Source organism: Phacochoerus africanus, chromosome 3, assembly GCF_016906955.1.
Source record: "Phacochoerus africanus isolate WHEZ1 chromosome 3, ROS_Pafr_v1, whole genome shotgun sequence".
Lineage (NCBI taxonomy): Eukaryota > Metazoa > Chordata > Mammalia > Artiodactyla > Suidae > Phacochoerus > Phacochoerus africanus.
The window spans coordinates 154040877-154185055 of NC_062546.1; the positions used below are offsets into that span (position 1 = coordinate 154040877).

Consider the following 144179-nt stretch of genomic DNA (forward strand, 5'->3'; position numbering starts at 1 on the left):
GTTCCTCTTGGCAGAAACAGCAGAAAGAGAAAGTGCAAAGAACATAGGAAGCGAAAAATAACTTTCAACGCCTGCTGCAGCCCCTCTGGATTATCCTAAAAGCAGATGGGCAGGGAGGTTTGGACTGTGACTCCGCAGCCTCACTAGAGCAGGAGGGACACTCAGGTCGCCACCACAAGTGACACCAATCGAACACATTGAGAAAACCACTGCTTTTAAGGAAGGAGGAAATATCAGCTTTCTCTCCAATTAAGTCTTATTTTACCCCTCCGAGTGAATAATAAAGCTAGCTTTAAATAGCTACGATGACAAAACTCTCAGCGAGAATAACGTAATCTTCGGCTGACAGGAAGGAGAAACAGCATCCAATCGGAGCCCATTTCTCAATGGCCAACCAAATTTCCCCTTACATTGCAGCACTGGGAAAACCTGAGCTGGACCCCTCCGCCGTCCGGCTAGTGGCTACTACTGTTACCTTTAGGGCAGTGTGCCTCTGAGGCAGTATTTGTTACCCTAATACTAGGGGACCAGCAGTTCAGCCCTTCACTGTGCTGGCTGGCTTTGTTTATATCTGTTCCTCGCCGCTGCTCATGTAATGCACTCCCTTAACCAGGAAATTAAAGCGTTCTCCCGGAATAATCTCAGGAAGCAATGCACCAGGGTGACAACGCTAACTGGAAAGAAAATTATAGAAACTTGGAAAGATTCCAGAATTCATGTTGTGGAAGAAGTAGAGCCCAGCAGTGGGGGAGGTTGTGGTTTTGTGCAGGATCTTAGCTTGGACCTGCAAGTTGGCGTTATTAAGCCATGGTTGCTCCTAGGTGAGTATATTGATTTCCACTAAGTCATTGAGTTCTCTTAATCATTCTATTTTCTCGCTTTTCTCCCTAACATGTAATAGTCTGTGCTATCAACTAAACAGCCGGAAAACTGAAATGTTTCCTTTTTTGGCTGTGAAACTTCCACTAGCTAGCTAGGGATGTTTCTGCTCCGCTGTATGCAGCAGAAGCATAGATTCTGGTAGCTCAGAGCACCTGGTATTTGAATTTTAGAAAAGCTTTCTTTCTTTCTAACTTCTCTGGGAGATGACACATTGATGTGGTGTTTTCTTAGATAATGAAAGGATATGGCCTTAAAAGATCACAGAGCGCATGTCTCCTGTGGTCACATCTGTTCCGGTGTCTGTTTTTGGAGTGTTAAGGAAAGGGTGGCCTGTTATTTTATAGCTGTGAGTCTGATGGTTTATGGTTTCTTTTATTATGGAAAATAGCGATTCCCCATACAAAGCATAATCCGCAAATAACAAATGAAGCACAGCTATAATACAGACTTGTTATCTTGGCAAGAGTGTGAACATGGTATTCTTTAAAAAATAGTGAATAATATTTTCAAGTAGGTTTGAATTATTTTTCACTTATGAATAGATAAATTAAGACTTGGAAAGATTAATGATATATCAGTATTTATGTAACCAAGCCACTCTTAAGTAAAAAGAATACAACTGAGAATCAGAAATAGCCAGGTATTATGTGAAATGCACACAGCATCCCACTCCTTTTAAAACCTCTGTGAAGTAGGGATCATCAGCTCCATTTTACAGATGGCAGCTGGACTTAAGATTGGTTAAGTACCTTGAACGAGCTCAAGTCTGATAGACTGCTGCTCTCCATCGTTATATAGACTGCCTCAGAGAGTCCAGGCTTTGAGCCCTGCTCTACCTTTAAAGAGATGAGCTAGTAGTGCAAGTCATTTACTCTTTCTGGTCCTCCAAAAAACCATCTGTAAAGCTAAGTAATACTATCTACCTATCTTATAGGGTTGTCCTGAAGTTGCTGCCAAAGTTTTTTAAAAATCAATTGCAATATAAGTGAGTTATTATTAAATATATTATATGAATTAATACACGCTCTGTCTTTAAATTCACCAGATACAGATCTTCAGTTAGTTTCTGCAGCCCAGTGAAAAATTATATGGATCATTTAGCTAATCTGGTAGATTCACCCAGAATATGCACACTATTTTTAGGAAAGAAAGTATGTCCATGCACATTTTTCGGTCATTTGCCTTCCATTGTAGTAATAATGCTTTAAAATAATTATGGTAGGATTTTAAATCATTCACCCTTTCATAGTCTTCATGAACTTCGCTTGTTATTTTTTTATCTAGACTTACCCAAAGTGAGCTGATCAAGGTAGTGTTGGAACCTTTCCAGGATCTTGAGAGAGTATTGGGAGGGATTTCTGAAACTAGGCCTTATATGTCTTCTCTCTGGACCAGGAAATGGGATATTTTCATGAGGTACAACCTCTTTTATTCTGAAAAGTAGATGGACCTTTTTCTTCCCAGTTACAAGTGACTTATTCCCGAGGGACCTTTGGATGATTACATCTAAAGTTCTTTCGCATGAATGATGCAGGGGTTGTTTCTAGGTTGTTTCAAAGAGCTTCCTTCACCTCTTCAGAGCAACACAGCTCCCACCTAGCACTACATGAAATTAACTGTTGTTTTTGGCGGAGAATAAATTTACCCAAGCTTCTGCATTTCAAAAATCTTATATAGGCCCTTGAACTATCTAACAGGTTGATGAAAGATCTTAGTAAGTAATTTTTTGCTCTAGGTTTTGAAAAAGTCACTAGGAATTTTACAGAAAAAGTCACTAGGAATTTTCTTGAATCCAACTTAATTTGTCAAAGTGGAAAGTTCCATTTATCTTGGGTAATTATACTTACTACTTACTATATCCATCCTATAAAAAAGTCCTAAGTGGTCTCATTTTGAGATCATCTCTTCAATTTTAGGTAAAAATCTTGGAATCCTTTATAATGTTATAGAGGATTTCCAGATCTAGAAGCCTAATCTTTTTAGGAGGCAGATAATACATTAAATTTGTAAAGCTCTTTATTTTGTAAAATTCTTTCACAAATGCTATTATACCTCACCCTTATTGTAATTTATGCTTATATTTCCATCCATTTATGAATGTTCACTCTTACAAATTTTTTCAAATAAAACATTTCTCTGTGAAATGTCATTTATTTCCTTTTTCAGTAATGTAATAATATCTTTTTGGTTTGTTTCAGTAATAATTTTTTTGTGGTTTGTTTTTGTGATTTGTAAATTAAGATATGCTACATCAGGGAGTTTCCTTGTGGTGCAGCAGGTTAAAGATCCTGTATTGTCATTGCAGTGGCTTGGGTTGATGCTCTGGCTCGGATTTGATCCCTGGCCAGGGAAATTCCACATGCCTCGGGTGTAGCAAAAAAAAAAAAAAAAAAAGACATACTAAGTCAGAATTTATGCAATATTTGTTATTTTCATAAAAAAAGATCTCTTGGAAAATAGAAATGGGATTCCAGCGATCTTACATAACTTATTTTTGAGATACATATATTATGACTGCAAAACATTTAACTTGTTAGAAGTCCCAACTCCAATAGCATGTAATATACTTTCTAAATCAGTTACCACATCCATAATATTTCCATAGTAATGTTGGGCAAGGTAATTAGTGCTTTGTAAGTATCAATGTAAACTATAACTGTAAATTATTATTATTAGTTGTAGTCCTATTCATCAATTTCTTTTTTTGTTATTTAAAAAATTATATGGTTAAGATTGATTTGCTATTCAGATCTATGAAGTTTAACACAAGTATGGGTTCATGTTGCCAATGTTAAAATCATAAAATTCATATTTATTTTAAAATATCAATTAAGATAGTTTATAGAAGGAAGGATAACATTCTACTTTTTCAAAACAAAGATCTAAGTAACACATTGTTATAACACTACAGTGTTATAGTTTATCTAAGTAATACATGTTTATTTCCTTTAATGATGTGTTTTTCCAGTAAAAGTTTAACCCGACTGCAACACAAAGCAACCATTTAAAATTGGAGAAAAGCTGATGTTTATATCTAGAATTTAGAGAGAATTAGCATGAACTGAATACTACCAAGTATTAGATGAAACACTCAAGCCAATTACCTGAAGTCCATTTGTGCTAACTAAAATTATTCCCTAGACTATTAACACTCATATAATTTTCTTATTGTTTGAAAAGGCAGAGCATAAAAGTTGCTTTTGATTTCAAGAACACTAAATCTGTATCAATATATTCATATTTTGGAAGTCATTTTCAAAATACAGCAGCCAACTCTGGAATAAAACTGATCTATCCTGTTTGGGGTGTGTGTGTGTGTGTGTGTGTGTGTGTGTGTGTGTGTTTAATAGAAATGATGAAAGTATCCAGTTTTGATAAATATAATAATGACAATTTAGGGTAAAAGAGAATTTCATTCATACATGTTTCATTTTTTTTTGCAATTTTAAAAATAGGCAGAGTAGAATTATTATTTAAAAGATAACATGCATATGAACCACCAAATTTCAGTTAACTTATTTGAACCTATTTCCCCCTCCTGGAGATGAATAGGACTTCCTACCGAAAACTGAGAAATTATTTTGAAATTATGAAGTATTTCAAATGTGTAAAAAATTATAGACTACACTATAACAGACAATTACATATCCACCATACAGCTTTAACATATGTTCATATTTTGACAGGGTAACTTTTAAGTGGAATAAAGTCGAATGTAGACTCAGTAAGGAACCTGTGAGTTTCATATTACCAAGAGAATATTGGCTAACAGCATACTGGCTGGCCTTCTTTCTACCTAAAATCACTTTATAGAAGCTGGCAGATTTCCCAGATAAGTGAGGTGAGAAAAACATGGTTTATAATGGAACCTAATTCAGGAATGTAAAACACTTGAAATATTTAAATAATAAATGCCCTATTTTTTTCAGTTATGTAACTTACTTTAATAGTTATTCTTCTGTATAAACTTGCTTATTAACTAGAATCATTTTCCAGGTGTGGGAGACCTGGAAATCCAACTTCGACAGGAAGAAACTGGTAAAGGGTACAGCCCTAGTGGTACACGGAACGTGGGTGGAATTCTAGAGACCAGCAGCACTTGCTCTAAGTTACTGGGTGTTCCCAGAACAGCTGGCACTAATTTGTTTTGTGGGTGTCTTTTTTAAAACTTCCCTTTCAAAAAGAAATAGATATTTATTGTAAAGGTACAAATGAGCATAAAGAAAATCACCTATAATCCTACTTTTAACGTTTTGTCTGTATACTTCTTGTTCATTGCTAAGCGTGTAGATAGGTTTTGTCTTTACAAAAACAGCTGATGATACTTTGAAACCTGCTTCTATCCCCTAATACAGTGAGAATATATTTCCATGCCATAAATATTCTTTTACATTCTTTATTTCTAAGAGCTGTACTATATTTCACTAAATAATTGTACTATCTTTAATATGATCCAACTCCTATTATTGACTTTGGTTGTTTTTTTTGGTGTGTATTTTTTTTTAATTACAAAAAATACTGTGATGAACATCCTGATAGCTCATCTTTGCAATATCCAGAACTTTCAGACAAAACTCCTAGAAGTGGGATTTCAGTGTCTAAGGGTATATATAAGATGAATATTTTGTGATGAATATTCCTGAATTAGCTTTCAGAAAGTTAGACTAAGCTTCTCCCAGTGGTATTACTTAAAATAAATGGATAACTAACAGAATTTTTGTAAATATTAGAGAGTCAGGATGATTATTTTTATGTTCAAGGTGGTGTGATTTATTTCTTATAGGGTCGCAAGATGCTGCTCATGATCTGGATACACTGAAAAAGCACAAGGTAAAAAAGAAATACTTCAGGTCTGGCATAGTGTATAGGAAGTTTTTATTATTTATTTATTTTTATTTATTTATTTTTATTTTTTATTTTTTGTCTTTTTTTTTGCTATTTCTTGGGCCGCTCCTGCAGCATATGGAGGTTCCCAGGCTAGGGGTCGAATCGGAGCTGTAGCCACCGGCCTACGCCAGAGCCACAGCAAAGCGGGATCCGAGCCGCATCTGCAACCTACACCACAGCTCATGGCAATGCCGGATCCTTAACCCACTGAGCAAGGCCAGGTTCCGAACCCTCAACCTCATGGTTCCTAGTCGGATTCGTTAACCACCGCGCCACGACGGGATCTCCGTTTTTATTATTTATTTATTTATTTATTTATTTTAGGGCCTCACAGGGGGCATATGAAAGTTCCCAGGCTAGGGGTTGAATTGGAGCTGCAGCTGCTAGCCGATGCCACAGCCACAGCAATGCCAACCAGATTCGAGATCTTTTGGCAACCTACACCACACCTCACGGCAACACTGAATTCTTAACCCATTGGTTCAAACCCACATCTTCATGGATACTTATTGCGTTCATTACCACTGAGCCACAATGGGAGCTCCAGGAAGTATTTTAATTGTTACATTTATTTAGGAAAAAACTGTATTGGTCCATTTCAAAGTAGAATTGGTAAGATTTGGCTATCATTTTAATAAAGTTACAATATTATTGCACTTAATTCAAATACGTGAATTTGTAATCCATCTTTTCAGTTTTATATTCTCTCAGTCTCCTTTCACATATCTTCATGAACCTGACTTTGGAGGCACATCTTCCTGCCTCTGCTTATATAGTTCCTCTTCTCTTCCTGTCCAATATTTATCTGTGCCTTGTGTCCCAACTCACATACCCCATCTTCCCCATTGCCATCTTCTCCCACCTTCCCCCACTCAACTGATGTCATTTATTACTTCAATATTTACTGAAAAAAATTCACCATGTACTGTTTTGTCAAGCACCAGTTCAGGGTCATGGAATTTCTATGATTTGAGGATTGCAAGAGGTCCTCCTTTTTAAAATTAAAACTTTTTTTATCAACAACAACAACAACAAAAAAAGACCAAAAAAAAAATAAATAAATAAATAAACGGAGTTCCCATCGTGGCGCAGTGGTTAATGAATCCGACTAGGAACCATGAGGTTGAGGGTTTGGTCCCTGCCCTTGCTCAGTGGGTTAAGGATCCGGTGTTGCCGTGAGCTGTGGTGTAGGTTGCAGATGCGGCTTGGATCCCGCGTTGCTGTGGTTCTGGCGTAGGCCGGTGGCTACAGCTCCGATTCAACCCCTAGCCTGGGAACCTCCATATGCCGCGGGAGCGGCCCAAGAAATAGCAACAACAACAACAAAAAAAGACAAAAAATAAATAAATAAATAAAATTAAAACTTTTTTTTTTTTTGCTTTTTATGGCTGCACGTGTGGAAGTTCCCAGGCTAGGGGTCGAATTGGAACTGCAGCTGCCGGCCTTCACCACAGCCACAGCAACCCAGAATCTGACTTACACCACAGCTCGTGGCAACTCAGGACCCCAACCCACTAAGCAGGGCAGGGATTGAACCTGCATCCTCGTGGATACAAGTCGGGTTCCTTACCACTGAGCCACTGCAAAAACTCCAAGAGGTCCTTTATTTTCCCTTTTGTTTTCTTTTTCTTTTTTTAAATCTTTTTGGCTCCCCCACACCATGTGGAGTTCCTGGTCCAGGGATCAGTTCTGAGCTGGGGGCTGATAGATAAAAAGAAAATGGAAAGATCAAGGATTTGATGGTTCTGGTGAGGTGCAGAAGGCATACCTGAGAAAGCTGGAAAGATGACGGTGGAATGCCTGATTTAATGGTATCAGAGCTGGAGCAGTTCTGGGCTTTGGTCTTTTAAGAGTGTGGCTGAAGGGGATGGTGATAAAGGTCATTGGCAATGAGGTAGTCAGGGGCCTCTTAAACCCAAGTAGAAATTGATGTCACTTAGGATAATGGTAGCAACTGGAGACGGGGTCAGAAAACTGAGGATCAAGTGCCCAAGGAATGAGCTTGTGTAAACCTTGAAGAGCAAAGATTTTACTGGAATGTGGAAAAGAAGTGATTTGAAAGAGACAGGGAGTAGCCAAGAGAATGCAACCCTGCCTCTCAACCATGATGTAAATTGGATACTAGGTCTCTTCCTAGATGTAGAAGAGGGAGACGTGAACAAGCAATAACATCTTTGCTCTTAAAATATACTTTCAGATGAGAAAAAATTCTCTGAAAAAATTAAAACAAGGCAATGAGAAAAGTAGCAGGGGGCAGGCCTCTCTGAGGGAATAGTATTTCAACTGAGACCCTATGGCAGAGTCAGCCATGCTGATATCAGGGAAAGTGCACTTCAGGCTGAGAGAATAGCAAATGCAGAGGCTCTTGGGGAGACAAGTTCAGTAAAGTGTTCCTCCCTCCAGGTCCCACCACACTATGTTCTTTTCCGATAGCTCCTAACACCTCTGCTTTGTATTATTACTGTCAGTAAACACACTCCCCTTTCTCTATCATTCAGCAAACTTCTAGAGGATTAGAGACCCTGTCCTACTTACCTTTCATCCTACAGCTCTTAGAAAAAATTTTGATTCAATTGTGACTGATAATTTTATGTGATAAACATTTGCAGTTAATTTCTCCAAGGAAATAACTGCTCACCAATTCATTAACTAATTTGATATGTTTACTTCACCGTGTACTTATTTGTGTTTAAACTGGACTCTCCTTGTTTTGTTATAATAATAACTGCCTGACAGTAAGAGATAATGGTGGAATTGCATAAGGATATGAGCATGTCTGTATTTCCTAATAGGAACCCTCTTAGATCAATATTTCAACATAAGTAGAACCAATTTTAGAGTCTTGCTTACATGAATAAAGTAATGTTTCTCAGAGGAAAACTGAAAGTTAGAAAAACTAATGAATTTTTTCATTGGCGTGTTTTATTTATATTTTTATTTATTATTTTTAAATTTATTTATTTAATTTTTTTTTGTCTTTTTGCTTTTTCTAGGGCCACACCCATGACATATGGAGGTTCCCAGGCTAGGGGTCAAATCGGAGCTGTAGCCGACTGCCTGCACCACAGCCACAGCAATGGCAACGCTGGATCCTTAACCCACTGAGCGAGGCCGGGGATCGAACCCACAACCACATGGTTCCTAGTCGGATCCGTTAACCACTGAGCCACATTGGGAACTCCCATTGGCATGTTTTATAATCTAGTTCCTCTTATGAAAAACTGGTTCAAATTCAGTTTCATCCTGGTGATGTGAACCAAGCCGCTGTTTAAAAGATCATTCTCTGTACATATGACCCTGATAGATGCCTTGAAGAAGCAGAAGTAAGCTGGGGAGCTGAATAGAGGGTTTCTAGAAAAATTTAAGGATGCTACAAAACAAAATTATTGATTTAATACATGGCAAAAGAGTTCCCTTTGTGGCACAGTGGAAACAAATCCAACTAGGAACCATGAGGTTGCAGGTTCGATCCCTGGCCTCACTCAGTGGGTTAAGGATCTGACATTGCCGTGAACTGTAGTGTAGGTCGCAGACACAGCTCCAATTCTGCTTTGCTGTGGCTATGGTGTAGGCCAGCAGCTGTAGGTCCGATTGGACCCCAACCTGGGAACCTCCATATGCCATGGGTGCAGTCCTATAAAGCAAAAAAAATAAAAAATAAAAAAATAAAAAAAATATGGGGCACATTTCAAAGGGCTATCTTAGAATTTAAGTGCAATAACTAATAGAAATTATCTTATGGAGGATCAGTTCAGAAATTTCTAAAAGAATTTCATTTTAATGTTTAAATACAGTATTAATGGTTGCTTTATTAGTAAGGTACTCATTGAGTGCTTAGTATAAGCACAACTAAGCACAAAAGAGAATAGAAAACTAAGTGTAACATAAAATGTTCCAAGTTATTTACTGCAGCATTGTTTATAATAACAAATTATTGAAACCAACCCACATTTCCTTCAGTAGGGAATTGGTTAAATGAATATTATACCCACATAACAGAATACTCTATAGTTTTCAAAAAAGAAACATAAACAAGAGTCTCTAAATACTTTTTTTAAGGATAAAAATGAGAACTTTTTTTTATTTATTTTTATTACTCAATGAATTTTATTACATTCATAGTTGTACAGCAGTCATCACAACCCAATTTTATGGCCTTTCTATCCCAAACCGTCAGTGCATCCCCGCACCACCCAACCTGTCTCATTTGGAAACCACAAAGTCTGTGAGTCAGTATCTGTTCTGCAAAGAAGTTCATTGTGTCCTTTTTTTAGATTCCATATGTAAGTGATAGCATTTGATCTTGGTGTCTCATTGTCTAACTGACTTCACTTAGCATAATTTCTAGGTCCATCCATGTTGCCACAAATGCCATTATTTCTTTCCTTTTAATGGCTAAGTAATATTCTATTGTGTATATGTACCTCATCTTCTTTTATCCACTCCTCTGTCAATAGGCATTTAGGTTGTTTCCATGTCTTGGCTGTTGTATATAGTGCTGCAATGAACATTGGAGTACATTTGTCTTTTTGAGTCATGGTTTTCTCTGGATAGATGCCCAGGAGTGGGATTGCTGGACCAAATGGTGATTCTATTTTAGTTTTCTGAGGAATCTCCATACTGTTTTCCACAGTGGTTGCACCAATTTACAATCCCACCCACAGTGTACTAGTGTTCCTTTTTCTCCACACCCTCTCCAGCACTTATTGTTTGTAGACATTTTGACGATGGCCATTCTGGCTGGTGTAAGGTGGTACCTCAGAGAGGTTTTGATTTGCATTTCTCTAGTAATTAGTGAGTTGAACATCTTTTCATGTGTTTCTTTTTGGCCATCTGTATGTCTTTGGAGAATTGTCAATTTAGATCTTTGCCCATTTTTTTGATGGGATAAGAGTCTCTAAATACTGAAATGAAAAGATCTCCAGGACATTTTTAAATGGGGGAAAAAAACCTAAAAGTGTTGCCTTTGTGTAAGAAAAGGAGTACACAAAATATTTGCAAAAAGATGTTGTAAAAGAATATATGAGAGGAGTTCCCATCGTGGCGCAGTGGTTAACAAATCCGACTAGGAACCATGAGGTTGTGGGTTCGGTCCCTGGCCTTGCTCAGTGGGTTGACGATCTGGCGTTGCCGTGAGCTGTGGTGTAGGTTGCAGACGCGGCTCGGATCCTGCATTGCTGTGGCTCTGGCGTGGGCCGGTGGCTGCAGCTCTGATTAGACCTGGGAACCTCCATATGCTGCGGGAGCGGCCCAAGAAATGGCAAAAAGACAAAAAAAAAAAAAAAGAATATATGAGAAACCAAAAAAGGTGGTTAACCTATTGTCACAAGAGAATGGAGAGCAGAGGGACAGGGTCAGAGGAAGACTTTTTAACATTTCTTTTAAAATAATGTTTTGATTTTTGGACCAGTTCAAAAAATAATTTTTTGATAATGCCTATATATGAGGATTAAGTGAGATAATATATATGCTTGGAACATACTAAGTACAAAATAAAGGGGATATTCTTATTATCCCTTTTATAAAGGGCATTCCAAGGTCAATCATTGTTAGATCCTCTCTAACTGCATTTTGGAAAGTATGATTTATTACTAGACAGGTTTTAGGCTGAGTCCCCATCACCACCACCACCACGACCTGTGACCTGTGACTCAGTACAGTTCTTTTCAATCAGGACCATTCAATTGATACACATATAAATTGCATTTCCAAACAGCTAAACTACATAGATACTAGGTAGTTTAATAATCTACAATATCTGTAAAGCACCTTTACCTTTCAACAGGCTTTCCCAAGATTCTCATTTCTGTAATTCTGTGATGCATAGGGAAACAATATAGATATAGGTATATTCTATAAGTGGTTGGACCTCATTTTTGATCATTAGGGAATGTGGAGTGTATAGTTTTTTTTTTTTTTTCTTCAGGGCCGCACTCATGGGATATGGAAGTTCCTAGGCTAGGGGTCGAATTGGAGCTACACCTGCAGGCCTGCGCTACAGCCCCCGTAATGTGGGATCCAAGCTGTGTCTGAGACCCACGCCACAGCTCAGCTCATGGCAGTGCCAGATCCCCTGACCCATTGAGTGAGGTCAGGGATTGAGCCTGCATCCTCATGAATATTAGTTGGGTTTGTTACCGCTGAGCCACAATGGGAACTCCTAGAGTATAGTTCTAGAGACAAGGTAAACACATGAATATTATAAAACATTGGAATATTATGTTATTAAGGGCATAATCATATCATGCCCAGAAGTACTTAGTGAGAGAGTAATGTGACGTAGTCAGGTAGGACTTCACTGGGAAAAGCAGAGGACATTGCAGACTATCTTCTAAAAAGCTTCTCCCATCTCCTTTCTAGTTAAGAGTGTCTCATGAGTAGATTTGAGTTTTTCTTCTGTTGTCTTCTTTCCATAAGGCATTTAGGTTAGTAAATGGCCTATGGCCCTCTCTGCATAAGGCCTAGTTCTCTGAGTGTCTTAATCAATACTCTTTTGCTTATGAGCCACAGAAACCTGAACAAGGAAAAAGAATGTGTATGATGTCTTAGGCCTGCATCAAGGGAAAAGAATGGCCATGTCAGGGAATAGAAGGCCATCTAGGACTTATGGCCTCTCTCTGCACATCTGCTTTGCTCTTCCCATTTGGGAGCAGGCATCTTTTAGCTTTTCTGAGCATTTAATAGAAAATGACTTTTTTTTTTTTTTTTGGTCTATTTAGGGCCGCACCGGTGGTAGGGTTCAAATCTGAGCTGCAGCTGCCAGTCTCTGCCACAGCCACAGCAACATGGGATCCAGGCTGCATCCAAGACCTATGCCACACCTTGCAACAACATGGAATCCTTAACACACTGAGCGAGTCAGGGATAGAACCCATATCTTCATGGATGCTCATTGGGTTGATAACCTGCTGAGCCACAATGGGAACTCCAGAAAATGACTTTCTTAAAGCTCTCAAGTTTGTGGATCATTCTACTGTCTAACACGCCTATTTTTAAAAATTTCTTGAGTTAATCTGATCAGCTAGGCTTAAGTCAGGTGTCCACCTGAATCCGATTAGCTGTGTTGAGGGAAGGAATGGGACACTTCTAGAGCCATACCTGTGATGGTAGTGGGGGCAAAAGAGGCAAGACTGAGCAAATACTCTAAAATACATATGAAATACAAGAAAGTACTAAGATCAAGCAAAACCTAAGACCCATCCTAAGAGAGAATACACACAGTGAGAAGCATGTCCTGATAAGAAATAGGGACCCAGGTTTCTGATCCTTTTAGTCTTTCGATTCTCTAAGCGGACTTGCCACATGGCTCCTTGCCTGTGCTTGGTGAACCCTAAGAAAGGGGGTGGAATGCAAAGATGGAGGAGGAGGTTGCTTGTGTGTAGCATTTAAAAGAAACCTTTCATGACCATCCTAATTTCATCCATTCTAATTCATCAGAATTTCTGTGTTTGAGACCCTATGACTTTTAAAAAAGGCTTAGACTTACTAGGTAGTTCTAATGTGCAGGCACACTTGAGAACCATTGTACTTAGAATATGAAAGGAAAATAGGGAAATAATTATTTAAAGGGAGGTTGTGTGCTGCTGATGCATTTCCCTAACTTAAGTTGTTTGTTTGTTTTTGGCTGAGCCTGTGGCATATGGAAGTTTCTGGGCCAGGGATCCAATTTGCACCATAGCAGTTACCCAAGCTGCTGCAGTGACAACACTGGATCCTTAACCCACTGTGACACAGGACAGCTTTATTTATTTATTTATTTATTTATTTAGTTAGTTAGTTAGTTATTTTGTTTTTTTAGGGCCGCACCTGTGGCATATAGAGGTTCCCAGGCTAGAGGTCAATAGGAGCTCTAGTCACCGGCCCTATACCACAGCCACAGCAACCCAGGATCCAAGCCACATCTGTGACCTATACCACAGCTCATGGCAATGTGGATCCTTAGCCCACTGAGCGAGGCCAGGGATCAAACCTGTGTCCTCATGGATCCAAGTTGCATTCGTTAACCGCTGAGCCACGACGGGAACTCCCGACACAGGACAACTTTAAAATACACATATTTTTTTCTTTTTTTTTTGGCAGTGCATAAGTTCCCTTCCCGGGCCAGGGATCACACCTGGGCCACAGCTGTAACCCAAGCTACAGCAGTGACATCATGGGATCCTTAACCCACTGATCCACAAGGGCACTCCTTAATTTTTTACAGGAACATTCATTGATTTATTCAAAAATATTTTAAGTACTTTCTATGCTGAGAACACTGCTCACTCCCTGTGCTTAGTTATTAATAGTGAGTAAGCGAAACATAGTCCCTACCCTCGTGGAGTTTCTAGCAGTAAAGGAGACAGTCTCTAAGTCTTAAGGGCTAAATAGGGCAAGTAGAGAGTGCCCAGGAGTATAGAGAAATAGCACTTTTGATAAGGGATGAGGTAGTCAGAAAAGGCTTCCTAAAGAAAATGTTATTCAAGTGAGTCATGCTTAAATTGTTTATTCTTTTTTGGGGGGGTGGGGCGCCTACGCCACAGCCACAGTAACGTGGGATCCGAGCCGCATCTGTGACCTACACCACAGCTCATGGCAATGCCGGATCCTTAACCCACTGAGCAAGGCCAGAGATGGAACCCGCAAACTCATGGTTCCTAGTCTGATTCGTCAACCACCGAGCCAAGACAGGAACTCCGAATTGTTTATTCTTGTTACATCTCAATCCTTGTTTAATTAACCTAATTCATGAAAAATTTTAAAAAATCATCTCTTTTTTCTCTTTAAGGTGACTCATATTCTCAATGTTGCATATGGAGTTGAAAATGCTTTCCTCAATGACTTTATATATAAGAGTATTTCTATACTGGATCTGCCTGAAACCAATATCCTATCTTATTTTCCAGAATGTTTTGAATTTATTGAACAAGCAAAAATGAAGGTAAATTTTATTTTGATCCACTGTTCTTCACAAGCAGAAATGTAAAGATATGGGTCCATTATCCAGTCTTTATTTTCTCTGTAACAAATACACAGATAACCTTTATGAAATTTCCCCTTCAACAATATTTCATTAATTCCTACAATTATTTAGTTCTACAATTTCTCTTTTTTTAATGAGATATTTATTTTAAGCTTTAATTTCTCATCTTCCTATACATTCCTAAGAAATGATAAGGTTAAAGTTTTTTCATTTACTGAATTTTCCTGTGTATATATGTATTTAGATTTCCTTTGATGGTTTATAACCACCTGCCCTCTGACCAGTTTGCAAGGTAATCAGGTGGACTATGGGACAGAGGCTACTCTAGTCCTACTAGTGTATTTACAAAGATTAATATGCATTCATATTTGTGGCCAAGGTAGGCATTGTGAATCTACATTTTTAACAATAGAATTCTAGGGCACTCTAAGGGCTAAATATGTATTGCTTTACTGAGACTGTATGAAAATGCTGATCTGAAGCTGTCCCCTGGTTCTCTGACTTTAGAAGACCAGCACATAATACAATACGTAAGTCTTGGTACTGGATCCAAGTCAATACTTTCTGACAGGCAGAGCTTCTAGGTTGGCTGTTACCAATAACTATACCTGGAAATCACATCATTTTTAGTCTGTAAATAATTCTTACAAAACTTATGTGAGAGAATAGATGGAAACATAGAAGCACTTACAGAGAAAAGTTAATCATCCTGGAGCACTCGACAATTAATGACAGTTAATAATAGAATCCACTTTAATTAAATTCTAATGATCTCTCTTCTACCTTATCTCTTCCCCTTTCTCCCTCCCTCTCTCTTCCTTTCTTTCATTTAATAATATTTATTGAGTGCCTTATGTACCCAGAACTGTTCTAGACACCTTCCTCTAGATTACCAGGAAAATATATAAAAGTATTCAATCTTACTTAATAGCAGATACTTGGATGAAAGAAAAGGAAGATGTTTTCTAATTCAAAGCCTAATATTGGCCAGTCTGTTCTCTTGTGAAAAGTTTTTATAGACTCTAGATTGTCACATTTCAGCGTGCCAGCTAATAGTGTTAAAAATAAAAGTGATAATGCTTGTGTTAGTTGCTTTTCCAAGGAGATGTATAATATGTCTAGCCATCTATAAAGGAAAAATATAGGCAGCATCCATATTCATATTAGAAGATAATGTACATGCTGCAAGTAAAAAGTGAAAGGTGTAATCATTAATTAAAATGGCCCTTAGGAGCAGTTCCTCAGAACTGTCTGAGAAGCTGTCTCCTGAAGTATAGTCCTCAGTAAGGTCCCAAATAAAAACTTAACTTGCCTAAAAAAGAAAAGAAAAAAGCTCTTAGCTGGTGTTTCCTGAAAAACAGAACCTGAGGCAAGGATTAAGAGTTGATTCTTCATCTGAGAGGAGGAATCCCTCCGCAGTGAGAGTGAGAAGAAAGGGAAGTGATTTAGGAAAGAAGGAGAAGTAAAGTGAGATAATGTGTTTACCTGCTGAGCACAACTTCATAATGAGCTGACAGCAAAATATCTGGGTGCTCAGCAGGGTGGTACCTAAGATATCCCCAGGCAGGGAGTTCAAATATACTGTACCTCAATAAAGATATTGGGAGGGAGGGCAGAGAGAAAATGTATCTGCCTGGCTGTTAGCTCCTATTTCCTGTTGGTCAAAATTTACCCCCAGAGAGGTAACTAGCCCCCACAGTTCCAGGCACTCTGCTCCTCAGCAGCCACCTTGAAGCTAAACCCGATGCCTGTGCTGTGACTTGCCATCCAAGCTCAGAAGCAGCAAGAGAATTCAGAACCCAGGGTGTAACTGTCTATTCACAGCCTGCCATGAGGAAAAGCCAGGCGTTCTTAGGCAAGCAAAATTCAGTGGGCCTCAGGGAGGCAGTCAGCCAAAGGGCTGGGAGCTGAGTAGAGCAAGCTGAATGCCCATGAGGCGACTACACCAAGAGAATCTGAGGAGTTACATAAAATGTTTCTGCTAAAAGCTATATTAGAATTCTGAAATGTGTTCTAATTTATCAAACCTTATGTTCTATACTGGAATTTTAGCCTCAGCCAATATTTCCTTACTCTCAAAACTCTTTATTGTTTTGATTAATACATGTTTAATTTTAGCAATAAAATTCTTGAATTTTCTTCATTGATTTTTTTTCTAGAACAGTCTCATCATGATTTTGCCTATTGTATATGTAAATATTAAATAATTATTCAATGAATTAAGTGTTTCAAAACTACCTTTTAGGCCCTGGTTTGTTTTTATCTTTTTACATATAGCTGTCAAATGGAATGCCTTCCATTTTCCTGTGTCATTCCTCATTTCCCTCTGTACTTATAAAACCCTCTTTATTTGGTTTCTGTGTCCTTCCTTTATCTCTGCCTAGGGCATTACTTGTCAGGTTTATGCTCAAAGGGACAGATATACACATGCGAGGGAAGTAGTAAGGTAACCTCAAAAGTTCTTCTAGGAATATTTTCTTGGCCCCCTTTTTTATGTGCAAAAGGTTTTATTTGTTAGTATGAAAATGTGTATTTGGTATTCCATGTTTACTTATTTATAAGATGTGATTTTAAAAATGTGATATAATTTATAACATTGTAGAAACATTGGAAAATATAGAAAAGTAAAAATTAAGACCATCCATTTCCACTATATAGATATAACCAGTTAGCATTTTAATATATTTTTTATGTGTCAAAAGGCTCATTTTAAAAAATATCTGAACTTGGCTCAGTTAATCTGTCAAAAAATATGAAGTACTTATTCTGAAAAGATGCTAGGGATGTATTTTGTTGCACTCAAGGAGTATGCAGGCTAATTGAAAGGTTATTCATAACAACATGAGAACAAAGCAAGCTATGTAAAATGGAAATACTATTAAATAATTTCTACCTGCCCATAGCAAAATGCTGATTTTATTTTATTTTTTAAGTATTTGGCCGCATCCGGGCATGTGGAAGTTCTAGGGTCAGAACCTGTGCCTTTGTAGACAACGCCATGTGGTTATACTGTAGGCCACATGGAAAATCCAAATGATTTGATTTTTTTTTTAAGGGAATGTTTTTTCAGAAATGTAGAATAAAATTGATTTATTTGCTTGGCAAACATTTATGGAATACCTACTATGTGCCAACAATTGCACTAAGTACAGCAGGCGTACAAAGATGGCTAAGGTACTCCTCCTGTCTTCATCTCCCTCAGAGAGAGGCAGGCTTCTTAGAACAGAAGCTAAAATTAGCAGGACCAAGGAGAGAGCAGAGACCTTTCAAGTGGAGGAAACAGCAAACGCAAAAGAAAAACTTGCTTCATAAATTATTTAATTGTCACTACTTTGAGTTCTGGAAAGGGGATATGAAGCTAATAGTTTCTTTGGAAAACTCTTAAGGACAGTATGATACCTAAGGAATAATAGCAGGTAAATAGGTAAATTCAAAGGCTATAGAAGCCAACAAAAAATAGCTATTACATGAAGAATGTAAGAGGGAATTAAATACTAATATTATTAAACATCAGCTAAAACTGGATGCACAGTGTATAAGACTGAAAATAAAGCTAGTTTCATTTGTAAAAGCATTATGCGTGGATGATAAAATAGAGATAACTAATAGGCAATCAGGAAACATTAAAAATGACACAGAAGGGTGTTTTATTAAGCTTATGATTACAAGTTTCTTTGGAATATTTAATTTGTTTTGAGTTAAAGGAAGTTCATTAATAGTTTTTATTGGCAATAGGATTTTAAAATGTCTTAAATCTTATTAAAAAAAAAGGGCTATTACAGAGTTCACTTGTGGCACAGGGTGTTAAAGATCAGGTGTCACTGCAGCAGCTCAAGCTGTTGCTGTGGCGTGGATTCAATCCTGGGCCCAGGAAATTCCACATGGCCCGAGTGTGGCAAAAAAAAAAAAAAAAAAAAAAAAAGCTATTATGCAAAATAAGTAAAGTTCTATATCCTTATGGTGAATATTTGTGTTTTGCTTTTCTTGTAAAGAGACAGTTATTATCTGGAAATGACACAAAAATATATAAATACATATAGAGAATTCAAAGTGTGTTTTGTTATGAGAATTTTCAAAATATTAACTAATTTTCTTGTGAATCATCTGTCTTTCTTGAAATGAGATGCACTTGCAAATTTGTTACAATAGATTTAGGAAAGGAATTTTTGCAACAAATTTATGACTCTAAGAAAACTTTCTTATAAAAGTAAAATAATGCGAGTTACTACTGTGACACACTGGGTTAAGAATCCTGCTGCAGCAGCTAGGGTCACTGGGGAGGTGTGGGTTCTACCCCTAGCCTGGTACAGTAGGTTAAAGGATCTGGCCTTGCTGTAGCTGTGGTGTAGGTTGCAGCTACAGATTAGATTCATTCCCTGGCCTAGGAACTTCCATATATGGTGGGTATAGCCATTAAAAAGAAAAAAAAAAGTAAAATTATGCAATAAGCCATAAATGTATTATTAATGTGTGCTTTGGGCAGAGAGTTTTCACTTATAAGTTGTTTTACCCTTCCCCTGTTCCCATCTTTCTTCTATTGTAAGAAAAGAAGAATCAGGAAATGAAGTAACTGAAATGTCTACTTCTATAGGGCTCACTGTTTACTATATTTCATTTAGATCATTAACTTTTTAAAGGCCCAACCAACCTTATCAATGTTGATCCATCAGATCTATCGCATTCATTATTAATGAAATATTACCCCATCTGCATTGGTCTTGCACTGTGTTTCTTTTTACTTGTAAAGTATCATTTGCAAGCTACCTGAAATGTTTTTCATTTATCAACCTCATGCAGGTGTCTAATTACCTTTTCCACGTCACATTGTCATGAGCTATTTGTATCATCATTTTACTATGTCTTAAGTTTAGCTATGTTTTAAGTCACTTCCTTCCAGAATAAAATATATCTTTTTATTATTTTACACTGAGATTTCTAAGCCAGTGACACTAGTTTCTTTATGGGACTACTATACCTACAATGTTCGCAGCTTCTGTTTAGTTTATGATTATGGTTTTATTTATATTTCCACATATATTTCCTGTGACATATGGTTTTTCTCTTCTTTATAGATATGTGACTGGTAAGTTACTAGACTTTTATGTGTATGTCATCAAAGCTTTTATATGTCATCAAAGCATTTTAGTCCTGGAAGGTAGGAAGAGAAGGTGTTGGTTAATTGCTTGATTTTTCCATTCATTCCCTACAATGAATTGTATTTTGATGATGAATAAACTGAATCAAATAAATTGATGAAATGAATATCTTCATTTTATAATTTAAGTAGTATAAGAATGTATGATTGATTTAGTAATCTTTCTTAAATGAATAATGATAATGATTTTTTGTTTGATTTTATTATAGGGTGGAGTGGTTCTTGTTCATTGTAATGCAGGAGTTTCCAGGGCTGCTGCAATTATAATAGGCTTCCTAATGAATTCTGAAGAAATCTCATTTACCAGTGCTTTTTCTTTGGTGAAAAATGCAAGGCCTTCCATATGTCCAAATGCTGGTTTTGTGGAGCAGCTTTGTACATATCAAGGAGGCAAAGAAAGCAGTAAGTGTGACAAAATATAGAAATTAGAAGAAACAACCGCTCCTGAGTTGTGTTCTAGCAGATGATGGACAACTGTCATTTCTGAGTTAGTCTCTGTAGTTACCTTTCCCCCTTTTTGGAGAGTAAACTAACATAAACCTCTTTTTCTCTTGCTTTTTTCAAGTGAAAATAGAGGTCATTTGATTGTCCTGAGCTAGAGTATAAATAAAATTTTCAATTATACCATGTTTTAATTAGTATTGTATCATGTGATTAAATGCTTCTTTGATTTACTAAGGGAAAAAAACAATGTTATTACCAACAATTGATTTCTGTGGAAATAAAAGTTTTAAATTTAAAATCTATATTAAAGCATGGAAAGATTAAACTAGTTGATTAAAACTTTTGGTATTTTTCTATTCTACCAACTGTTTCCATGAAGAAAAAATCTGGAAGTGCTACTTGACTTACTATTTCAGAGGGAGGTAAATTACTGTATAAAGGATTTAAGATTAAAAAACAATACCTTAGTATGAGATCTCTAGTTCCAACTATAATAGATAAAATAAAAATCATTAAATAAAAAATAAAGCAATACCTTAAACTTCCCAAAAGAGGTAACCCAAATCTGAAGTTTTACACAATACTTATGTACTGGTTACAATACTCATAAAATGTTTATGTACCTATATGAAAATGTACCAACTTTTCATTTTGATTTTTTAATTTTATTCCCTATGTTTATTTTGAAAGATTTTATATAGCTGTTCTCTTTTACATTATTGTGAGCTGATGGTTCTGTAATTAGGTGATCTAGTCTTACATGGTATGCTTTTTATCCTGGGTTCCTAGCATTCTGTTTTTGTGTCCCGTGTCATAATTTTCTGATCTGCTTGGATCTGTGGGAAAGTGTTTTATACTGAAAAATCATTTTTAAAATGTGGTTTGATTAATGGTCTCTTTTCTAGCTTGGTATTCTACCAGGGAGCATATTTTTAAGAAAGACAAATTATGATTTTGTAAGATATTTTAAATACCTTTGTAGAAAGCCTAAAATCATTATAATTTTATTTCTAGCCAGAGGCTTTGAATAATTCCTTTTTTTCCTTAAGTCTCTATATTGCCAAGGCTGAACTCTGTACATTATGAATTTGCTTAAAGATATTCTTTGACTTATTCAGAATAAAATATACTTAAAATTAATTATAGTGATTAAGATAGAATTTATTTGATAGCTTTCAAATAGGCTTTCATGACTTGGAAAATATCATTGCCCTCTAGATTTTATTAAGGAAGTCCTGAGCTCTTCTTAAATACACATTACACACATCTGTACATTTGAGAAAGCTGGGCTTTCTTATGCTGTCAGAAGCAAAAAGTAGAAATGATAAATGCAAATTATGTTTCAAGATTGCTTATAGCCTGACAAGATGCCATCTTATGCAAAGCTGTGAACTTTGCTTCTGTTAAGAAGCAGCATAAATGTATTCAACCTACAATGAGCTGTTTGAAGCCTAACAAGGCAGACAACATCCTCTTAAATGTGAGATTTGTATATAATATTGTCTTTATGGTCAACATTGCTGAGGGTTTGCTGGGTAAACCTTTTCTATTCACGTTAAAACGTTTAAATGCATTTTCTTTTGCTATTTCTATTTAGTTCTCAGCCATTATATGCTGTGAACATGAAGCCTTAAATAGTACTTATTCCTTATGGATAGTGTAGTATTTTTCATCAGTGGTTTTTATGCTTAGTTGTTGCCTATAGTGGTCTGGTTATGGTGCAAACACACATCTTCTGTATCAGCTATAGAAGTGCTTTGAACATCAATTTTGATTTCTCTTAAATAGTAGTAGTTTTCTATATCCAAAATAAGTCAACAAAGGTAATTCAGTATTTTCAACTAGGAGTACTATGTAAGGCAATGATGGGTCATATATGCAGCTTGTTTATTGGGCTTTCCATGGATATGTCACTCTGTCATACCTAGTTATTCATAAAAAGGAACTTTATCATTGTGATTCTCTGTCTCATGTATTATAAATTTAAAAACCATGGATACCAAATATAGATCTGTTTTGAGGGAATGGAAAAAATATTTCAAGGAGTTTTTGCCTCTATTTTAAAATAGATTTCCCTACCATTTTTTAAGAATAAGAAGAAATGGAAATATCTTTTGTTTTTAAACATTGAAAAGAAATATAGACCCCTACTAGCCTGTGGCATGAGGAAGTTCCCTGGGCCAGGCTAGAATTGGAACTCCAGCATTGACAGTGATGGATCCTCAACTGCTAGGCCATCAGGGAACTCCAAAATAAATTATTTCATATGGTTTACAAAGCTAGTGTAATTTTTAAACATGCCTAATTTTTCCTTATCTGGTAGCCTAGTAATTCTGTCAGCGAAGTTTTTCTTTATCTGCCATTTCATAAACAAAAACTGTCTCTGGTGTATCCCTATTATAAGTGCCCTCAACAAAAAGTTCCCTACATTTTTCCCAAAATTGGCATACAGCTTGTTATGTATAATTTATAGCATTCTCCCTTTCTCCTTTAAAAAATCTTGTCTCGGGAGTTCCCTTCGTGGCTCAGTGGTTAACGAACCCAACTAGGATCTGTGAGGACTTGGATTTGATCCCTGGCCTCGCTCAGTGGGTTAAGGATCCTGCATTGCCATGAGCTGTGGTGTAGGTAGCAGATGCGGCTCAAATCCTGCATTGCGGTGGCTGTGGTGTAGGCCAGCAGCTGTAGCTCCAATTCGACCCTTAGCCTGGGAACTTCCATATGCCACGGGTGCAGCCCTAAAAGCAAAAAAAAAAAAACAACAAAAAAACACCGAAAACCAAAAAAAATTTTTTTTGTGTAATTATTGCCTATCTTCAGTTTTATGACACTTTCACAGCATGTTTTAATATTTTGCTTTGGAGATAACATTAGCTGTTTTTCTCAGTTTTTTTTTTTTGTCTTTTTGCCATTTCTTGGGCCGCTCCCGCGGCATATGGAGGTTCCCAGGCTAGGGGTCAAATTGGAGCTGTAGCCGCCGGCCTACACCAGGGCCACAGCAACGTGGGATCCAAGCCATGTCTGCAACCCACACCACAGCTCAGGGCAATGCTGGATCCTTTAACTTACTGAGCAAGGTCAGGGATCGAACCCTCAACCTCATGGTTCCTAGTCAGATTCGTTAACCACTACGCCACAATAGGAACTCCATTCTCGGTATTTCTTCAACACATAAAAAGAACTTTTTTCCCCACATTCAGGCCCTCCCCTGCAGACTCTGTTTGCTGATGCTACACACACACACACACACACACACACACACACACACAATTTTTTTTTTGTCTTTTTGCCATTTTTTGGGCCTCTCCCATGGCATATGGAGGTTCCCAGGCTAGGAGTCGAATTGGAGCTGTAGCCACTGGCCTACGCCAGAGCCACAGCAATGCGGGATCCAAGCCGTGTCTGCAACCTACACCACAGCTCATGGCCACGCCGGATTGTTAACCCACTGAGCAAGGGCAGGGGTCGAATCCGCAACCTCATGGTTCTTAGTTGGATTCATTAACCACTGTGCCATGACGGGAGTTCCCAAAATATATTTTTTGATCATTTACTATATGTCAGACACTGTCCTAGGTGCTGGGGATACACTGATAAGCAAAACAGACAAAAATCCCTTCCCCTATGTAGCTTGCAGTCAAAGTAATACTACTGTATAATAACCAGACACATTTACATCGATCTCTCAGCCTTCTGATGGTAAGATTATTCTCCTCTTTTAAAATATGTGAACCATAGAGCTCTTATCTTAGGAGAGGTGGAACAATGACCAAGAGTCCTCACTTGCAAGGGCAGGATTTTCTAAGGATCTCCCAACACAACCACTCCTGGTTCTACTAAACTAAATAGCAGCCGTAAGAAGGAACACAAAATTCCTCCTCACCAGTATCTACCTACAGTGATAACATTAATGAACAATAAACACAAGAGTTCCCATTGTGGCTCAGTACATTAAGGACCTGACATAGTCTCCATCAGCATGTGGATTCAATCCCTGGCCTTATGCAGTGGATTAAGGATTGGGTGTTGCTGTGGTCTGCGGCATAAGTTGCACATGTGGCTTTGATCTGGCATTGCCATGGCTGTGGTATAGGCCTACAGCTGCAGCTCCGATTTGACCCCTAGTCAAGGAACTTCCATATGCTAAAGGTGTGGCTGTAATTTAAAAAGCCAAAGTTTAAAGAAAGTAATTTCCCAGTAATTACTAAAAAATGTTTGTCTATAGATACCAATTGTGTACTCTTTCTGTTATAGAAAAGAGCCTTAAAAATTGTAGTTTAAAAACTTCCTTCCCCAATGTCCAGCCTTTTTAAGAAATTTTATTTATTTTTTATTTATTTAAATTTTTTTTTTTGGCCGCATGTCTGCTGCATATGGAAGTTCCCTGCCCAGGGATTGAACCTGTGTCAGAGTAGTGACCTGGTTCACTGCAGTAACAGTGCTGGCTCCTTAACCTGCACCACCAGGGAACTCCCAAAAGGCTTTTATTCTTTAGAAATATTAATCAAGTTGATATTTAAGGAAACAAGAATTGATGTTCTTTTCTGTTCTGTCAAGGTATGGAGACCTTGGATGACTGTATCTGTGTGGTTAAACTATTTGTTAAATGTCCTCACGTGAAACTTGAAAGAATTAGCAATTGAATGCTTATAAACTTTTTATGTTTCTTGATTGAAAGGTGATGCAGTTATTATTACAATATGATTGTAACATTTATTGAAGAAGTTACAGTGATAGCACCTAGCTTAGTAATAGGCACCCAATTAAAACAAATTGAAGTAGATTTCCAAATGATGAATAGCCTAGGAATTAAGTTTTCTCACTATATAGTCCATATCCTCAGAATAGGTTAAGCATTTATTTGGATCTCAACAAAACTTTTTTCTTCAGTAAGTACTAATATATTCTGCAATTCTCACTAATTCTAGACAAAGGAAACATTCATTAAAACTTAAGAAGCAAATTTCCTTTTTAGTAGAATTAAAATTGGGAAATCATTAGAATTCAATCCTGTGATCTCCTCTCATTCAGCAAGGTTGGACAGCTGTGGATCTTATTCACAAATAATACAACAATCTGACCAAAAGCCACAGTGTATGGCTCTTTGACACTGCAAATTATTGGTTCAGTTGAGAAGCAGCTACACCCGGATCGGTCAATGATTGGTCTCGCCATTGAAATACTTTGGTCAGAGGAACCTGGAGCAAATGGGAAGTCAGTCATTTTCTTGTATTATATGTTAATGATATCATCTCTCCTAATTAAGGCTCTATAATTGTATGAAAATGTGTTTTATAAAACTATAAACTGCTATACTAATAGTATTATTTTGTTTTTCTGAATTGGTCAGAAAAATCTCTTAGTCATTCTGGACATTCTTCAGAAGCTTCTCTATTTTTATAAAATATATGTTGTCAGCACAGGATATGTTAGTCTTTCCATACAATGCAGAGTGTACCAGCCTTTTCTGGTTTGGTATCACAGCATATACTAGTGCTTTCTAGGTCATAGCATGGAGTCTATCTGTCTTCCCCCAGTCTATAGCATGGAATATACCAATCCTCCTCCAGGCTTTAGGAGAACCCTTGAATTATCTTTACTTTAAATAATAAAATGTTAAACAATATAATTCATTAGTTAACGAACATGCAAATATTCCAAACAACAAAATTTTTTGTTACTGGCATTAGAATTTTATTTTCTCTTGTAACTTACAGAACCTCCTATAATGCAACCCAATGTAAAGCTAGAACTAATACTACTCTTCATAAATTCTCTCAATAAATATTGTGCTTCTTAGGACTCTTGGATTATGTTTAGTACCACATATATACCATTTGAATTGTTCTCAAGTAGGATAAAATGAAAGAAACATACACCGACACATCATAATTAATCATAACTAATCTTCTGAAAACTAAAGACAAAGAAAAATCTTTGAAAGCAGACAGAGAAAACCTTCATTATAAAAGAAAAGCAAATTTGAAATCATTAAGGCCAGAAGGAAGTGGCATCATATTTTGCAAAAGCTGAAAGGAAAGAACTTTCAACCCCAAATCCTGTGCCAGTGAAAGTATCTTCCAGGAATTAAGAGAAAACCAAAGCATTCTCAGATGAAAAAAACTAACAGTCTTTGGTCAGCTGACCTATCCTAAAAGGCTTAAAAGGGCTTAAAAGGAATTCTCTAAACAGAAACAAAATGATCTAAGAAGGAACCTCAGGAAAAAGAACATGATAAAAATATGAGTTGAAAACAATAAGCTTTTCTTCTCCTCTTGAGCTTCTACTTATGTTTCATGGTTGAAACCAAATTATATCAAAATCTGATATGCTTCTAATATATGTAGAGAAATTATTTGGATAATTACATTATAAATGGGTGAGGGTTATATTAGCTACTTTTGCTTGATAAAATGGTGAATTATACTGATTGATTTTCAAATGTTGAGGCAAGGCATAAAACTTCCTATACTTCATTTGCTATGGTACATTATGACAAACTTTAACACCCATCTAACATACTCCCAGAAAAATAAGAAAAAAAACTTTTTCAACTTGATAAAGGACAGCTATAAAAAACCCTATTATAGCTGGATTAAGTTATATAATGATAGCTGAAGCTATCATTATACTTAATAGCGAAAGACTGAATGCTTTCCTGTTAAGATTGGTAAAAGGCAAAGATGTGCATTCTTGCTACTTTTCTTCAACATATTGCTGCAATTTCTAGCCAGAGAAGTAAATCAAGAAAAGGAAATAAAAGATATACAGATAAGAATGGAAGTGCTGTCCTTTTACAGACAGCAGTACTGTCTACATGTAAAGTTCTTAGGAATATACAAAAATCTTAATAAGTGAGTTCAAGAAGGTTGAGGGATGCCAGATAAATATAGCAAAATCAGTTGTTTTTCTACATAGAGAGTAGGAATGAACTCTTTGTCACCAAAATTAAAAATATAATATTATTTATAATCAGTCAAGGGTAGGGATAAAGAGAGGGAGATGAAGAGAGAGAGGGGAGAAATACTTAGATGTAAATGGAACAAAATATGTATAGGACTTATATGCCCAAAACTACAGAATGCTGATGAAGTAAATCAAAGAAGATCTAAATAAATGGAGAAATATACTGTCCTCATGAATTGAAGATTCATCATAGTAATGTAAATTCTCCCCAGGGTGATAGACAAATTTAATGCAATTCCTATAAGAATTCCAGCAGGAGGAATTTTTATAGGCATAGATAAAATTATTATAAAATGTATATGGAAAGACTAATAAAAATAATTGCAATAATTTTGAAAAATAAACAGTATACTTACATAAAGTACTAGCTATAGTAGTACTTGTGATGTAGCTATAAGAGTTATTATACAGCTAAAGTAATCAAGATTGTATAATACTGGCAGAGAGGTAGATATATTGATCAATGGAACAGAACAGAGCAGAGGACCCAGAAATAGACACAAACACTCTAATTTTTAACAAAAATGCAAAAGCAATTCATTGTAGGAAAGATAGCCTTTTCAACGAATGGTGCTGGAGCAACTGGACATCTGGATTTCTGTAGAGAAAAAAAAAAAAAGAACTTTGATGTAATCTCATACCTTCAATAAAAATTAACTCAAAAATAGAGTGTACGCTTAAATGTAAAACTATAAAAAGACTAGAAAAAATAGAAAATATTTGGGCTCTAGGGTTTGGCAAGAAGTTCTTAGATTTGACACCAAATTCATGATCCATAAAAAGAAAAATTTGTAAATTGGACATAATTAAAATTTAAAATTCTGCTCTATGAAGTACTTTGTTAAGAGGATGAAAAGATAAGCTACAGAATGTAAGGAATTATTTGTAAACCACATACCCAAACAAAAGAGTGGTATATATAATATACTAAAAAACTCTCAAAACTCATCAGTGAAAAATCCATTTAATTAGAAAACAGACAAAGATACGAAGAGGCATTTTACAGAAAATGATACACATATGGCAAGTAAGCACAGGATAAGGTGTTCAACATCATTAACCATCAGGGAAGTACAAGTTAAAAACCACAATCAGATATAAGCATGTATCTTTCAAAATGGTTATAATAAAAAACTGTGATAACACCAAATGTTGACAACAATATAGAGAAACTGAATCATTTATATGTTGGTGGTGGGATTGTAAAAAGGTACAGCCATCTTGACAGCTTGGTAGTTTCTTTAAAAAGTAACCATGCAATGACCATATGACCAAATAACTATAATCCTGGGCATTTTCCTCAGAAAAATGACAACGTATACTAATACAAAAACCCATGAATGAATATTTATAGCAGCTTGATTTGCAGAATTACAAACTAGAAACAACCCAGATGTTCTTCAGTGGGTGAACAGTTAACCAAACTGTGGTGTACTCACTCTATGGAATATTTATTACTCAACAATAAAAAGGAACAAACTCCTATTACCTGCAAAAGCCTGGATGAATCTTCAGAAAATTGTGCTGAGTGAAGAGGCCAATCAACTCTTGGTGGGAATGTAATTTGGTACAACCACCATGGAGAACAGTATGGAGGTACCTCAGAAAACTAAATATAGAACTACCATATCACTCAGCAATCCCATGCCTGGGCATATATCCGGACATAACTTTCTTTGAAAAAGGTACATGCACCCCTGTGTTCATTGCAGTGCTATTCACAATAGCCAAGACATGGAAGCAACCTAAATGTCCATCAGCAGGTGAATGGATTAAGAAGATGTGGTATATATACACAATGGAATACTACTCAGCCATAAAAAGAACAAAATAATGCCATTTCCAGCAACATGGACTAGAGCCTCTCATGCTAAGTGAAGTAAGTCAGAAAGAGAAAGACAAATACCATATGATATCACTTATATCTGGAATGTAATATACAGCACAAATGAACCTGTCTATAGAAAAGAAACAAACTCATTGACATAGAAAAAGACTTGTGGTTGCTTAAGGGGAGAGGGAGGGGGAGGGAGTGGGATGGACTGGGAGTTTGGGGTTTAGTAGACGCAAAATACTGCATATGGAGTGGACAAGAAATGAGATCCTGCTGTATAGCACAGGGAACTGTATTTAGTTACTTGTGATGGAACATGATGGAGAATAATGTGAGAAACAGTATGTGTGTGTGTGTATGTGACTGGGTTGCTTTGCTGCACAGCAGAAATTGACAGAACATTGTAAGTCAACTATAAGAGAAAAAATAACATTTTTTTTAAAAAAAGCCAATTACCAAATAGTAATACTGTGTTATGTGTTATTCCATTACTACAACATTCCCTTTTTTTTTTTTTTTTGTCTTTTTAGGCCTGCACCTCTGGCATATGGAAATTCCCAGGCTAGGGATCAAATTGGAGCTGCAGCTGCTGGCCTACACCACAGCCATGGCAATGCTAAAAGTGAGGATCTGAGCCACATCTGTGCCCTACACTGCAGCTTGCAGCAACTCGGGATCCTTAACCCACTGAGCCTGGCCAGGGATAGAACCTGCATCCTTATGGAGACAACACTGCATCCTTAACCTGTTGAGCCACCATGGGAACGCCAATTAATACAATATTCTGATATGTTGTCTTACATATGTAACCACAAAATTATAGAAATGGAAAATAAATTTGTGGTTGCCAGGGGTTAAGAGGGTGGTTGCTGCAGAGGAAAGTGGGTGTGGTTATGAAAAGGCAACATGAGAGATCCTTGTGAAAATGGAAATATCCTGTATCTTAATGTATCAAAGTTCAGTATCCTGGTTGTGACATTGTTTGGCAAGATGCTACCATCTTGGGTATATAGCATCTCCTTACATTATTTTTCACTTCTTTTGTATCTACATACATCTCAAAATAACAACATTTGATTTAATAATAATAATTTAAAAAAAAACCCCTTAAACCTCTCAGGCACCTGACTTCATGAAGCTTACAACATAGCTGGGGGGGATAGATGATTATTTTTAAATTATAGAGGTAAATAATTCAAATCATGATCTTGTTTAGTTATGAGGGAAAGCTTTCCTGACTTTTGAGTGATATTTGAGATCAGTGCTATAAGCAGGAGTTAACCAAACAAGGGGTAGTGGCTTGTTGGAGATCTTCCAGAAATGAGGGAAGAACACAGGAAAAGCCTGGGGGTGGGAAAGAGCATGACACATTTGAAATGATGGGAAGAAGGCTAAGTGGCTGGGGCGGTGAGCAAGAGGAGATGAGATGGTTATCAGTTGAGAATAAGTGGTTAGGCCAGATGAAGCAAAGGTCTGTAGTCAGCTTTAGGATTTTGGTCTTTTAGTGCAGTAGAAGAAATGGAAAGATTTAAAGCAGGAGAGCAACTTGCTCAGGATATTATTTTTTAGAGATCACTCCGGCTATGCTGTGAAGAATTGATTAGTGAGGGAGAGCAAGATTGACCAGGAAGCTAAGTACAGGTATCAGATGGATGGTAAAGCTGGGATTTGGTTAAATGGAGAGAAGCAGATGCATTTGAGAGGTATTTAGGAGGTAGAATGCACAAGGTTGGATTGATGTTGGAAGGAGGTTTTAAAGACCATTTCAAGGTTTTGTTCTTTAGCAACTAGATAGCTGGTGGTGTTATTCTCTGAGATAAATATTCAGGTTTTACAGAAAATACCATAAGTTTGGCTTTTTAGATTTGACTTTGAGGAGCCTTTGAGATATCCAAGTACAGATGTCACATAGACAATTGGGTATATAAATTTGGACCTCAGAGAATGATCAGGTAGTATGAATTGAGAGTCATTAGGGAAATGGATATGAATGACATCATATAGAGAAAGAGTTCAGACCATAAAACTGAGCCTTGGGAACAACATTTCTAGGCTGGTAGGGAAGGTAAGCTAAGAAAAGAGACATAGTCACATGGTCAGAGAGCTAGGAAGGAAACAAGAGAGTCAAACTAAGAAGAATGTCAAAGAGTGTTTAATGTGAACCAATCCTACTAAAAGTTATGAGAACGGAAAATGTCTTGGATTTAGCCTTATGAAGGTCTTTGGTGACTTTGAGAAGAGCCTTTTGGTGAATTAATGGGAGAAGAAGCCGAATTAATTTATTAAAAGCTATGTAATAGGCTGAATGATATATGAGAGTATTAGGATATATTTTAGTTATTGAATATATATTATGTATAATATATTTCACTGGGTGAATAAGTCGGTGCATCAGAGCTACTATTATTTCCACTATTTATATTGAAAAAACTAAGTCCTGGAGATGTTAATATCATATAACTATTAAGTATTTAAAGTTGAGATTTGCACCTGTCCTCAACAAAATTCTACTACTCTAAATGAGCACATTGTCAAGCAAGAAGAGATTTATTTTTTCATTGATTTTTCACTCTCATTTTTTTACATAAGCTGGGACAGATTGTATGATCTTTTAGCACTCTAGAATTTAGGCTTATTGATTTAAAAATAGAAGTTAATTAGGGAAAATGTCAAAATAAACAAAATTATAGAGAATGCCATAATTAATTAGCCGTCAATAATTAACAACTCATTGCTTTTCTTGCTTAAAGATACCCTCAGCTATCATCTTCCTCCCCTGCTCCTGCCCTCCTAGATCCCAGCAGATTATTTCAAGGAAAATCCTAGATAAAGCTTTTTCTGAAGTTAATCCCCCTTTTTTTTTTTTTTTTTTGTCAGTGTTGTCCATTTTTCCTGCTGAAACTTCCATGGGGCTTTCAAATATCAGATTAAACCTATTGGGTAGTTCAAATATAAAAGCAGGAAATAAAATTTTGTTTATAACACCTATATTAATAAAATATAATTTCTAACAGTTGAAACTTTTGTTTTTAGAGCAGTTTTACATTCATAGCAAAGTTGAACAATAGGTGCAGAGATTTCCCATATACCTTCCATCCCCACAAACATACATACATAGCCTCCTCCTTTATCAATATTTCCCACCAGAGTGGTACCTCTGTTACAAATGGCGTAATGACATTAACCATATCATTATCACCCAAAATCTATAGTTCATATTAGTTTGGATTCACTCTACATTCTATGGGTATTCTACATTCTATGGGTTTGAACAAATTTATAATGACATGTATCTACCATTATAGTATCCTACAGAATACTCTCACTGCCCAAAAAAAATCCTCTATGTTCTGCCCATTCAACCCTCCCCCACTAAAGTTATGTAAGCTTTGATGTTACCTTTTTATTTCCAACAGGCGAAAAGAACCATTTAATTGATTAGAAGACAAGTGTGTCAGCTACGGTAATGTTTCTTTTGATATTTGGCTGTCCCCTTTCTGCCAACTGTTTACTGTAATGATCATAAAAAACTCAAAAGTTTCCAATTGTAATATTCATTTTAATTTTAAAGAAGTAGCTTCAATTTATAAAGATATAACAGTCAGATAATGTAAGTAACAACTAATGGATTTGTATTTTTCTGGATAAAATCCTTTTATCTTACATACCACAAGGCTCTTTTGGAGATCACTTGTCCATGGGCTCTACACAATCATAGTTCCTCCGTGTGCTTGATGTGACATCACAATTACGTGACTGCTAGCCCATGCTCCACCAGCTGCCAAAGGCTGAAATGACGCAAACAAGAGTGATAAGATGTTGTCTCTCCTCACTCTCTTTACAAAGGTGACAAACTATCCTTTCCTTAAATTCTTACCAAAGGTGGATAGACTTTCCTTCACTTCAATTTAAACAGAACAATCTGCCAGAACACTGTAAACCAACTATAATGGGAAAAAAAATCATTTAAAAATAAATAAAAAATTCTTTTTCTATTTTAAAATAAACTAGGAGTTGGATTTAAGGATTTAGATTTATATACAAATGGTGTATATTAATAGACATTTATAAATAGGTTGATGAGTATTTAGTATGTATGATAGATACAGAACAGTTAGGCTGCAAATATATCACATATATTCAAAATAACTAAATTTTGAGGTTTCACATATTTCTGACTTAAAAAATTTGTTTGGGGTTTAGAAGAAAGTCAAAATAGATATAGCCCAGAACTAACTTTCAGGATGGACTCTCTGTGCTCCTAGGTACTTCACCTAAGTGTTTCAGGGGTTACTTGGAGTTAATAGTCAGTAAACAGTTTAGGGGACAAGAACTCTAAATTAGTGGGGTTTGCATTCTTTCTGCCTTTTTTTTCCCCCTCAACCGCAGTGGTTCTGTTTTATGTGTTAAGTGTCTGCACAATATTTTGTTTAATGAAAGAGTTCTCCATCTAAGTTCGGAAAATCAGTGATCTATAAAAAATAGCACTTTAGGAGTTCCCATTTTGGCTCAGTGGAAACGAATCTAACTAGCATTAAAGAGGACTCAGGTTCAATCCCTGGCCTTCCTCAGTGGGTTTAGGATCTGGCATTGCCGTGAACTGTGGTGTAGGCCAGCAGCTATAACTCCGATTTGACCCCTAGCCTGAGAACCTCTATATGCTGCGGGTGAGGCCCTGAAAAAAAAAAGACAAAAAAATAGCACTTTGATGGAAGTATCTGTTGCTGGAAGTCAGTATTCAGAAAACCACAAATCTGGAACAGAAATAGGGAATAGGTATTCTACTCTATGTGACATTTTATTTACTATGTTCTGGAAAAAAAGTAGGAAACAAGTATTATAATTAGGATAATAATATTCATGTACAGAAGAATGTGGTGAACATACAATATTTCTAAAGATTATAATTTAACAAGAAACATAAAAAAGTAAAATTGTGCTATACATTACTCATTCAAGATAATCCATATTATAAAAATTTCATTTTACCCAAAAAAGATAGTTAGAACTACAAACAGGCCTTCACTTTATTTTATATATATGTATACATATATATGTGTAAATACATATATATATATAAAGCACTTCTAATAGAATGTGCAAAATTATTTCAAACATCTGAAAACATGCAACATTGCATCAAATAAGTTATATCAGGTAGTTACACTTTATTCAGTGTTTATTTATTTAGAGCTTGTCATTATTTGTTCATTTACTTTTTCAACACAGTTTTATTAAAAGGTGATAGAAATATGGAATAGAAAAAGTTATGGTCCTGTCCTCGAGAAAATTCATCTAGTGGGGCTGAAAAGAAAACTTACGAAATGAGATTCTTATAGAGAATGAGTTGCAGAAATAATGTGTTTTACATTTTGAAATGAAATGATGATTGAGAGCAAAGGGGGATCATAGGAGAATTGACTGGAGCAGGTTAGGGTGAGAGGGTGAAGAGACTACTTCTTTTGGCCGTGGCCATGGCATGTAGAACTTCCAGGGCCAGGGACTGGACCTGCGTTACACCAGTGACAATGCAGGATGCTCAACTGCTAGGCCACCAGGGAACACTGTGAGGAGAATATTTTTTAAGCCAGGGTTCTCAACCACCCTTGGTGAAGGTAGGATGACAATGTATATTCCTTTTAGGGATGCCTATAGAAATTGCTAGCAGAGATGCTTGCACTCTCCTGAAACAGTCCATTTGGACTGTTACAACAGAATGCCATAGACCAGGGGACTTAACAACAATGGAAATTTATTTCTCACAGTTCTGGAGGCTGGGGGTCCAAGATCAAGGCACCAGCAGATTGGTGTCTGTTGAGCGCCTACTTCCTGGCTCATGAAGAGCAATAATAGTGCTATATCCTCACATGGCCAAAGAGGGTGGGGAGCTCTCTGGGGTTTCTTTTATAAGGGCACTAATCATTAATAAGGACTCAATTCTCATGATCTAACCATTTTCCAAATATGATCATACTGGGGCTTAGCATTCCCAACATAGGAATTTGGGGGGACACAAATATTCAGTCTATACAACTTCCTCCCCAAGAGGTTCTGATTTTCCTCTTCCACTGCTGCCTGGAAAGTATGTCATGTAAGGGGGGGACATTATTGGTTGGCATGTGCTGCACACCTCAAGTTTGTGGAGTTGAATAAAAGAACACTGCTGTAGGGAAATCGGTGAGGGTTTTGTACTGCTGATTAATGTGTACAAAGGGAGCACTGGCTAGTGGTGTGTTAGATTTGGGGGGAGAGACTGGAGGCAGGGAGATGTCAAGATTTGACTGTAATTGTCTAGGCACTGAGGAGAGAGAAAGAATAGGACTTAGTATCTGAATGTTTGATGGAAGGGAAGGTGGAAGCCAGTAGGCCAGGCACTGTACTAAGCATAACCACCTTTCACAGTAGGTATTGTTCCTATTTTACACAAAATCAAGTCTGTAGAGATTTAATACAAATTCAAGTAATACAGGATTTAAGTGGGAAAGTTTGGTTTTGAATTCAGGTCTGTTTCACTTTAGATTTTACTCTAACATACTGAGATTTTAATTTTGGGTTTCTAAGAGACTAATAGAAAAAGGGACAACAGGAAGGGGGTTGTTTCAGGGGTAAGATGAGTTTGTTTTCGAGGTTTGATGTACTGGTAGATTGTTCATCAAGCATCTGGCAAAGTATCATTTGGTTTTAGAGAGAAGTGGGGCATACAGTATTGCAGATTTTTTTGCATAGATGTGACAATTGATGAGGACTCCAAGAGAGGCTATAACAAATCAAAGGAGAGGAAAAGGCGTGACTAATAATAATATGTCCAGGTTAGAATGAAGTAGGATAAGACATGGAAAAACCAGAAAAAGAGTAGGAAGTTATGTTTTTAGCATCATCAAAAACAAGGAAAACACAATATAGAGGAAAAAACTGTCAAAGCTGTTGAAAACTGCAGATGTCAAGGAGACAGTTCTAATCTGGCCAGGAGGAGAAGAATGGTTGCGGACAATAGTTTCAGAAGAGGATTTACACAGGAGCCAGAGTGTAATGAATTAAACGACAAGAAGGTGAAGTTAGGGGAAATAGATAATCCACTATAATCATTAGACCCTTCTTTTGTGATCTTGAGGAAAAGAGAGGAAATGTGAGGCAAATTAGTGCATGGTAGCTAGAAAAAAGAACAAGATCTGGGGAAGGATTTTTGATAGGGAAAACTGGGCATTTTTGGAATTTGGTAAGGAAAAAGCTAACTGAAAGAGAAGATTGACATGCAGGTTAAGAAAGAAAAATGTTTCTCTTAAAGGAAAATAAAGGGTTTTAATTTGAAAAATACTAAAAATAGTAAATAACACCTATAGGCAACCACAAAAAAATTATACACAGTAAATTAAAGGCCCTTCTTAAGCCCTCTAATTTACAAACTCCTCTCCCATTCCACCTTCTCCGTTAAGAGTTTGGAAGAAATGTTTTCTAGGTTTTTCCTTTATTTAAACAAGCACCTCTCTCTTCCTCTTTGGATCTGTACCCATATATACTTTTTTTTTTTGTTAAATTAAGATAAAATCATGCTATATATACATTTTCAAATTGCATCTTTCAGTATATAAATCATGAAGATTTTTCTAGATCAATACACATATCAATAGGGGAATAATGTTCTTTTGTTTGGCTAGATCATAATTTATATAGAAATCCCTTTACTGATGAACATTTCTTGGTACCTTGTTTCTAGAAAGGGGATTGCTGGGTGTGGTGTGCTGAATGAAGCCTCCACAGATATCCACACTCTAATCTCTGGAATCTATGAATGTTACTTTGCAGTTGTGGCTATTAACTTAATCACAGCTGGCTATTGAAATGGGAAGATTATCCTGCATTATCTGAGTAGGCTCTAAATGTAATTACAAACATCCTTTAAGAGGGAGGTGGAGTGAGATTTTAACTATAGAAGAAAAAGTCCATGTGATGATTGAAGCAGAGAGAAGCAGATGCTAAAAGAGATAGAAGACGCTATGCCACAGGCTTTGAAGCAGGATAGGGCCAAAAGCCAAGTAATATTGTTAGCTTCCAGATGTTACACAAGGCAAGGAAACAGATTCCCCTCTGGAGCCTCTGGAAGAAACCAGTCTTGCTGACATTTTGATTTTAGTCCTATAATACTCATTTCGAATTTCTGGCCTCCAAAGCTATAAAGATAAATTTGTGTTGATTTAAGCTGCCAATTTTGTAGTAATTCAGTATGTCTTTATCTGAATTTGATTACATCTGCAAAGACCCTATTTCCAAATAAGGTCGCATTAATATGTACTGGAAATTAGGACTTTAACATGTATTTTGGGGGACACAGTTCAATATATATATATGTTTAAAAAATACAATTCATCTGTGAGTGTTTTAAAACTTTAACTTCTGGGAACTTGTCATTTAATCCTGGAATTGTTATTGCCTCACACAAATTATAAAGTTCTTGGCTGGATTTTGAATTTCAGCAAATCCCAGAGGAAACAGGGAGAGTAGGTGGGTAAGCACTTTGAAGGTAAGGTTGATATGGACCAGAGAGCATTTCAGAATATATATACATAGCACATCACTTTTATAAAATTAGCAAAACGAAATAGCTATTTTCGCACACACACATATAGAATATGTATATTTGAATACGTTCTACAGAAAGTAAAGTAGCAGCAAGGGGGGGAGGTCGGCCCGGATGGCATAGGAACACACAAGATTCTGCAGTATGGTGAGTGCACTGGTGTTTATTACTTTCCTCCATTATTTAATATCTTTTGTACTTATAAACATGTAATAAACCAGTAAAAGAGCAAGTATGAGTTATGCTTTAATGTAAAATTGTGCCCATATAACACAAAAAAATCTTAAATGGCATAGAGATGGTAGAAAATATGCTTTGAGAAAGGAGCTCGGTGCCCTAAACCCAGAAACCTACGTTGGAAAGCGGCATAATCTGTTTCTTCAAGCCAACCTGTCCAGGTGGTACTTGGAAAAGCTGACGGATGACAGAGCACTGAGTAAACTCACGCTATTTATGAATCCGTGAGTAAAATAACTTGCGCTTCTATAAAACTCGAGCACCAACAAATCAGGAGGCTCAGAGGACGAGCGAAAGCATTCCCAGAACCACACGATCCACGCTGATCTCTTTACCAGAGAAATCCTTCTCAGAGAAGTCGAGTCTGCGCAGACTCTTGCCCTATTCCAAAATGGCAGCTCTGGCGCCACAACTTTGATATGGCGCATGTCCGGAAGTTACGCAACCCCATAAGGTACCGCGCTCCTACCCGTGGGGAGAGTTTCCGCCATTTTTGAAAATCGGGAAGGTCCGGGGCTAAGTGGTGTAGCTGCTGCGATGGCAGCCTTTGCCGTGGACTCCCAGGTGCCCACGTTGGGTGAGTGAAAAACTGCTTTTCCTCACTAGCACTGTGCTACTTGCCGCTTGGAAGCGGGCAAGCTTGGAAGGCAGTAGTCATCGGGGTCTCCTGTTAATTTCAGCCTCAAAGGGGCAGCCTCTGGCTCGCCCCAGGTTCGTAGTCCGCCCCCTACCCCGAAGCGTTGCTATCCCGCCGTCACGAAGACGGTTCCAGGAAACCTCGGGCCCCGAGGAGGGCGAGGGAACGGCCGTCTGCGGTGGCTGAACCATTTTGTGCCCCTACGTGCCGGAGCCAGACCTGCCCATACCTGAGACGCCATCAGTGCCTGAGATGCGAAGCTGGGTTCATAGATCGGGGGAAGCGTTGATGGGAAGGAACTCACCTGTGAACACGTGGGTGGGCGGTACTCTGGGGTGTGGTTAGTGTCCTCAGCTGTTTGGTCACCTTAGGCTTGTAGTTCCTGTTTGATTCCTACCTTCTCCCGGGCTTTGCAAAAAGAATCTTTTTAATGGAAGTTTGAGTCGGCGGCATTTAATTAGGCAGGTGATGGCAGCCTTTGAGATATTAGCTTTAATAGGAAGCCAGGAGTTCGCTCGTTTTCCCTCGCCTTTATCTTGGGAAAGTGACTCAGTATTGTAGGAGGTCTCTTCATTTGACCGGTCACGTAATGATTAAAAATCATTACCATTATTTAATGGGGGGCATTACTAAAATGTGTTGTTGAAAAAAATCTCTCAAGTTTTTTGTTTTTGTCTGCTGAGTTTTGGAATTTGGGGGAACGGTCGAAAATTTTAGAACAAAAAAACCTATCGTAAGAATATTTGAAAAATTGGTTACAAACTTTATGAGTTTGGAAAGGAAGGCAAGCACAATATGTACCTATAGAATAAATTTTATTATAGTCGAAGGATATATAATGCTTGCCATGTTTTGTGCAAAATAAGTTTCTTTTGAGAGTAGAGTGACTTGAACTGTGTTAGTATTAATAATAAAACTAAATGCATAATATCAAGGTAGGTACTCAGCTACATTTAAACTTGTGTACAGATGTTGATCTAGGTATTTGTGTTTTGTGTTATTTTGGAGATCAGAGAGCTTTAATTTCCAGTTCCAAAGTTTTCTAGTCAACAAAAACATTTTGGAGTGTATATTTCTTGGGGTTACGTATATGAATAATTGGTCGGAAATCTGACATTAGCGGATATGAATGTTCAGGTCCACTGCAAATATTCCAGGCGGGGTATAAACATTTTCCCAGCACCTAATGGTACACTGAAACTAAAAGTTACTTTAACAAACAGTGCTGGCTGAGAAGACGTAGTACTTAACATTTTAGGAGTGCACACTGTGAAATGGAATTTGACTTGAAGGATCCAATGGTATAGCTCAGTGAAATTAGCTTGAGGGTTGGGCAGTTAGTGACAGTTCAATTAAGAGCCCGTTGCCCAATTCCTCACTTTAGTGCTTTCTTTTGTATCACAATATATATCTGAATGTGTCAGAAATTTTCCTGACAATTCTTGTTATACTTGTCATATTTGTATGTTTTCCTTTGAGGGCTGGGAGAGTGAAAGTAGGCAGTATTTAAAACTTTGTAATACATTTATTACTATAGGTTTCTAAATATATGTTCAGAATATGCTTTTGTTTAGACTAGGTTTGATTTTTAGTGTTAGGTTTTTTAGAAATATGTTATAGTACCGTGGTACTTTGTAACGAGCATTTTGAAGTAATTACAATGTAATACAGCTCTTCACACCTTATTTCAGTATTTGCTTTATTCTTTCCCTAAATTTCTTTTACTTTTTCTTTTTTTTGTACGCTTGCATTGCTAAATCTAGGTCTACTTTGATGGGAAATAAAGGGAAGATCAAATAAGTGACAGCATTTGGATAGCACAAAACATATTTCTGTGGCTGTTTAGAAGTTAAGGAATAGGGAGTTCCCATCGTGGCTCAGTGGTGAGCGAATCCGCCTAGGAACCATGAGGTTGCAGGTTCGATCCCTGGCCTTGCTCAGTGGGTTAAGGATCTGGCGTTGCCATGAGATGTGGTGTAGGTTGCAGACCTGGCTTGGATCTCGCGTTGCTGTGGCTGTGGTGTAGGCTGGTGGCTACAGCTCCGATTAGACCCCTAGCCTGGGAACCTCCATATGCAGCGGGAGTGGCCCAAGAAAATGGCAAAAAAAAAAAAAACAAAAAGTTAAGGAATAGTTAATAAAGGCCATATAAAATAAAAATTATTTGACTTCTCTGAATGCCATGGATCACATTCAGGCTTGTCACATAGTTGAAAAATTAAGTTTTCATAAGCAGAAATTGAAGTTCTAAATGTACATATCATTACTTCAGTTTTGTCTATTATAAAATAATATTAGAATAATAATTAATATTTGGTGCTTACTCACTGTATATTAGGGACTTGAGTGTTTTACTTGCTATAATTCTAGTCAGAGCTCTGTGGGTGGGTGCTACGATTATGTCTGTTTTGCTGCGAGACTTGAACCCATGTCTTCGACTCCAGAGCTCATCTTTTCCTTACTGTGGTATTTTGTTCTGAAATTAGAGTAAGTTATAGCTTCCCTATTTTCATAGTTGCAGTAATAATAATAGCTACCCTAAGAATTGTGAAGATTAATTTTGAATTGATGATTATGAAATATCAATTCTCTTTTAAAATTGATTTTATATTAGGGAGACTTATATTGGTTTTGGTTATTCCTAATTTTAAAATGAATAATTTTTCAAAATGATTTAGAACATAAACTTTTCAAGTGTTTTCAGTATATTTCTAGTTGGGATACTAATCATCATTATTAGTGTGTTGTACATGGTTACACTTTTATTACAGAAATAACTTACATTTTTTGTGTGTATGGGGAAAGAAAAATGGGACATAAAGGAAGGTAAACTTGTTATGTTTGATTTGCTTAGACTTTATGTAACTACCCTGTCCTTGTTTTCACTTATTGGAAGCTGACCCAGAAATGGAAAGAAGTTATTCTGTATGTATTAGGGATCTTTTTTTAAGACAATAATAAGCTAAAATTTAAAAATAAGTTAATGAAATAATGTAAACAAAAACAGCTGTCCAGTATTATTTTGTTAATGCAAAATACTTTTTACATTTTTCTTGAAAAATTTTTATTGGTTTTTAAAATGAATTTAACTGTTCTGTAATTGTTTTGATTAAATTTTCAAAATTATGCTAGATTCTTGCATCCTTTTGTTAGATATTATTACATTAAAGACCTTTTTTTGGTATTATTTTATTTTCTGATTTATTTAGGATCGGAACCAATGATGTTGGGTTCACCCACATCTCCAAAGCCAGGGGTTAATGCCCAGTTCTTACCTGGATTTTTAATGGGGGATTTGCCAGCTCCAGTGACTCCACAACCTCGATCGATTAGTGGCCCTTCAGTAGGAGTAATGGAAATGAGATCACCTTTACTTGCAGGTAGGTCAAAAGAGTAGTGGTGCAGCATTCACCTGTATCAACACATTTATTTAAAAAACGTTAAGCTGTGCCTCTATTTTTTATTTCAAAATTATTAGAATATAGGTGTAAGCAATATGTTAAATTCCAAGAACTACTCACTAAAAATATCCATACTATATTTCATTCAATCTAAGATGCCATTGATTGTAAACTCACCATAATTTTATGTACCATTAAAAAAGAAAAAATATTATAACAGTGCCATTGGCCATTTTTTGTGAATTATCCCTTATCCCTTTCAGAGATGTTAAAGTATTTGCGGGGGGTTGGTGAGGAGGAGAAATATGGTCATTTAAATTCTGCTGAATTCTATTTAAGTAATTCATTGTAAATATAGTAATAGCAAATATTTGGTCAAAAGAAGTATAGTTTGAAAGTTTGTAGATATAAATTCTGTTTCTACTCATAGTGAATTATAATTCTCACTTAAAATGTGTTTAGTGAAAGGACTTCCTCCACAAACTGATTTGCAGTTGTTAGCACAAAATATATCTAAATGAAACACGAATCTTTTACAGGACTCTTTTAGCAAACAAATATTTTAAAAGATAACTTGGAAGTTTTGACTATGAGTAGTGAGAGTTAGCTACAAAAAAGGTTGGATTCCAAATGTGAGCTGATATCCTTTCAATAGATGTTTAAATGGAAATTGTTCTTCCTTCAGTCGTTCTTAAGGTATTGTTTGGGTTAAAGTTGTGTATTATCTTTTTTTTCTGGATTTATTAGGGAGGAATATGATAAGTTATATTCGAAGTGATTCACTTAAGAATATTATCTGGGCAGATTTTTGTTTTTTATGTATTTCCAAAGTATTGTTTTATTTATGTAGCTACCATATGTTGAATATTTATGAGCCAGGCAGTATGCTAAACATTTTATATGTTTTTTTCATTCTTTTGTCCATCTTAAAGGGTAGGTAGTGATACCCTTCTTTCTCAAAAGAGGAAACTGAGACTAAATGTTGTATAGAACTTGCTGAAGCTCAGTGGTTAGTAAGTGAAAGCAGAAAGTTAAAGCCCAGGTCAGTCTTGTTCTGTAGCCTGTGCTCTAATCTAAATAGCTTATGCTGTACTGTTTAGGCTCAGACACTAGTCTTTTAAAGGACTTGAGCTGTTTTACTCCTTGGCACTGCTGATTCTCTGATTTATAAAGACCTCATGTCCCCCAAAGTTGGTTGTTTTCCTGTATGTTTATTATGTACTTAAATATATTTCTATTGTAAGAGATATGAACAGGAATTTCAAGTCAAATTCCACATTAGAAGATTATATTTATTCAAGAGTATACAAACTGGAGCTGATTTATATCTACTTTCATGTGAGAAATAGGATCAAGTTTCGTATAGACATATTAAACATTTTGTAGAGAAAACAAAACGTGTTTTACTAAAACTAAAATTTCTTTCTTTCTTTTTTTTTGTCTTTTGTAGGGCCTCACCCATGGCATATGTAGGTTCCCAGGCTAGGGGTTGAATCAGAGCTGCAGCTGCCAGTCTATACCACAGCCATGGCAACACTGGATCCAAGCTGCATCTGCGATCTATGCTGCTGCAGCTTGTGGCAACATTGGATCCTTGACCCTCTGAGCGAGGCCAGGGATCGAACCTGAATCCTCATAGATACCAATCATGTTTTTAACCTGTTGAACCACAACGGGAATGCCTAAAACTGAAATTTCTGTGTACTTATTCTGGAAACTTACTCCAAGTACAGTTTATGGATATTTTAAATTATTTTGAAAATACAAATTTAAAAGGTCTTACCAGAAAGATGGAAGATTTCTTTGTTTTCTCACCTATGTTTTTCATACATTGTTAGGTGGGTCACCACCACAACCAATTGTACCAGCTCATAAAGATAAAAGTGGGGCTCCACCCGTTAGAAGTATATATGATGACATTTCCAGCCCAGGACTTGGATCAACACCTTTAACTTCAAGAAGACAGGTGATATAAAATATTCATGATCCACAGTTAATAATTTCATGTTTGTTTGTCCCTATATAAAAAGGGTAAGTAATTTGAAATGTTACCCAAAGGTCTATTTTAGTGTAATGCTGTTGCATAGAATAAGCGTTAAGGACAGCTGTCATAAACTCTACTTAAATTGTGTGTCATGAAATGTACTTAAAGATGTAATAGAACTCAGATAATTTTCTCATATAGATAGTTCTGTGTTTTTTTTAAAAGGTGTACCCTTTCATCAGTCCAGGCCCCAACCTACTTAAACATGTAGAAATGATTATTAAGTCATGCCTTGTTTAAAAAGTTCAATATTTGTACATAGTTTTGTCAAAGAATAAATGAAGATTCAGGGTTTTAATCAGATCTAGAGCACTTTGTAATGATCTGAGATCTTTATTTTAGGAATGGTTTTAGTAATGTAAGACCAACATCTTTTTAGAGCTATGTTCACCGTTTACATATTTTACTAGAAACACTGCCTCCTGTATATTTTTTTTGAGCTGAATCTAAAATGTTCTGTTCTGGAGAATTTTTCTTAAGGTTGATAGATAAATCTGATGTTTAGTTTAGAATGATAACTACTGCCTTATAAATTATGCCAGTTTTAGTTACTCCTCTGATAATACGTGGAAAGAAAGGTAGTTTACACTTATTGCTATGCTCAAAGTGTTTAAGAATCTTGTGGGTCATAATTTGTAGAGAAAATTTTTTATTTGAAAATTGGTAAGAATATTGTTAGATTAAAGCCCAAATTAGTTTTGCCCCCGGACACTTCGGTCAGTTTCTCTCTAATTGTGAAAAAGGTTGATATTGAGAATTGAACAGTACATTTTGTTATCTCTCTTAACAGTCTCCCAACTCTTGTTCTGGCACTGGATAATAGCCAGATTTTAGATAGTTTAGTCAGAATCTGTTAAAAAAAAAATCCTTTTTCTATATATTTACTTTTATACTTTTGGAGAAAGAGTTTCTCATGTATTTACTTTTTTTTTTGTCTTTTTTGTTGTTGTTGTTGTTGTTGTTGCTATTTCTTGGGCCGCTCCCGCGGCATATGGAGATTCCCAGGCTAGGGGTTGAATCGGAGCTGTAGCCACCGGCCTACGCCAGAGCCACAGCAACTCGGGATCCAAGCCGCGTCTGCAACCTACACCACAGCTCACGGCAACGCCGGATCGTTAACCCACTGAGCAAGGGCAGGGACCGAACCCGCAACCTCATGGTTCCTAGTCGGATTCGTTAACCACTGCGCCACGACGGGAACTCCTTGCCATTCCTTTTTTTTTTTTTTTTTTTAACTTTTTTTTAAATTGTGGAAGTTTCCAGGCTAGAGATCAGACTCGTCCCACAGCAGTGACAACACCAGATCCTTAACTGCTAGGCCACTAGGGAAATCCTGTTTCTCTTATTCTTGATTGGGTATTGTTTTTATTTATAGAAGGACTTTGAGCTTTTAAGGAGCTAGTATTGATAGTTTTGCTGCTTTGTTGCTTACTACTAGTAGAGGCAGAGATATGCTGTCTTTTATTGTATAAACTTGTTTGAGTCTGTAGTACTTCATTGTTTATAAATATCACTTTAAAATAAAATTTTGGGAGTTCCTGTGGTGGCTCAGTGGTTAGCAAACCCGACTAGCATCCACAAGGACGCAGACTCCATTCCTGGCTTCACTCAGTGGGCTAAGGATCCGGCGTTGCTGCGAGCTGTGGTGTAAGTCACAGATGTGGCTCGGATCCCGTGTTGCTGTGGCTCTGGCATAGGCCAGCAACTACAGCTCCTGATTGGACCCCTAGCCTGGGAACCTCCATATACTGCAGGTGCAGCCCTAAAAGACAAAAAAAAAAATTAAAATTTTGCCATATTTCTTTTTTTTCTCTGTTAATGATTTGAAGAATCACCATTATCTCTGTTATTTCAAATAATGTATCTTAGGAATTAAAAACAAATAGCAGTATTACTTCCTACTGAAAATAATATTTTTTCCCTAATGCAACTTTTCTTATTTAAACTTTTAATATGCTAACCAGTCTGGCATATTTTAAATTAATATTTATCAACTTAAAAAAACAAACTTAGAGAGTACTCTTCAATTATGAGCTAATAAGGGGCATTTCCAGTACCTGGTAGATAGTTGTTTATTGTGTTTATGTAATGGTTAGAACATTGCATTTTTACCTTACACTTTGTTCTAATTTCATGTAGGCAAACATTTCAGTAATGCAGAGTCCTCTTGTTGGGGTTATGACAGCTACTCCTGGAACAGGTAAGCAATGCCTTTTAATACCAATGACTGTTTTCTACTCTTTGAGGATAATACAAGATCTTTGTTAGTAATTGCCAAAATTTTATCTGTTACATTTCAAATCTGGAGACTTTCTCAAATGTCAGTAACTTCCTTCAGGAGGGAAATATTTAATATTTGTACAGTGATTCTTTTCTGAGCTTATAGATGTGATATTCTACTCAAATATTAAGAATTTTAAAAATTATATATTTAATAATGTCTCTTGAGTTACTAAAAAAATAAGAGTTGTTGTGGAGTTCCCATTGCGGCTCAGCAGGTTAAGAACCTGATTAATATCCATGAGGATGTGGGTTCGATCCTTGGCCTTGCTCAGTGGATTAAGGATCTGCAAGCTACAGCGCAGATCTGGTGTTGCTGTGGCTGTGGTGTTAAGTCAGCAGCTGCAGCTCTGATTCAGCCCCTAGCCTGGGAACTTCCATATGCCACAGGTGCTGCTCTAAAAAGAAAAAAAACAAAGTTGTTGCACCTGAGAGGAAGAGGAATACAGAGACTCAATAATAAAAGTATTCTAAGAGATTATCATGCATAGCTGTCAATCTAAATGTCATTGACTACAAACAGCCACCAGTTATATCTCATTTTTCTTTAAGATTAATAGTATTTTTATCACAATCAGCATCATCATAAGCATGACTCTTCTAACATATTCATGTATTTATAATATATAAATGTTCAGCAAATATTTGAGCACATTACTATATACTAGGTCCTGGGAAATTGAACAAAATAGATTATCCTTGCCTTTATGGAACTTATGTTTATTTGCAAAATTTACATTTGTAAATAAAATAAAGTCTGTTAGAAGGTAATATATTTTATGGAGGAAAATTAAGCAGCAAAGGGAAGTAGAGGGGGAGGATTTATATTAAATAAGGTAGTGTATTAGTTTTTCTTTTTCTGCCATAATATATTGACAGAAACTTAAAAGTGGCTTAAACAATTCAGATATACTGTTTTATAGTTCCGGAGGTGAGTAATCTGAAATTGTCTCAGTGGGCTGAAGTCAAGGCATTGGTAGGCTGTGTTACTTAGAGAGGCTCTAGAGGAGAATCTGTTTTCGTGCCTTTACCATCTACTAGAGGCTGCCTGCACTTCTTTGATTGTCCCTTTCCTCCATCTTTAAAGCCAGCAACATTGTATTTCTCTAACCATTCTTCAACAGTCCGTCTCTCTCTTTTTCTCTTTTAAGGACCCCTGTGAGTATTTGGAGCCCTTCTGGATAATCCAGGATAATTTCCCTATTTTAAGATCAGTAGATTAGCAGTCTTAACATCTACTATCTTAATTCTCCTTTGCCATGTAATGTAACATATTCCCAGGTCCCAGGGATAAGGACATGGACATGAGGGAGGGGGCATTATTCTAATTACTATGGATGGTTATAGGAAAAGTACCATTTACTCAAAAACTCTTAAGTGTTCTAAACAGGGGAAATAGCAAGGACAGAGGCACTGTGGGATTCACATCAGGGATGTTCAAACAAGAGTGAAGACACTAGTGTGGAATGGATTAACTGAGGGGAGGAATAGTAAGAAATGAGATCAGAGAGGTCGTGGGGGCCAATATGACAAGGCCTTGTAGGTTGTAACAGTTGATCTTTACCCAGAAAAGGTGGAAAACAAATAGGATGAGATTGCTTCTGTGGTGAGAAGAGACATTGGGGTGATGGACAAGAAGAAGGGAGACCAGGAGTTCCCTTCGTGGTGCAATGGAAACAAGTCTTACTAGAAACCATGAGGTTGCGGGTTCCATCCCTGGCCTTGCAAAGTGGGTTAAGGATCTGGCGTTGCCGTGAGCTGTGGTGTAGGTCACAGACGTGGCTCAGATCCCACATTGCTGTGGCTCTGGCGTAGGCCAGCGGCTACGACTCCAATTCAACCCCTAGCCTGGGAACCCCTGTATGCCGTAGTCCTGCATTAATCCAGGTGAGAGGTGGTGGTGGCTTAGACATAAAGGAAGACAGGAAAAAAGGAACAACAGCAAAAATAGATGGAAGGAAAGAAAAAGTAGCAAAGCAGATTTAAATGAACACTCCTGTTAAAGACAAGGGTGGATAACAAAAGTAATATCCAATGACAAGTTAGATCTTTTTATCCTCCAGATGTCAATTTCTTCAAGCTGTCTGTGAGCCATCACTGGTAGTGGTCTTAAAAGTCTAGATTTCTACTACCAGTTTGTTCAAGTCAATTTCTATCTTGCTCCTCAAATTTCTTTCAGTCTACACCCACTGCCCAAATCCAAAGCACATCTACACTTTTAGATATTTGTTATAGCAGCTCCCTTCTTGGTACCCAAATCTGTATTTATTTTAAATTGTTGCCATAACAAGGTACCACAAACTTGGTGGCTTAAAACAACACAAATTACTTTCTCATAGTTTCTATTGGTCAGATATCCAGGCACAGCTTGGGTTCTTTGCTTTAGAGCTCAGGTGTTAGTTGGCACTCTGCACTTTTCTGGAAGCTCTGTGGATGAATCTGCTTCTTTGGGTTGTTGGCCAAATTCATTTCCATGTCATATGGACCTGAGGTCCCTGTTTGTTTGCTGGCTGTTAATCTGTAGGTTGCTTTCAGCTTCTAGAGGCTGCCCTCATTCCTGGGCTCGTGGTTCCCTTTCCAACCTCAAAGAGAGCAATGACAGGGCAAGTCTTTTTTTATGCCTTGAATCTCTGTGAACTCTCTCTTCTGTTTTATCTCTGACTTAACTTTTTCAGCCGTCTGCTGCTGTTAAGGGCTCATCTGATTCCTTTGGGCTCACTGAATAATTCAGGGTAATTCCTTATTTTAAGATATGCTGATAAGTAACTTTAATTTTATCTGTAAGTCCCTTTACAGCAATACCTGGATTAGAGTTTGATTGAATTGCCAATCAAACCAGGGGACAGAAACTTTGGGGTAATGTCTTTAGATTTCTGTCTACCACATATATCATGGTGAAAAATCTAGGATGTCATTTCTGTCTCAGTTACATAGTTAAGGTGAAATGTTCCAGGGGAATTAGTTTTTAACAACCTTAATCTGATCAGATAAGTAGATGACAGTGCTCTGTTATGTGACAGTGCTTTGTTAGTGGCTGTTTGCTATAATGGTGTCCATTCAGTTGAATCAGTAAGTAATCTCAGAGACTTGAGAATTCAAGAACACATAATGTTAAGTAATGTATTTTATGCTTTAAAGGATTTCTTAGTTGTCTGAAAAGAATGCATTATAATCTTAACTGCTGTCAAGTGGAAGAACACAGGATTAAAGTTAATCAAACCCCCTTTTGTTTATTTTTTCTAATACTGTAACTTAATGGGTTCTTGTAATTTTAGAAATCATGTATAAAAATACAAGAACCATGATAGGGAAGTATACCTGTCATAAATTGGCCACTGGGAGCCAGTACTGCTTCTATTTTGAATTTAAGGAATTTAAGTCTTAATGGGGCATAGGTGAAAAAGAATGCTTTTGAAAAAATGTGATAGCCTGTCATGCATGGCTAGTAGTAAACAAGAAATGGGGAAAAGGAGTTAACTTGAGAAAATTGAGGAGGGGGGAAATGTAGAATTTTCACTTAGAGCTATTTTTTAGCTCCTAAATTTAGTGTTAAAAAAAATGAAAACTTCCTGTATAATTTGTAAATTTTAACTTTTTGAGATTGGCAACTTTTATAAAGAGATATCAGTGGGATTTAATGGCATAAGTAGTATTTTATGCTTAGGTCTTTATACTCAATAATGAGATTTTGGTTAGGTTTTAATTCTGTAACGGATGTTAAAAATCTCTTTTAGAATCTTATTTCTGGTACAGGAAAACCTTGGTTTTATGACAGAGTGGGGAGTCTGGACTAAAGAATTTCAGAAACTTTTGTTCAACTATGGTATGTTATTGCCTCTGGTAAAGAATATTGAGGAGTTCCTGTCGTGGCTCAGTGGTTAACGAATCTGACTATGAACCATGAGGTTGCAGGTTCAATCCCTGGCCTTGCTCAGTGGATTGAGGATCCAGCATTGCTGTGAGCTGTGGTTCAGGTCACAGATTTGGCTCGGATCTGGTGTTGCTGTGGCTCTGGCGCAGGCTGGCAGCTGTAGCTCTTATTGGACCCCTGGCCTGGGAACCTCCATATGCTGTGGGTGTGGCCCTAGGAAAGACAGAAAAAAAAAAAAAAGTTTGCCCTATTTTGCCCCATCCTCAGCCCTCAATTTTCTTCTGCTACTATTAAATATTAAACATTCTTCTACTTTTCATCTTCTTTTTAGTTAAATTTTTTTCTTGAGAAGTTCTTTCATTTATCAGCTCTCTTCTCAAGTGGTATACCACTTATATCTGCTGATATAATTATTTGTGTTAGCATATTGTTAACAGGTTAAGTGTAGTATTTAGTCTATATCAGTTTTTGGCTGCTTTTGTTGATGCCAGGGACTCACAGTTCTGATAGTATTCCCAGAAGGGCAGATAAAGGAGTAATTTATCTGTGAGGGACCTTTCCTTACACTTCTTTTTCAGATCTGGTTTTAGCTGTTCCTTGTATATACTCCTATAAAACTGTCTGCTAGACTTTCTCCATTACTGGATTTTGATCTTTAGGACAGAGGTTCCTTCAAGCTGGGTATGAAAGAACCTCAGTAAATGTTGAGTGAGTGACTAGATTAATGGATATAAGTTGTAGTGAATTGAATGTTCCCCCAAAATGATATGTTCACATCATAACTCCTGAAACTTTGAGTATTGCTTTATGTGGCCAAAATATATGATTAAGGATCTTGAGAAGGATAGCTCTAAAGGAAAGCTTAGGTAAGGACAGAGGAAAAGAGAAGGTAATCCTGGTAATTACCTGGGTGGACCCTAAATCCAATCACAAGTGTTCTTAGAGGCAGAGAGAAATTTGACAGGGACAGGAGAGACATGCAGAGGAGAAGGTGATGATGAAGTGAGGCAAACATCGGAGTATTTGGTTTTAACAGTAAGTCAATGAACAGCAAAATTTCCCAGCAGTTACCAGAAGCTATGTGGGGCAAGCAGTGGTTTCTCCCTTAGTGCCTTCAACAGGTATTTGCTGAAAACTTGTTCATGGACTTCTGGCCTCTAGAACTGTTGGGGGTGGGCAAGAAGGGGGGATCTCTGTTGTTTTAAGCCACCTAGTTTTGGTAATTTGTTACAGCAGACAGGGGAAACAAATATGTATATTGTATTTTGAGGCAGTGATAACCTGACACCAAACAAGAAGATTGGAATATTTGGGTCTAACTTGGCATGATATAGTTGCTTAGTAATAGGGAGTAAACACTAGTCTTAATCTTGATTACATTAGTTTCTAATGGCTGCTGTAGCAAATTATCACAGATTACAGTGAATGGTTTAAAACTCAGATTTATAAAAATTCTAGAGGTCAGAAGTCCGAAATGGGTATCACTGGGCTAACGTCAAGGTATTAGTGGGGCTATATTTTCTGGAGGCTCTAGGGGACATATCTTTTCCCTTTTTCAGTTTTACATTAAGGTAATTGAAGGTATTTTATCTTATCTCCCTCATATTATTGGAGTATAATTAAAATATATCAAACTTTATTCCTTTGTCATTGTTTATATTATGATTATGCAAACTCTGTTTACTGCTACAGCAAGTAGTATAATTTATTCTTTTTTTTTGTCTTTTTTGTTGTTGTTGTTGTTGTTGCTATTTCTTGGGCCGCTCCCGCGGCATATGGAGGTTCCCAGGCTAGGGGTTGAATCAGAGCTGTAGCCACCGGCCTACACCAGAGCCACAGCAACTCGGGATCCGAGCCGCGTCTGCAACCTACACCACAGCTCACGGCAACGCCGGATCTCCAACCATTGAGCAAGGGCAGGGACCGAACCCGCCACCTCATGGTTCCTAGTCGGATTCGTTAACCACTGCGCCACGACGGGAACTCCCTGAAATGCTTTTTGTCTGCTCTAAAGTGAATTGCTAGTTTGGCCAAGTATAGAATTTTAGGTTGGAGTTTTGGAGGCATCATTCCTTTGTCTTCTAGCTTCTGGTATTTGCAGAAGTCATTTGTAGTTATGATTCATGGGCTGTTGTATGTGGCCTGGTTTCAAAAAATTTAAGATCTCTGTGGTATTAATGTTTTCAATTTCACAAATGTATTTTGGTATGGGACTTTTTCATCTCTTTCTGGGGGAATTGATTGATCTTTTACATCAAGAAATTTAAACCTTGAGTTCTGGAAACTTCCCTCTATTTGTTTGAAAATAAATTTCTCCCTGTTTCTCTGTTCCCTTTTTCTGGAATTCCTTCTGTTTGTGGGCACTGCAGAGATTTCTAAATTTGTACTTTCTTTTCTGTTAGATTTACCTCTTATGTCTGTATTCTATTTTCTGAAAGATGTCCACAATCCTAATTTCCAAGTCATCTAATTTTTAGTTTGTTATTTTAATTTCCAGTAACTTCTTTCTGTAGTTGTTCTCTGATTGTACTTAAAAATGTAATATCCTTTACTTATTTCATGGGTAAAATAACTTAGTGAAATTAATGATGGTCTAAATAGGGTTAGGGTTAGGGTTACCCATTAATGATGGGTAAAATAACTTAGTGAAATTAATGATTCCTGCTTATATTGTCTTCTTATCTGTTTCCTTTTCACCTCTTTGGCCTTTCTTGGTGGAGGCATATTTATTGAATGAGGCACTAAAGAGCTACTTGGAGAGAGCAATGGTAGGAAGCTGGAGAGGGAGGCTGTTTTATGTCTTAATGGGCTTCACTGTAGGGGGATTTGATAGTTAAGTAGATTTTTGTTGGGATAATCTCTGATTTTGGCATATATACATCTTTTAGATTTCCAAAGAATTCTTTAATATTCAGCCTTAATGTCTAAGCTGGTGTTCTGAATATAGAAAGGGAGAAGTCTTCTCTTGAGTGTGCACATTTTCACTTTGTCTCTTATGTGGTGGTTCTCCAATGTGACTGGGACCCATTGAGTCCTGAGCCACTGAGATTCCTTTTCTCAGAAACTAAAAACTTTGTCTCTTGGGGGTGGAGTGGCTGAGTGACAATCATCTGGCTGCGTAAGATGAGGAAGGCTTGCCATCAAATCCCTTATTATACAGTCTTAAACTAGTTTTCCTTGATTTCAATCAGGAGCCTCTTTTACATCTTGCATAACTTCTATGGACTCCAAAACTTGAGACTTTCTAGAATGATTGTCATTAGGTGTTTGACAAGGATTAGAGATGAATACAAGTGTTTATTTCACCATTGGACATTTTTGTAGCCATTGTTCATAATTATTCTGGGTACAGTAAGTTTGTCAAACAGAAAAGTCTGAGGAAGCAGTCTACAAGATTGCTCTCTCTTCAGGTGTCAACTGCACATTTGGGGTTCCCCAGGACCCCTCACTTCATACCTGCTGGCTGCAAATTCAAGGGTTCCCAAGGCCACTCTAAGGTTTGATAATTCACTAGAAAGACTCAGGACTCACTGAGAGTGCTATACTTATAGTTACAGTTTTATTATAACAAATTAGAACCTCCTAAAGAAAAACGTGTAAGGCAAAGTCTGAAAGGATTCCAGACAAGAACTTCTGTTTCATGTTACCCTCCTGGCATTGATATATCGCACCACCCACAGAATATTGCCAAGTAGTGAAGCTCATTGGAGCTTCCATGCCCTGAATTTTCATTGGCGTTTCATTACTTGAAAATGATTGATCACAAGAGGATAACTACATCAGAACAATCCAGGGCGAGGTAATCTGTCAGTTGTCTTTGTATCCATAAAAGGAATATAGCTGAGTCACAATTTCCTCAATTAGCCTATTGTCATTAATTATAAACATCATCCAGATTTGCTCTGATTCAGTGCCTAACAAACACATTTCCTATAATAGTTTGACAGTGTACAGATTTCCTAGAAAAAAATGTGCTAATAAAATGTCTTATACAGTGTATAATTACATCTCTTATTTTAAATAAAAAAAAAAAAGAAAATGATTGATCAAATCATTGATCAAGTGGCTATTCCTCTGCCACAAGTATTCATTGGCTCAGAGATACAACCTTTTTGTTACATGATTGATTGGTCTTCCTGGTTAGTCTTTGTGGTGTGACTTGCCCTCATCTTGTTAGCACAAATTATTAGGTGCTCTTGGGTTTGAAGAGCCTGCCGTGAATAACAGAAACACTCCGGGCACTGGGGAAATTCCTAGGACTTAGAGGTTGTTTCCCAAGAACCTGATAAAGAACAGACATCTCTTGGGGCTGAGGCCAAATTCTTTATTATACATTTGTGCTTCTTTGTTTCTTGGTAAGAGGGTAACAACACTGCCAGGAATCTCTCTTTCTCCCCAAGTTTTTTATGCCGTGTATCTATTTTATCTCCTTTCATGTAAGTTAATGGTCTCTTTTGATATATTTGAATCTGGTCTTTAATTGAAGACATTTTCATGAAGGATAATAAATTCTTTCACTCTTCACCTCAGTCTGATCTTAAGAAGACTGTTTGAGTAGTGTTTTGCCAAGGGAGACTCATTATAGTTCAGTTTGATGTGGTTTGATAGGCACACTTTATTTTCATCTTATAAAGCATCGTGCTTGGGTACCAGAAGTTTGATTGAAAGGAAGTAACATCAGTGGAGCAATGGAACATTAACAAGGTGGGGGGCAATTATGCTAAAGTTATGTAAATAGCTTTAGATTATTTATAAGTAATTATGTTTTTCAGAGTAGTTGACAGGGCAAAAATTAGATTGCTTTTTCTTTTGAGACTTAATTTTGATTTGTTTTATTTTTATTTTATTTTATTTAATTTATTTAATTTAATTTATTTTATTTTATTTTATTTTATTTTATTTTATTTTATTTTATTTTATTTATTTATTTATTTTTTTGCCTTTTTGCTATTTCTTTGGGCCACTCCTGCGGCATATGGAGGTTCCCAGGCTAGGGGTCGAATCGGAGCTGTAGCCACCAGCCTACGCCAGAGCCACAGCAACGCGGGATCCGAGCCGCGTCTGCAACCTACACCACAGCTCACGGCAACGCCGGATCGTTAACCCACTGAACAAGGGCAGGGATCGAACCCGCCACCTCATGGTTCCTAGTCGGATTCGTTAACCACTGCGCCATGACGGGAACTCCTGTTTTATTTTTAAAGGTCATAATAGTTGTCTCATTTTGAACCTTTAATTTCTTGCTTGAGGGTTATTGCATGATGTAGCAACACTAAATTGTATTTTCTTAATGATAATATAGAACATAAAATTTTTTGAAATGGCTTCAAATTTTATACTAAAATGCCTTTTACTGACCTTTTTCTGTTGAAGGCATGTCTTTATAGTGAAAACTAAACTTATTTACAGGTATCTTTTATATGCTGCTCCTTATTTCCTAAAGGATAGTTGATAAGTTAGTTGATTAGCACACTTGTCAATGTGGCTCATTTTAGAAATGTTTTATACTATTTATTTTATTTTTTATTTTTTTATTTTTGGTCCTCCTGTGGCATATGGAGTTCCCGGTCCAGGGATCAGATCCAAGCTGCAGTTGCAACCTTAACCCACTGTGCTGGGCTGGGGATCAAACTCGTGTTCCAGTGCTCCCAAGATACTGCTGATCCTGTTGCAACCACAGCAGGAACTCCAAAATGTATTGTACCTTTAAAATGCTTCTGTTATGATGGGGAAATAGAATAATTGCTAGGAAAAAGAAAAATTGCTAAATGTATTAGAGCATGTATGCAGTTTGACAGTTATTTATTTTGTATTGTCTCTTTTAAGCATTAACTCAATTTCAAAATTAGATAAATTGGTAAGACTAAGCCATATAATATACTAGAATTCCATTTCCTTCTTGTAAATCTTTTTGTTTTCTCTAGAGTTAATGATAGTTATGTGTCTTCATTTGCTTGATTACTATTCTAAAAATATTTTAATATTTGTTTCTGAAGTTCCTGGCTGTAAAATTGTTTTTTGCCTGATTACTTGACATCGGAATATAAACAGTCAGTTTTGAACATCTTGTTTTCTAGTAGGGTCTAGGATAATGTTCTGAATTAAACAGATTCTTTAAAAAGCCTAATAAATCTGAGGTGATCTGAAATGTATTTTTTCCTTAGGAAAAGCTACATTAATGGGTTAAATTGGATTAATTCTTTTGCTAAATTTGAGTCCAGATGAAGTAAAGGGATTCAAGTTGTATGGCATAAAGAATTAAGAGTTTTGAAATCCTTAGATGACCATATTTTCCCTCTTTATTTAGAATCACATTGTTGCATTTTAATTCTGTGCTTGATTGATACCTTTAACTTTTAATTCTGTTGAGGATGTGTAGTTTTGGTTTGGCAAAAGAATGGACATCATAGGGAGTTCCCATTGTAGCACAGTGGAAGCGAATCTAGCTAGTATCCATGAGGATGCCGGATCAATCCCTGGCCTTGCTCAGTGGGTCTGGATCTGGTGTTGCTGTGAGCTGTGGTGTAGGCCATAGATGCAGCTCAAATCTCGAGTGGCTGTGGCTATGGCATAGGTTGGCAGCTGCAGCTGCAATTCTACCCCTAGCCTGGGAACTTCCATTAGCCATGGGTGTGGCCCTAAAAAGAAAAAAAAAGAAAAGCAATAGCATTGCTGGAAGTCTTTTTTATTTTAGACTTGACTCTGAATATATTTGTGCTGTCAATACAAAAAAATAATTGTACCAAGTGCATCATTTTTGGTACTGAAGTTGTATATTGTCAAAAAAGTTAACTTTTGTGAGTTCTCGTCTGTTTAACGTTCTTTTTAATTCTTGGAGTAACAGGTAAGTAAAGCAGGTTAATTTATGGATATAGTAAAGGGAAACAAACATTTATATCTTACCTTTTTTTTTTTGTCTTTTTGCCTTTTCTAGGGCTGCTCCTATGACATATGGAGATACCCAGGCTAGGGGTCTAATTGGAGCTGTAGCTGCTGGCCTACGCCAGAGCCACAGCAACACAGGATCCGAGCCATGTCTGCAACCTACACCACAGCTCACGGCAACGCCACATCCTTAACCCACTGAGCAAGGTCAGGGATCGAACCCACAACCTCATGGTTCCTAGTTGGATTCATTAATCACTGCGCCATGACGGGAACTCCTATATGTTACATGTTTATTGAGAAATTATTGACACTGGGTAAGTTTAAAGTATAAAATGTTTTGATTCCATACACTTATATATTACAAAATGACCATAGTATTAGTGTTATCTGACACTTTACATCATGTCACCTTATTTCTAGTTCTTTTTTGTGGTGAGTGTCTTTAGGATCTGTTTTCATAGCAGCTTTTAAGTATATAATATAGTATTACTAGTGATAATCACCATGCTATATTTTAGATCTCTCCAGAACTTATGACTGGAAGCTTGTACCCTTTGACCAACAACTCCCCATCCCCTAGCCCCTAGTAACCACAACTCTGCTTTCTGTCTGTGAGTTCTGCTTTTTTATATTCCACATATAAGTAAGGTGATGTAGTATTTGTCTTCCTTTGTCTAACTTCTTTCCCTTAATATCATGAACTTCATGCCCTCAAGGTCCATCCGTATTCCATTACACACACACACACACATACACACACATCTTTATCCCATTCATCTGTTGATGGACTCTTAGATTGTGTCCATATCTTGGCTGTTGTGAATAATGCTGCAGTGAACATGGAGTGTGCACATGGAGTGTGTATCTCTTTGAGATCCTATTTTGATTTTCTTTGGATGTATACTCAGAAGATTACTGAATCATATGGTAGTTCAATTTTTAATTTTGGGGGGGAACCCCTGTACCATTTTCCATAGTGTGTGTACCAACTTATATTCACACCAGCACTGCACAAGGATTCCTTTTTCTCCAAGTCCTCACCAACACTTATCTCTTATCTTTTTGATAATAGCCATTTGAAAAAGTGTAAGGTGATTGTGGTTTCGATTTGCATATTCCTGATGATTAGTGATGTTGAGCATTTTGGATGTGTTAGTCATTTCTATATATTCTTTGGAAAAATGTCTTTTCTCTGCCCATTTTTTAAAATTGGATAGTTTTTATGTGTGTGTGTGTTTACTATTGAATTGTATGAGTTCCTTATGTATTTTGGAAATTAACTTCTATTAGATATGTACACACATATATACATTTTCCTTATCACCCTCTCTGCTTTGTTATTTTTTTCCTGTAGAATTTTCTGTTTTCTTACATACTAGGTTTTTACTTTGTCTTTCTTCGAAGTTCTTTCAGAGATTTTTTTTTCCCCCTTTGGTTTAGTTTGTTCACTACTGTATCTTTAATACCTAGAATGATACTTGGTGCATATTTAAGTGCTGAAGAAATAGTGTTGTGTGAGTGAATCATTATTACTCCAAAGAGGAAAGGAAAATAGTCTCTGCTTCTCAGAATTGTGTGGTTTCAATAGGATAGAGCCTCTAAGATAAAACCAACATGTAAAGTGTTCAGCCTGACATGCTGGCCATGAAGTGCTCATTAATTGGTAGCTATTATTGAATGATAAGAAAAAACAATTAGACATTTCAGATAGAAATGACATGAATAAAAGAAAACTGCGTCACATTTTAGGGACTAGGGTAGATATTGTTTAGGAGCATACTGGAAGAAATAAGTTCAGAATTGTATTATGGAGGCCGAGGTTCCAAGGTTTGTTCTGTGTGTAATGAGGAGTTATTCAATATTTTTAAGGCAGAGGTGCTGTGATGAAAGTTGTAGGTTTGGAAGATGAGCCCATCAGAAGTCCTTGAGGTTGACTGGAGATCCTTCTGGTGTAGGCCTAAGTGGAAATTAATTAAACATTTAGCAAATTTATAAGTAATAAAACATTTGCAAAATTAAGTAATGCTCTAATTTTAATGACTCTGCAAGCTGGTAGTATATATTGATCTGGCTATGATAATGTATTTTGAATTATTTTGCAATTGCCAACTTTTAATATACTTTTCATATTAAGGCTTTGCTTTAATTTGTATTGGTAACTAACTTACTAAATATACTAATATAGGGCAAAGTATGTTTAGTCCAGCAAACATTGGTCAGCCACGAAAGACAACATTATCTCCTGCCCAGTTGGATCCTTTTTATACTCAAGGAGATTCTCTGACATCTGAAGATCACCTGGATGACACTTGGGTGACTGTGTTCGGGTAAGGTTCTGGATCATTTACCTTTAAAGAAAACAGCCCAAAATTTTATAATGAATATTATCAAACATAAAATTTTAAAAAAATTGCACAGCAAACATATATACCCACTACCCAGATTCTATGGTTGTTAACATTTTGCTGAATTTATCTACCATTAACTCATCATTTTTGTGGTTCTTGGTAAGTTTCAGAGTAAATTGCAGACATTAGTACATATTATCTTGACATTTCAGCTTGTATTTATTTAATAGTTTCTCCAACATTTATCTGTTTCCCTCTTCTCAGATTATTTTCTCTTCAGCATATTTAATGCTGGATATTAAAGAAGATTGCCATTTTAGACTTAGAAAGCTCTTTTCTCTTTGTGGTGGCTGTGTCTATGCTTGTATTGGACTTATTTTGAATTAACAAATTGAATTTTATTTGTGTATATTATATAGATACATACTGTGTCTTAAGGTTAGTACTTTCTAGTTACAGAATATTGAATATTAATAGAAATTGTGCATGAAATCCTAGATGCATTTTGAATAGATTTTTTTATCTAAAATAAAGCATACTGCATCATTTACAGGTGAGGAAAGTGAGGTATAGACAGATTAAGTAATGGACTCAGAGGCTTGCATCTAGTTATTAGCAAAGTTTCAGCAAAAACCCAGGTCTTTTATTCTCAGGCTGTTTTTGTTTATACTGTACTATATAAGGTTGATTTCTGAAAGTGTGATGTTATACTGTTACTAGACCTATTATATTTAGTTTTGGGAAAAAAATATAAAAACATGAACCTCTTGAAGGAAGAAGCACAGTAAATATTAACGGACTTTATATACTCAATTTATTCTAACTTTTAAAATTTGAAAGAATATGTAAGAATATAGTGAAAAGTTTTCCTTTCCACTTTTTCCCCCAAGCTGCAATTTTTCTCCCTTGTAAGGCAGTAATTGCCACCTGTTTTTTTTGTGTAGCCTTCCAGAGAGCGTCTGTGTTACTAATTCTGTTTAGGTAATAAGCAGGGTTGTTGCTTCTCCAGAAAGTCCATGCTCAGACCTATATCCGTAGCAACTGGGCTGGCTTGTTTTTTTCTTTTTTTGTGTGTGTGTTTAAATTTTCGTATTCGCTCATGAAGTAAGTGGCTATATGTTTTGAACATTTATGTACACTCTCAAGTCTGTTTTTCAGGTTCAGTAGTAATGGTATCACTTTTAAGATTCTTTAGTAATTAGATAAATTACTTGGCCTTTTGTGTGTGTGTGTGTGTGTGGGCACACCTATGGCATGCAGAAGTTCCCAGGCCAGGGATTGAACTCATGCCACAGCAGTAATAATGCTGGATCCTTAACCCACTGAGTCACAGGGAACTCTAGTCCTTTATTTTTAAGATGTATGCTTTCCCAGCTATTTATTTTCTGTTGGTTTTATGGCTTAGTAAGCCTATATGTGAGTTTAATTGCAAGTATGGAAACATTTTCTTCTAAGGGATAAAATATTTTATTTTGATCACTTATAGGGAAGTACATCTAAAATATACTATATATATGTGTGTATGTGTATGTTCTTCCTTTGATATTTTAACTTTTTCCTCCTGACTCAGAGTCATCATGAACTGTCATTTATTATTTTAGGGTAATTCTTTGACAGCTTATTGGAATGTTTCTGCTCAAAGTAGTCCTAGATTCTTAGAATTTTGTTTTATTTCTCAAGTACCTCCCTCACTTGCAACCGTTATTTCTTCCTTTCATTTTAATTTTTTTTAGTTCGGTTGGCACCCTGATTCATTTGGGGTTTTTCTTTGGGCTTCTAATCTTATTCCAAACTTAATGTAAAACGTAAAATAAATTACCAGCCCTGCATGCAGTGAGTGTTTTAGTCGTGTAGATTTTAATGTGTGGAATTTCTCACTTATTTTTATAACTCACAGTTTTTTCTTTAGAGTTTTTTTTTTTTTTTGTCTTTTTGCCATTTCTTGCGCTGCTCCTGCGGCATATGGAGATTCCCAGGCTAGGGGTCCAGTCGGAGCTGTAGCTTGCCAGCCTACGCCAGAGTCACAGCAACACGGGATCCGAGCCGCGTCTGCGGCCTACACCACAGCTCACGGCAACGCCACATCCTTAACCCACTGAGCAAGGGCAGGGACCAAACCGCAACCTCATGGTTCCTAGTTGGATTCGTTAACCACTTCGCCACGATGGGAACTCCTCTTTAGAGTTCTAATCCAAGTTCCAGGTAACGAAAGTTACTGGTTAAGGAAACTCCATATTTTCAAGTTGACGATAGCTTTATTATTTGGACTACGAAAGTTATATCTCATTATAATATTCAAACCATATAGAACTTTATAAAGAAGAAAGTGAAAGTACTTAGAATTTTCCTATACAGGAAATATGGCTATTAAAATCATCCTTTTCATTGTTTACTTACCATTGATATTGGTTCTGACTTTATTTTTGTTTCACGACTGCATTTCTGAATTTTCAGGTAGTGATTTTTATATATACACACACGTATAAGTACAAACATATGTATTTTTTTCTTTTTGGGCCATGCTTGAGACATTTAGAAATTCCTAGGCCAGGGATCGAACCCTTGCCACAGCAGTGACCTGAGCCACAGCAGTTGCAATGCTGGATCCATAGCCTTCTGTACCACCAGGGAACTCCCTTCAATATATGTTAATAAGACTATATAATTTAAAATTATTTCCCTTGTAATAACCATAGTATTACATCCAAATAATTCTCTCTCACTCTCTCACACACACACGCCTGTGTGCGCACACACGCATAAAATAAGTTATTTACATAGCTGTACCTTTTCTGATGGCCCTCTTTTCTAAGGGCTATCATGGCAATGAGAGTGGAATTTTAGAAATTTCAGAGGGAAATCGGGATGGAGAAAAATGGGTGACTCCAAACTAATTTTAACATACTTGCTTTTGGATGGTGGACAAATGATTAAATTTAGCTAATATAGGGGAAAACAGGATGAACAAAGGTCTCTTGTTAATGTACCAGACAGTTAAAGGGGAGTTTATCTTGAAACCATTATAAGTATGGTAATTTCCATTATATTTATTATGGAAATTGGACATCTCTTTTTTTTTTTTTCAGGTTTCCTCAGGCATCTGCTTCTTATATATTGTTACAATTTGCACAGTATGGGAATATCTTAAAACATGTGGTAAGGCTTAAAATTCTTCTCAGTTCAAAGATTTAGGGTGAGGAAAGATAAGCTGTGAATTGAGGGAAAACTTTGCTGTGAATGTTGTCTGTTTTTTCTCAACCTAAACATTTTTCTTTCTTTTTAAAGTTTTCATAGAACGTGTCTATTGGAGTCTAGAAGGCTAGAAATTACATAGTATTTGATAAAAAGGAAAAAAGAAGATAAACAGGAGAGCAGAAGTTTTAGGCTTCCCCCCTTTTAAAAGTAGTTCACAGTTTCTTAGAAAAGATTATGCCAAGTATTATTTTACTGTTTTCCAATTTGAGCTGGATGTATTGGGGATAAAGGAAAAAGATGTTTCTGACCTAAAGTTCTTAGGGCTTTTTTAGCTTGTAGAGAGCTTTTTAAAACAATTATCTTACCTTGCATAACAAGTTATAAATAACAAATCTTTTTTCTTTTACTAGCAATTGACTTAACTCCTACACAAAATCAGACCGATAAATACAGTTTTAAAACATTTGATAGCAAGTGTTGATAAGACCTTTTGTAAGAAACAGTTATCTTTTGAGAATTGCTTAACTTTCAGAGCATATTTGCCACTTATTCTTTATGTAAGAGAATTGAGAACTAGTTAGAGATTACTGAAATTGTTTAATAAGATTTTGGGTATTTTTTTTGCTTTTTAGGACCACACCTGTGGGGCAGTTCCCAGACTAGGGGTCAAATCGGAGCTGCAGCTGCCAGCCTATGCCACAGCCACAGCAACATGGGCTCCAAGCCTCATCTATGCCTACATCACAGCTCATGGCAATGCTGGATCCTAAACCCACTGAGTGAGGCCAGGGATCGAACCTGCATCTTCATGGATACTAGTGGATTTGTTACTGCTGAGCCATGATGATAAGATTTTTGTTGAATCTTAATATATAGCTTTTTTTTATAGGGCGTCAAAAAGTAGAAGCAGATTTATTTTCATATATTTCTGTTTTCTAATAGAACTCAAGTTTACATTTTATATACTTTATATTTTAATTTAAGAGAAAACTTCATTTTTGCAGATGTCAAACACAGGAAACTGGATGCATATTCGTTATCAGTCTAAACTGCAGGCCCGGAAAGCCTTAAGCAAAGACGGGAGGATTTTTGGAGAGTCCATCATGATTGGTGTAAAACCATGTATAGATAAAGTAAGTTGTTGCTGGTGTAATGAAAATAGCTTACTATACATGAAGAACACAAATCTTTACATGAAGAACACAAATCTAAGTACTAATGTTGGTGGTTATGTCACTTTTCTTCACTGTGTTTCTTTTTCTTAGTTTTAAAAATGTGATGGATGGTGTTATAGCACTCTGTTCTGGTAAGCCAAAGATAACTAGTCACAAGCTTTAGTATTTAGAGAGAATAGATCCCAACCCCTTCATTCCACAGATAAGGAGACTGAGAGGACTTAGGTAATTTATCCAGATTTGTTAAAGATGAGACCTGCATTATAGATCTCTTTAATTCTTGACACATTCCCTTTTTTGTGCAAAGCAACATCAAACTCTTTAAGCACTTTAAAGAAGTGGTGCTATTTCAGGATGAAGCATTTCATATGAGTGATAACTGAAGGTTAACTGTTAAAAGGCTGAGGCCTTTTATTACTCATTTTAAAGTATTTTAAAATTATTATATATTTATATACTTAAAAATAATACTGAATACGATGTAAACCTTTGTGGCTTGTAAAATCACAATCATTCTTTAAGTAAATATATGTGAACTTCTACTTACTAGTCACTGTGATGGTGCTTGTGTATTTTCATTAGTGCACAAAGCAGTCATTGTTCCTGTTATCATCATATAAGATCACTGAGTAGTTCTCTAATTATTATATTGTGCTATACAGGTATTTACGGAGGCTGGAGGAAAATTTGAGGTTACTGGGAGACTTATAGCTCCCATTCCCCTTAGTCTCCCCAAGAATTCTCTTTTTCTTTCTTGCTGATTTTCCATGGTGTTTGTTATCAGATTCTTACTCTTGAGAATCTGTAGTTATCTTGGGGATATTTGAGGTCACTGAGGTGAGCTTTGTGGCTGAGCCTTAGATTTCCTATACTAACTAGGAAGCATGTATTTTATTAAGCCTAAAATTATTCAAAAGGTTAATTAGATTAAATTATACTTTTAATAAAGGTTTCTTTAAATATAAGTAGTATGTAATAATGGATAATATGTATTATGTTAATAAACAGAGATGTTCTTTGTCTTTTTTTTCTCCAGAGTGTTATGGAAAACAGTGACAGGTGTGCTTTATCATCTCCATCTCTACCCTTTACACCACCAATCAAAACCTTAGGTACACCAACCCAACCTGGAAGTACTCCTAGGATTTCTACCATGAGACCTCTTGCTACAGCATACAAAGCTTCTACTAGTGACTATCAGGTATTTTAAGGATTGGATAAAAGAATATACTTTAAAGGCTTCAGTACATGGCTTGTTTAACCTTTTCATTGGATTGATTCTTTGCCATTAAATATTTCCTACTGAAGTTGATTGCCTTGTTGAAACCTATAAACTTTGTGTTTTATTTCTATTTTAAAAAGTAGAATTTGTGAGTTTTATTTATTTATTTATTTTTTGCTTAAGGCAGCATTCGTGGCATATGCAAATTCCCAGGCGAGGGGCTAAATTGGAGCTGCAGCTGCCAGCCTATACCACAATCACAGCAACACCAGATCCGAATCCCATCTGCAAACTCTACCACAGCTCATGGCAACACCGGATCCCTAACCCACTGAGTGAGGCCAGGGATCAAACCTGCATCCTCATGGATACTAGTCGGATTCGTTTCTGCTGTGCCACAATGGGAACTCCTAAAAATTATAATTTTAGCCAATTGGAAATGTATCTTGAATTCTTTAAAAAGTCTTTTGCCCTTTTTAAAAACGTTTTGAGAGTTATTTTAGTTTTTTTCTAAGTTAACATTCACATACATAAAAAGTTTCCCTTGTGGACATCTCCGACATGAAGTCTGTTAAGAGTCTATTAAATTGATGACTAAATCTGATGGTGTCACAGATGAAGACCATAGGTTGGAAATAGCTTTGGTTATCAGAAGAAAACATTGACCAGTTCCCATTTCAAAACTTACAATTTCAAAAAAATTTGAAGAAGTTCACATTATATTCATTGAAGAATGATAAAAGTATTACAGCTCTCATTCAGTGTGCTGTTGCCCTTACTTAATTTGCCAGGAGTTCTGAACTTGCCTAGCTTCAGTCCTGTGTCCTGAGATAGCAAATAAAATACTTGTGCCTTAGTAGGGCATTTTGACTTCCCCTGAAATTTGCATATCATTCATTCTAGAACTTTTTTTTTTACCCCTTTAGCTATTCTATTTTTTTTTGTTTGTTTTTATTATTATTTAAAAAAATTTTTTTAAGGGCCATGCTTGTGGCATATGGAAAATTCCCAGGCTAGGGGTAGAATCGGAGCTACAACTGCTGGCATACGCGACAGCTATGGCAATGCTGGATCCATAACCCACTGAGCTAGGACAAGGGATCAGACCTGCTGCATCTTCATGGATTTTAGTTGGGTTCATTACCACTGAGCCACAATGGGAACTCCTAAACGAATATTTTAAAGTTCTTATCTCTATTGATAAGCTTTTGTGTTTTGTGTTCAGTTTGGTAATTTAAGGAGCAGATGCAATTTGCTTTACCAAAGGAATACAGTTTCCCATTCTTAATAAGCATAAGGACATTCTAAGTCTGTATTTTAATCTTAAAATATACAGATTAGTGCTAAAAATGCATTTAATGGCTCTTTTAGATTAGCCATTAACTCTAGAACTGACTATGACATTAAAGAGAGCATGACCTAATAGTTGTGTGTGTTTTTTCAATAGGTTATTTCTGACAGACAGACTCCAAAAAAAGATGAAAGTCTTGTATCCAAAGCAATGGAATACATGTTCGGCTGGTAGTGTAGAAGAGCTAAGAACTCACTGCAAAGGAGAAGGCTGCTACACTAGAACAGTTAGCAGGGTACTGCTGGGTTTCCTTCGGTTAGTTATATAACCATTCGTGGCAGTATTGTATAGCTATCTCATACTTCATTTAGAAGCCTTTTTCTTTAAGGATACAGCATATTTGTAGTTCGCACTTTAAAAGATGCTTGAGATACATTTTAAAGAAACAAAATCCTTGTAAATAAGATTTGGTGTTTTCTATGATGCATGCTTAAGTGCAAAAAACTCAGCATTGATTACTGTAAATTATATAGTTGAGTTTGTAGTGAGGCTTTGTAGTCTTCATGAGTTGGCGAGGTGATTTTCATGAAGGGTAACTACAGCTGCTTCTAACAAGACAAAAAGATTATAATTAACAATTTGAATTACAGTCTTTTAACTTAGATGGTATTTAATATTTTAATTATCCTTGTTTATATATGTCCTGTCTTGGATTGTCATCTTTCAGTCTTGTAAAGCCAAAAGAGTCTTTTTAAAGTTTCTTGGTAATAAACTTGTCAGTTATATGTATTGAGCAGTTTTTGAAAGAGTGATTTTTTTAAATTACTACAAAGAATTTGAAGTTTTTGCTGAAATAAAGAAAATATGTCATGAACCTCCATCTACCTGTAATCTAGCTTTAATAACCCTGTAACCATCACGATTTTGTCATACTTATTTCTTCTCTTCGCCTTTGTTTAAAGCGTATCTCAGATGTGATTTTAATTTAAATATTTGAGGATACATAAAGAACATTTCCGCATATGATTATAATGTAATTATCACACAATAGAATTAATAATGATTTCTTAATTTCTAATATGCAGTCCTTTTAAAAATTTCCCAGTTTTTTCCAGAATTTATTTGGATTTCATGGTTGGTTTGAGTCACTTTTGAGTCTAGATCTGCACAGTTTATGTGGTTTTGTCTTTGGAGTGTCATGAAGTTTAAATTACTTTCCCTGCTCTTTGCCATTGTTCAATACACCATGGCTTGTTGGAGGAACCATGGAAATTGACTATAGAATGTCCCACAGACTGAATTTGATCGATTGCTTTTCTTGTTTAACTTGTTCTGTCATTTTGTCTCAAATCTTAGAAGTTAAATCTAGAGAAGATTAATTAAATTCTGATCTCATTTTTTTGAGCAAGAGTACTTGGTAGTAGTATAGTGTACTTTATATTAAACCAGGAGGCATTTAATTCTGGTTGTCCCACTTTTGGTGATCCTTTTTGGTGGGCATACAGGCATAAGTTGAAGACCATCATTCCCCATAAACATGTTACTTAATATTTTTAAAAGTATTGTCTGAATCAGTTATTTCATAAGATTTACAGAATGATGATTTTCTAAATTTGTCGTTCATGTCATATTTATTAGCTGGAGTTCTTTCTTATGGAAGAACCTTGCCCCTTCTACTAGGTCTATTTGGTTATGAATACATTCATACCAGGATGGCAGGATAAATATTTAATCCTTTCCTGTTATCAGTTTTCAGAGTAATTTTTTGTGCCCTGGCAACCTCCATTGGTATCCTGAGTTAAAGGTTTTTTTTCCCCCTTTGTTATCACTATGCACTTATGGCCTTTAAAAATCACCATCATCATCCATTATTATTATTTTAAAATTCATTGTTTTAACCACTTGCAGTCATTGCTTTTCTGTTCAGATTATCTTCCTTGGCCAGTGAGAACCGTGTGAAGCTGGCACTTGTGTGAAAAAGCAGTTTTAATTGACATAACAGCTCACCATAGTACATGTATTAGGTAATCTGCATCTTTCTATATCTTACTTTGTTTGTTTTTTTAGGGCTGCACCTGCAGCATTATGTAAGTTCCCAACTGGAGCTGCAGCTGCCAGCCACAGCCACAGCAATGCAGGATCCGAGCCACATCTGTGACCTACACCACAGCTCACAGCATTGCTGAATCCTTAACCCACTGAGTAAGGCTAGGATCGAACCTGCATCCTCATGGATACTAGTCAGATTCTTAACACACTGAACCACAGTGGGAACTCCCTCTTTCTTTAATACATCTTTACATAAAGAATGGCTGAAATAACACATTGTATGAAAGGTTTTGATATCTTTTTTAATTTGTAGCAAACTACTGTTGAAGACGTGTTTAGTCCTCTGAGATAAAGTGATACTAAAGAATGTACTGGCAGGGATGGAAATCCATTTATCTTTACATATATAGAGTACTTTTCATCCAAAACTTTTATGTTACATTTAATGTCTTTTCCAACTTAAACTAGGATTCATATTTTATATCCTATTTCATTACATACAGAAATAATTATTCAAGGTAAGACTGGCTACTTTTCCCATTAGACTATTAGATTTACACATTTTTATAAATGGATTGTGGGTTTTTGTTTTTGAGAGGGCATTTTATTTCTATAGATCTCTGTAGAGCATGAGGTTTGTTTTCTGTCTAAAAATATTTGTTTGCTATTTTTTTTTTTACCCAATATTATGTCATACCTGTCTTTGTCTCAATCATCATTTATTTTAAAAGGGCCAGGGAATATACAAATGTATCAAACCAACACTTTGTACACCTCAAACTTATGCAATGCTAATGTCAGTTATATCTCAGTAAAAATACAATAAAACCAACAACCAAACCAAACCAAAAAGAGCCAGGAAAATCTGAGAAAGCAAAAGAAGTGGGAAGTCTGTGAAGCTGGAAAAGTTACCCAAATCAAGCCTTTTTTTTTAAAGTTTAGAAAAGTTGATTTCACACAAAAATACGTAACATAAAACTATAGTCGTACAAAGATAAAAAAAGAGGATAAGGAACAAAATGTCCTGTAGACATTGAAAGCAGACCAGAAAGGCATACACATAAAATAGATCAAAATTATGATCTATTATTTAAAAATAAGTTCTAAGAAGATTTGGAAATTATTCAAAATATGAATGCTAAAATTCAGAATTTGAAGGACTTGGGATAATACTAGAAATAAAGGAAGAAAATTCAGAAATGAAGGCTAAACTAGAATAAAGACGAAAGTGATGAACAACAGATAATGCCTTATAGAAAATAGAATATAAAAAAGATAATGGCTTTAGAAATCAGAAAAGATGTAAAAAGGATTTGTGGAAAAATGACAAATTTTAGAGATTAAAAAAAATTGAACAAAACTATATAAAGAATACTTTGCTAGAAATGAGTATTTGGAGCTATATATTAAGGGAACATCTTGCCTACCTGAGAATATTATCCCAAATGTAAACTGGGTTTGGCTATCTAACAAAATCAGCAAGTGACTTAGAAAGGCAAAACTTGGGAGTTCCCATCATGGCGCAGTGGTCAACGAATCCGACTAGGAACCATGAGGTTGCGGGTTCGGTCCCTGCCCTTGCTCAGTGGGTCAAAGTTCCAGCATTGCCGTGAGCTGTGGTGTAGGTCGCAGACGCGGCTTGGATCCTGCGTTGCTGTGGCTCTGGCGTAGGCTGGCAGCTACAGCTCCGATTCGACCCCTAGCCCGGGAACCTCCATATGCCGCAGGAGCAGCCCAAGAAATGGCAAAAAGACAAAAACCAAAAATACTATAGATCAATAGCCATTGTGAATATAGATTAAAAAAAAAAAAAAAAGGCAAGACTTAAATATAGCACTGTGCCAGGAGAAAATAACACATTTAAGATAATTGTGGGGAAAAAATGTGAGATTTTATATTTAACAAAACTAATCTTTTTAGAAATTGAGGTAACAATGGTTTATAATACTCCTCAAGTTTCATGTCTGCAAACAATGTAATTTGACTTCTGTATACAACCATAGCATGCTCACCACCAAAAGCCTAGTTTCCATGCAGTTGACTCCATTTAACCCACTTTCCATTTCCCGTTCCCCATTTGCCTCTGATAACTACGGGTCTGTTCTCTGCAGCCATGTGTGTGTGTGTCTGTGATTGACAAAATTGATTTTTTTTTTTTTTGTCTTTTCCAGAGCCACTCCGACGGCATATGGGTGTTCCCAGGCTAGGGGTCTCATTAGAGCTGTAGCCGCCGGCCTACTCCAGAGCCGCAGCAACCTGGGATCCGAGCTGCGTCTGCGACCTACACCACAGCTCACGGCAACGCCGGGTCCTTAACCCACTGAGGAAGGTCAGAGATCAACCTGCAACCTCATGGTTCCTAGTCAGATTCGTTAACCACTATGCCACGACATGAACTCCACAAAATTGATTTTTAAAATGAAAGTCCCTGCTCAGACAATATCAACATGCAAGAATTAGGAAATATGTTTCCTTTGAGTGCTTCCTGAGAAGTGGACTAGAGATTGTGCCCAGACAAGCAAAATAGCTAGAAAGATGTCATAAATTCTGAGGTGAAGAGTAACTTTGACATCACATCACTAGACTGAAGTGCCGACCATAATTTTTTTTTTTTTGCCTTTGTCTTTTTAGGGCTGCACCCAAGGCATATGGAGTTTCCCAGGCTTGGGGTCGAATCGGAGCGGTAGCTGCTGGCTTATGCCAGAGCAACAGCAACCAGGATCCAAGCTGCATCTGCAACCTACACCACAGCTCACGGTAATGCTGGATCCTTAACCCACCGAGTAAGGCCAGGGATCAAACTCGCTTCCTGGTGGACTGAGCCTGAGCCATGGTGGGAACTTCCTGACCAGAATTAATTGAATTATTTGAAGATCAGTCCATGATAGATTTTCCCTTCATCACTGTCATTCAAGTCTGCTCTGAATCTAATGTGGCAGCAGTCAACTTTTGGCTTACAGCAGCATATCAAGCCAGTCTCTCTGTGTATCAAGCCTGGAGCTTTTAGCTTATGGTAGCGAATGCCAATGAAGTCATAGACTGTAAGTTGAGGTAGAGGTGTTAATGTCTTGGGGATAGATGATGTGGGCTTCTGGACCACCTTGTGAAACTGTGAAGCTCCACAATGAGGAGCCTGTGGACCTCATTGTGATCTAATATGAAGGCTCCATGGGTTATTACTATGCTGACCCGATCATAGGGGGCTTGGTGGATCTAACAATACCAACCTTATGATGGCCACCTTTGGTATGATGTAATTGATGATTATAGCACCTTTGCTATGATATAATTGATGATTAGGTGGTAAGTCAGGTGTTCCAGTGCTGTCTCACCTGGCTGTACTAAAATGTTCTAAGTCACCTGAGAAATTAGTTGAAGCACTTTTCCATTGTGTTGCCTCCAAAGTCCAGAAGCCTTCCAAAAAGAGATATCAAGTGCTGGGCCTCTTTTAGTGGTAGGAGGAGCAAGGTGCAAAAATTTTGCATGCCCCATACTGCAAGACACAGCTTCACCAATGTGCCAAACCTGGATTTTTGTGGTTTACCTCCTGACATCTGGCATGTGTGTGCTTTACCAGAATGTCCAGAGTATTTGCCACTTATTTATTGCAGGTTCAGTGAACATGATGCCATCAGTGTAGTGGATCAGCACAATGTTCAAATGATCAAAAGTTTCTGGCTGAATATTGTGACCTGCCTACTGTGAGACAGATATGGGCTAAGGTTCTGTTTGTTAACTGGCTTCCTTATGACCCCACTCCCAACAGAATGCATGAGAACATTTTGGTTCATTAAGACCGTGTATCTAACAGCCCCTGGAAATATTGTGTTCCTCTCCAGTGCACTCTGAAAAATGAGGATGACTTTCTGTGGCATTGAAAGCTGGGAGAAACTAAGTTATTTTTTATATCTTTTTGAATTTTCCTATTCACTCTCATTGTCCTTTAAGTCTTTATTTCTTGTATTTATTTAGTATTGTGTTCTTTAAAGTTTAGTCTTTTTCTTTTTATGGAATATGGAATTTCCCACCTCAGGGGATCAATTGGCGCTGCAGCTGGGGCCTACACCACAGCCATGGCAACACTGGATCCCAGCCACATGTATGACCTATGCTGCAGTTTATGGCAATGCTGGATCCTTAACCTGCTGAGCCACAATCTCGACTCCAACTGAGAACTCCAGTCTTAATTTCAAAATGATTTTTTTCCTTTTTCTTTTTTTGATTCTTATGAATTCTGTACTACATTTCTTAGTTTTTCTAATTCTGTGATTTATGTTCTTTCATGCTTGTATCATTTTCTTGATGTCTTTTAGCTCAGTTTGAAATAAGGTAACAGGTTTGATCTTTTTAGGCTCAAGTTTTCCTGATATGCTTTCACTATTTGTGGGGATGTTCTCTTTTTTCTCATAATAAATTTATATGGGATTTGACCTTGATATTTTGTTCTTGCTTATTATTATTATTTCTTTTTTTGTCTTTTTAGGGCTGTACCTAGGGCATATGGAGGTTCCCAGGCTAGGGATCGAATTGGAGCTGTAGCTGCTGGCCTACGCCACAGCCACAGCCACAGCAACATGGGATCCAAGCTGCATCTGCGACCTACACCGCAGCTCACAGCAGTGTTGGATCCTTAACCCACTGAGCGGGGCCAGGGATGGAACCCTCGACCTCATGGTTCCTAGTCAGATTCGTTTCCGCTTCGGCACAAGAACTTCAGTACCTGTTTATTTTTATATGAAATTAGTTTCTCTGAACTTTTAGCATGGAAGAAGTTCCTGGTTGCCTAGTTGGTTAAGGACCCAGCATAGTCACTTCTGTGGCTTGGGTTCGATCCCTGGCCCAGGAAGTCCTGTATGCTGTGGGTACAACCAAAAAATAAAAAATAAATAAAAAAAGAAAGAAGGCTTGGGACTTTGATTTTTTTTTTTTTTCTGGGACTCACAACAATTAGTGTTCCCTAACTCCCCCACTATTTTTTACTCTTGTTTACTAGAGTTTACCATATTCTTCCTTTAGTTTCACTGCCCTTTTTGATTCTCCAATCCCCATCTTTTCCCCCATGAAGAAAGAACAATAGAAGAATAGAATAATAGAAAAAAAATCCAAAACTTCCTTTGCATTGTGATTTTGAAACAAAGTTTAATTTTGAAATACATGTTTAATGGCAGGCATTCTGTTTACTTCTTCCTTTCTATTTGTAATACTGGATACTTTCATGTTATGATAGTAGGAGTGAGTTTCTCTTTCTCCAGTTTCCTGTGAATTGGTTGACAAATAGCTCTGTGATTTAGGGCATGAAGACACTCCTGTGAATTATAAAGTTAGCTTAAAGTATGAATACTCTTAAATTTCCAAATACTTACCCACATATTTTTTATCCCTATAACAAGTAGGGATACACCCTAGCATATGTGGTACAGATAGCATATGTAGGTCAGTTCAGACCGTTGAAATTTCTACTTGTAAAAAGCTGATCGAAGTTAAAGTTCTTTATGAGTTTTTAAGACTTTTGGATGTTAATGAAACAAAAGTGTAGTTATTGTGATTCAGATCTAGCTTTGGAAATTCACATCATGTTAGCAAATAAGTTGAATCAAAATTATTTTAACTTAAAAAATTTTAACTAGACCATTAAAAGATAATGATTTAAGGTGAAAATAATCCCTCTGATGTAATTTTAAATTGCTTTCCAAAGTGGATTTCTAACTCTAATACTCATTTTCTTGACTCAATCAATGTTCTTAAGTTATTTCAGGAAACATTCATAAACTCTGCAATTCAGGATTACTGTGGTACTAACTGGTTAATTAAAAGTAGTGGTTAAATTTACTGGAATCTTAGAATTCACTTTTTATAATGATTAAAAACATAGACTTTGGACTGAGACTTTTTAAGTCATGTTTCTGTGTGCTAACTATGTAACCTTCATAAATTAACCATTTTTATGTGTCAGCTTCATCATTTATAAAAGGGTGATAATGATGGTATGTTCTTCATAGGATTGTTAGGATTAAATAAATGAATATATGCAAGTCACTTAGAACAGTGCCTGGGATACACTAAGTGTCCATTAAACATTACTAGTTAGTATGCTTGCTAATTAGCCTCATTAAAAAAGTGAGTATGGGAGTTCCTGCTGTGGCCCATGGGATCGGCAATGTCTTGGGAGTGCTGGAACATAAGTTCGATCCCTGGCTAGGAACAGTGGGTTAAGGATCCAGTGCTGGCCATAGCTGCTCTGGACCCAGGAACTCCGTATGCCACCAGGCGGCCAAAAAAAAAAAAAAAAAGATCGTGATAGATTAAAGATGGCTTCAAATTTTTGGCATTCTTCCCCCTTGAGAGGCAGGATCCATTTCTTCTCCCCTCTGTATATATGTGTGTGTGTGTGTGTGTTTAACCAACGTAGTACAGGGGAAGTGATGCTCTTCCAGAACTAGCCTGTAAGAAAGAGGACCAGCACACTTCCACTTTGGTCTCTTAAAGTCCTCATCTGTCAGGTAAGAAGACCCATTACCCTATGGGAGAGATATGGAAAGGGCCTAATATTACATGAAGTGAGAGAGGAACTTAGCTAAATTGTCTGGCTGATCAAGGTACCCAGTGTGAGGGTGAAGCTGTCACAGACGCTTCATTCAACACAGTCCAGATGCCAGCTCAGTATCACCAAGAGCCTATTCATATCATGTGGAACAGAATTACTGAGCCAAGACTTGCTTGAATTCCTGATTCACAAGATTGTGATATATTAAAAAAAAAAAGATGGTTGTTTCAAGCTAATGAGTTTTAGGGAGGTTGATTATGCAGCAATTGGAGCAGAAGATAACAGAATACGTAAGTGTCTGGCCTAAAATCACATAGATATATACTGATAGCAGTTTGAGTACTAAAATATTGCCTGTCATATCAGTGAACAAATGGTGTTGCATCCATCAAGCCATTACATTATAGCTGTCCGTTCAGTGAGCCCTGAGGGAACTCAGGATAGAGAAACATAACACCCACCATTGAATCATCAGACTTAGGCCACCCCTAACAGTGTACCTGAGGAAACTCAGGATGAGAAAACACAGGATACTGGCCTCACATAGTTGAAGTGAACATCAAAGCAATGATTTTAATGAGCCCAGACTCTTGCATCTTCTCATACATGTAAAAAGTACTGAACTCCTTAACTTGAGGTACTGGCTTTCTTTTATTAACAGTAATCTTTTGCTATTCCAGCTACCTGGTTTTGTTGCAAAAACTCATGTATCCTGGTTCCCCCTCTTTCCTCTTTGCAACAGTTTTCCCAGCTTTATCTGAGGTGCTGTTTCCTGGGCTTGAAATCCTAAGAACGTCTGCTAAATAAAATATAACTCTCAACTTCTAAGTTGTGCATTTTTTTTCACTTGACAAATTGGACAGAAAACCGGATAACTTTAGAATGCAGTGTTGTGGAATTATAGTGTATTTTCTTTAGGTTATTTGAATTTTTATTTTTTAAAAATTTCTGAATTAAACCAATGCCTTTATTGAAAGGCCAGTGCATCCCCTCACTGTCCTGGCAGAGCTGGCATTAGGCTCTGAGCATCCAAATGTCCTGTGGGTAGGAGATAGGGTCAGGGGTCAGAGGTCAGAGTCCAGAGCAGGTGGAAGAAGGCCCTGAGTGGCCTGGATTTCACCTCCCCACACCGAGAGTGAGCAGTGAGCTGAGGCCCCCGGTGGCTCCAGGAGCTGAATCTCACCCACTGCCACAGCCAGAGCCCCAGGTGATTTTCAACAATGCCAACCTCCCAACCACTGGTTATTTGACTTTTTAAATCATTTAAATTTAAAATGCACTGGAGTTGAGAAGTGTTTTAAATAAATCTCCTGGGTTCCAATTGCAGCTCTAGAAATATCTACTGTGTAAAAGAATATTTGAAAAAGAAAGTATTAAAAATAGGCAAATAGGAGTTATTTTTGGCCCTATAATGTTTATTAAAATTTTCAATATAAAGGTGTTATTACAACATAAATCAATGCACATTTCTAAATTGTGAATATTTAAATATCGTTCAAGTTTGCTGAATTCTTCATATATTTTGTTTGTAGTAGCACTTATTGTCTAGGTTTGGGCTTAGGGAAATTCTTGGGACAGGAGGGCATCTCTGGCTTGGAGGACACATCTGCATGCTTTAGCTCCAAGTTTTTGCAGTCTGCAAGAAACCTCAGGGCAATGTGTGCTGGAGTAGGGACAAAACACTGGGAAGGGACTCAGAATTTTTTCCCGAGGTGGGTCAGTGAAACAGGTGTCTTTGGAGCCTTTAGGTCATGTCTTAAATTACCAGGGTTTTTTCTTGATTAATCAGTAGAGATATTTTATAAATTTAAGCCATCTGTCTCTTCCTGGTTGTTTCTTATAAGAAGCTATTAAGTCTTGCAGAAATAGTTTTTGAAGCAGAATTTCAAGTAGAATTTAAATAGTTCATTTTTTAGTGTTAAAAACATCTTTCATGTTCCTAATCCTTTAGAAACATATTTAACTCAAACTGCAGGTATACCTCCATCTTGTGGTGACTGCCAGAAGTGTCTAAAATGAAAAGATTTTAGAGTCAGCTTTAAAAACAGAAGCTGGAAAATCTGAGATAAAAAGCCATTGTTGTATTTAAGCTTTTAGAGATAATGACAACTTCTTTTTTGCATCTTTGTCTCTTTTTGCTTTATTTTGAGATTTGCTGTTAGTCTTACTGTACATCTTTACTTTTATCACAGAAGATCAAAAATACTTTTTAGAGGGAATGGATGGGTATAAATAAGTTGCTTTTTTCAAAGTTTTCTTTTGAGTGAGAATAAAAGACATTTTCATCTTGAAGAATTAAAATATGAAAACACTGAGTAATGTCATTGATTTAAAAAGGAGAAATTAGTGAGGATCAAGGAGATAACTCAGTATTTCAGATGGCTCTATGGCAGTTTACATGACCTACATCCACCAGTCAATATTTGGAAAACTTAGTTCAACAACCAATTCAAGGAGTTCCCATCGTGGGTCATGGCTCAGTTGCTAATGAACCCGACTAGTATCTAGGAGGACTCGGGTTCGATCCCTGGCTTTGCTCAGTGGGTTAAGGATCTGGTGTTGCCGAGAGCTGTGGTGTAGGTGGAAGGCGTGGCTCGGATCCCCTGTTGCTGTGGCTGTGGCGTAGGCCAGCAGCTATGGCTTCAATTCGACCCCTAGCCTGGGAACTTCCATATGCTATGGGTGTGGCCCTAAAAAAGACAAAAACAAACAAAACAAAACAAAACAAAAAACCCCCAAACAACAAAAAGAACAAGAACACAACCAATTCAAGTAATATTTATTGAGCTCCTAATGTACACTAGAGCCTTGGGATACATTAGAGGAATAAAGACACTCTTGTGGACCTAATATTCCAGCAGAAATAGACTGGAAATAATCATAGTTAATAAGTTATAGTGTAAGTTAAATTATAGTGTTAAGTTATAGTGTAAGTTAAAGGGTAATATGTGTTATGGGTAAGAAACAATCAAATACTAGCGTATTAAACAAGGAATTCATGATAGGCTTAAGACGATGAGATCTGAGAAAAGAAGGGAATGAAGTTTTTAGAGTGGAATCTGGGGAAGAACATTTCTGGCAAAGGGAATGGCAGGGACAAAGGCAGGGATTTGCCCAGTATGTTCAAGGAACAGCTAGGGTTGTGTGAACAGGGGAAGGTTAGTAGGAAAAGAGATCAGAGGTAGTGGAGGCTTAGATCACATAGGATCTTCTAGATATTTATAAGGACTTTCTCTTTTACTCTTTGTGGTAAACACAAAAATGGTCCCCAAAGATATCAGTGTCCTAATCCTCAGAGCCTGTGAATGTTACATTACATGGCAAAGGGAACTGGGCAGATGTGATTAAGGTTATGGACCTCGAAAACAGGTAAACATGAAAAGATGCTCAACATCAGTAATCATCAAGGAAATGCAAATCAAACCCATATGAGCTATCACCTTACACTTGTTAGAATGGCTATTATCAAAAAAATAACAAAGTACTGGTAAGAATGTGGAGAAAAGGGAAACCTCATGCACCAAGATAGGAATGTACATTGATGCAGCCACTATGAAAAACAGTATGGAGATTCCCCCCAAAATTAAAAATAGACCTACCATATGATCCAGCAGTTCCACTTATGGGTATTTCTCTGAAGAAAACAAAAACATTAACTTGAAAAGATATGTCAACTCCTGTATTGATTGCAGCATTATTTACAACAGCCATGATGCAGAAACGATCCATTGACGAATGAGTAAAGGATATATGGGGAGATATATATATAAAATATATTTATTTATTTATAGTGGAATATTATTCAGCCATAAAAAATGAAATATTGTCATTTGCAGCAACATGGATGGAACTTGAAGGCATTGTGTTAAATACAATAAGTCATATGGGAAAGAAAAATACTGTATGACCACATATGGGGAATGTAAAACCAAGAAAAAAAAAAAGGCCAAGCTAATGGATTCACAGAAGAGATTGGTAGTTGCTAGAGGTGGGGCGTGGGAGGGCAAAATGGATAAAGGAGGTCAAAAGGTACAAACTTAGTTATAAAATAAATAAGTCCTGGGGATGTAGACCACACATGGAGACCACAGTTAATACAAAAGTTGTTGAGAGAGTAGATCTTAAAAGATATCACAAGAAAAAAATTTTTTTAAAATTAAAAAAAATTTTTTTTGTCTGTTTGCCTTTTCTAGGGCTGCACCTGCGGCATGAGGAGGTTCCCAGGCTAGGGGTCTAATTGGAGCTGTAGCCGCCAGTCTAAGTCAGAGCCATAGCAACGTGGGATCCGAAGAAAAATTTTAATTATGTGTGGTGACAGATGTTAACTAGACTTATTGTGATCCCTTCACAATATATACAAATATCAAATCATTGTTACACATCTGAAACCAAGATAATATGCCAACCATATCTCAATTAAAAAAGAAAAAAGAACCAACCAACCAATCAGGGATACAAAAGTGTAAGAACCTTGAGAGGGAAGAGTATCACCCATTCTTCAGGTGGGCCCAATCTATCAATTCACCCTGAACCTCAGAGGAGCCCCTCCTCCTAAGTCAGAGTCAGAGACTCTGGAACCTGAGAAGGGCCCTCAGCTGGCAGCCAGCAAGGAAATGGAGACTCCAGTCCTACAAGGGCTGAATTCTGGCAACAGCCTGAATGAACAAGGAAACCGACTTCCTCCTAGAACCTCAAAAGAAGCACATTCCTGCTGACCTGCTGACGCCTGGATTTTGTAAGTCTCTAAGCAGAGACTCCTCCAAGATCACTGGGCCTTCTGACCTACAGGAACCGTAAGATAAAATATTTGCTGTTTTAAGCCACTGTGTTTGTGATAGTTTGATTTGGTAGTAATAGAAAACTAATACACTCTGAAACTGGGGGCAATTGGATACTTTTTAGTAAAGGAGTATCATGATAGGACTCTTGTCCTTTTTACTAATTATGTACATTTCTGTGCTCTCTTGACAACACAAGTGGTTTTTACAATTAATCTCTAAGAGTCATCATCTTTTGACTTTGGTAGCTGAAAGCTGAGTAATTTATATCCTTGTATCAGACCCTGTTTTGACAGCTTGAAAAACCTTTTACATTTTCTGAAATTCAGCATCAATATATATTTCTTTTCCAGGAAATCCAGATTAAATATGATCTGGAACAATTAAAGGAATTTAAAGTTATCACATTCATTTAGGGAAAAATGGTACCCTTATTACCTGTAGCAAAGCTAAGCCTGAATTATCTCTGAAGCCATTTTTTTTTTTTTTTTTTTTGGCTTTTCTAGGGCTGCTCTGGCAGCAATGGAGGTTCCCAGGCTAGGGGTCTAATCAGAGCTGTAGCCTCCGGTCTCCGAGCTGCATCTGCGACCTACACCACAGCTCACAGCGACACCAGATCCTTAATCCACTGAGCAAGGCCAGGGATCGAACCCGCCACCTCATGGTTCCTAGTTGGATTCGTTAGCCATGACGGGAACTCCTCTGAAGCCAATTTTAAATATACTTCCTTCCACCTTTTCTTTTGCATTTTTTTCTTTTCACAAACTAAGTTGATAAAATCAAAGTTACTCCAGGTTAAGTGAGGAGTAGAGATATTAAGATTGTTTTTAAGCCCCTCTCTCAATGTTTCTTAAAATTTGCATGTGTTTTCCACAGCATTCCATTTTGGCTGACTCAGGCAGATGTAGCATATGAGTTTTATGAGTCAATACTCAGTAAATAACTGTCTTCTAAATTTGTATGGAATAATAGGTCGATAAAACCTAACTACATTTGAGGCACCAAATTTCAGCTTGGGAGCACAGAGTTTCTCCAATCAGCTAAATAAGAAGTTGTAGATCTAAGAGGATATAACAAAGGAAAACCTCTAGACCAATGTGCAGAAAATGGGATTTAGCAGTAATTCACTGAATGTTCTTAAAAAGAGGTTTCCTCAAAATCATCTGTATTCATTGCAGTACACACAGTGATGGAAGCTAATCCTCTACTGGGCTTTTGTGTTTCAAAATAAATTGTCCAACTCTGTGCACTGGAAGGGCACTGGCTTTAAAAAAAATATTTTTAAGTCTAGAACTGTAATGCCTAAGAATTCTTAGGGATAAACTCCCATCTCTCTGGAGTGGAAAGAACTTAATCCTCTTTCTTTGCAGTAAGACGCTGGGCACAATGGAGTGCTGCTTCTACAACTTTCTAAACCAAAAAAGATGAAGTTACTTTTCCTAAGATTTGCTCAGGCATAGTTAATTGTACCAAACATGAAGGCAATTGGTTCTCAAAGGGGCAGTAAAGTCTGGTCACACTGGATATTTAGCGTAATGCAGTTTCTCATAATAAATTCCTACTCCTACTGAAACCCCGGACCTGATGTAACATTGTTCGATTTAAGTTAAAACTTTTGAAATATTAATGTTAATGTTATGATTAATTTAGGAGAGAAAAGTTAGCACTATAACTTTTGAAATATTAATGAGCAATATTATAATTAACTTAGGAAAGAGAAATTAGTACTATGAGATACTGAAAACCAAGAAGACTGAGGGCTTGTAAAACTTAATGTAAACTTATTCATAATGAGTTAAGAGGCTTCGCTCTGGGAATTTTGGGGACCCAAACACTTTATTCTGGTGATTCAAGTCAGACCTAGAATATTCCACTTCTACAAATTAAGACTTTAGTAGCTTGCCCTTCTACTTCAGTTCCAGAGACACCATGATCAGTTACCTATGCCAAAGGTACATATTTACATCCATTATTCATGCTTTGACTTTACTACCCTTTTATGGCAACCACAAACCTGTTCTTGGCAATGCGTTTTGTGACTTGGTCCCTGTCACTTTGCCACTATCTCTATTGAATTCCAGGAGCCCAGATCAGTGGCCACAGTTTCCTCTGTCTTCCCTGGCCTACAAAGAACAGCTACCACTGTGCCTTGAGGATGCTGGGGTTCCTCTCATGAATATATATTGGACAGCCCTGGTGAAAGGAGTGTCTTTTGTATACTCCCAGGGGGTAAATAGATGAGCAAGTCTAATATGATAAGTTCACTCTAGCATTCCAGACTACCTAAAGCCTTCCTCTTCAGATTCTCTAAAGTACTCTCTGGGGACCCCTGGGGATTGCTGCATGCATAGGAACCCAAACCATTTTTCATAAGAATAGGACATTATTTGTCCTTTCCATCCTTACATGAATACACAGTGGAGTTTTTCAGAGGCTCATGATATGCGATGATGATATCTCTATCATGTTTAAATTTGCAGGGAGGGGAATTCTCAGTTAAGAGTGTAAAGAGAGCCTAAGACTAAAATGTGTGAGAACCAATGCACTATAATATTTCAAAGAAGTTCTCATTTCAACTTTACTTAGTGTGAGCTACCTTTGATTTCATAGATTTTTGTCAGTTGAATTTTAAATTTTATGGATTTCTGCTCTAATGCCTAGTTTTTTATTCCTTCTATTTGCTTTAGTTTTTTGCCTTTTTTTATCTTTGTAGAAACATCCAATATGGATTCAGATTTGTTCTTCCCTATTATAATTTCATATAATAAGATAAAGCTTGGAGTTCCCATTGTGGCTCAGTGGTTAACGAATCCGACTAGAAACCATGAGGTTTCGGGTTTGATCCCTGGCTCTGCTCAGTGGGTTAAGGATCCAGCATTGCCGTGAGCTGTGGTGTAGGTTGCAGATGTGGCTCGGATCCTGTGTTGCTGTGGCTCTGGTGTAGTCCGGTTGCTGCAGCTCTGATTGGACCCTTAGCCGGGGAACTTCCATATGCCGTGGGAGCAGCCCAAGAAATGGCAAAAAGACCAAAAAAAAAAAAAAAGGATAAAGCTTGTTAATTATGATATTCAAGATATTTTTTTCTACCAACGCACTATGTTTTGTTATTCTTTTAATCAGTTTGTTACCTTATATCTTTTTTTTTTTTGTCTTTTCTAGGGCCACACCCGCAGCTTATGGAGGTTCCCAGGCTGGGGGTCAAATTGGAGCTGTAGCCGCTGGCCTACGTCAGAGCCACAGCAACACGGGATCCGAGTTGCGTCTGTGACCTACACCACAGCTCTCGGCAACACCAGATCCTTAACCCACTGAGCGAGGTTAGGGATCGAGCCTGCAACCTCATGGTTCCTAGTCAGATTCATTAACCACTGAGCCATGATGGGAACTCCTCCCCTGACTTAAGGCAGAGTTTAAGTTATCGTTTTTAGATTATTCTTTTTTTTTTCTAATACAAGTACCTAATGCCATACATTTTTCCTTAAATATTACTTTAGCTGTATTGTACAGATTTTGAGAGGTTGATTTTTTTTTTTTTTTTTTTTTTTTTTTGCTGCACCCATAGCATATGGAAGTTCCCAGGCTAGGGGTTGAATCAGAGCTGCAGCTGCCGGCCTACACCACAGCCACAGCAACGCAGGTTCTGAGCTGCATCTGCTGCAGCATTGCCAGAAACTTAACCCACTGAGCAAGGCCAGGTATGGAACCCACATCCTCATTGTCACTATGTCAGTTTCTTAACCGGCTGAGCCACAGCAGGAATTCAGGGGTCATTCCTCAAGAAGTAATTTTATTAGTAAGTTTGATAAATCTTAATGTGCTTGAAATATTTTATTCCATTTCTAATCATGGCATTCAAAATGCCAGAGACTTGCTGGTAGAGAGTGGCAAACAGGCAGTAGGAAAGTGATAGCACTTACAGATCAGTTCACTGAGCAAATGTACATTCTGTTAAATGTTCTAAAGCAGCCTTCCCTGAGTGATTTTAGAACTATAGAGGTTTGAGGTTAGCAAAAATGTGACTGTACAGAAAAAAAAAAAAGAAAAGAAACTTGCAGCTTTAAAAACAAAAAGAAGTTTATAGAAAGCTTCCTCGTAGCTTTAAAAACATCCTTTAAGTTTTAGCTTTGGTTTTTTGCTGGGCCTAATGCTAATTATATTACCACTCAACTATAAGGCTCTTTGTATCCTGCTAAAAAATAGTGGTATTTGAGGCTTCTAAAATAGTCATTTACATTTATATTAAATTTGATAGATGCAGCTTTAACTTTTTTTTTTTTAAAAACCAGTCTGTGTAAAAGGTTTTTCCGGAAATGGGGAAGAATATTTATATAGGTATTAGAATGTGAAGGGTCAGAATAAAATATAGTGTAACTATGTTATGTATGTATACATGTCTATATTTTTATCTTAGTCCTTCCCAAAAAGCATGTGAAATAGCTTCTAAAATATATATACAATATTATAAAATGAAAATTATTTAAAGGGAACATCAACTGAAGAACCAAATAGGAAATTGTTTCTTCCTTTCAGCTATTCTCTCCTTTTTTCTTTGTTTTTCTGTTTGAGAATTTTTTGCATAGAACAGAAAATCAGATGTTATAGGAAAGCTGATATCATTGAATTAACAATAAAGAGACTATATATTAGTTCTGAGAAGTGGCTGACACATTTGGAGGTTGAACTACCTAAGCAAAGCAGAATTTTCAGGACTAGAAAGTTAATAGATATGATATCTGTCTGTCTATCTATCTATCTATCTATCTATCTATCTATCTATCTATCTATCTATCTATCTAATCTTCTATCTAATATGTAGTCAATTCCAATCCACTGATTACTCTTTGGAATGAAATTGAATCAGAGCAAAAGTGTTGGAGAAATCTGTGGTCTCTTTAATGCAGATTGTATTGAACATTTCCTTATAGGGTGTATATTTCTACTTACAACAGTCAACATGTTTTCCAAATACAAAATCTCCTTTGGGCAATGCTGGACAGAAACTATAATGAATCTCATACAATGAGAAACAGGCAAAAAAAATTTTTGTTTGTTTTCTTATTTATTTATTATGGCCATACTTGCAGTGTATGAAACTTCTGGGACCAGGGATTGAATCCGAGCTGCAGCTGTGACCTATGCCATAGCTGTGGCAATGCTGGATCCTTAAGTCACTGTGCCTGCGAAGGATTGAACCTGTGCCTCTGTAGCGATCTGAACCACTAGAGTTGGATTTTTTTTTTTTCTTTTTTGGGCCACACCCGGGCATATGGAGGTTCCCAGACTAGGGGTGGAATCAGAGTTATAGCTGCTAGCCACAGCAAAGCTGGATCCAAGCCACGTCTGCCACCTATACCACAGTGAGACAAAGCTGGATCCTTAACCCACTGAGTGAGGCCAGGGATCGAACCCATGTCCTCCTGGACACTGGTCTGGTTCCTTAACTGCTGAGCCATGACGGGAACTTCTGCAGTCAGATTCTTAACTCACTGTGCCACAGCAGGAACGTGAAGGGTGTTTAGAGTTGAGTCATAAAAAGATTTCAATTTTTATCTTTCAATAAGGATTGTGTAATGGTGTCACAGAAAATAAAATTTTAGAAAATTTTAAAGTGAATATTTAAATGGTCTCACAATTAAGAAATCAAAAGCAAATTACAACTTCATAGGACGGGAGAATTTTGGAATGCTTGCTTCCTCATCTGTTTAAAGGGGTGAGTTCCTGAAGAAGTCCAAGTCCATCTTGGAAGGATTTGGGAGTTCACAGAAAGCACTTGAAGATTAAGAAAACAAGCACAGGAAAATATATGCAGGTAGACTCCAGTGATAGTGATAATGGCTCAATTATCATAGAGTATCTCAGATTTAGGGACTTCTCGTCTGGCTCTTGATTTGGATGGATGCAAGTGGTTTTATAGACTGATGATGTGGAGCAGGACCCAGGACCCAGAACATTGGAGATAGTCTCTAAAATGGAAGCTAATAGGGGGAGCAGAAGTCTTAAAAACAAATTGGGATTAATTTGGAAATTTGAGAAGAATTTTGTTTGGCAGAATTCCTGGGGACTGGTCTCTTAAAAAAAGCAGTCATCCTGGGATACAAACCCCTTACCCTACAAGGCTGGTAAGAAGGGTCATAAGTTGAAAACATACAGACACTGTGAGGAAAGTTTCAATAGTGGCCATTTATGTGACACTTGTGGATGAGAGAGAAATGTTAATAGGAATTTTAGGCAACAGTCTGTGTGATGTGCTATGTAAAACCTACCCTGTGGTGCCCCTTTCAGGAAAACTGTAGTAAATATATCATTCCTCAGGGCTCCTGGAGTACTTGTTTTTTATTTTTGTTTTGTTTTTTTGATTGAGCAGCATGACTCCATGGAAGCCCCCTTTTATTTAGGTTGTGTGTATATCTCCTCTTACCTAGGATTATCCATTATATATTTTTTTGAAGGCATTATTCTTCCTTCTAAAAACGCCACGTAGGCGTTCCCATCATGGCTCAGTGGAAACGAATCTGATTAGGAACTATGAGGTTTCGGGTTCAATCCATGGCCTCACTCAGTGGGTTAAGAATCCGGTGTTGCCGTGAGCTGTGGTATAGGATGCAGATGCAGCTCAGATCCCACATTGCTGTGGCTCTGGCTTAGGCCAGCAGTAACAGCTCTGATTCAACCCCCCAGCCTGGGAACCTCCACATGCCACGGGTGCAGCCATAAAGACAAAAAAATTAAAAAAAAAGTAAAAACTCAACGTATATACCAAGAATTCTCTAGAAGATGAAAAATTATTTCCCCAAATTTGGATATAGGAAAATATATATATATATATATTTTTGTCTTTTTAGGGCCCCACCCATGGCATATGGAAGTTCCCAGGCTAGAGGTAGAATTGGAGGTGTATAGCCGCTGGCCTATACCACATCCACAGCAATGCCAGATCCGAGCCAGTTCTTTGACCTACACCACAGCTCATGGCAACACTGGATCCTTAACCCACTGATCGAGGCCAGGAATTGAACCTGTGTCCTCATAGTTACAGTTAGATTCGTTTCTGCTGAGACACAACAGCAACTCCCAGGAAGATAAAATAATAATGAATTTTTTTTCCAAAGAATAAATCATGATCTCTTCTACAAACATCTACTGTCTAACACTCTACATCTAACTCCTTTTTTTTTTTTTGTCTTTCTGCTATTTCTTGGGCCGCTGTAGCGGCATATGGAGATTCCCAGGCTAGGGGTCGAATCGGAGCTGTAGCTGCTGGCCTACGCCAGAGCCACAGCAATGCGGGATCCGAGCCGCGTCTGCAACCTACACCACAGCTCCCAGCAACGCCGGATTGTTAACCCACTGAGCAAGGGCAGGGACCGAACCCACAACCTTATGGTTCCTAGTCGGATTCGTTAACCACTGCGCCATGACGGGAACTCCCTAACTCCTTTTTATGAGCACACTGTTTATATTATTGAAGTAAAATGCACTTTTTACACAAACCAAATTCTTCTAATAGTTTTCTAGACAACTGGTAGCATAACACTTCTTAAAAAAAAAAAGGGGATCTATTTTATCACCCTGTGTTACTAGTGTAATGAAATACCTTCATTTTATGTTCTTAACACCTCCTGTGGTACACAACTGTAGATTGCACAGTGTTGGATAAAAAGTCCCTGAGGTCTAGTAGAATGACATGCTGTAGACCATTGCTGTGGTTTATAACAAAGCTCTACATAGCCGACTGAATTGTCTGTGGTATAAATGTGCAAAGCAAAAATCTTCATCATTATTTGGTGACTGCAGTAAGAAGCATCTGTAATTTTTAAAGGCTACCTAAAATCAATGCCAAAGTAAAGATCAATGCTGTCATAGCCCTGAAAATCCAGCACAATGTTATGGCTCCCTTACTATAACAAATGTTTTCTCATTCCTCCCTTAGTATCTTTTTTTCCCTTTAATTTTATTTTGCTTTTTAGGGCTGCACTTGGGGGACATGGAGTTTCCCAGGCTGGGGGTCCAATCAGAGCTACATCTGCCGGCCTGCACCACAGCCACAGCAATGTAGGATCTGAGCTGTGTCTGTGACCTACACTACAGCTCACAGCAATGCCAGACCCCTTACCCATTGAACTAGGCCAGGGATCAAACCTGCATCCATGGATCCGCTGAGCCACGACTGGAACTCCCTCGCTTAATATTTTAACATGGAATTCATAGATAATTTAACCTATCTGTACTCAAAAATTTTGGAAAATAAGTACAGTTCCGTAATTATAATATAAAAAAGGAATAGAAACAAAATAACATATAATGAACAGGTATTTCAGTATGTAAATCCATGAGCATAATTCTACTAAAAGACAGGATGTCACAAGGGGCTTGCACATTGAATATAAAAGCTAATACTGCAAGTTGTACTGTACCAATATGCTGAGGAAGCATGATTGATGATGATATAATTTTCCAAAATGAAAAATTCTTGGTTAAGTTCTGGATAAAGAAACCACATATTTTGCTTGATTATATAGTACCATATATATGATCATTGCATAAAAGAAAGCAAAAAACACTGTATTTAAATGTTAAATGAAATTAGTTTCTAGAACGAAGTCATTATAAAGAGGTTTTTCTTTCTTCTTGATTCAGTTTTGGCAGGCTGTAGGTCTCTAGAAAGATGTCCATTTCTCCTAGGTTGTTGAACTTGTCGGCATATAATTGTTGATAGTATCCTCTTATGGTTTTTTGTATTTCTGTAGTATCCATTGTGACTTCTCCTTTTTCATTTCTTATTTTACTTGAGTTTTTTCTCTCCTCTTTTTGTTGAGTCTAGCCAGAGGTTTGTCTATTTTATTTACCTTTTCAAAGAACCAGCTCTTGGTTTGATTGATTGTGTCTATTGTTTTTTGAATCTCTATTTTATTGATTTCCTCTTTGATCTTTATGATTTCCTTCCTTCTGTTGACTTTAGCTTTTGCTAGTCACTTATGATGGAACATGTAATGTGAGAAAAAAGAATGTATACATGTAAGTGTAACTGGGTCACTATGCTGTACAGTAGAAAAAATATATATAAACAAATGATAAAAAGTAAATAAAATTTAGCAAAAAAAGAGGTTTTTACCTACATGAATCATGTGGGTTGTCATTTCATACTTAATTTGCATAGTCCTCATCCTCATATTGTGGTGTATGTGGCATGTGTGACTCCTACCCATTATATGCCATTAGTGTCCCTCCCAATCGTTTTGACGTACCAAAAACATCCCCACTAACCACCCACTAACAATTAGCTAATGAACATACTCACTAACTACCCACTAACTATTAAGGAGTAGTCTTCCCTCTGTTGAAAGCATTGCTCTAATATTTTTTCTTGATTTTAGTTATAGGTAGGAAGAGTGTAAATCAATTACTTGTATGTATGAAGCCCACAAACAACAGGCTCCTCTTGATGACTTTAAAGGGCTAATTTTCTCTTTTTGACTTTCTCACATGCTAGGAACTATCTTTAGGTTTCTAGATTGCACCCTCCATATGCAGCCAACTTCTTTTTTTTTCATTTTTTAAATTACTCAAATGAATTTATCACATCTGTAGATGTATAATGATCATAACAATCTGATTTCACAGGATTTCCATCCCACAGCCCAGGCACATCCCCTTACCCCCCAAACTGTCTCCTCCGGAGACCATAAGTTTTTCAATGTCTGTGAGTCAGCATCTGTTCTGCAAAGAAGTTCATTGTGTCCTTTTTTCAGATTCCACATGTCAGTGAAAGCATTGGATGTTGGTGTCTCATTGTATGGATGACTTCACTTAGCATGATAGTTTCTAGGTCCATCCATGTTGCTAAAAATGCTGGTATTTCGTTCTTTTTAATGGCTGAGTAATATTCCATTGTGTATATGTACCACATCTTCTTGATCCACTCCTCTGTTGATGGACATTTAGGTTGTTTCCATGTCTTGGCTATTGTAAATAGTGCTGCAAAGAACATTGGAGTACATGCATCTTTGCGAGTCATGGTTTTCTCTGGATAGATGCCCAGGAGTGGGATTGCTGGATCAAATGGTAGTTCTATGTTTAGTTTTCTGAGGCATCTCCATACTGCTTTGCACAGTGGTTGCACCAATGTACAATCCCACTAACAGTGTCATAGGGTTCCTTTTTCTCCACACCCTCTCCAGCACTTATTGTTTGTAGAATTTTTAATGATGGCTATTCTGGCTGGTGTAAGGTGGTACCTCATAGTGGTTTTGATTTGCATTTCTCTAATAATGAGTGACGCTGAATATCTTTTCATGTGTTTCTTTTTGGCCATCTGTATGTCTTTTTTGGAGAATTGTCTGTTTAGATCTTCTGTCCATTTTCTGATGGGGTTGTTTGGTTTTTTTGGTATGGAGCTGCAGAAGTTGTTTATAAATTTTGGAGATGAATCCCTTGTCAGTCGATTCATTTGCAAATATTTTCTCCCATTCTTTGGGTTGTCTTTTTGTTTTGTTTAGGGTTTCCTTTGCTGTGCAGAAACTTTGAAGTTTGATTAGGTCCTATTTGTTTATTTTTGCTTTTGTTGTCAATACTCTGATAGTTGGATCTGAGTAGATGTTGCTGTCGTTTATGTCAGAGAATGTTTGTCCTATGTTTTTCTCTAGGAGTTTGATAGTGTCTGGTCTTATATCTAGGTCTTTAATCCATTTGGAGTTTATTTTTGTGTATGGTGTTAGGGAATGTTCTAATTTCATTCTTTTCCATGTGGCTGTCCAGTTTTTCCAGCACCACTTATTGAACAAGCTGTCCTTTCTCCATTGTATAGTCTTGCTTCCTTTGTGATAGATTAGTTGGCTGTAAGTGCATGGGTTTAATTCTGGGCTTTCTATCCTGTTCCACTGATCTATATGTCTGTCTTTGTGCCAGTACCATGCAGTTTTGATGACTGTTACTTTGTAGTATAGTCTGAAGTCCTGGAGCCTGATTCCTCCAGCTCCATTTTTCTTTTTCAGGATGTCTTTGGCTATTCTGGGTCTTTTGTGCTTCCAAACAAACTTTAAAATATTTTGTTCGAGTTCTGTGAAAAATGTCCTTGGTAATTTGATAGGGATTGCATTGAATCTGTAGATCGCCTTGGGTAGTATAGTCATTTTGATAATATTAACTCTTCCAATCCACGAGCATGGTATATCTTTCCATCTATTTGTGTCATCTTTGATTTCTTTCATCAGTGGCTTGTAGTTTTCAGAGTATAGGTCTTTTGTTTCTTTAGGTAGGTTTACTCCTAGGTATTTTATTCTTTTGGATGTGATGGTAAATGGGATTGCTTCCCTAATTTTCTTTTCTGCTTTTTCATTGCTGGTATATAGAAATGCCGTTGATTTCTGTGTATTGATTTTGTATCCTGCAACTTTGCCAAATTTGTGGATGAGCTCTAACAGTTTTCTGGTAGAGTCTTTAGGATTCTCTAGGTATAGTATCATGTCATCTGCAAATAGTGATAGTTTTACTTCTTCTTTTCCAATTTGGATTCCTTTTATCTCTTTTACTTCTCTGATTGCTGTGGCTAGGACTTCCAGAACTATGTTGAAGAGTAGTGGCGAGAGTAGACATCCTTGTCTTGTTCCTGATCTCAGCGGGAATTCTTTCAGCTTTTCACCATTGAGAATGATGTGCAGCCAACTTCTTAAAACTTTGATAAAGCCCCTCCCCTGTAAATGTTTGTGAAAAGGGTTCATAGATAACTAATTATAAAACAAAACCTCAGTATTATAGGAAGAATAATGGTCCCCCCAAATGTCCCTGCTTTAACCCCCAGAACCTGGAATATGCCACCTTATTTGGGAAAAGGGTCTTTGATTATTCTGGGTAATATGGTTGGTCCCAGTGTGTTCACAGAGGTAACTAATAAGTGAAAGAGGGAGGCAGGGATGTGAAGGATCAGAGTCAGAGAAAAATTTGAATATACTGGCTTTGAAGGTGGAAGAAGGGGCCGTGAATCAACTAATGCGAAGTGGCCTCTAGTAGCTGAAATAGGCAAGGAAGCTAATTCTACCCTGGAAATTTCAGAATAAATGCAGTCCTGCTAACACCTTGATTTTTTAGCCCAGGAAGACCCATTTTGGATTTCTGACCTCTGGAATTGTAAGATATTAATTCTGTGTTGCTTTAAGTTTTATACTCGCCTATTCCCACCTTAATATCAAAGAGCTGCATCTGTACCCACAGCTGCCTTTAGTTGCTGGGTATAGTTTAATTGGGCTTTCTCTGTTTGCTATGATTCAGCACCAATTCCAAACTGAACAGGCAAGCCAAATATAATGGTAGCTGTGCTTTTTTTTTTTTTTTTTTCTGAAGAAGGTGTATCTAGAAACCAGAAATGTAGGCTGCTCTTGTCTCTTTTTTCTCATAATAGCCATTAGGAAACATTCAAGCATAATTCGAACAATGTGACATAGTTTTCTGTATAGGCAGACTTCAGTCTTTAATTTGCTGGTAGGTCTCCTTACCTGATTTTTCTTTTCCTTTGACCCTCTGTTTTCTCCACTTTCCCTTTTCTTACTGAAAAAAAAAAATGACCCATTCTTAGGGCTACAGATATTTCCTCTTTGTGGCTGATATTAATGCCCAAATATTAATAGAAAAATTCCACTAATAAGACATAACATTAAAAACTACAAAGAAATATAAAATTTGGGGTTTTATGGCCCCAATATTATTGTTTCTCCTACTATGCAACCTAAAACTTGTTTGTTCATTATAAAAAACTTAAATTATTATCTTACCATTCTACCTAATCCCCAATATATTTGTAGTTTAGCTCAAAAAAAGTCCATGTTCACACATCACAAAAACACATTTAGCGCTAATGAATTGACTCCCTCCCTCAAACAGCAACTCTGTATGATTAATGAATTAGTCTATTAAACCTTGAATTGAAGAGGAACAATCAATGGAGTAAATATTTTTGATCCATTAGGTACAGTGTTAACTCTCAAGCAAGCCTCTTGGTGAAGCTATACTTTCATATAATATTTTCAGTGTGTTATTTGACAAGAAAAGTTCTCAATAAGGTCATGGTACACATAAGTATTAATAAGCATTGAAGTCCTAACAGCATTGGCTGTCAAACCTGTGTGTATTAATGTAAATTAATGAGGTTTTCTTCTAAGAGGAAAATAGCTTGTCATAGGTTAAACAATGACGAGCAAAACACAGGCAATGTCAGTTTGATAGAAAGCCTTCAATTTAGAGGAGTGACCTTTAAAAAGGAAAGCATAAATAATCTCAACATAATCATTTGGTACAATATTTGGGGTTTACAGTTTAGATAGCAGTAAAGCGTATTTACTGATTTGTTTTTTAAAAACTGTGCCCTTTGGGAAATCACCTCAGTACAGAATTAAAGCAAAAAGACAGGGATGCCAGAAAAACATGGACAACTAAAACAATCAGAATGAAATACTGGTTTGAAAAAGTCACGCTTTTGAAATCATACTATTGGGGAAAGTCAAGTATTTTCACCTTGGCTCCAAATTTACACAAAGCAAGTAGAAAATAGTTGTTGGTGTGGAGAATACCGTGGGGCTATTAAACCAATACATTTCACTTGTAGTACTGCCTACTTACATGTTGATCCAAAGCTTCTGTTAGAATCACACAAAGAGGACTCAGATGACATATTTTCTTCTATAATATAGCAAAGGAAACACTTCTTCCATTCAGACTGAGTATTGGGTTTGGTACCCAAGAGAAAAGGAGGGTGTCATGCTCCAGGACTTTGGCAGAGAAAAGTGGAAGGCTTGTTTCAGCTGGTTTCAGAAAATATGGGAAAGACTTATGTCTGACTTATCTTCTCCAGGCTGATAAACTTGTAAAAGAGCAGGAAAAAACAAACAAACAAAAACAATGAATGACTTTTGTTCATTTTTGTTCTGGAATGTTGGCATGAGGCTGCCACTTAGGGTGGTTCTAAGTCAGGGTGGGGTCAGCAGTGTGGCAATGGCTGATGAGAGTGGATGGAAAGAGGAGTCTGAGGCACCATCCAGCTGCATCTGGAAGGGAGCTTGCTGGGAACTTGCTCAGAGTGGTTTGTGGCAATGGTTAGTGAGGCTAGACACTCAGTGGAAGTGACCTCCAGATTCCATGAGGAAATCTGCACAGCAGGCAAGGTCTGATGAGGGGTTAAGTCACTTAGGACGGGGTGAGGTATGGGTGGAGTCTCGCAAGACCATGACTGAGGAAACAACAGAACCTGTATTCTTCAGTCATATGATTTGACACATCAGGATCTCATCTGCCATTCCCCAGTGGAGACCAACACAAGGATGGCAGGCTGCATGGGAGGGGTAATCCCTCTAATTCTCTAATCTTTCCTGTATACTCAGATGTCAGCTTGGGCAGAGGAAGGTGAGAAGAGCAGCTCTGATCAGGAGTTAAACTGTGATTATATCGAATACATTTTACATTACAGAGAAGTCTGAGACACGATATAAAATGGAAGTGTTAATTGGCAGTTTTGAGATGTCTCTGTCATCTCACTTCTCCCCAGATGAGATGGAATATCGAGAAGAGTATAAAATGTCTTATAGAAAATAGAGAAGGTAGACTTTTCTTTGCTCATTTCAGGAATATTGTAAATTTGAGAATTTGCTAGTGAATCTGCTGCACTTATTTCTACTCTCCATCCCCCTCACTCAGCTAATTTCTGGCTTCCTTTTTCACTAAGAAAATAGAAACCCAAAAGAACATCCACAAGTTTCCACTACTACAAACAACACTTGCCTACAGACTTCTGTGACCATATACTCTAGTTCCACTTTGTAACTATGGAGGAATTTTTTGATAGCTCATTCCCTACTAGGGCACCAGATCCTGTCCCTTCTTCTAACAATTTTCATTTCTCTTTGGAGTCATCAGTTCTTTCCTTGCTATTGATTATTCCATCATAAAAACAAACATGGCACTCTTTCTCTCCTGCCCCAGTCAGTTTGAGCTTCTATAACAAACTCTCCTACACTGGGTGTCTTAAAAAATAAACATTAATTTCTCACAGTTCTAGAGGCTGGGAAGTTCAAGATCAAGGTGCTGGCAGATCTGGTGTCTGGTGAGGGCCAGCCTCCTGGCTTGCAGATGGCCACCTTCTAGGTGTATCATCACATAGTAGAGAACAGAAAGAGAAAAAGAGCATGCAAGATCTTAAGTGTTTCTTCTCATAAGGGCACTAATCCATCAGGAGGGTTCTATCCTCATGACCTAATTACTCCCAAAGTACCCACCTCCTAATAGCATTACATTGAAGGTTAGGATTTCAACATTTGCATTTGGTGGACAGGGTAGGTAGTGGGGAGAGGGGGAATGAAACACAGATATTTAGCCATAACATACCCACTGAAAACAAAAACAGAAACATCCCTATTACATTCTCTCTCTCTCTCTTTTTTTGGTCTTTTTGCCTTTTCTAGGGCTGCTCCCGCGCATATGAGGTTCCCAGGCTAGGAGTCCAATCGGAGCTGTAGCCGCCAGCCCACGCCATAGCCACAGCAACGCAGGATCCGAGCCGCGTCTGCGAACTACACCGCAGCTCACAGCAACGCCGGATCCTTAACCTCATGGTTCCCAGTTGGATCTGTCAACCACTGCGCCACGACAGGAACTCCACTATTACATTCTCTTAATGCAATTTTATCTGCTTCAGTTCCATATCTCTTTTTTTCTTTATAAAAAAACTTATCAAATACCTCCAATTTCTCTCTTCCAGTTTTTTTTTTTTTCAAACTGCTGCAGTGTGTTTTCACCCCAAACATTCCACCTGAACCTGCTCTTATGAAGGTAACCCATGATGTCCACGTTGCTAAATGCAGTGGTTCATCCCTCATCTTCCTCTGATTCGACCCATCAGCAGCACTTGGCACAAGACATCATTCTCATTTCCTTTTTCTTACCTTAATGGCTGCCCCTCTCCCATTCTCTTTTGTTGGCAACTTCTCATCTCTACAACTTCTCAACATCAGAGGTCCTAAGAATTTAGTCCTTGAATGTCTCCTCTTTTCCAGCTACACTTACTCCCTTTATGATCCCACCCAGTCTTATGATTTTTAATGTCATTCCTACACAGATATCCCCCCAATTTTTATCACAATGAAACCGTCGTCTGAACTCCTAATTCCTACAGTAAATTGCCTATTCACCAACTCCACTAGATATCGAATACACACTTCAAACTTAACTTGCCCAAATGAAACTTCCCCTTCTCAGTTGATGATAGTGACATCCTCTGGTTGTTCAGGCCAGAGGGCCTTGGAGTAATCCTTGACTCCTCCTTTTCTCTATTCATATTCATATCAAATTTATATCAAACTCCCCCACAACTCCTAGAATCCAGCTCTTTTTCACTATTTTCAGCACCACTACCATTTTTCACTGTTCCTACCTTCGTCTCTCTAGAGTCTCTTCTTAACCAGAATGATGCTTTTGAGTGTGAGGTCCCATTATTTCTCTGCTCAAAACGCTTCAGTGGCTCCCTGTGTCCTTCAGAGTAAAAGTTAAAATTCTTACCCTTATCCATAAACATGTACATAGTCTTCCAGACCCCTCTCTCCCACCTCTTTACCTGATCTTCTGTTACTTTCTCCCTTGTTTACTCTGCTCAACCTCACTGATTTCCTGTTTTTTAAACACACCAGGCACATTCTAATCAGGGCTTTTGTATTTGCTGTGTTTCTGTCTGTAAAGCTTTAACCTTAGTATATGCAAGGCTCAAACTCTCATTCTATATTTGTTTTTATTTATCAAATGTCACGTTCTCAGTGGGACCTTTTCTGACTACCCTATTTAAAATTGCAATCTGGGGGAGTTCTCTTTGTAGTGCAGTGGTAGTGAATCCAGCTAGTATCCATGAGGATACGAGTTTCATCCCTGGCCCTGCTCAGTGGGTTAAGGCTGGTGGTGCCATGAGCTATAATGTATGTTGCAGACGCAGCTCGTATCTGGTATTGCTGTGGCTTTGGTGTTGGCTGCTAGCTGCAGCTCTTATTTGATCCCTAGCCTGGAAACTTCCATATGCCATGGGTGTGTCCCTAAAGAGAAAAAAAGTAGCTATCTGTATTCTCTACTCTGACATCCCCTATCCATTTTCTGGATTTGTTTTTCTCCAGATTTTGCGACTTTCATAGCATGTGCAACTTATTTTTAACAGAGGTCTAGCTTATTTTTAACAGTTGTTTAACTATGTCCACAAAGTAGAGGTTGACTGCAATTTGCTAAAGACAGCACATACAGTTTACTGCTAGACAAGGGCAAGGCTGTGTACACATAGAAAGAACTTTGTTATCTGGGACAATGTGAAGAAACATAGAATCTGTTTCTTAGGCAGTTTGTAGTGGGAAATATCCGGGAGATCTAAGGAATGCCATTGGTTTACATGGATATAAAACAAAAAGCGAGACCTCATGCAGAAACCTCAGCTGTCTTCATTCTTTCTAGGTTAATTAAATTCATATTCACTACAAATTTAAGCTTATTGTTTTGTTCAGTCCTGAGAGAAGAGTGCTGTAGAAGTTCTGTGCCCCATTTTATTACTGATATCATACTCTGTCTGTAGCTAAGATTTACCAAACCACAGAGGTTCTCCAAAATTAGTGTGCATAAGAATATTCACCAGGAGTAGGCTGGGGGAGAGAGGCTTATTAAAAATGCACTACATTTCCTTGTTCTACCACTGACCTGCTCTCTGACTCAGAAGGTTTGGGAGCTGGGTTGGTAACTTACAGTTTTAACGTGCTGCTATGGTGATTCTGGTGCAGGTGGTCCACCTAACTTCCTTTGTGAAACTGTTCTAATGATTATTGTTGTAAAATTGGATGGCATAGTAGAAATCTGAAAGAACTTGCTAAAGGATTTTCTGTTTTGGTAGAACATTGAAAGAGCCAGGGATCTGGATGGCTCCTTTTATTCTGTTGATGATTTTTTTTTTTTAAGAGAAGATGAGAAATTGAATAGCTGGAGATATTGGTGATGCCAGAAATCTTGATTTTAATTTCTGTATTTCTGTTTGTAAAATTGGAACAATAGAGTTGTAGCAAGGGACCAAGTTCATTTTACAAACACTGAAAGAATATGTTTGATTGAAAACTAGCGCTTGATCAAAGTCAGTATTTGAGATGGTGAGAGAAATTCCTGAGAACACTGTAAAACTAGACTTTACATAGTTTAAGAGAAAAGGAAACTGCATAGTGGAGTATGTTTGTGAAATAACAAAACTTTAGACCTTTCTTTTGTTTGAGTTATTTACGATAAGCATGTAACACTTTTGCAGTAAAATATTTATTGTCCTTTTAAAATTTTTTTTATTTTTTAGGGCTGCACCTGCAGCAGATGGAGGTTCCCAGGTAGGGGATGGAACTGGAGCTGTAGTTGCTGGCCTACACTACAGCCACAGCAATGCCAGATCTGAGCTGCCCCTGTGTCCTACACCACAGCTCGTGGTAATGCTGGATCCCTAAACCACTGAACAAGACCAGGTATCAAAACTGCATCCTCATAGATGCTAGTTGGGTTCATTAACCACTGAGCCACCATGGAAACTCCTGCAGTAAAATATTTAAACAAACACATAGATAGCTAAGAGAATGGGCACAAGCTTTATTTCTGGTCAAGTGGACCAATTTCAGGAACATGAAAGTTATCTAAGTTTCTGTTTGCTGACATGGCAGCCCAGGGAGGAGTGGCTCCAACTTTGGCCTAGAAACTTATTTCAACGGGCTGTTTCTCAGATACTTTCAGCTTAAAATATCCAATATACCAGGGTGCTGTATTTGGGGATAGCATTATGAAACTTAAGTATATATCTTTAAAGTTAACTTCCAGCTCAGAGGCAGAGTATGTTTCTGTTTTCTTGCCAATCAACTTTAAAAAAACATAATGTGCATTAAAATGAGACTATTGGATATTAAAATTCCAATTGTATTTTTAAGGAGAATCTATATGTCTTACTGAAATAATTTTTTGGCCTCAGGTTGTTAGCTTGTTGATTTTGAATTTTCTATTATGCTTTTGAACACTCCTCAGTTCTACATATACCCTTTGCGTTTCAATAAAATTAAACTAAATGTATGTCACTTCTCATGTAGGAATGAACAAGCAAATAAACAGTATATAGCCACATATTTCAGTAGATTAAACTGAGCTGAAATTATCCCTCATGCTGGCACTATAATAGGCTATTGATCTCAGATTGCATTTTTCTGTTCCTCTATAATTGAATTTTGTTCCCAAATGAAAGAGCGTGTTCATTTTCAGGTTGCATTTAGTGAAATAAAAACTGCATCTGGGATCTGTTTTGTCATGTGCTCAGTGGAGGACTAAGGCTTTCATTGAGTTTAGTGTGGAACAATGCGACTATTTTTAAAAAAGTACACCATCTTCTTAGAAGAAATTTTTTCCAAAAGAGCTAAAATTTAGATCTGATTGTTTAAAATTCTGCATAATTATACCTGTAAATTAGAATATATGCAAAACTTTTAGAAATTTCTCTGATGAGAGAAAACTAATAGAAGATATGCTGCAGCTACATAAATTAATGCATCTATAGGAACTAAAAGAAATTGATTCAAGGAAATAAGACAGAATTTAAAAATAGAACAAAAGGATCTTTAAGTAGAAAATAAAAGTGTCTGCTAAACTAGAAGTGGTTTTCCATCTTAGACTATACCTTCCTTTGATTTTTTTTAATAGCAATGAGATGGAAATTTTAGGAAGCTAAGAGAGACAGATGATTTAAAGATGTTTGCATGCCCTTTATTCTCTATTATTTCCCAATAATATCCAGATATTATTGATACCACTTTTAGTCCTCTACCTGAAGGTCACAGCCTTCAACTCTGCAAAACATCCTGGTCCCAAATCTCTTAATTTGTTCATTGGTGATTGTAGACACCAGAGGATCTGATTTTCATCCAATAGTCTGTAGAGGGCATGGGGTTACTGTTGAAACAAAGTGGGGGTATTTCTGACCCTTATAATTTTCTCTTGATGGGGGAGTGGACAGACATGCCAGCGGGGAAATTCAATTACAGAACATTCACTCTCAGGACTCATTGTTTAGGTCTCTGGGAAAATTTCCCTACTTCTCTTGCCCAAAGAGTCAAAAGGCTGTGAAGTTTATGTTGTCATGTTGTTCACATTGGAAAGGACACAGCTTCAAGGCATAGGGAGAGCATGTGAACAGAGGAAACATTTAAGTGAGAAGACAAGTGAATTTATCAAAGCCTTCCTAACAGAGAGCATGAATGAAGCAGATCCCAGCAGTACCTAGGGCCATTTTCTTTTTTTCACTTCATGTTCCAGTGTGTGGGTTTGGAAGTGCTAAGTTAGGGAAGTATTCTCAGTGGTTGCACATGGTGGGTGAGGAATATTTTGCAATGGTAAACAATTTGCTTTATTCTTAAATTTGTATGCTTTTATGTTTAGATATAATATGCATTAAGTATGATACCACATTGACAACTAGATGGCTATTGAAGATTAGTATTATGAATGTTTTTATTTTTCTAAAGTATTTAAATATTTAAAAAATTAAAGTCTATTGACTTTAAATGATTTTCTATTTAAAAATTAATTTCATTAATAATTATGCCTTTGGTTTTAAGAAATAGTTTTGATTATTTTAAGAGAAAAGTAAACTATTTGAAAATAAATGAAGAAATAATTTTTAAATTTTTTAACATTTACTTTAATTCATATTTTAATACAAATATATCTACTTTTGAATCCTTTGAAAACAATTACATTTACCTTTTATTTCTTTAACTCATTGGGGAATAGTACATCAAGGTTGTGATAAAAGAAAAAGTGGAGTTTTACTTTTTAAATACTTCATTCAAAAGTTAAGCTCAAGAAAGGAAAAATGGGGGAAAAAGGAATAGAAAGTTTACAAAGAGACAGTTTGCTTAAATTTTTATTTATTTATTTATTTATTATTACTCAATGAATTTATCACATCTGTAGTTGTATAATGATCATCACAATCCAATTTCACAGGATTTCCATCCCACAGCCCAAGCACATCCCCCCAAACTGTGTTCTCTGGAGAACATAAGTTTTTCAAAGTCTGTGAATCAGCATCTGTTCTACAAAGAAGTTCAGTCTGTCCTTTTTTTAGATTCCACATGTTAGTGAAAGCATTTGATGTTGGTGTCTCATTGTATGGCTGACTTCACTTAGCATGATAATTTCTAGGTCCATCTATGTTGCTAAAAATGCTGGTATTTCATTCATTTTAATGGCTGAGTAATATTCCATTGTGTATATGTACCACATCTTCTTGATCCACTCCTCTGTTGATGGACATTTAGGTTTTTTCCATGTCTTGGTTAATTTTTTTTTTAAAAGCTAGAATCAAAGCAAAAATTTCTTCTGAGCTTGACCCATATGAAATCATGAATAGGATTATAAATTTATATTTAATCATAATTATTGGTCAAAATAAGGCAAATGAGTACAAAAACTCATCAAACCCGTAATTTGAATATGTTGTGTGAAATTACTGAAGCTTCATATTCTTTACTACACAAAGACTTAATTGCTTGTTAAAAATGATGAGAATGTATGTTAGCTTCCAGCTGTATTAGTGTGTTGATTCTTCAAATGGTTAAGGATGGATCTTTCTATCCCTTCCATTCTCTCTAAGTGCACCCCTTTCAGGCTTTTGTCCCCATAACCCCACTGAAACTATACCAGACAAGGTTGCTAATGTGGTGCCCCTGCCCAATTCCATGGTCAATTCTCGGTCCTCCCCTTACTTGACTTAGCAGTAAGCTAGTAGAGTGGATCGGTTATTCCCCTCCCCTTGATAAACATTTTTATTTTTTCCTAGGGCAGCCTACTTTCTTGTTTTCATCCGTTCTTCTCAATCACTTTCCTTTTCTTTCTTCTCTCTTCTTGTCAGTGGTGAAGTGTCCCAGGGTACAGTCTGAGGCCATCTCTTCTCTGTCTGCGCTCATTCCTTAGCTGAGCTCATCTATTCACACGCATGCTTTTAAATACTGTTCTTGCTGACAACCTCTAAATTTGTATCTATTTTCCAGCTTTACTCCTGAATTTCATATTCAGATATTTAACATCTTCATTGACATCTCTCCTCAGATGTTGGATATGTCATACTTAAGATGTCTGAAATTAAATTGCTCCTGTTAACCCCCAAAGTGGCTCCCTCTACAGTTCTCAGTTAATGAATAATACCTCTATCTGGGTTGCTCAGGACAAACAATTTGTTGTCAGTTCTTGACTTCTGTCATTCTCTTATACCCCTCATCTTTTTCATCCCTCAATAAATCCTGCTCACTCTATTTTCAAAATATATCAAGAATCCAGCCAATTCCTAATATCTTCATTGCTACCACCTTGTTCTACCCTTCTATCACCTTTTGCTGCATTAGCCTCCTACCTAGTCTCCTGTTTCTACCTTTGCCCTCAGTGGTAGTTTAAAATATATTCACAAATTCTGACTCTTCAAACGATAGAGCCTACTCCCCTCTCGAGTGAGGGCTGATCTTAGAGACCTTCTTCTAATAAATAGAATAAGGCAAAAGTGACAGTGTGCATCATCTGAGAACAGGGTCATAGAAGACATTACAATTTAGCTTCTTTCCTGTGGATCACTTGCTCTGGGGGAAACCAGCTGCCATGCTATGAGGACTCTGGCACCACCCTGTGGAAAGGCCCCATATCAAGGAACTGAAGCTTCTTGCCAACAGCCAGCAGGGATCTGGGACCTCTTGCCAGCAGCCATGTGCCTCAGACTAACAGAACAGAATCCTCTGGCCCAGCAGAGCCTTGTGATGACTACAGCTCCAGCTGACACCTCGACTGTGACTTTCTGAGAGACCCTGAGCCAGTATGACCCAGCTTAACTCCTTCCACATTTCTGACCCACAGAAACTGAGAAACAATAAATGCTTATTGTTTTGAGCTGCTATGTCTTTGGGAAATTTATGTAGAAATAGATAATTAATGAATCCTCTTATAATCTATTCTCAAAAAGAGCATCCGTTGGAATTCCTACTGTAGTGCAGTGGGTTAATAATCTGACTACAGCGGCTCAGTTTGCTGTGGAGGTGAGGGTTTGATCCCTGGCCTGGCACAGTGGGTTAAAAGATCCAGCATTGCCATGACTACAGCATAGGTCACTGCTGAGGCACTGGTTCAATCCCTGGCACAGCAACATTCATATGCTGTGGGTGTAGCCATAAAAAAAAAAAAAGAGTAATCACATAGATGCTTTAGAAATATGTCAGATCCTGTCATTCCACTTCTCATAGGGGTCCAATTTCTCCCCAGTTTGCTTAGAGCAAAATCCAAAGTCTTTAATAGCTGTTTTATTATTGGTAGTAGCATTATTTATTTTAAATGATTTTTATTTTTTCCATTATAGTTGGTTTACAGTGTTCTGTCAATTTTCTACTGTACAGCAAAGTGACCCAGTCACACATACACTCTTTTTCTCACATTATCCTCCATTGTGCTCCATCACAAGTGACTAGATATAGTTCCCAGTGCTATACAGTAGGATCTCATTGCTTATCCATTCCAAATGCAATAGTTTGCATCTATTAACTCCATATTCTCAGTCCATCCCACTCCCTCCCCCACTGCCTTGGCAACCACAAGTCTGTTTTCCAAGTCCATGAGTTTCTTTTCTGTGGAAAGGTTCATTTGTGCTCTATATTAGATTCCAGATACAAGTGATATCATATGGAATTTTCTTTTTCTTTCTGATTTACGTCACTTAGTATCAAAGTCTCTAGTTTCATCCATGTTGCTGCAAATGGCATTATTTCATTCTTTTTTATGGCTGAGTAGTATTCCATTGTGTATATATACAACACATATTTATTTATTTATTTATTTAATTTTTTCTCTCTGTACAGCATGGGGATCAAGTTATTCTTACATGTATACATTTTTCCCCCCACCCTTTGTTCTGTTGCTATATGAGTATCTAGACATAGTTCTCAATGCTACTCAGCAGGATCTCCTTGTAAATCTATCCTAAGTTGTATCTGATAACCCCAAGCTCCCGATCCCTCCCATTCCCTCCCTCTCCCGTCGGGCAGCCACAAGTCTCTTCTCTAAGTCCATGATTTTCTTTTCTGTGGAGATGTTCATTTGTGCTGGATATTAGATTCCAGTTATAAGTGATAACGTATGGTATTTGTCTTTGTCTTTCTGACTCATTTCACTTAGTATGAGAATCTCTGGTTCCATCCATGTTGCTGCAAATGGTATTATGTCATTCTTTTTTATGGCTGAGTAGTATTCCATTGTGTATATATACCACATCTTCCTAATCCAATCCTCCATTGATGGACATTTGGGTTGTTTCCATGTCCTGGCTATTGTATACCACATCTTCTTAATACATTCATCTGTCAATGGACATTTAGGTTGTTTCCATGCCTTTGCTATCATGAAGAGGGCTGCAATGAACATGCCGGTGCATGTATCTTTTTCAAGGAAAGTTTTGTCCAGATATATGCCCAAGAGTGGGATTTTTGGGTCATATGGTAGTTCTATATTTAGATTTCTGAGGTACCTCTATACTGTTTTCCATAGTGGTTGTACCAGCTTACATTCCCACCAACAGTGCAGGAGGGTTCCCTTTTCTCCACACCCTCTCCAACATTTGTTATTTGTGGACTTATTAATGATGGCCATTCTGACTGGTGTGAGGTGGTACCTCATAGTAGTTTTGTTTTGCATTTCTCTATTTATCAGTGATGTTGAGCATTTTTTCATGTGTTTGTTGGCCATCTGTATATCTTCTTTGGAGAAATGTCTATTCAGGTCTTTTGCCCATTTTTCAATTGGTTTGGTGGGTTTTTTTTGCTGTTGAGTTGTGTAAGTTGTTTGTATATTTTAGAGATTAAGCCCTTGTCATTTGCATCATTTGAAACTATTTTCTCCCATTCCACAGGTTCTCTTTTTGTTTTTTTTTTTATGGTTTCCTTTGCTGTGCAAAGCTTGTCAGTTTGATTGTGTCCCATTGGTTTATTTCTGATTTTATTTCTGTTGCCTTGGAGTTTAATAGCTGTTATGGACTGAATGTGTCCCTCCTCAAAAGTCCTGTGTTGAAACCCTACTGCCCAATGTTATGGTATTAGGAGATGGGGTCTTCAGAAATAATTAGGATTAGCTGTCTTTATAAGGAGAGGATTAGTGCCGTTCTAGGTGTCCTGAAATCCTGAGAGAGCTTACTTCTCTCTGCCATATGACAATACAAGGCAAGACACTATCTGAGAAACAGGAAATGGGGCCTATTCAGACACTGAGTTTGCCAGCCCCTTCATGTTGATTCCCAGTCTCCAGGACTATGAGAGTAAATGTTTGCTGTTTAAGACATCCAATCTATGGTATTTTTGTTATAGCAGCTCGGCCAGACTAAGACAAAGGCCTACAAGATCCTACAGGATATTCCCCCTTCTCCCACTTTGTTTCCTCACTGACCTCATCTCCTCCTTACCCTGCTCTCTTACCCAGCCCCAGCCACTTTCTTTCCTCTCTATTTTAAAATTTTATTGTGGTATAATTGATTTATAATGTTGTATTAGCTTTAGGTTTATATCAAAGTGAATCCTTTATGCATATACATATATCTATTCTTTTTATTTTTTTTTCAGCTTCACCTGTGGCATGTGGAAGTTCCCAGGCTAGGGATCAAATCCATGCTGTGACAATGCCAGATCCTTATCCTGCTGCACAACAAGAGAACTTGCATATATCTAGGCTTTTTTCCCATCATCTCCTTCTCTTTGATATTCCTCAAACATCCAAGGGATACTCCCACCTGAGAGCCTTTAGACTAGTGGTTCCTGCCAAATGGAAAGCTTGGGTAGTAGCCACACTAACTCCTTCATTTTCCTTACATCTGCCCACATGTTACTGTTTCAGTGAGGAATACTCTGGCCACCTTATTTATTTAAAACTGCACCCCTATCTCTACTTTGGGACTCTGAATGCCATTGATCCTGCCTTAATTCACACTAATATGTGATATAATTGACTTTATGTTTGTGTTATGTACTCCTTAGTGTTTGATTGTCTCCCTCGCCCAGAGAACAGATATTGTAGCCTATTTTGTTCATTTATTGATATATCCCAAGTACCTAAAATAGTCCTCAGCTGATAGTAGGTGCTCAATATATATATTTGTTGACTGACTGCCTCTTTCTTAGAGTCTCACTTTTTAAAGTACTTCCTTCAATACCAGGCACCCACTTAATTTAAAGCACTGAATCCTGAGGCTTGCATGACCAATTTGAAGCTTTTGAAAGATATATGCAAACTCCATGAACATGGCCTTCATCATTCACTCATTCAACAAATATTTTTTCTTGAGTTTATATTAGATGATAGGAATTTTGCTTGGTTCTGGGAATACAAGCATAAATAAAACATAGCTGTAGTCTAAAGAAAATTATAGTTGACTAGGAAGGAAAAGACAGCAAATAGTTCATTATAGGAGACAGGATAAGGTAGGAACAGTGATTAGTTTGGATTTAGACATGTTAAATTAAAGGTGCTTTTGGGATATCCAAGTAGAGATAAATGGATCTGTAGTTTATGAGAGAAGTTTGGGCAAGACATGCAGACTTGGTGTCATTGTCATAAAGGAAATGAATAAGGTCACTCAAGAAAAAGTACATAGTGGTAAAAGGAGATTAAGAGTCTAATTCTGTAAAAAAAAACCTTGTAGTTAGAAGGAGAGAATATAGTTACAGGGGCTGTTTACAAACATTCCTGTTCTTTCCCTTCTGGGCATAGGGTGGTATTGCATTTCTCTGGCCCCTGTGAAGTTATGGCCATACAGCTTGCTTTGGTCAATGGAATGTGAGCAGAAGTGATGTGTATCACTTCTTGGAGGGAGTTTTAAGTTGCAGTACAATAGTCAGCCTTACCTTGATGATTATGAAATGTGTTGAGATGGAGCCTCTGTCACTATGATTCCCTGAATGATTATCAATATCGAAGCCCCTTAAGACCTTCCCGGACTTGCAGTGTGAGTGAGGATACACCTTTGCTGGGTTATGCTACTGTGTTGTTTGTTACCACACTATAACCTGGTCAGTCCTAATGACTCAGAGAAGGCTTTAATAGGAGAGGACTTTCAGGGACATTAGAAAAGAATGGTAAGAGAATGTTTCAAGAAGATAATGATATCATGGAGTTCCTGCTGTGGCATGGTGGGTTAAGACCCCAGCATAATCTCTGTGAGGATGTGGGTTTGATCCCTGGCCTCACTCGTTGGGTTAAGGATCCAGTATTGCCTCAAGCTGTGGACGTAGGTCACAGGTGCAGCTCAGATCCGGTGTTGCAGTGGCTGTAGTGTAGGCCTGTAGCTGCAGCTCTGATTTAACTCCAAGCCTGGGAACTTCTGTATGCCACAGGTGCAGCTGTAAAAAGGTGGCAGGGGTGGGGCGGGGGGCGGAGTTTCTGTCATGGTGCAGCAGAAGCGAATCTGAGTAGGAACCATGAAGCTGTGGGTTCGATCCCTGGCCTTGATCAGTGGGTTAATGATCTGGCATTGCCATGAGCTGTGGTGTAAGTCGCAGACACAGCTCATATCTGGTGTTGCTGTGGCTATGGTGTAGGCCGGCAGCTGTAGCTCCCTTAGACCCCTAGACTGGGAACCTCCATATGCCGTGGATGCAAAAGAGAGAGAGAGAGAGAAAATCCGGTGGTGTTGTCTTTGTGGTGGCGCAGTTTCAATCTTGACTCAGCACAATGGGTTAAGGATCTAGCCTTGCCATAGCTGTGGCATAGGTCATAGCTGCATCTTGGATTCAATCCCTGGCCCAGGAACGTCCATATTACGTGTGTGTTTATTAAATAAAGAAGATGATAAAGATATCATTTGCTCCACTTCGAGATATGAGTTGAAAAGTGTTCATTTGACTTGGCATTTAGAAGGTCATTTATAATTTTAGTAAGTTATGCAATGTGAAAAAAATACAATCTTTTTCAAATAGTTAACAATCAAAAACATATAGGTCTGCACTGCAGCAAAGGTGAGGCTCTTACTGTTGCCATTTCCTTCCTTCTCATTTACTTTGCACACATCAGCAATGGCTTATGAGTCCACCAGTTTCTCCCTTCTCTTTTCCTTGATCACTTTGAACTTACGTAGCTCAATACTCCTTCCTTCTTTCCCTCCTTCCTGTCTCTGTTAGGGCCCTTTAGATTCTATAACAGTTTCATCCATCCTTTTTCAGTAGAACTTCTTAAAAGAGAAGCATGTAATGTTAATTCATATTTCTTCACCTCTTCAGTCAACTACCAATTGACATTTGACCTGGTTGATATAGTGAAATGGCTGTGCCAAGGACATTTTTTCATAAAAATCAGAAATAATTAGTTTTAAAACTTTCTGCATAAATATCCTTAATTTTATATTATGGCGCAGTGCATGATTATTTTCTGAGTAGTTCATTCCATCCTAGCTAAAGAGAAAATTGAACCTGTCAGTCAAACTGCATGGAATAAGAAATAACATATTTTTATTAGCAGTAAACAGAAACTTGTACAATAAAAATATTTTTGTGTCACTTGAAACATTACCATTGGTTGCAAGTTTTGAAGGTATGCAAGGTATTTTCTGTCCTTATTTATTTCAGTTGGGATTTTGATTGCACGTGGCTTACCTTTTATTTATTTTTTCCCAGTCACAATACTTGAGCATAAATATTATGAAGTCTTTTTCAATTTCACTTATCTCTGGTAATGCAGTAATATTAAATAGATTTTTCACAGATATTTCATTTAATCCTCAAACAATTTTTGGAGGGTTTTAATTCCCCTCCCAATTAAAGATGAAGAAGTGGAAACTCAGAGGGGAATATAAACTGGCAATTCACATTGCTGTATGTTGTGAGTATGTGCTTGCTCAAATCTAGGTTTTCTAACTCCAAATTTAAAGTGGTTTCTACTATCCCCAGCTGCTAGATGCAGTGCATGTGCATAAGTAACAACATAGATACAGCAACTCTTCAAAGGAAATTAATTTTTTAAATTGACATTTTTATTCACACATTACACGCTCATACAGTTCCCCTAATTTTAAGCTATTTTGTTGCCTTGTTAAAATTTTATATGTAGAATGAATTTAGATATTAAATGAGTTTAGATTGTCAATAAGAAGTCACCATGCACATTAATAAATATTCTTTCTCACTACTCTGCCCTGAAAAGACATGGTTACATTGTCTTTAACATAAAAATTGATGTTTGACTCTCTTTGGCAATGACAAGAGGTTAAAGAAGTTTGGGTAGAAATGGTGAGAGGAGTAACTGGATAGGATTGTTATTTTATTTTGTCTTTTTAGGGCTGCATTCGCAGCATATGGAAGTTCCCAGGCTTGGGGTTGAATCAGAGCTGTAGCTGCCAGCCTACACCACAGCCACATCAGTGCGGATCCAAGCTGCATCTGTGACCTACTCCACAGCTCATGGCAATGCTGGATCCTTAACCCACTGAATAAGGCCAGGGATCAACCGTGTCCTCCTGGATACTATTTGGAGTCGTTACCACTGAGCCATTATGGGAACTCCCGGGATGGTTACTTTAAATATAGTCACCAGGCTGTTGATTTAAGTTTCAGTCTGTCCTAAATATTCATGATAAAAATCTTTTGAGCATCTCTGGCTCTTTTATCCATGTCTATGAACCTATAAAACAATACTCCATCTGTAAGGCCGATATGTATATGATAAACTAACATCTAGGCTTCCTAGATAACTTGAGAAATTAAAGTAACAGGAGTTCTTGTTGTGGCTCAGCAGGTTAAGGACCCAACATTATCTCCATGAGGATGTGGATTTGATCCCTGGCCTTGCTCAGTGGGTTAAAGATCCAGCATTGCTGCAAGCTATGGTATATGTCACAGAAGTGACTAGGATCTGGTGTAGCCAGCAGGTGCAGCTCTGATTAGACTACTCATCAAGAAAAGGAATCTAGGGTATTTGCTTCTAAAAAGGAACTAGAACAAGCAACTGCTTACTAGAAGAAATAGAATTTTTCAGTTTCAGATATATTTAAATTGGAAAGAATGGGTTCCCCCCACCACCCCAGGGATTAAAATCATGATCAAAAACCTGGAGCTAAAAAGATATCACATGTGGAAAACAATGAGGCCACCTGCTTCACTAGAAGAGGTAGACAGGTATAGTAAGACAAGGATTGGAGAGGCTGCCATAGGTGCTGGAATGCATGTTGAATGCCGCAAAGACCTGCTGACATTTCTTTTTTTCCTTCAGTTTTATTTAGGTATAACGGACATACAGCACTGTAAAAATTTGTGTACAACATAATGATATTACAATATCATTGATCTATCACTATATATGTGTTAATACATTGGTATACATATACACTGATAACATAAAACACAATGATTACTGCAGTAAGCTTAGTTAACATCCATCACCTCACATAGTTAACACAATTTTCTTGTGATGAGAGCTTTTAGGATTTGCTCTCTTAGCAACTGTCAAAAATGTGATTCATTATTGCTAATACAGTCATCATATACATTATATTTGTTTGGCTTGATTTGGGGTTTTGGAATTTGGAAGGAAGTAACCAAACTCAAGGAGAACAGCTATTACTTACTATTTTAAAGAATTTTGATTTCATAGACCAGTGAATTTCCTAAAAAAATTCTTGAGGACTAATATATAGTTGTCAAATATCCATTTTCCTAAGGGAGGATGTTAAAAAATTACCACATTCTGTCTTCACTGTTTCAAAAAGGAATTGAATTTTAACATCAAATTGTAGGAAGGACAAGTATGTCCTTCCAGAGCAAAGGACAGAACATTAAAATGAATATGCTTGGTGTTATTAAAGACTTACTGCATTATCCTTATTTTCTCATTTCCTCTTGTACCAGTAAAACTGTCACATACCTGCATGTCTCCTCAGATTGGTGGCTGAGGTCTACTGAGCTAAGAGAATATCATAATTATTCAGGCATAAGACGATGAGAACCTGGGAAAGAAGAAAAGGGAACAAGTGGAGGAAGGAAGATAATGGAAAAATGACAGTGCTTGGTGACAGATTGAATGTAGAAGATAAAAGGAGCGAGTGAAGACACCTACACAATTTGTGCTGCGGCCTGATGGTTTTTAATAGTCAGCATTGTACATAACATTGCCCTAATTCATCTCATAACAGGTCCTTTGGAATGTCATATCAACTTATTGATGACTTGCTATCGTCTTCATCAGGACCAGAAAGCAGAAATGCAATTTGTAAAATATATGAAGATCATGTTCTTATTGGTGATGGATTAATTAAAACATTTCTCCATCTCAAGGCTAACTGATCTCCAGTAAGATTTTAAAGGAGGCAAGAAAGTTGCCTTTTAAAGGAGATTAGAAAGTTCAGTTTAATGAACCACCGTCATATAGTTATATCAAACGTACACAGTTTTTTTTTTAAAAACAAGTATGAAGATTCTTAGCAATTAATACCGAAGTTTTGTTCTTGACTCTTGAGAATTGCCATTTAGCAATTGGCAGGTTTTCCTGTTGTAGTTGTAGCACTTCTGATTCTTTTCTTTTTCTTTTTCAATGAAATAATAAGTAGAGGTGTAAGAGTTATTATATTTGTAGAAAAAGAGCAAAGATGCTTTCTGATTTTGGAAATTATATTTCAAGGTTACTCACAAGAGGATATCTTGTTTAGGAAAGAAGGTGATTTTTTTGAGCAGGCAATTTATTCAAAAATAGTTAATGGAAATTGTGTTCTTTGCTGAATATTAATCTACAACATAAATTTGAAATATTCTTAATCTATGTTTCTGGATTTCTTTTAAATGTCAAACTCAGGAAAGGCTAAACTGGTTCACTCCTCTGCTAGGTAATAGCTAGTATTGTCTTTGCTGCAGGGCATTTAAAATGAAATTTTGAGGTATAATGAAAAAAGTTACCAGTTCACTTACTATACAATAGCTTGGAATGTGAATATCTGAAAGAAAAAAATTCAGTGAATGGCTGTGGCGTTATTTGCTGGAATTCCCAACACAGTAAGGAGAAAAAGTTTGCAGCTTTGATCATAAAGGAAATAGTCATTTAATTTTACCCTTGGTTCTGGTACACAGTTTCAGCACCCAATGAGAAGTCTGCATGCATTTAAATAACTTAAGCAATTATTAAAAGAAAGTTGCAAGAAATAAATAGCTTTTATGTAAAAAGAAGACTGAGCTCAAACTGCTAGTGCTTTAAAATTTCTGTATGAACAAATTCAAGTTCAGAACAGGATTTAGGATTTAGTAACAATTAAAGCAATTTCAATCCATTAATCCCTTTGTGATAACTATATTCATCACTTAATCATTTTACAAGGAAAGGAATAAAAATGTTAATGTTGATTCCTATCAGCACTTGTGACTGAAATTTTATTATATATTATAAATACTTATGGCCTCAAATAGGTATTTGATTTACAGTTTAGGTATTGAAATATAATGAAATAGTTTCTTCTATGTTTGTAATCACTGCAAGATCAGTATGAATCATCCTTCAAATAAAAATACTTCCTTTTTTTGACCTTTCCCAAAGATCTTTCAAAGTACAAGAATACCTCTTTTTGGTCTGATGTCTCCAGACTTTCACTTATCATGTTGAAGGTGATTATTTTCTAAATTGATCCTAGCCTTGCAAAAAAGTTCTATCTAGGGATTAAAATATATTATTAACTGGAAAATAAATTTCAAACTATTCATGCTGTTTTACCCAGAATTATTACATTATTAAGAGTAAATATCTTATTAAACTCAATAGGGAGGCAGAAAATGAATAAACAAGATTTATTTCTAAAGGAAGTACCTGAGTGTCTATAAAATAACTAGCGCAAATAAAAGTTAATAAAATGGGGCCGCTAAATCATATAAGTCAACAAAATTTACATGAAAAAGACCTTATAAATATTAACTTCAATTTTCCTACATCGCCATATGGAATTGCTATTATTTGAAGTCAAAACAAATTGTGTGCGATATCTGACATTTTACTTAGATTTATTTAAAGAGTTGATATGTGTGCTTGAACCAGCTACAATTTTTGAGACATTGTTCCGAGTGCTCATATTTATTAGCCATTTAATCCCTAAAACAAACCATGGTCTGGAAACCCTAGCTATGCCCATCTTACGGATGAGAAGTACAATGCAGAGCTCTAAATAGAAAAATACTACTTAGCAGCTGTGTGGTCTTGGATTTGAGTTGTGTTACCCAATGACCATTGTTATTTCATGATTTATTCTCATTTCCTATAGTCCTTCCGTCACAAAGTGTTATAATTTCATTATTTCTTTGGATTGTTCTTTCTTCTCCTTTCCTGGGTTCTCACTATTTAACTCCTGAATAACCATCATATTATGGGCTCTTAGTTTAGAAAATCTCAGGCATCATTCTGAGGATGTGAGAGGACTTTTGACGAAATTTTCATCCCCACCCTCTTAACATATTAATCTAGTTCTGGTGTCAAAAAATCATTCTTAAGCAACAGCTATGATTTATATACTGTTGTAAGAGCCACTATTTGTAGTCATATATTAGCACTTACGAGGGTGTGTTACTACATTATAATCTTTGAAATGGTCTCCCTGCATCCACTCTTAGTCCTCCTAATTTGTTCTTCATTATTCAGCAGCCAGAACTACTATTTTTTTTAAATAATAAAAAACCCCTTATTTTTGCCAAAGGGGACAGGTGGTGGTAGGAAGGAAGGATAGTATGGGGGTTTGGGAATGGCATATGCACGCTGAGTTGTATGGAATGATTGGCCAACAGGGACCTGCTGTATAGCACAGAGAACTCCACCCCGTATTCCATGATAGTCTATGTGGGAAAAGAATCTGAAAGAACATGGATGTGTGTACATGTTTAACTGAATCACTTTGTTGTACAGCAGAAATTATAACAACATTGTTGTTAATCAATTATACTTAAATACAACTTTAAAAAATGAAAAAAAACACCTGTGGCATCTGGAAGTTCCTGGGCCCGGGGCAGAATCTGAGCCACAGCTGCTACCTATGCCTCAGCTGTGGCCACACTGAATCCTTAACCCAGTGCACCACAGCGGGGATTTCTAGAAACACTGTTTTAGAGTATGAATTGAATCACATCACTTCCTCTTCTAAAATTCTTCCAAGCTTTCCACTACACTTAGAATGAAATCCCAGGAGTTTCCATCGTGGCTCTGTGGTTAACGAACCCTAGTATCCATGAAGACACAGGTTTGATCCCTGGCCTTGCTCTGTGGATTAAGGATCCGGCATTGCTAGTGAGCTGTGGTGTAGATTGCAGACATGGCTTGGATCCCAAGTTGCTATGGCTGTGGCATAGGCCAGCAGCTACAGCTCCAATTCAACCCTTAGCCTGGGAACATCCAGATGCTGTGGGTGCAGCCCTAAAAAAGACACAAAACAAAACAAAACAAAAAGAATAAAATCCCAATTCCTACTCCATACCACAAAAGCCTGAGTAAGCAAGTTTTGGCTGTCTATTCCTATGTCTGTGCCTCTGTGCTCTCGTTCCCTCAAATGTATTCGCACAGTCATTCCTCTTTAGTGTTCAACACCTTAGCTCATTGGCTTGCTTCATGACTCACCTCTCTAGAGAGGCATTTTTTGACTCTCCTGGCTAAGGCACATCCCATGGCTATTCTCTCTTATAATACTCAGTTCTTTTCCTTCAGAATTCTCACTCTGGTTCATGATTCTATATTTATTCATTTGTTTATTTTTCAGCTATTGTTTCTTATGCATCAAACTGTGAGCTCACAGAAGGAAGGGGCTCTGTCTCCTTTTCACAAGTGTATTATCAACATTCAGCAAGTGGTTTCTGAATAAATATTCATGGAATATGATTACAGTCTTATGTATTTCAATCTATTTCAGTGACGATGGCAGAAATATGAGCCTAATAAAGCTGTATAGAGTCTAAATTTAAAGTGAGTTAGAGATGGAGAATGCAAAAGCTCAGAAATGATGGAGGTGGGACTATGTCTTTGAGAAGGCTGAACTCTATATTTCTGTCTTACATTTTTGTACAAATTATTTTAAACTAGGAAGAATTTGAAAAGATCCTCATAGAAAACAAACTTCTCCTTAAGGAAAAATCAGTAATGATAGTGAAGGGAGTCAGAATATGTTATCCTTAAATATGCCTTATAATTTACCTAAATTTTGTTTTGAGCTGAAGGCAATTAAGAGACAGCAGTGTAGAAAGAGTTCTCTGCCCTTCCTCTGCCTATCAAAAAGCATGATGCAACATTTCCTTTGTGAATATCTTTCCCTCCCCTCTCCTGTACCGGGAAGAGAAAAATAATCCATTATCACTGGAGACAGAAAGCACTGAGATCTGCATACATAACCCTTACTAAAATAACCTCTGCCACTCATTACTTTCTTCCAAATACTTACCTTTGCACAATTTGTCATGCTAGAAGCCTGACTCCCTTTTCTATTGTTTTACCAATTCTCAACAAATGCATTGCCTCTTGTTAAAATGGTAAACACCCCACCTCTCCCCAGTCAAATATTCCCTATGGGTTTTCATTTCTTTTCTATGAAAACCTCCATGCACATAAAACATTAAAGTGTTAACAAAACTTGTATTATTTTTCTCCTGTTAATTTTTTTGTCACTCTAATTCACAGGCGTCCAATGACGAACCTATGAGGGTAGAGAAAAAGCTTTATTTTCTCTCCTATAATAGTAAGTCTTAGATAAGCTCTAGTTATATAAACCATCAGAATTATGGCTTTTGCTTTCTTGATAAGGAGATGGGGGCTTGCCAGCTCTGGCCTCTTTCCTGAGAGCCATAACTTTGAGATGTCTGTTTGCATTGCATTACAATTCTTTGCTATGCTACATGGGCTCCTTTGTAAGGACCTCCCAGCCTTTCACTGTTTGCGTCTCTCCTTTGCCTAATGGGTACATGTGGCTATTTAAATTTAAATTAATAGAAATTGGTTAGTGGCTACTCTATTGGACAGTGCATATATTGAACACATCCATCATTGCGGAGAGTTCTCTTGAATGGTATTGCCTTAGGTTGTTCCTAAAGGACTTGACTTGTAGGTAGACATAACAGTACAGCTTCTCAGCTAGAGTTCAGGTGGCTATATTGCTTTTTTGACATCTAAATGAAATTTACAGTCACATAGGCTCAGCTAATGGAGCAATAATCTGTATTTAATTGTCATATACTTTTGAAAGATAATGAAACTGGTAAAATATTTACTACCTATGAAACACTAAGGAGCATGAGCTGTTTGGCTTAGATATGAAGAAAGAGGAGATGATATTAGTGTAGTATTTCCCAGAGGAAAGGGAAATCAGCCATAGATCTCTCATGCCAGGGTTGAGCTGGCTGATCCTGGTAGGTCAGGCAGGTGTCCGTTTCCTCCCATGCCATTCCTGACCTCCTGACCTCCTCAGTGTAAGAAATCTCCTAGATGAAACAAGAAAATTACTTCAGCAAAGATCTAGAAGTAGTAATTGTTGTTCAATACATGAGATTGATTGAGGAATTGTGTGGTTGGTGATGCTAGTTGTAATTACATTTTTTTTCCCCAAGAAATGAGGCTAAATGTAGCAAAATGATGTCTTTTGTTTTGCAGGACTTTCCTAAAGAAAAGCCATGGTTGAGGTTAGAGAGGTTAAGCCTGTGGCATTTCCTCCAGCAAAATTTCAAGAAAATATAAACTAGGCAGGGAAATAATCCTAAGGGTTAGATTACATGAGCAATCCAACTTGCTTTAAATAAAATAATCTGATTTTCATTTATAACTCTATTCAGATTTATCCTCATAATGAATGTTCAGTCAATAACTTTTCACCCACCATGATGACTCTTGAAAAATCACATCCTTATGATCAACGGTTCTTCTTCTTCTTTTTTTCTCCCTTAAAACAACTTGTTCAGCAAAAGATGCATTAAATAAATATACTATAAATAGTGACATTTCAACATTATGGTATCAGGCAAGGACACATCCAACAATTTACTTGGCGTAATTTCTAGGCAAAGGTTATCATAACGTTTTTGAATTGCCTGCCATATATGGATGAATCCAAAAAACATTTTTTTTAGTGTGTGAAGGGGAGGGGAAATATCTTTTCCTTCTAACCTCCTATGTTCTCTCTGGCTGGAGTCCTGACTAACACAAGACAGATTAACAAGAGGAAAATCTACAGGTTTATTAAATATGATTTTTTTTGATGACTTAGGAATCTTCCTAGGAAGGGAAGACCCAATGAGATTGTTAAATCTGAGTATCTTTATGCTAGGTTTTATGAAGGGTAGAAAGTTACAGGAAAATGTTATAGGACAAAGAGTATGAGCTAAAGCCGTAAAGGGGGAAAATCAACAAGGCCTGTTCATTCAGATTCCTCTCCATATCCTGTCTTTGGGGATAAAGATGATCTTTCCTCTGGGTGAGGGAGGGCCTTTCTCTTAGGAAAGTTATGTGATATACTTGAGGAAAGAAAGGAAGGCCAGAGAATCCTTTCTGCATCTGTCGTTTCTCAAATTCCTTCAGTTTAAAACAAGGCACCTGATTATAGGGGAGTGTTTTCTAAACCCCATTGTGTGCATTCTCTAAGGAGAGAAGTCAAGCTGTAATATCTTCTTTGGATCTTCAGCCTATTATGCCTGCCCTCCCATACTTAGCCTATATTTTGGCCCAAAGTTTTTTTTTTTTTGGCGTATGATTTTATTTTTAACTACAAAATAATCATGAGCCCCTAAATCTGAAAGATTGGTGAAGAAAATGCTTCAGAAATAAGAAAAAAGGACAAGTACCTTTTCACTGCATTTTATATACAAGTTATATTTGTTTACTTTAAATTGCTATTTATTACTAATATAAACACATTTTCATTCAACTGATACATTTTTCTAGCTGCAAAAATGGTCTGATATTGTGTTGAGATGAAACACATCACAATTTTCCCATTAAGTTTAATGTAAACAGTAAAAAAAATTTTTTTAAAGCTCTTTACTTAACGGCAAGGTTTTCAAGTACTAATGAAAATCATTAAGCAGGGGATAGGTGTACTTGAAAAACAACACTTTAATTGGGACATATAATGACTACAAGGCACTGTAGGAAATCCTGCAGTATAAGAAGCTGTCGGTGTAAATGAGAAGTCTGGACACTTTGTTATTTTTTCTGCCTAATATTTATCTAGGTTGAATTCTTTTGTCATAAACTGTCAAATTTTCCACCCTGCTTTTCTCTCTGCCAGTTCTTATGGGCTCCGACAAGAGGAACAAGTTAGCAACATCACCTGCCTTTGCTAAATTAATATTATTCTTACTGCAATTCACTAACATTTATGAATTCATGTGGTTGAGATTCTTCTATTTGCTTGCCACTTTAAAATTATTCATCACAAATCCTTGCTTTATATTTTATTTAATCAGTAAAAAGTTTTGCTGTAAGCTATTTTCTCTCTCAAGAAATTAATAAAGGATTAAAATACTTTGAAAAATCCTTTGCTCTTCCTCAGCTCACTTGTTTCTTAACATCTTATTTCTCAAGATAGAAGAGACAATTTAGATAGTATAAAACAATATATAACTATGTATGTACATGTACCTATATATAAATACGGCTGTAACTCTGTATGTATATATGAATATATTTTTCTTTTCTAAAATTTTTAGGCCATATTTTAAAAATTGCATTAAAAATCCTGTTTAGTGCTTCTGATATTTGTAAATATGTCTCTGTAAATTGGGTTTCCTAATTTGGGGGGCTAAATAACTCAGTGAGCTTTTATTGTGGGTGAATGAATTGTGCTCTGCTTCTCTACATGTAAGTCTTCTTGTGTGCAAAGGAAGAATTTCTCATCAGTCAGGACTAGTTGTTGTTTGGTCATTTATTCGTACATCTGATACTCTGAAGACAGAAAAATCAAATTATCTCACTCAGTTACTTATTTGATGAAGGAAGATAATTAATAAAATATACAGGACTTCCTGGGCATAGATTGTTGAATAGCAATTTTTAGGTCTAAAATGTGATACATCATTAATTCCATCAATGATTGTATCATGTGGCATTGCACAAAATAAGCCTTCAATAAATACTAATTTATTGATTTATGGAACCACAAATCACATATTATCTACTTTAATAGACATTTTATTTATTGAATTAATGTACATAATGATGTGAAAGACATTAATATTAAAGTTAAATTGTGAATATCCTGTATCACATTATAATAAATATATTATTTAGGTACTAAATATAAACCTTCAAGTAGTTTCATATGATTTACTTTATTTTTTTTCTTTTTTAGGGCCACACCTGTGACATTATGGAAGTTTCTGGGCTAGGGTTTGAATCATAGCTGCAGCTGCCAGCCTGTGGCACAGCCACAGCAACAGCAGATCTGAGCTGCATCTGCTGCAGCAACACTGGATCCTTAACCCACTGAGGCCAAGGGATCAGACCTGCATCCTCATGGATACTACATTGGGTTCTTAACCAGCTAAGCTACAGTGGGAACTCCTGATTTACTTCTGATATTAATTTATAATTAGGGGTATTTAAAAAATATAAGAGCTTGGATTACAAGTGTTTATTTATTTATCTTTTTTAGGGCTGCATCCATGTCATATGAAAGTTCCCAGGCAAGGGGTCAAATCAAAGCTGCAGCTGCTGGCCTATGCCACAGCCACAGCAATGCCAGATCCTTAACACACTGAGCAAGCCCAGGGATCAAACCTGCATCCTCATGGATACTAGTTGGATTCATTACTGCTGGAACTACTTGATTATGAATATTTAGGTTGTGCCTCTATGAGCCAACTAACTAAATCAAGAATGAAAAATAATTTGCTTTTGACCTGTGTAGCTTTAGATCAAAACACATCCACTAGTAGGGAAAAGTTTTTTCAGCCTAAGCTTTTAGGACTTATGTTGGCTGAATTATCTTCTATTTTCTACACTCATTCATTTATTGTCATTATATTGTATGTTCAGAAAACATTATCAATTGTCTGATTAACCCTATCTAAAAATCTCTGATTTTTAAAAATTTGTAAGTATGATTTTTCTGAATTAGCTCTTTTAAGAATTTAAGCCTATTCAGTGATAACTCAATAAATCATTATTATATAATTAACTACAATGCAATTCTCTGATAAGGAAAATATTTTATTTGGATAAAATATTTGGATAAAATATTTTCTCAAATTTATACATTATAAATTAAATATTTTATTTATTTATTTATTTTTTTAGGGCCCTACCCACTGTATATGGGGATTCCCAGGCAGGGGTTAAATCAGCTGCCAGCCTCTACCACAGCCACGGCAATGCAGGATCCGAGCCATTTCTGCAAACTACACCACAGCTCATGGCAACACTGAATCCTTAACCCACTGAACAAGGCCAGAACTGAACCTGTGTCCTCATGGATGCTAGTCTGATTCATTTCCGCTGAGCCATGATGGGAACTCCAAATTAAATATTTATAGTAAAGTATAGAATAGATTGTAATCCAAAGAAATAAAGCATTCAGAACTGTTTATTGAACACTTGGCATGATACAATCTGATATTTATTTATTTAGCCTTTTCTAGGGCTGCACCTGCAGCATATGGAGGTTCACAGGCTAGGGGCCTAATCAGAGCTGTAGCCGCCGGCCTTTGCCACAGTCACAGCAATGCGGGAACCGAGCCACATCTGTGACCTACACCACAGCTCACGGCAACGCCGGATCCTTCACCCACTGAGCAAGGCCAGGGATTGAACCCGTAACCTCATGGTTCCTAGTCAGATTCGTTAACTACTGAGCCACAAGGGGAACGCCTTTTTTTTTTTTTTAATTTATTTTTTTTCTTATATTATAAATAGAATTATTTTGCGAGTTCCTGTTGTGGTGCAGTGGAAAAGAATCCGAGTAGGAACCATGAAGTTGTGGGTTCCATTCCTGGCCTTGCTCAGTGGGGTAAGAATCTGGCATTGCCATGAGCTGTGGTGTAGTTTGCAGATGCAGCTCAGATCTGGTGTTGCTGTGGCTGTGACATAGGCTCCAATTAGACCCCTAGCCTGGGAACCTCCATGTGCCGTGGGTGAAGCGCTAAAAAGCAAAACAAACAAACAAAAAGAATTATTTCATTTTCATTGCTATTTCCTTAATGATGTTTGAATTGCCATGATATGTCATTAAGAGTTTTATAGAATATGAATACATTCTTTAATTATATAAAAAAATCAAGGATCTATTGCCTGTCATCTATAGGATAAAGCAAAAATGGGAGAAGGAATTAGACTTAGAGTTATGACTGATTATATATTAGTCACTGTGCTTTAAAGAGTAAATCTCATCTAATCTTTCTATCAGCACTTTAAGGTAATTATTGCCTCTATTTTGCACAGGAGAAAACTGAATTTTAATGTGGTTAATTAATTCACTCAAGGTCACACAGTAAGTGGTGGAGTCAGCATTTGAACACAGTTATGTCTGGCACCTTGTTTTTTACACTGCAGGGAAGCAAAATTTGCCACCCCAAAATGTATCTCTTGGGCATGAGGATTATTTTAGGTTGATTATTTTTAAGGCCCCAAAGACTCAGGAAAAACCTTTTACTTTCCCCCAACTGACTAAAACAATGCCGATGGAGGACCTGCTCCAGGAAGGGAGCTATCACCATAGGTAAGTATAATATCAACTAGGTATGATAGACAGTGAGGAATCCAGCAAAGTCTATTTTTAAAAATTTCTCTCTGAGTCCCATAGTCTCTGCATGCCCAGCAAACATTTGTTTACCAAACATTTGTTTACCAAACCTTTGCTTCTCCATCTCTACGTGAATTGCTTTACTGCCCTTTGAGGTCTCAAACCATTACCCACACCCAACATCTTCTGTCTTCAGCTAAAGATGGTACTTAAGGTGAGGGTTTTGGCCACTGTGGCGAGTTACCAGTTTTCCTGGGTCTCTCCCATGTATACACTTTTTTAAACTTTTGTTATTCTTAGTTCAACCAGGAGAAACTAAAAGGACAGAGGGAAATTTTTTCCTCCTTGACAACACCTTCACATATTACCTTCGTTCCCTAATTCTTTGTTTGCTTTTGACAAAACAGAAATCATTTCAGTTTTACATAATAGGAATTCATTTTTTAAGCATTAATCTAAAACTGCCTGAAGAGACATACCGAAATTTCCATAGTTACTTGTTTGATCCACCCTATTTCACCTCTGTGATCTCTTAGTCTTCAGCGCAGCCCTGTGAATTAGTCACTATTTCCCTTTTAGAAACTGGGAAACAGATGGAGAGGAAAAAAAGTGGTTTGCCTAAGGTAGTGTTTACCCAAAAGGCAGATAAGTAGGACTCTCACTGAGGTCTTCTCTCTTACCTCCAAAAACTTTTTTCACCACACTCAGTGAAGACACTTGGAAAGTTAAAACAAATCCTATGAAATGCAAAAACTGAAACAAAGTCTAGATGATTTGGTGGAACCCATCCTGTTTACCTGTTGAATAATACTAACACTGCTTCTAATGATAGAAATTAGCATTTACTGAGCTCATTAGTCTACTGAATATCTTCTGTCATTATTTCTCATTTAATTTTTACAACAAACCTATGAATTTCCCTATTTTGGAAATGGAGAAATTTAGTCATTTAAACAGTAAAAGAACTCACATGACTGGAAGAGCTAAGTTTATAAAAACAGCGTGACTCTATAAAGTTCTTGCAGGTAACCGCAAAACATATTTTATCTTTAACCTCTTAAATTTATCCTTCTCAGTTATTCCCTCTTTAGCAAACTTTTTCTAATCTTGTCAGTTGGACGTGGTCCTCTTAAGTCTATACAATGCTGGGTTTATATCTTTATTTTGAAGGCATCTTTTTGTTTTTCGAAGTTACGTACATTTTAGTCTGTCTTCCATACTAGACCCTAACCTTCACACAGAATTGTCAGAGGTCTGAGTTAGCCAAGAGCGAGAATGTTTATATACTGCCACCTCAATTAGATGAGAGGCTCCACTTCTTATGAGCAATTTTGGGATCCTCAGAATTCAGCCATGAAGACCTGGGATCCTCTTTATCAAATGAGGATTTTTAATAGAGTGTGATGGCATTGAAGAGTTGTAAAAGGCATAAGGAGGTTATTTTAAATTACTGTTGCATTTGCTTTTATTGTATTATGAATCAAAAAAATCTAAAATATCAATAAAGGAATTAAACCTCAATTCATTTTCATTCGGGCAAAGTCAGTAAGGGTACCTTTTCCAAAAACCACCTGAGAAAGTTGAAAGTAGATGGATGGCTAACAAAGGACAATCTAAAACCAAATTCAACTTTGACAATACGAGTAGTGCTTAATGGCTTTCTGTTGGCCATGGTGTTGTGGACAAAATCCTAACCAGGTCCTCCAAGTCTATGCATTTTCTTGCTTCTTATTTCTTTATTATTCTCTCAGTTCTTGTAACTCCCCTTGTACTCCCTATCAAAAAGTTTTACACATTTTGTTCCCTCTGAATGCAACAAGATATTCTTAACTCTGCTATGAATTAGAAACTCACATTTCAATCACTTTCATTATTTTTGCTTGACTGCTCTACGCAATGCACTGAGAGATTTAGGGCACAAAAACAGAGTTGTGTCAGATTAATTAAAACCTTGTGGAAAACGTGTAAACATCTTAAAAACTAATTAAAGAGACAAAGTGATAATTCAGAGAAATGATAGAAGAAATATCACAGGTACTTTGTGATTTGATGTCCAATAAATAGTACTATAGGCATACCACTTAATTTTGGTAGCCTACTTCACAGAAATACATGTTTGAACAAAATCCAATTGTTAACTGGCTCTCATTCTTCTGCAAGTGGGAGGAATGTGAGGTTAGGTAGGGAATGTGACTGGGAAATTGGGGTGGATGTATGGATCCCAGTTTTCTCCCAAAATAGACTAATAGAATTGGCATGAACTAGCTAGCAGATTCTTGGAATCCCTGCCATTGTATTGGAAGTCCCAGAATTATCCCTAGTCATATTTGATCTTGAATTTACAACTGCCTATAAGGTGTGTCAAATCATATGGAGACTAGAAGTCTTCAATGTGCACAATTAGATGAATAGAACTCTCAAATGGCCATCTCTACCAGCTTACATATTTCATTAACCATTACCATGATGTAACCCCTATTTTTTTATGATTTTTTAGATACTGGTTACTGTGTTATGTCAGTATAAGTTTTTTCATTTTTAGTTAAATAGAGTATTAAACTAATGTATTTGTTGCAAAGATCAAGTGAGATAATCAATGTAAAGCACTGTAATAAAGCCTGACACAGAAAAAAACTCAGTAATTATTAGTTACTATTATTATGAGTGTTGTTTGAAGAGCTGGCTCAAAGCACATTTATTAGGGATGCTAGTCATAAGATTTAACAACTGCTATGGCAGTTGGCCAACCAGAACAAATATGGGCACTGGCCAACCAGAACAAACATGGCCCAAAGCATTAACCCATTATTCTCCCATAATGGGGAGGTTTATGGGGCCCCATGGGAGGGGCTGGGTGGTTGAAGTTAAGGGGGACATCTGTAGTTTAAAGTGAGTGATTCAATTGGTATAGAAGTATTTCAGTATTTTAAATTTTACATTAATTTTTTAACATTGATATATATTACAAAGTATGAAAATGTATGTTTTCTTCCTCACCTTAGTTTTGGTATTGTACATTTTTATTTCTATCTTGGCCAACTGTACCTGATTATTCATGTGTCTTAAGCTTGAAGAGTACATTCTTTTTTTCTTGAAAAATTATTTTAGAATAACTTCATACTTTAAAAACATTGCAATTTCTATATATCTTTTTAGAGGCTCCAAATGTTAGTATGTACCACAGTATAAATATAAAAACAAGAAAATTAACATTGATGTAATACTAATATCCAATCTAAGAACATTTTAAAATTTTCATCAATTAGCTAACAGTATTTTCTATCATAATCTTGACACTTTTTAAGCACTGGTGAGTTATTTTATAGATTGTCACTCAAGTTGAGTTATCTTGATGCTTCCTCATAATTATATTCAGATGCATTTTTGGCAAGAGTACCACAGAAATATTTTTATGTACTTAGTACATCACATCAGGAGGCAAATGATGACAATTTGTCCCATTATGCCTGAACTCAACTTTTATCATGTAATTAAGGTGGTGTCTTCCAGGTTTCTCCCCCATAAAATTCCTATTTTATTTCCATTTTTGAAGAAATATTTAAAACAATTTATTGGAGTATAGTTGATTTACAATGCTACATTATTTTCAGGTGCACAACAAAGTGAATCAGTTATACAAATATCCATTCCTTTTTAGATTCTTTTTCCATATCGGCTATTACAGAATGTTGAATAGATTTCCCTGTGCTATATGCAGGAGGTCCTTGTTGATTATCTATTTTATATATTGAAGAGATATTTTGAGACTATGTAACTATTTTCTTTCTCATGACAATTTTGCCCACAAATTTTAGAATCAGTTACTGATTCTTGACTGAAAAAATTTTACTGTGGTATGTTACAAAATGTGATTTTTTTTGTCAGGCTTTACTTGTTGATTCTTATTTTATTCTATAGACTATAATCCATCGCTATCATTATTTATGTTGTTCAAATTTGCTCATTATCCATAGGAAGTTGGTTCCTCTGACTTGACAGGTTTTAATCCTTTCTGCATTGATGTGTGTGTGTGCACATGTGTGTATAATTTCTTACTTTCTGGAACTATAATATACTCTAGGACAATCTTGTAGTTTCACTAACCCAGCCCATAATCAGTCATTTCTCCAAAGAGTCCAGGTTCTTTTTGCTGAGAAATAGTATTTAAAAACCAAGAGAAAGAAAAATACCATATAATATTACTTATATCTGGAATCTAATATATGGCAGAAATTAACCTTTCCACAGAAAAGAAACTCATGGACTTGGAAAACAGACTTGTGTTTGCCAAGGGGGAGGGTGAGGGAGTGGTATGGACTTGGAACTTGGGGTTAATAGACGCAAACAATTGCATTTGGTGTGGATAAGCAATGATATCCTGCTGTACAGCACTGGGAACTATATTTAGTTACTTATGATGGAGGATAATGTTAGGAAAAAAATACGTATATATTGTGACTGTGTCACTTTCTTGTACTGTAGAAAATTGATGCAACTCTGTAAACCAACTACAATGGAAAAAATAAAAATTATTAAAAAATAAATGAGTAATGGGATAGTGTTTTTAAAAAACTGAGATCTAAGCATTACGTTGCGTATTGGTACTGAGGTATCATTGCTTTCAGATTTTCTAAATGGACAGTGTTAGGAAATATATGACTGTATATTCATATACATTCTAAGCCTGTTTATCTCTCTCTCTCTATATATACATATATATGTTTACACAGACATCCCTCTCTCTATATATACTCACCTATATGTACACACACACACATATATATCTTAAAAACCATGAATTTATATTAATACCTCCAATTCCAGTCTAACACCATTTGACTCATTTCTAGCTTTTCCTACTTCTTTATTTGTAGCATTATTCTCTGACAGGAAGGAACATAGCCTTCATTATTCATAATATATTTATGGATTTACTCAATCCTGGAATACTTAAAAGTAGTTTTTGAATTGCTAATCCCTACACCCGTGTAAACAAACCTACTTATTAGAGAGTGATATTTGAATATTGTTTTTAGAATTTACAGTCAAAATGCTGCTTTCCAAAGTTGCTTGTTAATTTTTCCCCCTCCCTTTGCTTCCATATGGTTATGTTATTCATTTGGAATAGATAAGATCATCTGTTTGCATTTAATTTTAATTATTTATTCATACTTGATTTTAATTACTTATTAATTGGGATATGTAAAACAAAAAGATTCTAAAAGTCAAATGTTAAAAAGATAAACTCTGGAGTTCCCATCACGCAGTGGTTAACAAATCCGACCAGGAACCATGGGGTTGCGGGTTCAATCCCTGGTCTTGCTCAGTGGGTTAAGGATCTGGTGTTGCTGTGAGCTATGGTGTAGGTTGCAGACATGGCTCAGATCCCATGTTGCTGTGGCTCTGGCGTAGGCCGGTGGCTATGGCTCCGATTAGACCCTTAGCCTGGGAATCTCCATATGCCCTGGAAGCAGCCCTAGAAAAGGCAAAAAGACAAAAAAAAAAGACGAAAAAAAAAAGAAAAAAATAAACTCTGAGAGGTATCATTCTCCCCATACCTTCTACTATGTTAATATATATATATATTTTTTGGCTATTCATATGGAATGTACAATTTCCTAAGCCAGTGATCTAACCTGTGCCACAGCACTGATAATATGATCCCTTAACCCACTGAGCCACCAAGGAACTCCAAAAGTTTACAGATATTTAAATTTGCAGAAGTCTATGTGTAGTTGGCTACATGGTTCTGTAAGAAATCCTAAATTGGTTAATGAATTTCTATGTGAAGACTCTGATGTGACTTTTTTCTTTTATTTTTTAAAATTACTCAGTGAATTTTATTACATTTATAGTTGTACAATGATCATCACAACTCAATTTTATAGCATTTCCATCCCAACACCCCAGCCTACCCCTTCACCCCCAACCTGTCTTATTTGGAAACCACAAATTCTGTGAGTCAGTATCTGTTCTGCAAAGAAGTTCATTGTGTCCTTTTTTTAGATTCCACATGTAAGTGATAGCATTCGATGTTGGTGTCTCATTGTCTGACTCACTTCACTTAGCATGGTAATTACTAGGTCCAACCATGTTGCTGCAAATGCCAGTATTTCATTCCTTTTAATGGCTGAGTAATATTCCATTGTGTGTATGTACCACATCTTCTTGATCCACTCTTCTGTCGATGGACATTTAGGTTTCCATGTCTTGGCTATTGCAAATAGTGCTGCAATGAACATAGTAGTAGTACATGTGTCTTTTTGAGTCATGGTTTTCTCTGGATAGATGCCCAGGAGTGGGATTGCTGGATCAAATGGTAGTTCTATTTGTAGTTTTCTGAGGAATCTCCATCCTGTTTTTCACAGTGATTGCACCAATGTACAATCCCACCAACAGTGTACTAGCGTTCCTTTTTCTCCACACCCTCTCCAGCATTTATTATTTGTAGACTTTTTGATGATGGCCATTCTGGCTGGTGTAAGGTGGTACCTCATAGTAGTTCTGTTATGCATTTCTCTAATAATGAGTGATGTTGAACATCTTTTCATGTGTTTCTTTTTGGCCATCTGTATGTCTTTTTTGGAGAACTGTCTGTTTAGATCTTCTGCCCATTTTCTGATGGGGTTGTTTGTTGTTTTTTGGTATTGAGCTGCAGGAGGTATTTATAAATTTCAGAGATTAATCCCTGTCAGTTGCTTCATTTGCAAAGATTTTCTCCCATTCTTTGGGTTGTCTTTTTGTTTTGTTTAGGGTTTCCTTTGTTGCGCAGAAACTTTTAAATCTAATTAAGTCCCATTTGTTTATTTTGTTTTTATTGTCATTACTCTAAGAGGCGGATCTGAGAAGATATTGCCGTGGTTTATGTTGGAGAGTGTTTGATCTATCTTTTTCAGTATCCGATCTTATATTTAGGTCTTTAATCCATTAAAAAGTGATGAGAACTGAGCACAGTTTTGCACTCTTATTGTGTAATTTTCTTACATTTTTCCTATTGAGCCAATATTGATAATACAATACTTTTCATAAATAATTGATGAAAATATACCGCTATAAGTATAAATGATTTCTACCTGTTATATGACAGCTTGTATCTGTTACTGCATTTTCAATAGCCATGTATTTTCAATTTAATTGCCTTTGCTATATTATTTGTCCTAGAAAATATATTTTCAAATGAATTGCTTAATGAAGATCTGATTAATGAATACTAAAAATTACTATGAAAACTTTCAAATATGAAAAAATAGGAAAAATCGTTCAGTAAAATCCTTCTACTCATTAGATTATCAGGATTTTGCCATATTTACTTTATCTCCCTCTTTTCCTTCCTTGTTTCTTCGCTGACTTTAAGGCAAATTCCACACTTGGTATCAATTCACCCCTATAAATTTTGGTATTCATTTCTCAAATAAGAAGGTATTTCTTACAGTTTTATTATCATAATAAACATTAAAAATAATTCTTTGCTCTAATCTATTATGCAGTTCATAATTACATTCCTCTAACTTTTAAAAGCCTCTTTACACATCTTTTTAAAAGAATATGAATTTAGGAGTTCCCGTCGTGGTGCAGTGGAAATGAACCCACCTAGGAACCATGATGTTGCAGGTTTGATCCCTGGCCTCTCTTAGTGGGTTAAGGATCTGGTGTTGTGGTGAGCTGTGGTGTAGGTTGCAGACATGGTTTGGATCCTGCATTGCTGTGACTGTGGCATAGGCCAACGGCTACAGCTCCAATTTGACCTAGCCTGGGAACCTCCATGTGACTTGGATGCAGCCCTAAAAAGCAAAAAAAAAAAAAAAAAAAGAATATGAATTCAAACAAGTCTACACATTTGATGGTTGTTTCCCTTTAGTCTCTTCTTATATCAAACAATCAACTAGTAAGGAGGGCACTTGCATGTGCCCTGTTGGTTTCTTGGATTCTGATTTTTTTCTTTTCACTTTTGCTATTTCAATTGCTCCTAGTTTCCACATATTTCCTGTAAACAAAAGTTAGTTCTAGGGGTTTGATTAAATTTACATTCAACTTTTTTTGGCCAGATTATTTCTATGTGGTCCTATGTGCTTTTTATCACGTTGCATCTGGAGACATGATGCCAGGTTGCCCCACACGTATTGTATTAGTGGCTTCTGATGATGACAGCCTGATGCCTCCCATTAAAACATTCACCATCAACCTCTTACTTAATGGTTTCATTCATTGATGAATATTGCTTGAATCAATGATTTAATCTGGGTGCAAAATGGTGATATTTTAATGATATCCTTTCTTTGCCATTTATTAGCTGTAATTCTTCTACAAATTTTCTCTTATAGTTGAGAAAAACTTGCATGACTATTCCAATACAATGTTGAGGAAAACATAATCTGATATATATTTTTTATTTCTATGGATGTGTCTATCTGTGTTTATCTTTTGGTTCAATATTTAGATTCACGGTGGAGTCCTGGAGACTTACTTTATCATGAGTTCAATTACACATTAATATTAGAATTTCAAATATTCATTAGAAGGCTACCCAGTCTTGCCACTTGGCGTAATGTTTTCCTCTGATGCTGTTTTTAGGCCTCTTCTAAGTTTTTGCAGATTGGTCACTTTTCCCTTCTAAGATACAAGGTAAAAATCAATCATCCTGAGCTTATTGCCGTAATGCTTATATAAAGGATATGGAAACCAGATATATTGGTTAGATAAACACCTATCATTTTTCTCTTTGCCTACAAGCTGTTTCCTTGTGGAGGGAAATATCCAGCATCTTTGTACCACTGCTCCTAAGGCAGCTTTGCTAACAGATGGTGTCTGGAAGGAATTCCATGGTTCATCATTAACTGTGGATGTCAAAATTTCTTGAACATGTCGGGAAGAAATTATTTAATTTTTTCTATTCTTAGATGCTACCTCAGTTAAAAAAAGAAGGAAGTGCTGTTGGTTGGTGTTGAGAACATCTTAGGGAAAGAAGTGTGAAAAATATGCCAGACCTCTGTTCAGAGAACTGATTTTATGGTACCAGCAAATGCTGTTATTCATCCCTTACATTGTCTACACATTTTGAAGAAACTTCAGTTCCTTGGTATCACCAATATTCTTAAAAACAAGTGAATGCATGTGTGTTTGGAATCATTCCAAGCTTACCTTGGATAAATGATATTTGGGATAGGATAACATTTTACAAAAACTTTTAAGTGCAAAGCAGCTTATTGCCAAAAGTCAAGTGAATGGCTTTTTAAGAAGTTAAATGCTTCCCAGATAAATAAAAGGCTTTAAAATGAAAGTTTGTGGATATCAACAGGATTGGTTACTTTTGAGTCATGTTGGGCTCTTTGTAATTCACTGGGCTCAGCCATACTGCCATTTCTGGATTTTCTTGTCTTATGGCCTTTGTACATGCTGTTTCCTCGGCTTGCAATGATTTTTTCTACAAAGCATCATTTTGTCTCATGTTTTACTTAAGTCAAGTGTCACCTCCGTAGAGAAACTTTGCCTGGGTATGTCTTGTCATGCTCTATCACCCTTTCCTGCTTTACTGTTCTTCACAGCACTTAAAATTCTTGTTTATCAATGCCTTTCCCATGAGAATGTGAGTTCCACCAGAATGTGCTATATTCATGGGACCTGGAATCCAGCCTGGAACCTAGTCAGCACATACATGAGTTAGAATTGTTTTTTGATTCTGAGTTACAGAAAATGCAACCAAGAGAGCCCTAACTATAAGGATATTTACTGTTATGTTAATGAAGCCTGAATGTCAACTGTCACAGGGTTGGAACGGTGTCCCAAGACTTTGTCTCTAAATCTGCACTGCCATCTTTAGTGTATCATTCTTCTTCCTTGTGTTTTTTGACTTTCAAACATAAGATGACTGACTCAGTTCCAGGCATTTTGTTTATAATCTAGGCTGAAGGAGGAGGGAGAGCATGGCACTAGCAACATTTGACACTTTTATCAGACAGCAGAGATGTTTCCATAAATTCCCAAGTGACTTCTCAGGGAGTAGAACTATGTCATATAGTCACTCTTAGCTGAAAGGGAGTCTGGAAAGTGAATACTCAAAATATCCAAATGCTATAGCAGAGGTAGGCAGAGGGGAAGGGTTTTAGGAGTGGCCATGGGAATAGCTAGCTAACAGTCTCACCATAGTAGCCAACAAAATTTCATTGAATGAATGAATATTAAAATGACAAAAATTGCTTTACCTCAGGAACGCAATAGAAAGTTCAACTTCCATAAGGAGCTTGGATTTAAGGAGAATATAGTACCCAGAATCAAATACAATGAAAAATAACAAGTGAGATAGATAAAGATGGCCCAGGGAGGTATACAGACTGGTGATTACATGAATCAGCAAACCTAAGTTTAGATTTTAGATCATCTAGTCAGTTCCATTCCCTAAGCCTCAGTTTTTCATCTCTAAAATGAGGATAATGAAATATCTGTTTCATTCATGACTGTAAGGCTTCAATTAAAAAATTCGTGAAAAATGGTATAGTCTAACACCTAGCACTTTACTGGAAAAAATTACAAAATTTACGTATAAAATTAAGTAAAAATTAAATACAGTTAAATAGGTTTCATGATTTTAAGTATTCTCTAGAAAATAATAATTGGTTTGGCACGATATATAGCCTTTTTAACCTCTCACCTAAAAGCTGATCATATTTTTATGTTCCTTATATACTTATTTTCAAAATGTCAAAAAATGCTTGATTATATTTTTTGTAAGTCTCAAGATAATTCTGCTTAAAAGAACAAATGGGCTGAATGGTTTAAATGATGAAATTTTATGAGGCTAATGTAAAATTGTAGTCTGTCATTAGTTTTTTGTGGTTCATTAGTTACAGTTCTTAGAAGCTGAATGCCACCTGGGTAAGGACACATTAGATTATTTTCTGCAGTCATGTCTATCTTGATATAGTGCTGACTCTGTTATTCTTGCATCTAATATATTCAAGTTGGCATAGAAGTGAAAGACATAATTCTCATTACATGTGCTAAGCCAGGCAGCAAGGGAAACAAGCTTGACTAAATGCTTGGATTTCACCCAATGGTGCAGCAAACTAATGTTGTTTCTGAAAATGAAAACTGTGTCGGTATTTGTCAGCTGGAAATGTCCAGGGCTTTAGAGATAGAACGCAATAAATGGAGGACACTGTTCACTAAGTTAACCCCCTTTAATTCAAAGGCGCTGAGATGAAGTTCTCTATGAATAATAAAGATACTTGTTTTTAATAACATAGAACACTTTGGTGATTTTATGCTGAAGGACACATTGTATGACATTTTTATTTTAACTTGATGCATTCCTTGGCAGCAGCAGCTAATAAAATTAGATTTTTTTTTAAAGTTTCAGAAACTGTTGAAGTAGTTCTTGTAGTTCAATTGTGTTTTCTATAGTGAAAAAAATTGTATTCAAGAGTTTTAGTCATCTTTCTTTATCTATTATAAGCTTTGAACTTGATTTAGTTTCCATGATTAAAAAAAATTATCCTACTGTATTTGTGGTTAGAATTATCCTTATTTAAGTATTGACTTGATTACAGTTCCTGCTGTGGCACAGTGGGTTAAGAATCTTCCTGCAGTGGCTTGGGCCTCTGTGGAGGTGCAAGTTTGATCCCTGGCCTGGCACAATGCGCTAAAGATCCAGTGTTGCTGCAGCTTCAGCTTGGATTCCGTCTCTGCCCCAGGAACTGCCACATGCCATGGGTGTGGCCATAAAAAATAACATATTTCTATTTTTTCCTGTGCCTAAAAGATTTTCCATTTTTTTTCTCTAGTTTGCCCTCAGTCACCAAGCTTATAAAATACATGATTATTTATTGGAAATGTGAAGATTTAAATGCCTTTTATTAACAATTACCTATTAGAGGAGTTCCCTTATGATGCAGCAGTTTAAGGATCTGGCATTATCACTGCTGTGGTTCAGGTTGCTGCTATGGCCACAGATTTGATCCCTGGCCCAGGAACTTCCACATGCCACAGATGTGGCCAAAACCAACCAAAAACCAAAACCAAACCAAAACAAAAAACCCCAACCAATTACCTATTAAAAAAGCAGTAGGTTTTATTCATAATTTCACAATAAAAACAGAGCTTTATCAAAAATTCCTTATACTTCCTTAAAATTTGGAAAAATGTTGCAAATGAATATTATGGGAATAATTAATTGTGCATAAGTAGTCAACCCTGTCAATAGGATTAATATTTAACCTTTTTCTTCAGGGAATTTTCATCTCACATTCATTTAATAGATCTTTTAAAGTACCTGAAACTCTCTTTCCAAATACATTATTCTGGAATTTTATCCATAATTATGGACATAACTCTTCTATCTAGAAAATGGGAAAGACACAAATGTTCTTTGACATCTTTAAAAAGAATCCTCCATTGTAACTTTCATAGAATATCATTAGTTGTTCGTGGAATTATCATGGCTGGTTGCCCATTCACACTGGAAGCTTCAGAGTAAGTGTATGAAGTAAATGGTTAAAGTGGTCCATTATTGGAGTTTATTGAACATAATTAAAGTGTGTCTGACTTTCAGTTGGGGCTTTTGTTCTGGAGGCTAGAAGGGATTAATATGATTGCGTCTTCACACATATAGTATTCATCCATCTTTTGCCAATGCTTCTAAAAATATCTATTTTTTGTTGAAAATAATGGTAAGTACTCAATTTGGGCATATACTTAGCCATCTTTATTCAATCAACAAACACTTATTGAGCACCTGTAGTCATCCCTGCTGAACTGGTCACACTTTTATTTCTCCCATCTATGGTTTTTTTATTTTTTGGCCATGTCAGTGGCACGTGGAAGTTCCTAGGTCAGGGATTGAACCTGTGCCACAGCAGTGACCTGAGCCACAGCAGTGACAGTAATGGATCCTTAACCCACAGAGCCACCAGAGAAGTCCCCATCTATGTTTTATCACAGTGAATTCATGAAATGTTTGTGAATTTGTGGTAAATTGTGCCTGAGTTGGCCACTTGAGTCTCCTCTCTCCCCCTAACTGTGGCTGGTGTAAAGGTCACAGGAGGGAATTGGTAAAATTTATTGTATGTGATATGAATATAAGTTTTGAGATCAAATACTTTGAAGGTTTGAAGGTTTTGGAGTTGCATTTCCAATTCTCATTTAAGATTTTAGAAATATACATGGGTATAGAATCTACTACATTTCAAGAAAAAGTAAAGCTTAAAAAACATCAGAATGCCAGTATCCTTCATGATACTTTTTCTTGTTTATAGGATGGTTGTGGCAGGTACTATAAAACTCTTTCCCATTGCATCTCACCTTCTGTATCTCATTACCTTAGGGAATTTCTCCAGGCTTGCTTCCGGGACCCAATCAACCACTTTGCCTGTCCTTTGCAGACACTTTGCTTCAGATGCAGTTCTTTCCTTTTCTGCAACCTAGAATTGTCCTTTATTTCCTGAGCTCACCTTCACATGAACTCAGATTTCTATTTTTTCTGCCAACCTTGATCGGGGACTAAAACCGGGAGGTACCTCCTCCTTGTCCTTGTGGCCCATACTTTCTACAAAATAAGCCTACATGATAGATGTAAATTTGAAAATGTATTTGTTACATATTTATCATGATTAAGAAAAAACTGAATTAGTTTAAATATTACTGAAATAACTGACATTAATGCTGTGGTGAAGAATTTTAGCTTTATCAGATTTTTTGTACTTATTATCTTACAGTTTTTGAACAGCTTAAAGAGAAAAGTGAATCTTTACAAAATATCTTCTTTGAGATTTTAATGTCCCTACATCAATTCAGAACAAAGAATCTTTTAGAAAATGGCCTACCTGTTGTTTGCCTATGTGTGCCAAAGTCCATTAAAATGATATCAGGAAAATGTGTGAAGAGCCAAGTTTCCAAGGGCTTGTTGTGCAGTATGAGCCAAAACACAGCTTTTTGAAATGAAACAGATTTATTTAATAATAGGATGAATAGAACAATAGGAGTCACAGCAAGAGACAAGTGGAGAACAGGTGGCCCTGAACTGTATAATCAGTACGCCAAATGAAGGTTGATGATGTTACCAAATCACAAATATCAATCAATGTGGGAGCCACTATAACATATCACACTCCTGGTGAGGAAAAAAAAATCTGTTAAGACATCCTTCTGTATGGGGTATTGCCTACCTGCTGCATACTCTCTGGCCATAAAATATTGACTGCACTTGTCAGTAGGGAAAGCTGGGTACAAATACTATTTTGTTTATTGGTTTTATAACAGCTATATAATTTACATAATATAAACGTATCCATTTAAATTGTACAATTCAATGGTTTTTAGTATATTTACAGAGTTGTACATAATCAATTTTTGAACATTTTCTTTACCTCATAACAGAAACTCTGTACCCATTTAGCAGTCACTCCCCATTTCCTCCAAATTTTCTAGCCCTAGGCAAAAGTCATCTACTTCTTGTCTTTACAGATTGCTTATTCTGGAAGTTCCATATAATGGAATCATAAAATATGTGGTCTTCTGGAATTGGCTTCTTTTTTTTTTAATATTCTCTTTTTTCAATTTATGTTTTAAGTATAGTTGTTTTCCAATGTTGTGATAATTTCTTCTGCACAACAAAGTAATTCAGTTATACATATATACATATCCATTCTTTTTCAGATTCTTTTCCATATGGGTTATCACAGAATATTGGGTAGAGTTCCCTGTGCTATTCAGCAGGTCACTGTTGACCATCCATTCCATATACAATAGTATGCATATGCCAATCCCAAAGCCCCAATTCATCCTTCTCCACCACCTGTCCCCTTGGTAACCATAAGTTTGTTTTCAAAGTCTGAGTCTGTTTCCGTTTTGTAAATAAGTTTATTTGTATCATCTTTTACATTCCACATAAGTGATATCATATGATGTTTATCTTTCTCTGCCTGACTTACTTCACTTAGTATGATAATCTCTAGGTCCATCCATATTGTTGCAAATGGTGTTATTTCATTTTTTATGGCTAAGTAATATTCCATTGTATATACATACCACATCTTCTTTATCCACTCCTCTGTTGATGGACATTTAAGTTGCTTCCATGTCTTGGCTATGTGACTGGCTTCTTTAACTTAACTATATTTTCAAGGATCATGTATGTTATAGCATGAGTTAGTGGTTCTTTCCTTTATATTGCCAAATAATATTCTACTGTGTGAATAGATCACACTGTATTTATCTATTCATCAGTTGATGAATTTGGGTGTAAGTTCATTCTTTCTGTAATAAAATGAAAGCCAAATTTTAAAGTTGTACTTCAGCTTGTACAGAAAGTAAAATGCATGAGCAAAAGGGTAGACAAATAGGAATCTGAGATGTAAAGTCAATTTTTTAAAAAAATGAATGTCTCATACTTAATTTAAAATTTTCTACAACATTAATGTGATCTCTCCCTCACTGTTACTTCCAAATGTTTGTTGAAAGTCAACCATTGGCAACTGACTCATATGAGTTGTGCCGAGAACGACAGGAGAGAAAAGAGATGGTCCATGTCTATTATTTGGGTTGATACTAGTGAAAGAGACTTAAAAACAAATCTCTTTCAAGTCAAGGAGAATAAGAATTCAGAAGCAGGAAATGATTCAGAGGAGCCTTGAAGAAAACTAAGCCTCTCAGACTTCACAGAACTTTTAGGGAGGGCACTGGGAACTCTATAGGCCATGACCAAGAGTTCCAGTGGTATTATCTACATTTGTGGGTACAGGTAAACCCTAGTTGGCATGTAAGGACCTCAGTGAATGAATCTCCGCTATGAACTATGACTCAAATTTTTAAAAAATCTGTAGATAACTGGGGTCATTTAGAAAAATTGTATGTGTGTGTGTTTTTCTTTCTTTCTTTGAATGTGTGATGCTGGTTGACCTTGAGCACTCACAGGCCTGAATTTGGTTTGGGGAGAATAGGAATAAACACAAGAAGAACAAAAATAATATTTAACTGTTCATATTCATAAGTAAGACTTTGTAGGATTATTATCTTCAGAAAGGATTCTCTATATTCCATTATCTTTCCTTTTAGATTATCAAAGTCTAAGCTTGGTGGGCTGCCCTAGACAGTGTTATATGCAAGAAGTATATGTAGAAGAGAAAGTAGGCAGAGCCTGCCCTTTCAGACCCTGGAAGAAAGGAAGGTTGGGGAAGAGGATGCTTATGGCCAGACTTGGATGTCTTATGGAAGGAGTGGCTTTAGATAAGTGGGGTAGCGTCAAGGGCAGAGAGGGCTCTTACAAATGTACTGCCTTCCCTTGTCTTTGTTAGGGCTCTGTAAAAAGGCTATCTCTTGGGTTCTACCACAAAATACTTGAGCTACAGGTGCATAATAAAATGGGATAACATAGAGTGGGTATTTGAAGTTTAGATTTTTCATGTGATGTGGACTCTGGAACTAGCTAGACTGCCAAAGACCCTCCATAATGGGGTGCAGCATGGTCCTGATGGAAGATGAAGCAGAGGATCATCTCTAGCCAGCCAGAGATAATGAAACACAAAGCCTTTAAGGGTAATTGGGATCTGAGATCACCAGCAATACATTTATGTGTCAGAGCAGTTTGATGTAGTCACATGAATTGGCTGTCAAGAAACTTTTACTATATTAAATGAGACTAAGTTTTATATAAGACTGGACATTCAGCAAATCTGTCATCTATCTATCTATTTATCGATCAATCGATTTAGTTGTCATCATTATCATCATATGCATAATTTTTGTTTACCAACAGGTAAAAACTTAGGCTAAGTCATTACAGATGAAATGAAGAAATTGCTTTTTCTCTGCACATCAGACTTACAGTGAGATTTGAAGTACAACTATTATCTGTTATTAGACTAAACCATAATTCTGGTACTAACCAAATCCTTTTCACAGGTATTTTGAAACACTGGGATGATGTACCAAAGGAAAGTCTATCTACCTTGTTACTTTTGTCATCATATTTTATTCTTTCATTTACTAATTGTTGTCCCTAAAAAAATAGGTGGCTGGCAATGCTGGTGTACTGGGTATGAAAAGGCAATTTCAAATGAGAGCTCTCTGTTCTGAGACTGACTCTTCATTTCCATAATAGCTTGAAACACTCTGAGGATACTAATTTAAAAATTTTTAAGTTTACATCTCTGCCATATATTATTTTTTTATCTATCCAGGGTAAGTCCATATCATTCTGTTAGTTTTCATCTGTTGAGTTTTGACTGAAAAATCATTTTTGAAATAGGGAGAATATTGATTCATATAATCTAGTATGGAACCTTCTTTACAAAAGATTTATCTTGGGAGTTCCTGTCATGGCTTAGTGGCTAACAAATCTGACTAGGAACCATGAGGTTGCGGGTTCGATCCCTGGCCTCAGTGGGTTAAGGATCCAGCGTTGCCGTCAGCTGTGGTATAGGTCGCATGTGAGGCTCGGCTCCCGTGTTGCATAGGCCAACAGCTATAGCTCCAATTAGACCTCTAGCCTGGGAACCTCCATATGTCATGGGCGTGTCCCTAGAAAAAAGACACACACACAAAAACAAAAACAAACACAAAGATTTATCTTGAATGGAATGATTGTCTGCAGACTTTAGGCCTCATTGGTGGCAATTGATGGGCTTGCTTGGAACCCTCACAATTTTCAAAGTAGGTGAGATTTTACTGGGGGTGATAGAGTGGTGATTGTATTGGTTTGCTATAGCTGCCATAACAAAGTACCATGAACTAGGATCCTGGAGTCTAGGAATCTGAGATCAAGGTGTCAGTGGGGTTGATTTCCTCTGAGGCTTCTGTCCTTGGCTTGTAGATGGCATTCTTCCTCCTTTATTATCATATGATTTTGCTTTCTATGGCTGTGTCCTAATCTGCTCTTAAAAGGACACGTCATATTGGATTAGGGCTTACTCTACTGATCTCATCATAACTTAATCAGCTTTAAAAATCCTACCTGGGAGTTCCCGTCGTGGCGCAGTGGTTAACGAATCCGACTAGGAACCATGAGGTTGCGGGTTCGGTCCCTGCCCTTGCTCAGTGGGTTAAGGATCTAGCATTGCTGTGAGCTGTGGTGTGGGTTGCGGACGCGGCTCAGATCCCGCGTTGCTGTGGCTCTGGTGTGGGCCAGTGGCTGCAGCTCCGATTCGGCCCCTAGCCTGGGAACCTCCATGTGCCGCAGCAGCAGCCCAAGAAACAGCAAAAAAAAAAAGACCAAAAAAAAAAATCCTACCTAAAAATACAGTTGCCACTATGCCCACAGCCATTAGTTATGCCATTACAGTGCACTGCAATGCCCACTGATCTCTTGCAGAAATGTTTTTGTGTATAGCTCCCTATGCTCCTGGCTTATTTTCATGTTACCGGTTTTGTGAAATTCCTATTTTAAGGATTCACTTATGCTAAAAAAAAAAGTTAACAAAATTCTGAGATTGGTTTCTGCAAGACATTGTTTACTAGAATATGTTTAAAAATTTTTTCTTTGTACAGATATATCCTTTTCAGCTAATTGAATGTGTTATTTGTGGCCATTGGGCATAAGGAAAATGCTCTATTTTAGTATTGTTTCTTAGGCTAATCAGATTTGATTCATATTCTTTTAACATATAAGATTGAGAATTGTCAACTCACAGGTAGTGAAATAACATCCTTACAATGCTCTTGTGCCATTTTTGCTTCATTTGGCTCTTTTGCTTATTTTTCTATTCTCCTTTACTTTCTGATGTCATTTGGGCTTGGATTACAAATGTGAATAGAGAGTGTGGATTCAGTGCATTAGATCTTTTTATGTGTCCCAGTCACTGATCTACTGCTATTTGTGACTAGTGTTCCCAGACTGATTCATAATCCTAGGTGAGGGAGAGATCTTCTACGTTCAGGATCATTGAATTTCACAAGAATGGAGAATTAAATGAAAGCTCAAAGCACATTATCTGTTAGATTTTAAAACTCTGAGAATTTCAAGGGAAACATAATCCATATGTATCTCATCTGTTTACAACTTTCCTTATCAAAATGTTTTCCTGTCAAGCTCAGAGGTGCCCAGGATGTCAGTTAAATCTTCTAAAGTCTCCTCATTTAATTATGTAACAGGAAATCATGTTTTTGCAACTAGAGTCCTCCAGTCCTCAACAGTTGTTTTTATCATTCCTAAATCAAAGGATTTAAGACACTGATCCATTTTCATATTATTATTAAAAATGGACTAATTTTATTATAGTCATATAAATAAGGAAAGTGAGACTCTCACCACTCTTTTGAATTAGAAATCTTAAGGGGAAATGAGAAGACTGTAGAAAAATAATTTTCCTTTATTTCTAAGATGAAGAATTTCATTCTTTGATTGTAGGGATATGGCTCTTAATGAAGTTGGAGGATCATAAGTGGAAACAATGCTAGAAAGACCTTAAAAAATTCATGGTAAAATCAATAAGAACTTGCATATTTTATAATTTAAAACTGATTTGTAATAATTTGAATGCCCACCCCCTTTTATTGTGTTCTCCGATGTCCAATAAGAGATGAATTATAGATGAAAGTTATTCTATAATCACTGGGATTGCTTCCAAAAGGATTCCCATATCCATTGCATCTTACTACCAATATAAGTAAAGAAAATCAGAATTAGAATTCCAGAAAACTTGTGGTCTGCTTCCCTAGAATTCTAGGAAACTAGTGATAATGCTTTCAAATTTCTACTGTAAGTTGAGTACACTTTTGATACTTTTCTTATGCATAAATAATTTTTAAAATATTTCAAATGGCATAATACGTATGAATGAGTTAAATGGAACAAAATTTTTTTACATATATTGGATTATAGTAAAAAACATATATTCTAAACATTTTCAAATATAAAGATAAAATTCTCAAAAGTGTTGATAACTCTTTATCATATGATTCTTATGAAACCTTTGAATTTTTTTATCCTCTGGAATAGTTCTTTGTATATTCAAAATTCACAAAAATGGGTCTTATGGGTAAGTAATTTCACTTACTATATTGTCTTATAAAAATGTATGCTCAAAAGCTGCACCAGAAGAGATGGTGTCATTTCAACTGAGATCTTTTTTTTTCAGCCTCTTGTTTTTATTTAATTAATTAATCAATTAATTTAAATTGACTACGCTTTATTTAACTCAATGAATTTTATTACATTTATAGTTGTACAGCAACCACCACAACCAATTTTTATAGCATTTCCATCCCAAATCCCAGCCCCTCTACCCTATACCTGTCTCCTTTGGAAAGCATGAGATTTTCAAAGTGTGTGAGTCAGTATCTGTTCTACAAAGAAGAATTTCATTGTATCCTTTTTTTTTTAGATTCCACATGTAAGTGATAACATATGATGCTGGTGTCTTACTGTCTGACTAACCTCACTTAGCATGATAATTTCTAGGTCCATCCATGTTGCTGCAAATGCCATTATTTTATTTCTGTTTATTGCTGAGTAATATTCCATTGTGTATATGTACCACATCTTCTTTATACACTCCTCTGTTGATGGACATTTAGGTTGTTTCCATGTCTTGGCTATCATACATAGTGCCACAATGAACATTGGAGTACATTTATTTTTATTTTGTCTTTTTTGGGCAGCACTTGCAGCATATGAACGTTCCCAGGCTTGGGGTCAAATCGGAGCTGTAGCCACCAACCTGCACCACAGCCATAGCAACGTCAGATCCCAGCTGCTTTTGCAACTTACACCACAGCTCATGGTAGTGTTGGATCCTTAACACACTGAGTGAGGCCAGGGATCGAACCTGTGTCCTCACGGATGCTAGTCAGATTCATTTCCACTGAGCTACGATGAGAACTCCACATGTATCTTTTTGAGTCATGGGTTTCTCTGGATAGATGCCCAGGAGTGGGATTGCTGGATCAAGTGGTAATTCTATTTTTAGTTTTTTGAGGACTCTCCATACTCTTTGCCATAGGTTGCACCAATGTACATTCCCACCAACAGTGTAAGAAGGTTCCCTTTTCTCCACACCCTCTCCAGCATTTATTGTCTGTAGACTTTTTGATGATGGCCATTCTAGCTGTTGTAATGTGGTACCTCCTAGTAGTTCTGTTATGCATTTCTCTAATAATGAGTGATGTTGAACATCTTTTCATGTGTTTCTTTTTGGCCATCTGTATGTTTTCTTTGGAGAGTTGTCTGTTTAGATATTCTGCCCATTTTTTTCTGGGGTTGTTTGTTTTCTTGTTATTGAGCTGCAGGAGGTGTTTATAAATTTTGGAGATTAATCCGTTGTCAGTCACTTCATTTGGAAATATTTTCTCCCATTCTATGGGTTGTCTTTTCATTTTGTTTATGGTTTCTTTTGCTGTGCAGAAACTTTTAAGTTTATTTAGATCCAATTTGTTTATTTATTTATTTTTTTGTCATTATTCTAGGAGGTGGAACTGAGGAGACATTGCTGTGATTTTTGTTGGAGAGTGTTTGACCTATGTTTTCCTTTGAGAGTTTCATAGTATCCAGTCTTATATTTAGGTCTTTAATCCATTTTGAGTTTATTTTTGTGTACAGTGTTAGGAAATGTTCTAATTTCATTCTTTTACCTGTAGCTGTCCAGTTATCTCAGCACTACTTAATTGAAGGGACGTTCCTTTGTACATTGTATATTCTTGACTCCTTTGTCATAGATGAGTTGATTATAAGTGCATGGGTTGAATTCTGGGCTTTCTATCCTGTTCCACGTGTCTGTATTTCTGTTTTTGTGCCAGTACCTTATGTTTTTGATGACTGTAGCTTTGTAGTATACTCTGAAATCAGGTAGCCTGATTCCTCCAGCTCCATTTTCCTTTCTCAGGATGACTTTGGCTATTCTGGGTCTTTTGTGCTTCCAAACAAACTTTAAAATATTTTGTTTGAGTTCTGTGAAAAATGTCCTTGGTAATTTGATAGGGATTGCATTGAATCTGTAGATTGCCTTGGGTAGTATGTTCACTTTGATAATACTGATTCTTCCAATCCAAGAGCATAGTGTGTCTATCCTTCTATTTGTGTCATCTTTGATTTCTTTCATCAGTGTCTTATAGTTTTCAGAGTACAGGTCTTTTGTCTCTTTAGGTTGGCTTATTCCTGAGTATTTTATTCTTTTTGATGGTAAATGGGATTATTTCCCTAATTTCTCTTTCTGATCTTTCATTGTGAGCATATAGAAATGCAGTCTATTTCTGTGTATTAATTTTGTATCCTGCAACTGCCAAATTTATTGATGAGCTTTAACAGTTTTCTGGTAGAGTCTTTAGGATTCTCTAGGTATAGTATCATGTCATCTACAAATAGTGATAGTTTTACTTCTTCCTTTCCTTTTATTTGGATTCATTTTATTTCTTTTTCTTCTCTGATGTCTGTGGCTAGGACTTCCAAATCTATGTTGAATAGTAGTGGAGAGAGTGGACAGTCTTGTCTTTTACCTGATCTTAGCAGGGATTCTTTCAGCTTTTCACCACTGAGAATGATGTTAGCTCTGGGTTTGTCATACATGGCCTTTATTAGGTTGAGGTAGGTTCTCTCTATGCCCACTTTCTGTAGGTGTTGGATTTTGTCAAAGGGTTTTTCTGCATCTGTTGAGGGGATCATATGGTTTTTATTCTTCAGTTTGTTAATGTGGTGGATACCACTGATTGATTTGCTGATATTGAAAAATCCTTTCATCCCTGGGATGAATCCCACTTGATTATGGTGTACAATCCTTTTAATGTGTTGTTGGATTTGGTTTGCTAGTATTTTGTTGAGGATTTTTGCATCTATGTTCACCAGTGATAT

At 36.8% G+C, this 144179-nt stretch overlaps 2 protein-coding genes, 1 long non-coding RNA gene and 1 other non-coding gene across 5 annotated transcripts; 2 read left to right on the forward strand and 2 right to left on the reverse strand.

Annotated features, from left to right (window-relative positions):
* Positions 1-400: 400 nt before the first annotated feature.
* Positions 401-21284, forward strand: DUSP19 (dual specificity phosphatase 19). The gene is made up of 4 exons (XM_047773024.1): positions 401-821; positions 5666-5712; positions 14537-14689; positions 20096-21284. The coding sequence occupies exons 1-4, from the start codon at positions 596-598 to the stop codon at positions 20306-20308; spliced, it is 639 nt and encodes a 212-aa protein (XP_047628980.1). The 5' UTR covers positions 401-595; the 3' UTR covers positions 20309-21284.
* A 4732-nt stretch (positions 21285-26016) lies between these two features.
* Positions 26017-38873, reverse strand: LOC125123357 (uncharacterized). 2 transcript variants are annotated; one of them, XR_007134038.1, is made up of 3 exons: positions 38809-38873; positions 32799-32918; positions 26017-27894 (listed from the first exon to the last, which is right to left on the reverse strand). It is a non-coding gene; the product is annotated as an uncharacterized LOC125123357 (long non-coding RNA). The 2 variants fall into 2 exon arrangements; XR_007134037.1 differs by lacking the exon at positions 38809-38873 and adding an exon at positions 38060-38292.
* NUP35 (nucleoporin 35) lies at positions 38387-67083 on the forward strand. The gene is made up of 9 exons (XM_047773025.1): positions 38387-38519; positions 41789-41959; positions 43819-43946; positions 46164-46224; positions 59249-59390; positions 62498-62567; positions 63611-63739; positions 64818-64982; positions 66451-67083. Exons 1-9 carry the CDS (start codon positions 38480-38482, stop codon positions 66526-66528), a joined length of 984 nt encoding a protein of 327 aa, XP_047628981.1. The 5' UTR covers positions 38387-38479; the 3' UTR covers positions 66529-67083.
* An 8901-nt stretch (positions 67084-75984) lies between these two features.
* Positions 75985-76110, reverse strand: LOC125123829 (small nucleolar RNA ACA64). Its single transcript, XR_007134203.1, has one exon. It is a non-coding gene; the product is annotated as a small nucleolar RNA ACA64 (small nucleolar RNA).
* Positions 76111-144179: the final 68069 nt, after the last annotated feature.

Excerpts from the sequence above, each read along its gene's own strand:
- NUP35 (XM_047773025.1), top strand. The coding sequence starts at position 38,480 with ATGGCAGCCTTTGCCGTGGACTCCCAGGTGCCCACGTTGG. Across the intron at positions 46,225-59,248 it reads GACAGCTACTCCTGGAACAG|GGCAAAGTATGTTTAGTCCA; the intron begins GTAAGCAATGCC and ends ATACTAATATAG. Across the intron at positions 64,983-66,450 it reads CTTCTACTAGTGACTATCAG|GTTATTTCTGACAGACAGAC; the intron begins GTATTTTAAGGA and ends TTTTTTCAATAG.
- DUSP19 (XM_047773024.1), top strand. The coding sequence starts at position 596 with ATGCACTCCCTTAACCAGGAAATTAAAGCGTTCTCCCGGAATAATCTC. Across the intron at positions 822-5,665 it reads TAAGCCATGGTTGCTCCTAG|GGTCGCAAGATGCTGCTCAT; the intron begins GTGAGTATATTG and ends TATTTCTTATAG. Across the intron at positions 5,713-14,536 it reads ATACACTGAAAAAGCACAAG|GTGACTCATATTCTCAATGT; the intron begins GTAAAAAAGAAA and ends TTTCTCTTTAAG.